General features: G+C 36.6%; 2 protein-coding genes across 4 annotated transcripts; one reads left to right on the top strand and one right to left on the bottom strand.

Annotated features, from left to right (window-relative positions):
• The first annotated feature begins 30,866 nt into the window (after positions 1-30,866).
• LOC131164522 (uncharacterized) lies at positions 30,867-36,250 on the top strand. The gene is made up of 3 exons (XM_058121786.1): positions 30,867-31,261; positions 32,388-32,576; positions 35,870-36,250. The coding sequence occupies exons 1-3, from the start codon at positions 31,196-31,198 to the stop codon at positions 36,074-36,076; spliced, it is 462 nt and encodes a 153-aa protein (XP_057977769.1). The 5' UTR covers positions 30,867-31,195; the 3' UTR covers positions 36,077-36,250.
• Positions 36,251-44,903: 8,653 nt separating this feature from the next.
• Positions 44,904-115,500, bottom strand: LOC131164521 (protein SENSITIVE TO UV 2). 3 transcript variants are annotated; one of them, XM_058121782.1, is made up of 12 exons: positions 115,068-115,500; positions 114,273-114,311; positions 88,606-88,718; positions 82,308-82,417; positions 81,842-82,179; positions 71,147-71,215; positions 67,877-67,956; positions 57,478-57,819; positions 57,286-57,392; positions 53,664-53,818; positions 46,460-46,656; positions 44,904-45,651 (listed from the first exon to the last, which is right to left on the bottom strand). In XM_058121782.1, the coding sequence occupies exons 1-12, from the start codon at positions 115,434-115,436 to the stop codon at positions 45,387-45,389; spliced, it is 2,184 nt and encodes a 727-aa protein (XP_057977765.1). In that variant the 5' UTR covers positions 115,437-115,500; the 3' UTR covers positions 44,904-45,386. The 3 variants fall into 3 exon arrangements, with proteins under 3 accessions (XP_057977765.1, XP_057977766.1, XP_057977768.1); XM_058121783.1 differs by having other exon boundaries at positions 82,308-82,387; XM_058121785.1 differs by having other exon boundaries at positions 44,904-45,612; positions 115,068-115,464.
• Between the last annotated feature and the right edge of the window lie 28,679 nt (positions 115,501-144,179).

The raw sequence follows: 144,179 nt of genomic DNA, 5'->3' as shown, positions 1-144,179 counted from the left end.
CCAGGCACCCGAAATCACGACCATTTGGCTACTGACTTTCATTCAGCCACTCGAGCATAATTTTAGGCAACCGAACTATTTTAAAATGAATTTTTGACTATGTCTGTTCAGGCACCCAGATCTCTAGCTAGGCGATCGAACCTCACAGGTTAAAATAATTTTTACTGATTTGTTAATGGGGTAAACTGGGTTAATTTTCTTAATGGATTTTGAAATAAGTTTAATTATACCCATTGTGTCCCCAACGGTCAAAAAATCCTCCTTGCCTATAAATCCTTGTTCATTTGTCTTAATTAGCAAGGATTAGCAAATTTGATTAGGGCAAAATTCTCTCAACATCCAAAACCCTATATTAGCCAATACTACTTTCAAAACACTCACATACTCCACTCTCTTGATTTCTTTAAGCATTGTAAGTATCTCTAAGGCTAGTGTGCTTAATCTTACTAGCTAGAACTCTCACTCATGTTATCGTTTGACTGATTTTATTTGAGAGTTTAGTATTAAAGTTCTTCCACCGATTTCATTTGATAAATCTTGTGTGGGAAGACTTTGAGGGTTGTGGTTCTTGCATTGTCATTGTAAGATACCTAAACCTATATTTTTGTGTGCAAAAATCCTTTTCAAAAAGGCTAGTTTTTCAATTAACTCCATTGTGCTTTGTATATTGAAATATCTTAATGATTTTTTTTATACAACTTGCTTAGCAAATTTGAAACCCTGATCTGATTTTATGTTATTCATATATTTTGTTTCAAATCTTGCTTGGATATACACTCTAGATCTGAATTGAAAATCCATACTTGATTGAGTGTTTAGCACACATTAGAGCACTGAGCATATTTACATATCATTCGTGCTTGCAATATTAATTGAGTTGTATTGGTGCACATATCTGCTTGTCTAGAAACGAATTTCTGTGTACACATTTTATACACATTGGTTGTATTCCTAGCGTGGGCGTGAAGAGGGAGACTAGCCCTATGGAATAGTCCCAGACTAGCTTAGACCCGGTTAGGAAAGTTAGGTGCGTCATCCTGTTAAGGCGTGTTGGTTGAGGTCAGCCTCTTGAATTGACTTGGTTGTATAGGTGCCGCTCCACCCGTTTAAGTGAGCATTATAGTGGTAATCATTGTGCTGGTGTGGCCAAGGCGGGGACATAGGCAATTTGGCCAAACCTCGATAACATATTGCGTGCATTGCTTACTTTCCACACTTTACATTTACTGCACGTGTATGTTTATTTGATAATTTCGTAGACTAACCCTAGGCCGTATTACACTATTGATAAAACCAATTAACCTAGGCAATAAATTTTAAATACCCAATTCACCCCCCTCTTGGGGTTGCACCAAAGCTAACAAACTCAACTTAGGGTCTTTTCTAAAACAATTTCAATTCAACAGATACAAAGACGTTCAGATAAGTTAGGCAGATAAAATAGTTCTAGTATTTCTCAAGCAATCACAAATATGTATCTAGATACCAGTTCAATGAATCCAACAGATAAAAATAAGCAAGTAAGCACAAGAATGTAAAGAAAATAAAGGAATAGTGACACACGATATGTTATCGAAGTTTGGGAACTATGCCTACATCCCCGCCTCTAGCTAATTAGCCTGAGGATTCCACTAATGCTCACTTAATGGGTGGAGCGACACCGATTACACCCTCTCCTTATGGGGCGAGAAATACCCCGACTCAAATTACAAGGCTATGCCCAACCAATACAACTGATCCTTACAAACTAGATCAACACCTCCTCAGGCCACACTTGGAATACAATAGTAAATAGAATGTGTGAATTATAGTATTATCCCAAGAGGGGGGGTGAATTGGGTATTTTTAAAAATAAGTCCTTTAGGTTCTAATTTTAAAAACGATAATTTGAAACTTTTAAGCTACCAATTACTACCTCAATCAATTTTTTATTAATCAACTCAATGAGTAATTTTAAGTGTCTTTATCAAGCATATAATGTTACCCAATTATTCAAACATACACCAATTGATCAACACATACACAATATGATTATGCGAAATTTAAATAGACGTAAGGGTAAGAGAGATGCAAACTCAATTTTACACGGTTCAGCCTACCCCAGCCTACGTCCTCGCCTTTAGTAACCCACTCAAGGATTCCACTAAATAATCTGCTCCTTTAACTGGGATAGAACTTCCCTTACAACATACTGCTTACAAGAAGCATAACTTCCTTCTCAATCCTGGTTCACAACCCGAACTATGTATACAAAATGGAGATTACAATTTCTACAATAACTCAAAAAAATGCTTCTACACAAAGCTAATGAGTACAATAAAAACCTAATACATACTCATGTGATAATAGTTGAAGCTCAATGTGTGAGTATGATATTCAATGATATTTCTTGAAATAAGTGATGAATGATCGTTATATAAAATATGTAGGACAAAGATGCTCCGACAATCTAATCAACAATACGATTTTTATAAAATTATTTGAATAGCCGGTATAATTTAGAAATCCAAATCAGATTTATGATCTTCACAAAAATTACTCAAAAAATTGATTTTCAGCAGAGATCAAAACTATAGTCTTTATCAAAATACTTAGTTAATAAATTTTCTCTAGAACATTAAATCAGATAATTTCTTTAAATAATAATTATGCTAAGATGAAATCTTTGAGTAAATAATAAGCTTGATAGTTTTTCAAAGATTTGAACCTTTAACAATAACTTTTCTCAAATAATGATATTTCACAAAATGTATATATAATTAATAACTCAAGATCAATCTCTCAAATAAAATATTCAAAAATAAGTTTGTAAATTTTTTTTTGAAAATAAGCAAACAATTAGTTTGATCACCAAACATCAATACCCAAGTTGTTTGCACAATATTTGCTAGAATGCCTTTTGAAAATCAATGTAACCGAAGCTCAGATTTGATGTGAATGCTTTGAAATCACAGGCAAGAGCTTAGCAATGTGTTCAATGCTCTCAAGATATGTACAAAAAGGTTCAAGGCTTCCAAGAATCTTCAAAAAGTGAGGCACTAAGGTTTTTAGGTTACTTTTATAGCTGTTCTTGGCCCTATATTTAATCCTGGCCGTTAGATCAAATAAAAATAATATTTTTGTCCATGTCCGCATTAAATTGTGTTTCAGCATCCCGATATTCATCAACGAATGGGTAAATTCATCGACGAGGCCATGAGTTTGTCGATGGGAGCACTGTCTGAACTTTTTGGGCTCTCGATATTTGTTCGTTGACGAGACTACACTGTTCATCACCGAGCAGCCTTCATACGTTCTTCGACAAGGCCATTGGGTTCGTTAACAAGGCCTCTAAATTTTGCCTCAAAAATTTTCTTGAAAACTAAGGTGTAGTCCCAAAAAGGGGGGTGAATTGGGTTATTAAAATTTCTTTTAAATCTTTTTATGAATTCTTAACCTTTTGATGATTTATCAAACCTTCAGAAAAAGCTTATTTCTTTATTCAATCCACAACCACACAATTAAACAAAAACTTAAATAAACAAGCAGTCCTCAAAATCAATATTCAATCCAACCAATCAACCACAATATCCAAATTAAGATATAATATGCAACCTTTTTTAACAATTCACAACTTTTCCAATAATTCCAAATATTTAGTTGTATGTAGCCCTGTGTATATAATTATTTCAAGCCCTGTAGTGAATGTAATTTGATTCAATGCAAACCACAACTCAAATCCCAAAAAACTCAGAATTTAAATAAACTCTCAGTTAATCTGTCTTTGGGTGTTAACCAATCAATGTACTTCCTTTGAGGTTTCCGCAAAGTATTGATCAACCAACGTACTCCCTTTCGGTTTTCGCAATCCCAAAACCAAATTAAACTTCAGTTTATTTAATTTCCAAATTATGTAGTATATATGATTAAGAAATTTAAAACATCCACGCAGTTTATATGTTTGCTATAATTTAAAGAGAGTAAGGGAAAGAGAGTGACATCGGGTTTTTACGAGGTTCGTCTTATCCCCAGCCTACGCCCTCGCCTTTGGCAAACCAGCAAAGGATTCCACTACACCGGCTTCTTTCCGAGTGGAGCAACACCGTTACATACTCCTTCAGTAGGTTAGAGCCCACCTCTCCAAGTGATACCCCTCACTCGGTCACTCCTTCAAATAGGCTAGAGTTGTACCTCTCCAAGCGATACCCCATGCTTGGTCAATGATCCGAACACCTCGAATCATCCAAGAACTACAAAAAAAAATATGCATACAAGAATACTCTCAAAATAGAGCAGATTAATACAAATTCAACACTATGTACTTCAAGAATTTAAATATCAATATGAAATAGAATTGAAGCTCAAGTAAAGAGATCACCAAGGGTTCTTTAGTGATTGATAAAACTCAGTATTAGAATCGTAGAGTTGTGATTCGGCAACAATTCAGAAGATATCTCCTAGATGGAGTATGAGCAATAGAGAACTTTTAGAGAGATTGAGAGTTTGAATACAAGAATGTTGTGTGATTGCTTTAGTTATTGATTTCTTGCGTTTAAGGGAGTATTTATAGACTTTTTAGGATTAGTTTCCTTATTCCCCAAGTTACTTGGAGTTTCCACCAAGATTTTATAATGTTCACATTTGAAAAACTAATTTTTAAAATTTTCCCGTTGAAGTTTAAAATTCAAATTCCCATGGAGTCAATCGGCTAGATAGGCAACTGGATAGTTCATTTCACAGAGTCAGACGGCTGGACAGGTGGCTGAGCCCTTTTTGTCTTCTAGAAATTAATTCCCATAAATTGTCAGTTGGCTGACTCAACCACGTTCAAAAGTGATTAGTTGGTTGGGCGTGTCAGTCGGCTGACTGATTCTAGTTCAAAGTGTCAATCGATTGGGCAGTTAATCAACGGTTATATTTGTCAGTCGGCTGGGAAAATTCAGTGCGTTCTAGTCAGTTGGCTGACTAGTCCATTGTTCCAAAATTTCTAATTTTTTTAAGATTTTAACACTTTTGTTATTTTGAAAGACTTAAATGTAATTTGTCAAAAACATTTTCTAGGGTTTTAAAAATTTTGTCTCTAGGTCCATATTCAACCCTAAAAAAGCTTCAAAAATATTTCAAAAGATATTTAAAATATGAAACACTTACATAAAGACTTCTAGGACTTTGAACATTCTTGGCACTTGAGTCTTAATGCTTGTCTTTTCTTTGAGCTTTCTTGCTTTGCTTTCTTTTGCCTCTTTTTCTTTTTTTCAAGCTTTGATATACTTTTAAGCTTTCTCTCATTTTCTTCAAGCTTTAAAATATCATCTTGAAATCCATACTTTGACTAATCTTTAAGATCATTTTCCTTTGCATTCTCATTCTTAAATCCTGAAATATCATTACTCAACCAAATATGTTAAGTTTCACTTGTTTGTTAGTATCAAAACAGGATGTTAAGCCTTGTAAGGCCAACAATCTCCCCTTTTTTTATGATGACAAATAAGGAGCAAAATTTGAGCAAGCCTTCAAAAATATTGTCGGGACTCGTCGATGAATACAAGGCTTTGTCGATGAGTGCATAAGGAAATTCGTTGACAAATACAGGGTTTCGTCGATGAGAAAATACTGAGCGAGGTTTTTGGCTGCTCTGAATTTTGTCGACGAATACAGGGTTTCGTCGACGAATTTAATGAAGTACTCATCGACGAGGTGACATGTCTCGTCGATGAATCTGGCCCTATAAATAGCTAAAAATCATATTTTTATTCACTTTTAACGCTCCTCTCTCTCCTCTCTCTCTCTCTCTCTCTCTCTCTCTCTCCTACGTCTCTCTCTTCCTTCTCTCTTCGATTTTGGCCCCGCTAGTCACTGGATTGAAGAATTGAGGCTACCACGATGCTCCTAGTAAAGTTCTCTACAAGTCTGCCGGAGCTGATCATTGGGAAAACGAAGTTGGATTTCATCCGAAATTTAGGGTAAGACTTTTTAGCCTATTTTTGACCTTATGGTAGTTATAAGAAATGATGTAGGCGATGAAATATTGATATTTTGTTCTGGCAAATATTGTTTTCGGGGAGTTGTGTAGGAGGCCCTGCGGGTGTTAAGCTAGTATTCCATAGGGGCTTTCCAGGAGTCAGGTAAGGGAAATATGCTATGTTAGGTCATTTTAAAATATTATAAAGTGTACTTAATTATGAAAATTATGTATTAAAGTATGGTGTGGCTTGAGAATATGAATCTAGTACAGAGATATGTTTTACGTGTTTTAGTACCATGATTTTACATATTTCAGTACCATAACTATACGAATTCTAGTACCATGATTATACGAACTTCAGTATTACGATTATATAGTCTTCAGTATTATGATTATGCAGTTCTTAGTATTATGATACATGAATTACAGTACAGTTTATGCAATATCATGGTTATTACGATTATTTTAGAATCATGGTAAATCAGATAGTTGTATATAGAAATATATTATATAGTATCAGACCCTGTTGGACTATGCAGTTACAGAGTACGGTACCGTTGCTACAGATATTATGTTATGTTATGAGTGCAACCACCTATTTAGATAATACGTGATAGTAGGTCGATCAGTTAGGCCCTTGACGAGGACAGGCTCCCCATCAGATATGGGTTGAGGTGGGCGGATCAGACCGATGGAGTATAGTGATTTATTCCTGGTTGGCCAGACAGGGTAAATCCCGCCTATGGGCCGCACAACCCTGTCATGAGGGGGTAATTCATGACACACAAATATCCACAGGGAACATTTTCAGTTATTATTACGTATGTATAGATTTGCAGAAACAGGGAACATACTTACTTACACTAGAAGTATTTTGAATAATAATTTCCAATATTGTCATGTTAAGCAATAGGGACAGGGGTGGTGGATTTTATCACTTATACTTTATTTGTATATTCAGTTATACATGTTTATTTGAAAACATATTTTCATGATACAGTAGCTCATTCGCCATACACTAGTAATAACATATTTCGTTTTACTGAGCGTTGGCTCATCCCAGTGTTGAATCATTTTTTAGGTGATCCAGGTAGGCGAGCAGATCAGGCTCGCAGATAGAGGGGCTTCAGTGGTGCCCTGTCAGAGAGTGAATATGTTTTGGGAGTGTTTTTGTATATCACAGCATGGTTGAGGGTATTTTGGGAAACAGTGATATGTGTATATTTTGGGAAACATGTAGCACTCTGGTATTGTATGGTATGGTATTGTATATATTTACATATGGATATGTTTATTCAGTTTCTGCTTCTTGCTGCTTAGGTTTATGGTTGGGTTTACCCCAGTATGGTATAAGAGTATGTAAATTATCATAGTAAAAAAAAAAAAAAGCCATGGTAATTAAGCAGGTCGTTACACTTTTGGTTTCTACAATCCCAAAACCAAATTAAACTTCTGTTTATTTAATTTCCAAATTAAGTAGTATATATGATGTTGACCTTATAGGTCATGCCCAGTTTTGATTATGACAAATACTCTTTGTACTAATGGTTGTACTGAGAATTGCATGCAGGATCACCTTGTACGCGCTCAGGACTAAAAGACATATAATGATGACGTGTAGTGTTCGTGCCAAAGAATGAAGATCTATGTGTTGTAATTTATATTCTTTTTCTTAGTTCTTCATTTTGGGTTGTAATTTATTATGAACTGTGCGCGTGTATGGCTTGTAATAATTTTCATTATGCATGGTAGGTAGGTATGCGCAAAATGACCATAGATGGACCTTAGGTACCTACACTAAGGACACAAGTCCCCTATATTACTTATCTTAATTTGGGGAATCAAAATAAGACTAAAATGCACTTAATGAGAAAAGTTGAGAGGATTCGGGCGATCGAACCTTTGCCATGTAAAGCAGCTCGGGCGACCGAACCAATCAACATGTTGACTTGGTCCTCGAGCAACCGAACCTATTTTGAACGTACCTTCCTCAGGCACCCGAAAGCCTGTCAGGGCACTTCTCAACTACTCAGGCGACCGAAGGTTTACGTTCAAAAGAACGCTTGGGCGACCGACCTGCCTGGTTTGGTTAACCGAACTATGAGTCGGGCACCCGAATTATTGAACATTTGTTATTGACTTTGTTTCAACCGACCGACTCATCCTTCAAGCACCCGAACCTCTAAAAGTTGAATTTTTGACTGTGTATGTTTGGGCACCCGTACCCTTGGTCGGGCACCCGAACCTCGCGTGTTAAAAGAATTTTATTGAATTTTTAAATGGGGTAAAAAGGGTTAATATTCTTAATGGTCTTTTAAACAAATCTAATTATACCCACTTTGTCCCCAACGGTCAAAAATTCCTCCTTGCCTATATATACTCATTCATTTATCATAATTAGCAAGGATTTGCAAACTTGATTAGGGCAAAATTTTCTCAACTTTCAAAACCCTATATTAGCCAAATACCACTTCCAAACACTCACAAACTCATCACTCTTGATTTTTCAAAAGTATTGTGAGTAGCTCATAAGGCTAGTGTGCTTAATCACATTTGCTAGAACTCTCATTTACTTTGTTGCTTCATCGATTTTCTAAGAGATTTCAGCAATAAAGTTTTTCCACCGGTTTCATTTGATAAACCTAGAGTGGAAAGACATTGAGGGTTGTGGTTCTTACATTGTTGTTGCAAGATACCTAAACCTAGATTTTGTGTGTGCAAAAATCCTTTTCAAGCTAGTGCTTCAAACAACTCTATTGTGCTTTGAATATTAGAATATATTATTGAGTTTGTTTGCTTGAACTTGCTTAGCATATTTTGAAACCCTGATATGATATTGTATTATTCACATAGTGTGTTTCAAATATTGCTTGGGTATACACTCTAGATCTGAACTGAAAACTTATACGTTATTGAGTGTTCAACACACATTAGAGCACTGAGCATATTTACATATCATTCGTGCTTGCATTATTGATTGAGCTATACTGGTGCACACATCTGCTTGTCTAGAAGCAAATTTTCGTGTACGAACATTTTATTCACATTGGTTGTATTCCAGGTACAAGCCTGAAGAGGGAGACTAGCCCTGTGGGATAGTCCTGGATTGGCTTAGACCCGGTTAGGAAAGCTAGGTGCATCATCCTGTTAAGGCGTGTCGATTGAGGTCAGCCCTTGAATTGACCTGGTTTGTATAGGTGCCGCTCCACCTGTTTAAATGAGCATTATAGTGGTAATCCTTGTGCCAGTGTGGCCGAGGCGTGGACGTAGGCACAGTTGGCCGAACCCCGATAACATATCGTGCGTGTTCTTTACATTTTTGCAATTTATTTACTGCACGTGTATGTTATATTGTGAATGATTAGGTTTACATTTGCATAGACAGGCCCTAGGTTATGTAACACTGTTAATTTGGTTTAACCTAGGCAATAAATTTTTAAATACCCAATTCACCCCCCCCCCCCTCTTGGGGTTGCACCAAAACTAACATATGATTAAGAAATTTAAAACATCCACACAGTTTATATGTTTTCTGGAATTTAAAGAGAGTAAGGGAAAGAAAGTGACACTAGGTTTTTACGAGGTTCGACTTATCCCCAGCCTACATCTTCACCTTTGGCAAACCACCAAAGGATTCCACTATACTAGTTCTTTTCTGGGCGGAACAACACTGTTACATACTCCTTTAGTAAGCTAGAGCCCGCCTCTCCAAGTGATACCCCTCACTCGATCACTCCTTCAATTAGGCTAGAGTTGCACCTCTGCAAGCGATACCCCACACTTGGTCAATAATCCAAACACATCGAATCGTCCAAGAACTACAAAAAATATGAAGTAAACACTGCATAAAAGAATACTCTCAAAACATAGCAGATTAGTGCAAATTCAACATTATGTACTTCAAGAATTTAAATATCAATATGAAATAGAATTGAAGCTCAAGTAAAGAGATCACGAAGGGTTCTTTAGTGATTGAGAAAACTCAATATTAGAACCGTAGACTTGTGATTCAACAACAATTCTGAAGATATCTCCCAGATGGAGTATGAGCAATAGAGAAATTTGAGAGAGATTGAGAGTTTAAATACAAGAATGTTGTGTGATTACTTTGGTTATTGATTTCTTGGGATTAAGGGAGTATTTATAGACTTTTTAGGGTTAGTTTCCTTGTTCCCCAAGTTACTTGAGTGTCCACCAAGTTTTTATAACGTTCACATTTGAAAAACTAATTTTTAAAATTTTCCCATTGAAGTTTAAAATTCAAATTCTCATGGAATCAGTCAGTTGGGCGGGCGACTGGATAGTTCATTTCATAGATTCAGTCGGTTGGACAGGTGGTTAAGGCCTTTCTGTCTACCAAAAATTAATTCCCATAAACTATCAATCGGCTGACTCAACCACGTTAAAAAATGATCAGTCGGCTGGGTATGTCAGTTGGCTAACTGATTCTAGTTCAAATTGTCAGTTAGCTAAGCAGTTAATCAACGGTTATATTTGTCAATAGGCTGGGAAAATTCAGTGTGTTCTGGTCAGTCGGCTGACCAGTCCATTTTTCCAAAATTTCTTATTTTTGAAGATTTTAACACTTTTGTTATTTTGAAAGACTTAAATGTAACTTGTCAAAAACATTTTTTAGGGTTTTAAAAATCTAGTCGCTAAGTCCATATTCAACCCTAAAAGAGCTTCAAAAATATTTCAAAAGATATTTAAAATATGAAGCACTTACATAAAGACTTCTAGGATTTTGAACATTCTTGGTACTTGAGTCTTCATACTTGTCTTTTCGTGAGTGTGATATTGGGTTATTTTAGATGTTTATTGCACTAGTATTATCACATTTTATTAGTACAGGTTCATAGTGCAATCCATAGTCCATAAGTTGTTGCTTCATATAAAGTGTTTGGGCATAACAACTTTCAGCAGCTATGTATTCAGCCTCGGCTGTGGATAGTGCAACTGAGTTTTGTTTCTTGGAGAACCAAGAAACCAATGATTGTCCTAAATAATGGCAAGTGCTGCTTGTGCTCTTTCGATCTACTTTACTACCGGCAAAGTCAGCATCAAAGTAACTGACAATCTCGAAAGAGGTATGCTTAGGATACCATAAACCTAATTCAACAGCTCCAATAAGGTATCTAAGTATCCTTTTAATAGCTAACAAGTGAGATTCTTTAGGTGTAGCCTGAAATCTAGCACACATACAAACACTAAACATAATATCAGGCTTGCTAGCAGTTATGTACAACAGGTTACCAATCATGCCACGGTAGAATTTGACATCTACCAATATACCTTGCTCATCTTTATCAAGTTTTGTGGAAGAGCTCATAGGTGTTTCTAAGGTGTTACCATATTCCATATTAAATTTCTTGGGCAAGTCTTTAACATATTTTGATTGGCATATGAAAGTTCCATGTTTGGCCTAACTAATTTGAAGTCCTAGGAAGAAGTTAAGTGTTGACTTTTTGAGTTTGGTCCCTGTTTTGATGCTAACAAAGCATCTGTATCTTATGTATGTATTTAGTTTGTGAACATGTTCATATTTCAACACACGCATAAGGTTTAAGGGAAATGGAGGCCAAGACGAATCTTAATGCACATATACCTGGCGTATTCCATGAAGAGAAGAGCAAAAGATCAAGAGGAAGACATTTAAATTTCATTGTATTGCATTTAATTTTTAATTTGATTTGTAATAATTGCATGACATTCATGATGTGGATGTAAGCTCAAAATGACCATAGACTGCCCCTAGGAACCAGCACTTTACATAGAAACTCATTTCTTAATTAACTAATTGGTTAGGGTCAAAGATTAGGGCTAAAACGAAGTTTACAAAAACTTCGGTGGACCAACGCTTGATTTTTTTGGCTTAATTCAAAAGCTTCAACCGTAGGGAACCGAACAAGGACCATAGCTGACCTTAGGGGCAAAATTGGGATTTCACTTGCCTCGGTCGACCAAACATCGCAAAATCATTTGATCTCAGTCGACCGAATTGAGAAAGTTGACCAAAATCAAAGCTTCGGTCGACGAACCCTAAGTAGTACAAAAGCCTCGGTCGACCGAACTGACCAAAACTCAACATGTTGACTTCGCTCAGTCGACCATTCTGAAATGAACATGTTTTCCATGGTTAACCGAAGTCACATGTGTTTGATCCCCAACAACTTGGTTGACCGAACTCATAGTTCAAAGTGGCCACGGTCGACCGAACCTTATGAATGGTCAACCGAACCTCAGCCTCAGTTGACTGAACCTCGAAGGGTTCGAAATCGCCTTGAGACAGTTGACCGAACCTATAGTTCAAAATTGCCACGGTCGACCGAACACAATAATATGGTCGACTGGATTTATAATATGGTCGACCGAACCTCTCAGGTTGGGCAGATTTTTACCACGATTAAACAGGATTATTTTTCATTAAACATGATTAAATATTTTTAAAAATACCTAGCATGTTCTCAACGGTCATATTTTCACCCAACTCTTTATATACCCCTTCATAAGTCATAATTGGTAAGATGATTAGTTAGAAAATCCTCTCAAATTTTCATATCATATTTTCATCTTTCTAAGCTTATTTTTCATCTTTTCTATGTTATTACTTTGAAAAATCATTTTCAAGAGAGTGTTTTATTTATCTTGGCATTTGTTTTACAAAAAAGGAATCTATTTACCCTCATATTGCATTTATCTTTCATATCCTATTTTGAGAGTCTGATTCAAGTTTCTCCCACAAATTTCATTTGATATATATTCTTGGGAGTTAACATTATTTGCTCGTGAATCTTGCACATCCATCGCAAGATTCAAAGGCTCATTTGCTTGTGCTTGCAAAAATATTTTTGAGCCATAAACCCTAGATTCTCCAGCACTTTATTTAGAGAAATATTTTTGGAGAAATTTCTTATTTGGGCATTAAATCTTTGAGCACTCATCATACACATATTTATTCAAATATTATTTTTTTGAAAATCACATTCTCCTATTGAGCTTATTTGCCTATCATATGTGAGTGTATTTGTGCCTATTGTTGTACACATCTGCTTGTAATAGAAGCATTTCCTTGTATACAAAAATTATTTGATTATATGTTGTATTCCCGACGGGTTGTTGGAAGAGGGAGGCTAGTCTTGTGAATAGCCCCGGATTGGTTCAGACCCAGTTAAGAGAATTAGGTGCACCAACTAGTAAGGTGTTGTAATCAGTGTCACTCCACCCACAAGTAAGCAATTAGTGGAATCCTCAAGCTTGCAAGTTGAGGTAAGGACGTAGGCAGTATTGGCTGAACCCTGATAACATATCTGGTGTAGCTTTTATTTTTCCGCACTTTCAATTTCAGCACATGTATGTTTTATGTTTGACATATTATATGCAGTACATGTGTTTTAAGTGTTTGAATATTTGATTGGGTTTATGATTATATATAGAAAGGCCCTAGGCTTGTGTAATACTATTTGTGGAATTTGAATTGACCTAGGAGAAAGGTTTTAAATACCCAATTCACCCCCCTCTTGGGAATACACCAATTCCAATATTAAGTTCACCCATCATGCTCATTTTGAATTCATTCTACATGCATTTGGAAAATTCATTGCACAATTCTTCATTTGTAGCTCCAAATATGATGTCTTCAACGTAAATTTGCACAAGGAGCATATAATCATTTTTAGACTTAATGAAGAGAGTTGTGTCAATCTTCCCTTTAGTAAATCCATTATCTACTAGAAAACCACTAAGGCTCTCAATTATAGTCATTTCGTATGTGATAAGTGATCCTATAAGTTCATCTAATGTCATTGCCTTTAGATTTCTACCCTCAGCTATGGCAGTAGCCTTTGCCTCCCAAACTAGTGGTAGTCCTCTAAGAATTTTCTTGGTCATTTCATATGTGGGGTAGGTCTTACTTAGTGCATGCAATGAATTAGTGATGTGTGTGAATTGAGTGTACATGCTCTGGACTTATTAGATGTCTTCCTAAATGTCTCATATTCACTAGTCAACATATCAATGCGACCATTATTTACTTCTCTAGTACCCTCATATATGACCTCTAATTTATCTTAAATCTCCTTGGCAGTAGTACATGCCATGACTTTATTAAATTCATTTACATCTAAAGTACAATAAAAGACATTCATGGCAATAGCATTTATTTGAACTTCTTTCATGTCATTATCAGTGAATTCTTCTTCAACCTTAGGTACTCTAGTTTCCTCTACTATTTTCATAGGGACAAAATCTCCTTTAGAGACAACCCTCCACACCTTCCAATTAAGATTTTGAAGAAAAATACGCATCCTTTGTTTCCAAAAGGTGTAAGTCACACCACAAAAAATCAGGGGGCATGTGTACGATTGTCCCTCTCCAAAAGGGGTTACACCAACATGAGCCATAACGATATTTTTACAAAAACATTTAAGTCAATGCAACAAGGCTCTGATACGAATTAATGTAATTGGTGTAATCCCAAGAGAAGGGTGAATTGGATATTTTAAAAAAAAATTAAGTCAAGTCTATTCTATTTCTATTCACAACCAATATAACTCAACATAGGTTTTTTCTAAAACAATTTCAATTCAACAGATACAAAGATGTTCAGATAAGCTAGGCAGATAAAACAGTTCCAGTATTTCTCAAGCAATCACAAATATGTATCTAAATACCAGTGCAATGAATCCAACAGATAAAAATAAGAAAACAAGCACAAGAATGTAAAGAAAATAAAGGAATAGTGACACACGATATGTTATCGAGATTCGGCAACTGTGCCTACATCCTCGCCTCTAACTAACCAGCCTGAGGATTCCACTAATGCTCATTTAATGGGTGGAGCGACACCAATTACACCCTCTCCTTACAGGGCGAGGAATACCCCGACTCAAATTATAGGAATGAGTCCGACCAATACAACTGATCTTTATAGGCTAGATCAACACTTCCTCAGGCCACGCCTAGAATACAATAGTAAATATAATGTGTGTACAATAGAGATGCTTCTTATACAAACAGATATGTACAACAATTCAACCAATGCACTCTAGTATGTTGGGAGTTTAAGTTCAATAGAGTATTAGAATTTTATCTCTCAAAAATTATGTAACAATGTGAGAGATGCTAATGAGTATGATCCTTGATTCAAAAACATAATGCACTCTAAGTCAATGTCAAGGATTTCAAATCACACAATATAATATCTCCAACAAATACTTTCAAACAACGAAGTATAGGAGATGATGAAAATAAGTTTCAAAGATATTTTCCAAAGATCACAAAGCTAGCCTCTGAGTCTTGCAATGATTATGCAAAGACTCACAAGTTATGGAAAATTTTGGAAAAAAATCCAAAGATTATTCTCAAAAGGATATTTAAAAGATAAATGAATATGTGAGAGTAAGAACTTTTAAGTAAAAGATATGAAACAAAAAATATTCAATCAAGTCTCCAAGTGCAATAACATGCAAATAAACTTTGAGAATCAATGCTCTCTTTCTAAAAATGTCTTCACAAGAGAATGGGAAAGAGAGTAGTATATGCTTGCAAGTATGAGAGTAGGAGAGAAAATAACTCAAGAATTTTTTAGAGATTTTTTTTGCTAAAACAAGAAGTGTCTAATTATGTTTAGATATGAAGTATATATAGACTTTTCCAAAAAATAGTCGTTAGGGACACATTAAGAATTTCTTAATTTGTTAAATTAAAAAATAACCGCGTTTTAGAGCTAGAATTTTAATAGACTCGAGAGGTTTGGTCTACTGAGAACATTGTCGGCCAGCTAAGCAAAGGCAATTTACCATTGTTCAATACTTGGTTGGCTGTTGTCCTTAGATGGTCAGCTGAGCACCAATGATCGGTCGACTAAGCACATTTTACTCTTCGTTCGTTGGTCGGTTGAGCTCTAAATGAATGGCCAGATAAAGAACTTGGGTCGACCGAGCAAAGTGTCAAACGACTAGCCAAAAAGCATTTTCCAGTTTTCAAGGTGGTAGGTCGGCTAAGAAATGTTAAGTTGAAAAAACGACTAGTCGACTGAGCTATACAAATATATATATATATATATATATATATATGTTTTGGTCAAAGGTCTAGTCGGTCGACTAAGATGAATATGAACTTGAAACGTTCAGTCGACTGAGCTAAGTAAAAACCTAAGATGAGTCCTTAAAAATTTACCCCTATATGTATAAGTATTTGTAGAGACCCGAATCTGGAAAATAAAGAATTAAATGAGAAAAAGTAGGAAAAGAAAGTAAAAAGGGGATTTTAATCATGCTTCATCGACGAACTCCATGTTCTCATCGACGAAGGCCCTTCTGAGGTTTGTCGCTGAAGTTCAGAGTTTCGTCAACGAAGAAATCCAGAACATCCGAAAAATATCAGGCTTAGGGTTCGTTGACGGGGCCCTTTCTTTGTCGATGAATGGCGATGTGTGGCTTGTTGATGAAGGCACCATTCATCAACGAATTTGACCGGGTCAAGAGGTCTATAAATAGAAATTTTGTTTGCTTCTTCATTAAGAAACATAATTTCTCTCTCTCTCTCTCTCTCTCTCTCTCTCTCTAACCCATACCCACACACTCTCTCTCTATGATTTCTCACCGCTCATTGACTGATTCGATGATCGAAAGTTACTATGAGGGTCTAGGGGAGATTCTCTACAAGTCTAGCAAAACATATTTTTGATCTGAGCTTTTCAGGCATTACTCCAAAATCAGGATAAGTAGGGTTTTAAGGCTTAATAGTTGTTGTCAACTATAGGAAGACCTAGGAAATGATTAATGGTTGCTGATCTAAAGTTTGTGTTGATTTATTTGGGAAAAATATGTTTTCAAGATTTTGATTTACAAACACTATAGGGAGTGGAGTTTGGGGTTTCTAGTGGGCTTTCTTGTAAGCCAGGTAAGGGGATTTGTTTTACATCAGTTACTTTTAAAATCTGAATCGATTAAACTGCATTTTATGGCTTCGGGAAAATTTGGGGTTTTGGGGTTTGGCCTCTATTTTTCTTTAAATTTATTTATTCTTATTATATTAAAGGTTGGAGATGCTTGAAACCTTGTTTTTAAATTAAAGGATATTTTTCGAACCATTTATTAAATTATAGCATATTTAATCAAATGAGTGTGACATGTGATGGTTAATGTGAATGAACTGAACTTGTGGAATATTTGGTATGAAATATGGGAACTAGAGTTCCAAATTGTTTTCAGGAATTGTGGAAAACGAGATGCCAGTTTAAGACCGAGGGTTGTGCATGCATGGTAATGTTGATGAATGAATGAGTTTGTGAAAAATACTGAATTGCTTAAATGCTTTATTGAATGAAAACAGGTTATCGTGCTTTCGTTATAAATTGTATATATGATGTATGAACCACCTGAGGAACTGGTTACAATGGAAGCACGATACCGTTGCTAGTGGGTGATACAGTGCAACCACACCTTATTGGTAAGGGTGGGTATCTGAAAAGTCGATTGGTCACTGGCTCTGGTGTTTGATCTAGGGTGGGATTGACCAAAGTGGACTTGTAAAATTGAAGTGATTAGACTGGTGGGCCGCCAGAGCTAGATCGGGTCTATGGACCGCACAACTCGTACCATGGGAGAAGTAAATGGTGTTTATGTGGTGTTCCAAGACAGGGAGGGGTTTGATATGCTTATACATGATTTAAAAATAAAATGGTGAAGTTACAGCTTTGAGTACGGAGCAGAGGGATTTTACAGTGTATGGGCCTGTATCCTTCCCTAACCTCGAGAACTCTCGCTTGCAATGAGCCACACTATCTTTTATAGGAATTATACACATATCTTCTATATTACAGGGTTGAGAATGTTTTAAATGCATAATTCATTTTGGTTAAACTTACTTTTGTCTTCTATTGGAATAAACTCATATGATCACACACTGATGTAATCTGATCCACCTAACTGAGAAGTGTCTCGCCCCAATATACAAATCTTGTTTCAGGTCCTGCAGGAAATCGAACCTAGCGTTCTAGTGGGTTCTGGAGTGTAGTGTTTTTGGGAATCTGTTTTGTAAGTACTCGTGTAAGTACTGGACTAAGGTCAAGTTAAATTTTTGGAATTATAATAGAAACTTTGAAAGTATTTATGTAATAGTAATGACTTAGAACTCTTGTATGGTATATTGAGAATGAAACTTTTTCGCTGCTTTATTGTATGTTGTTTATGGATAGGGCAATTGTGAACTCTTCAGGATCAGACCCTCTTACTTATGGTATCAGAGAGTATTTTGGTTTATGTTATATTTCCCTAGCATTCTGGGCCCATGTGGCGGGTTGGGGCATTACAGTTGGTATCAGAGCTAATCAGGTTGTTAGGTTTTGTAGACTTGGTTAGACAAGGTTTGGAGGTCATACCAGAGTATAGGAAGATAGGAACGGGTAGAATAATATTGTTGAGTTTTGATTCGTAAGCTTGGAGACGGAAATCCATTGGTGGACTTCTGTGTTTATTTTTGGATCAGTCGACGAGTTCATAAAATCATGGCAAACCATTGACAATTTTGTTTCCAAGTAGAGGAGCAAAAGTTGAGTTAGAATTAGAGTATTCAACTAGTAGAGTATGTCTTCATTAGGGACGATAAGTTATTAAAGTAAGTATTATGGTGTTGTAATTGTAGCAGATATGTGAGGTACTAAGAATCTAAACAATTTTCTCAATTATCTCTTCAGGATGGAGTCCATGGATAATATTGCCAACGCTAGAGGTATTAGTAGCGAGGGAGTTGCCCATGAGGGTGGCAGTGACTCTATAGTAGCATTTCAGGACTTTGATCAACAGTTTATGGTGGAGGTTATGCAGAATTTTAGGAGGCAAGACCATCCCACGGCTGAGCTATGAGGTTCTATTGATCAGTTTACCCGACTGAAGCCTCCTGCCTTCGTAGGGAGTACAGACCCTATCCAAGCAGAGAATTGGACTCAAGAGATCGAGAAGATCTTGGTTGTTTTATGTTGCACAGATGAGCAGAAGGTGCTTTATGTGGCATTCAAGTTAACTAGAGAAGCCGAGAGATGATGGGAATCAGTGAAGCTGCTTGAGGCACAGAGATTAGTGCTGGTGGCGATGACATGGGACCATTTCAGAGAAGTGTTTTTTGAGTGGTACTTTCTAGCCATGGTCAGGAATGCGAAGACGGAGGAGTTTATGATCCTGACTTAGGGGCAGTTGACGGTGCAGCAATACGCCACCAGATTCGTGGAGCTGTCTCACTTTGCTCTGTTTATGGTACCGAATGAGGCATGGAAAGCTTGGAAGTTTGAAAGGGGTCTAAAGAAGGAGATCCAAAAGCAGACGGAAATATTGTAGATTCAAGACTTTGCTACACTAGTGGATAAGGCCACCATGGCAGAGAAGAGCCAACAGTATGATACAGAGGTTCAGATTCCGAAAAAGAGGCCAACACCTTCCAGCTTGTATTCAAGTGCGAGGCAAAGTTCATGGAGGAAGTATGGACACAACAGAGGTCAGCATCAGGAGAGGGGTACTTGGGCACTTTAGGGTACCACATCACACCCCATTTGCCCTAGGTATGGCAAGTGGCATTTGGGAGAATGCAGGGTTGGACCAGATGACTGCTACTGATGTAGCCAGCCCGAACATAAGATGTGAGATTGTAAAGTGTCGTCAAATTTTCCACCTCCACAGTAGCAGTATTGGGGTGGTAGTCAAGCACCACGTGGAAACTACCAGGGGGGTATGACTCAAGCCAGGGTATATTCTTTAACTCCTAGTGATGCTGAGAACGCTGGTGACGTGGTGACAAGTACTATTTCCATGTCGTTAAATAGTGCCACTATATTATTTGATTCAAGTGCAACACATTCCTTCATTTCTCAGGAATTCATTAAGTTGTGCGGGGAAGAACCACAGTCGTTAGATGTTGAGTTAGAGGTTATCACACTGATAGGGGCAGGGATGGTGTGTAGCAAAGTAATTTGAGACTATCTAGTAAAGATTCAGGGGGGAATGATACCTGCTAGTTTGGTTATATTGGATATGCATGGCTTTGATCTTATTCTGGGTATGGACTGGTTAGTTATGTGAGTATTGACTACCATAGAAAGGAGGTAGTGTTCCGACCTCCTAAGGAGCCGGAGTTTATATTTTTTTGGGTCATGTGTGTGCTCTGCACCATGGATCCTTTTGGCCATGCAAACGAGGAGATTACTTCTAGAAGGATGCCAGGGTTATTTAGCATTCATAATAGAGGCACCGAGGAAGGAACGTAAACTGGAGGATATCCTCGTGGTGAAGGAGTTCTCAAATGTTTTTCCAGAGGACTTGTCAGGATTTCCTCTTAATCGTGAGGTGGAGTTTGCTATAGAGTTGCTCTAGGCACGACACCAATTTCGAAAGCTCCGTATCATATGGCTCCAGCTGAACTAAGTGAATTGAAGGAGCTGTTGGAATTGGTGTATTCCCAAGAGGGGGGGGGTGAATTGGAATTTTAAACTTTTCTCTTAGGTTGAAATAGGTGTTAGCAAATTATAACAACCTAGAGTCTTTCTATTCAGTTCCAAATACGCTGATGAATATGATATGCAGCAATTTAAATCAAGCGCATCATTTACATAATAACATAGACATGCGATAATATAAAGTGCGACAATATACACAACACACGATATGTTATCAGGGTTCGACCAACTGTGCCTACGTCCCCGCCTCTAGCTCGTAAGCCTGAAGATTTCACTAATAGCTCACTTAAGGGTGGAGCGACACCATTTACAACCAGGTCAAATTAACACAGGGCTGACCTCAACCTTAACCAGGTCAATTAGTGGGGCTGACCTCAGCCTACACGCCTTAACAGGACAACGCACCTAGCTTTCCTAACCAGGTCTAAGCCAATCCGGAACTATTCCAAGGCTAGTCTCCCTCTTTAGGCCCATGCCTAGATATACAACAAATGTGTATATAATCATATGGTACAATGATTGTGCTTTCGTGTAAAACTGATATGTACCCAAATGCACGTAATAACATATACCACAATATGATTCAATATGTAAGCTCAATGTGGTCCAATGTTTCAACTCTCAGATATATATATATATATATATATATATATATATATATTTACTATCAGTGTAATGAGTACATGAGAGTGCGAACACTACAATCTTTGTATCACAAGATGTATTCAATCTAAGTGCTCAAAGAAAGATACAAACCAAACAATATATATATATATATATATATATATATGAAGCTCTAGCAATGTATAAGTTTGGTTTGCAAAAAGAGTTTAATCTTTATATTCAACTAAAGATATAAATCAATGAATATTGTAACAAAGATTTTTCTCACACGAACAAATATCTCTTCAAAGATTTATCAAGATAAAGCACACTAGATATTTGAAAGTATTTTTAATATATTTTGCAACAAAAAACAAATACAATCTTCTCAATATGTTGCAATGAAGGTGCAATCTTAGAAGATTAAATGAAAGTCTTCTTAGGATAGACTTATTAACAAAGTCTCCTAAGAATACTTAGGTTTAGCTCTCAATGAAAATAAATCAATCAAATATGAATGGGAGAGCAAACCTATTAATATAAACACTCAATCAACTTACAGAGGATTTAAGAAATCGAAGAAGGTAAGCATGAGTGAATGGGGATTGGATATGAGTATTATAGGTTTTGGGATTTTCAGAGAATTTCTCTTAATTAATATTTTTAATCCCTTGCTAATTATCCCAAATGAGGGGATATATATAGATACCCCACAAAATATGATCGTTGGGGACACACTTGGAATAATTAGAAAAGATAAATGACCTTTTAAATATTTTAACCCTGTTTAAAAAATATTTAACTGCGGTAAAAATCAGGGCAACCCGAGAGGTTTGGTCGACCAGAATAGGTTCGGTCAACCAAGTTTCATATGGTTCGGTCGACTAGGGGACTTTTGAACTAAGGGCTCAGTCGACCAGGAGAGGGTGATTTCTCAATTTTTCGAGGTTCGGTCAACCAGGCCATTTTGAACTAGCTGGTTCGGTCGACCAGACAGTTGGAAATTTTCCCGAGGGCCCTCCGGTCGACCAAGTAGTTAGAGAACAAAAGTGCTCGGTCGACCAGATGGTCAAACATTTGACCCCAGTGGGTTTCGGTTGATCGGAAGTTTTGAATTACAATGGTTCGGTCGACCAGGTGGTCAATTTTTTAACCAGGGAGGGTTTCGATCGACCAGGGAGTTTTGAATTGCATAGGGTCGGTTGACCAAGGCCTTGGTCAACTGTTGACCCAAGCCTGTTTCGGTCGACCAGGACAAAATGAACTGCCTTGGCCGGTCTGACCGAAAGTACACCAAGTGTGCATTTCGGTCCCGTTTCGAAACATAAAGACCCTATTCAAGTGCCTAATGCGTGCAAGTGTAAAGGTGAGTGTCCTAAGGTCACTTGAGGTCCAATTTAGAAGACACCGAAAAAGTATGGTGTCGGTCGACTGAATCTTTCTAAGGTCATTTTTCATTTATGGTTTGATTGAGCTTACGTATTATCATGCATGTGATGTGTGTGAGCTTATTACAAACTAGAGCCCTACTTACTATTACAAACCGATTTTCACAAATGAATTATGTTACAATTGAGATCGATAATCGGTCTTCAGACTTTTACTTGCTTTGTGCCCATCTTGATCTTAACAATCTTAGTTCCTGCACAAAACCTCAAACACCCATTAGTTACAATGAGTATTTGTCATAATCAAAAGCGGGCGTGACCGATAAGGTCAACAGGAGTAGCTATAGGAGCTACTAGATAAGGGTTACATCTGACCGAGTGTTTCACCCTAGGGAGCACCGGTGTTATTTGTAAAGAAGAAGGATGGGTCGATGAGGATGTGCATAAAATACAAAGAGATTAACAAGGTGACAATAAAGAACAAATACTCGTTACCCCAAATGATGATCTGTTTGACCAACTACAGGGCACACAAGTTTTCTCTAAGATCGATCTACAATCCGGGTATCATCAGCTAAAGGTGAAAATGGAAGACGTACCGAAGATTGCATTCCGGACTAGGTATGGCCACTATGAATTTTTAGTTATGCCTTTCGGATTGACTAATGCTCATACGATATTTATGGACTCGATGAACAGGGTGTTCCACGAGTATCTGGACCAATTCGTGGTCGTTTTCATTCATGACATCCTGGTTTATTCGAGGAATCCTAAGGAGCATGCAGTTCATTTGAGGTTGGTACTTCAGGTGCTTAAGGAGAAGAATCTGTTTGAGAAGTTGAAGAAGTGTGAGTTTTGGTTAGAGCAAGTGGCATTACTAGGGCATGTAGTGTCTAGAGAAGGTGTATTAGTGGACTCGAGTAAGATAGAAGCGGTAGTGCACTGGACAAGACCGAAGAATGTTCAAGAGGTCAGTGGTTTTATAAGTCTTACAGGATATTACCGACAGCTCGTAGTAGGGTTCTACAGACTATCAGGTGCATTAACATGACTCACGAGGAAAAACGTAAAGTTTAAATGGACTGATGAGTGTGAGTAGAGTTTCTAGGAACTGAAGCAGCGGCTAGTTACTGCACCAGTTCTGACCATTCCATAAGGGGAGGGTGGATTTGTAATCTTCAGTGATGCATTTAAAAAAGTCTCAGTGTGTTCTAATTCAACAGGGAAAGGTAATTGCTTATGCTTCTCGTCAACTCAATGAGTATGAGAAGAACTACCCGACACACGATATAGAATTAGCAGCGGTAGTGTATGCATTGAAGATCTGGAGGCACTACCTGTACGGTGAAAGGTGCGAGATTTTTACCAATCATAAAAGTATTATGTACTTTTTCACTCAGAAGGACCTGAACATGAGGTAGAGGAGATAGTTGGAGCTAATAAAGGACTACGATTGTACCATTAGTTACCACCTAGGAAAAGCTAATGTGGTAGTTGATGCTCTGAGTCAGAAGTCAGTGGATGCATTAGTCTCAACACTGGGTGTTTAGCATTAGATTGGTATGGACCTGGAAAGGATAGGTGGAGTTAGTAAAAGGAAATCATCAAACTTTCATTGCTTGCTTGGTGGTGTATCCGACCTTACAGGAAAGGATCAGAACAGCTTAAATGAAAAATTTAGAGCTGGTAGAGGTTATGGAGGGAGTGCAGAATGGGTTGAAACTAGATTTCGATGGGATGTTGAGATTCCATACCAGGATCTGCGTACCGAATGACGTCGAGATCAAGCGGGTCATCCTAGAGGAGGCACATCGTTCGCTCTACACGGTACATCCAAGAAGTACGAAGATGTATAGGGATCTACGAGAATCTTTCTGGTGGTCTAATATTAAAAGAGAGATTGCCCGTTTCGTAGAGCAATACCTGACATGCCAACAAGTGAAGGTCAAGAACTAGAGGCTAGTAGGATAGTTGCAACCACTTCTTATCCCTAAATGGAAGTGGGAGCACATTTCCATGGACTTTGTCACAGGTTTGCCATCAGTACTTCATGGGTAGAATGCGATTTGGGTTGTGGTTGGCAGATTGACGAAAACAACCCATTTCATCCCAATTAAAGTCAGTTATTCCATGGAAAGGCTGGTAGAGCTATATGTTCAGGAGATTGTCAGATTGCACGGCGTACCAGTGTCTATTGCTGCATATAAGGATCCACGAGTTACTTCCTAGTTCTGGAAGACTCTTCAGGAAGCTTTAGGATCTCAACTCACATTTAGTACATCATTTCACCCGCAGACAGATGGTTAGTCAGAGAGAGTCATCCAGATCTTAGAGGATATGTTACAGGCGTGTGTACTAGATTTTAGTGATAGTTGGATCAGATATCTGCCATTAGTGGAGTTTGCCTACAACAATAGTTATCAGGCCAGCATCGAGATAGCACTGTATGGAGCACTGTATGGTCGGAGATGCCAATCTCTGTTGTATTGGGATAAGGTTGGAGAACGGCAGATTTTAGGGCTGGAGTTTGTCCAGCAGGCCACTGAGAAGGCTCAGATTATCAAGGAGAGGATAAAGACAGCTTAGAGTCAGTAGAAGAGTTATGCTGATACTCACCGACGGGAGTTGGAGTTCGAGATAGGTGATGTTGTATTTTTTTAGGATTGCTCCGATGAAAGAAGTGATGAGGTTTGGTAAAAAGAGCAAGTTGAGCCTTAGGTATGTTAGACCGTTTGAGATCCTCGAGAGAGTCGTTTCAGTGGCGTACAGGATAGCATTACCTCCCACATTGTCTAGGATTCATGACGTGTTCCACGTATACATGCTTAGGAGATATATTCTAGATCCTTCACATGTGATCAGTTATGAGTCATTGGAGCTTAGGGACGCGTTAGCATATGAGGAGATAGCAGTTCAGATCCTAGACTATAGAGAGCAGGAACTACGTACAAAGAGAATTCCGTTAGTAAAGGTACTATGGCATAATCACGTAGTAGAGGAAGCTTCATGAGAATTAGAGTCAAAGATACGTCAGAAGTATCCACAATTATTCAGAGATGCTCAGAGTTAAACAAGTGAGTAGAGTGGTAAGTAAGTGTCAGTTTATATGTATAGTGTTTAGAGTAGGCTTGTTTATAGCTTGGGGTATGTTTGGTCTTCGGGAGAGTTTTGTATGGATATTGTAATCTCTCGAGATAGTATATGTAACCATGGTATTCCTTCGCCATAAGTGATGGTAGGTAATAAATTTGGGACGGGGCCGCTATGTGGGTAGCTATCGACTCTTCGATAAAGATGGATTATGAGATAAAGAGGTAATTAACATTAGTTGGAAAATTTTAAGGACGAAATTTTTATAAGAATGGGAGATTGTAGAGACCTGAATCTGAAAAATAAAGAATTAAATGAGAAAAGAAGGAAAAGAAAGGAAAAAGAGGATTTTCAGCAAGTTTCGTCGATGCATTCCATGTTCTCGTCGACGAAGACTCTTTTGAGGTTCGTCGCCAAAGTTCAGAGCTTCGTCGATGAAGAGATCCAAAACGTTTGAAAAATATCAGACTTAGATTTCATCGACGAGGCCCTTCCATTGTCGACAAATGGCCTTGTGTGGCTCGTCGGCAAAGGCGTCATTCGTCGACGAATTTGATCAGGTCAATGGGTTTATAAATAGAAATTTTGTTCGCTTCTTCATTAAGAAACATAATTTCTCTCTCTCTCTCTCTCTCTCTCTCTCTCTCTCTCTCTCTCTCTCTAACCTGCCCCCACACTCTCTCTCTCTCTCTCTACGATTTCTCGCCGCTTGTTGACAAATTCGACGATCGGAAGTTACTACGAGGTTCTAGGGGAGATTCTCTACAAGTCTAGCAGAAGAGATTTTTTATCTAAGCTTTACGGGAGTTACTCCAAAATAAGGGTAAGTAGGTTTTTAAGGCTTTATGGTTGTTTGTAAACTATAGTAAGGCCTAGGAAATGATTAATGGTTGCTGATCTAAAGTTTGTGTGGATTTATTTGGGAAACATGTGTTTTGAGGATTTTGAACTGCAAATGTCGTAGGGTGTGGAGTTTGAGGTTTCTAGTAGGCTTTCTTGTAAACCAGGTAAGGGGATTTGTCTTACATCAGTTACTTTTGAAATCTGAACCGGTTAAACTGTATTTTATGGTTTCGGGAAAATTTGGGGTTTTGAGGTTTGGTCTCCATTTTTATTTAAACTTATTTATTCTTATTATATTAAAGGTTGGAGATGCTTGAAACCTTGTTTTTAAATTAAAGGATATTTTCCGAACAATTTATTAAATTATAGCATATTTAATCAAATGAGTGTGATATGTGATGGTTTATGTGAATGAACTAAACTTTTGGAATATTTGGTATGAAATATGGGAATTGGACTTCCAAATTGTTTTCAGGAATTGTGGAAAATGAGATGCTGGTTTAAGACCGATGACTGTGCATGCCTAGTAATGCTGATGAATGAATGAGTTTGTGAAAAATACTGGAATTGTTTAAATGCTTTATGGAATGAAAACATGTTAATATGCTTTCGTTATAAATTGTATATATGATGTATGAACCACATAAGGAACTGGTTACTATAGAAGCACAGTACCGTTGCTAGTGGATGATACAGTGCAACCACACCTTATTGGTAAGGGTGGGTATCTGAAAAGTCAATTGGTCACTGGTTCTGGTGTTTGATCCAGGGTGGGATTTACCAAAATGGACTTGTAACATTGAAGTGATTAAACTGGTGGGCCTCCAGAGCTAGATCGAGTCTACGAACCGCATAACTCGTACCATGGGGGAAGTAAATGGTGTTTATGTGGTGTTCCAAGGTAGGGGGAGTTTGATATGCATATACACGATTTAAAAATAAAATGGGTGAAGTTACAGCTTTGAGTACCGAGTAGAGGTATTTTACAATGTATAGGCATGTATCCTACCCAAACCTCGAGAACTCTCGCTTGTAATGAGCCACACTATCTTTTACAGGAATTATATACATATCTTCTATATTACAAGGTTGAGAATGTTTTAAATGTGTAATTACTAATGTTTTAAATGTGTAATTACTTTAAGTTAAACTTACTTTTGTCTTTTGTTGGAATAAACACATATGATCACACACTAATGTAATCTAATCCACCTTACTGAGAAGTGTCTTACCCTAGTATACAAATCTTATTTTAGGTCCTACAGGAAACCGAACCTAGCGTTCTAGTGGGTTCTGGAGTGTAGTGTTTTTGGGAGTCCTTTTTGTAAGTACTGGACTAAGGTCAAGTTAACTTTTTGGGATTGTAATAGAAACTTTGGAAGTATTTATGTAATAGTAATGACTTAGAACTCTGGTATGGTATATTGAGAATGAAATTTTTCCGCTGCTTTATTGTATGTTGTTTATGGATAGGGCAACTGTGAACCCTTCAGGGTCGGACCTTCTTCTTTATGGTATCAAAGAGTTTTTTTTTTTTTATGTTATGTTTCCCTAACATTCCGGGCTCACATGGTTGGTCGGGGTGTTACAATATTTTCTTTTAGTTGGAGAATTTTTCATGAAAGGTTTTACAACCTAATGTCAGTCTATGGTCTTTCTTTGAGCTGTTAATCTCATCATGTATGAATGCATTATTACAGATGATATAATTATTACAGACCAAACAAGAATGCAATAAAGAAAGAAGAAAAAAAAATTTCTTCACTCCTTGCTTCTTCATATAGCCATCGAAAGGTGTGAACTTTGAGTTTCCCATGGCTTCCATCGTACCCCAAATTTTCGTGCTACCTTAAGAATGTATTTGTACAAATACTAGGTGCACAAGTGAGATACTTTGGATTTGTCATAATCAAAATGGGATAGGACTCATAAAGTTAACACAATTTAAAAAAAATAAATAAGTTTTTTGATCGCTTAATGTGGTCAGTCAACCATTTAAAGAAGATTTTCAATGCACATGTATGATGTTGGCACTCCAACATGTTTTCTCCTAATTATAATAAATAAAAAAATAAAAGAAACATGTGTCTCTAACATTAGGGGTGAGCATAATTCGGGGAAACCCGAATTAACTGATTAACCGACCGAAATTGGTCGGTTCGATTCGGGTAAAAGAATCGGTTCGGTTAAGCTTCACCAAAATTCGATGAATCGGTTTTCGGTTCGGTGAATAGGAAATATAAATTTGATTAACTAGATTAATCGATTCAATAATTAATTATATTTAAAATATAAATTAATATATGTTAAATAATTAAGCTTCACCAAAATTCTATTTTTAATAATTAGTTTAAAATAATTTCGGTTAAATTCGGTTAACCGAATTACCCGAACAGGTAATTCGGTCGAGCGAGGTTCGGTTAATACCCTTTATTCGGTCGGTTCGGTTAATAGAAATGATTAACCGAAATTCTCGGTTAATTAACCGAATTTCACCGAGCCGACCGTTTGCTCACCCTTATCTAACATGCATTTTTGAAATAGAAAGAGAGAGAACCCATAAAGTATGAATCATAATATTCAAGAAAAAGTAACCATGTTTCAATATGTCAAAATCAATACAATACATGGAAATGAATAATGTAAAGGAGTTTGACACTAACCTTTTTAAAGAATAACCCTGTATGGATCAAGTGGAAGACTCCTCACTTCGAATTATATCCCCATGGTCTCCTTCAAGAGAAGAGAAGTATGATTTCTTTCTTTCTTTTTTTCAAATGAAGATCCTCTTGAAATTCATGATTCCTTCTTGAAAACGCTTACTTTCCCCCTCTTTGATCAATTCAAAAATAATTACCAATAACCACTGATAACCATCACCTATTAACTGCCAATATCAAAAGTTGATATGTGACTTTAATGGGACATGTGGTTGTTTAAGAATCTCCTGCCAATCGCATGAGCGGACATCAAAAAATTCAAATTTGTTGCAGGTTGATCGACCGCCTTCAGAGAACAGTTGACCACCTAAAGGTTTTGACCAATTGCTAGTTTGGAGAAGCGTCGATCAATCACCTTAAGGAACCAATCGATCGCCCAATGCAATGTTTGGCTTTTCTCTTGATTTTCCTAAATTTTTGCATCATCATTTAGATCAAAGTTTGTTTAGTCAAAAATTGACTATCGACAGACACAAGCACAATCTTACTCCGAACAAGGAATACCTATTCAATATATGAATGCAGTCCAATAAAATTCAGGCCAAGTCCTAAACTGCGCAATTGAAATTCTAGCTTAGCCAAAATCTAAAATATGCTCGCAAGGGTCTATGATGAAATAAAGGATTCTCAATTAATTGCTTTCAACTTCCTAATTAATTGACAAACCCTAAATTTTGATTACATTCACTTTTGACAAAATCAAGTATCATAATATGTAAATATAATATTACTTACTTTTAGTTAGCATATTTTTATTAGTGAAATCATAAGTTAGTTAGTCCTTATACTATTAGGAAAAATTTATTTTAATTATTGCACTTTTAATTAGTTCAATTAAGGGCTTGTACTCATTACTTTCATGCAATTATGATTGTCATTTTAATCAAATCTAAAAGTATTAGTAAATCTCTCTTATATATATGCATAGGAAACCTAGCCTTCAAAAAAATACTCAAAAAGTTTGTCATGAAGTGAATGCTACTTCTCATTATAGGTTGAATTGCATAGTTAATTAGTCTAAAATAATTTAAAAATAATATGCAACTTTTTTGTAGCCAATAATATTGAGGTCAGACTGATTAAATCATAGGACAGAAAGGTTTTTCCTCAATTCTTACTAAACATCATTAATTTGTTTTAAAAATGACAAGTTTCATTGAATAAAATTAATAAGTTCAAGTCCTTAATAGCACTAAATAAAAGTTTAGGGATTAAAATAGATTTTAGCTATCAATACAAAGACTAACGTATCATTTCAGTGTTTAAATGTATCTTAAATTTGATTATGTTGCAAATAAATAATTATTGATAAAGAATTATGTGAATTAAATAGGATAGGATACGTTGATGTCTCTTTATATTTGATAATTGCTAACGTATAAGCAAGAGAGAGAAATCATAATATAAAACAATGCACAAGAACATATCTTAAAGATCACAGAAAGTTAATTATAATTTACAAAGATGATATATTATTATCTATATTTCAAGCTTGTTTTTTCATATTTATTTAGTAAAAAAATTTAAGAAAGATAAAAAAAAAAAATTAAACATAAGTTAATTTAACACATCATTAATATTTAATTTTTAATAAAAATTAGTCAAATAAGAACAAAAATTCATCTTTAATAATTTTTATATAAAAAATACAACAAAAATAATTTCCTTTCTCATTTTCAGTTTTTTTTTTTGCAGAAATTCTTAATTCAAGCAGAGGCTTGAGAAAAAGGCCATACTATTAAAAGAGAATAAAAAAAACTAAAATTAATTCATCAATCCACCAAATTAAATGTTTTGCAGTTAACGTCAATTGTATTACTTTTGTCTTGAGCGGGCTTCCATGGCGATTGGTGAATCACAGTTATATATTTGGGACGGTGATAATATATTGCTTCAAACTCGAAGGAGGCTTGGGCAGCTGAAGTTGCTCTTGTTCGTTGCTCCTCCACGACTTCTTTTTAAAACTGGTTTTGTGGGCCATCTTTTGCGACGCTATCTTCTGTCTGACTCTACACGCAGTTCTGAGAAAGAGAGAGGGATGAGTGTCCGAATGGGAAGAGAATATTGAGCACTGTTGTATAGGAAACCAACAAACTAGATCTGACCACCCTTTTCTCCCAATCGATGAGTTGGAGCTAGCTAGTCTCTGGGTGAAAACAATATGGTGGGAATTTTCTCAAGATTTTCCGCCAGCAGAACCGGTCATCGCCGAGCTCAGAGTGCACTTGTAAGCTTCTGTCTCTATTCCTCCGGATCATATTCTGTGAATTCTTCGGAATCCAAAAAAATAAAATCAAATCTATGGTTCTTTATTTTTTATTTTTTATTTTTCTCTTTTCATGTTCATTTCTCATGTTATTGCATTGTTTTCCGATCTGGGTGCCGGAATTTACTCTCTTTTTGATCGGTTTGAATTCATTATACAGGCATCCTTTTCTGTTGGGTCCTAGATTTCTGAGGCAGTTATTAGATTTCTTGGGTAATTTGGCCCTTGACCGTGACGGTTGGGTTTGATACAGTCTTCGGGTTCTGAAATTTTGGGATCTGACCCTTCTCTAGGTTTTTGGGTATCTTTAAATCAGCATGAAAATTTCCAAAATCCTACACTTTCTTTTGAATGAATTAGCTTACTTGCTTGCGCTATCATAGATAAGACTGCTTGAAGTTAGATTCTGTCATCTTCCTTCTTCGCATTGGACAATAATTTATCTTCTAATTTTCAATGGGTTTGGCAATTTCACCTTTTAGAGTAGCCCTCCCTTTCGTTCTTACACTGCTTTGGGAGCATAGATTTTGAAACTTGGATTTAAAAAAAAAAAAACGGTTGTAGAAATCCATATTGAGTTTTTTTTCAAATCCAGATGAATTCAAATTCAAAACTCAAAATGAATGCTCCCAAACACTACCTTATACTCCCTTCCCTTTATAACTCCCACACATCTTAAAGGAGGTTGCTGAAATTAATTTTTTCAATGGGATTTGCTATTTTGGTCTGAGATGATCCAGGTGGGTTGCTAAAAGTAATCGTCTTTTCCTTGGGTTATTAAGTTAAACTGTTCTATATGCTGCCTTTCAACTTAAGAATCCCCATCTTATTATCCTATCAGTAGCCCTACCCGAAGTTGTAACTCAATCAAGCTGCGCTCCTGCTCAGACAGTATGACCGGTGTTTCAAATTCCCATTTTCTATTTGATTTTTAAAATCCTGCCAACAGCCATCATGTTATTAGCACTTCTTTTTTGGGGTTTATCTGTTCTCATGTTTCTGCCTTCTTGACTGCATTACATTTCTATGTGCATTTATTGTTGGCTTGTAATTATAAGTACGTGATGTGTTGCACTACATGATGCAGGATGCAAGAGAAGTTTTGTCATCAGTCTCTGAGGCTCCAAATGTGGCTACTATTGCAGCTGTGGCTGCTGCTGCTGCTGCTCATGGGATTGAAATAGCTGTAGAGTTTAAGCCAGTTGAACACCCAACTGAGCCTCCTGACAATGACCAACCTGTTCAATGCCCATTACCCGAGCCTTCCATTCTAAATGTAAGCATTGAACACTTAAGAATGTTATATTTGAGATGTCATTTCACCTCTGTGCATCCAATGCATCATAGGCACAGGCACAAACACCTACTATCAAAGCAGCATATTTATTATGTGAATAATGCTGGTTTTAAAGCAAAAATAGCTGTTTTGATGGTTTATTGTTTCTATCCCCCTTTTTTTTTAGAAATATGCTTGTGATTTGTGGCCTTGTTCTAACATGGACAAGGTTTTTTTTTTTTTAAATAAAATTTGGACACAAGGACACCCTAATATGTATGTGCACGCATGTCAGTTGTCTGCATGGATAAATTTCAGTCAAATGGTGACCATATAATGTGTTTCTTTATGTATTTGGAAGACTATAAACGCTTATGGTAATCACAGAAGCTTAATTGGTGTTATTGGCTTAGTTACTTGAACTGCGGTGTGTTTTCAGTCATATTTACAGGTATGGGGATGGGGTTACACAAGTTAATTCTATACATGGTATAAGGAAGGTAGGCTTGGTTGGTACATTTCTTAATTGGGTCGCTTAGTTGATACACCATTCTAGATTGCGGTTGCAAAGAAATAATTGTATTAAACTAATAATGAACAAATGATAATATATATATTAAGTTATTTATGTTTATGGATTTTGTATTTAGCACAATGAACAGAAAGATCCTAATTCATTGTCATCGTTCTTAAATAATCCTGTTAGAAAATTTTCCCTTTCAAAAGCTAATGTGTAATTCTTTTACTTGTAAACATTGACCATAAAAAGTTGGCCCTTATTAAAACTCAATGTATTTTACAGTTTTGAAAAATAAATCAAGGAGTGATTGTGTCAAAATCGAACCACACAACAGTAAATAAACCAAGTAGGTACCTTACTTCTCCCAAAAATTCCATCAGTATTCCTCCCATCCTTCATTCCCTCCCTTTTGTTTTCACAAGGTCCCAATTGCATTTAAAAATGATAAACAAAATGAGAAAAAAAGGAAGTTATGTTTCCTATTCGCTCTCTGCCACCCCTCTGCCCATATCCACTGACGGTACTATACAGTTTTGAAAAATAACTCAAGGAATGATTGCGTCAAAACCAAACCTCACAACAGTAACTAAACCAAGTAGGTGCCTTACTTCTCCCAAAAATTCCATCAGTATTCCTCCCATCCTTCATTCCCTTTTTTTTTTTGTTTTCACAAGGTCACAATTGCATATAAAAATAATAAGCAAAATGAGAAAAAAGAGGGAAGTTATGTTTCCTATTCACTCACCCTGCCACCTCTCTGCCCATATCCACTAAATCCTTCTCACTCTGGAACATCTTCAAATTCCTCTTGGCAAGAATGACTCCAAGGACTTTACAGTTGGGTATTGCATTCACTCCTACTGCACAAATTGCAGAGAATCATTCTCCCAAGAGGCCAAGACTCTTAAAGCTCAATTCCCCCAGCCCCATTCTAGTAAAGTCTTGTGGGTTTCCATGCAAAAGCAAGAAATAACGTCATTGATCTGTTTTTAAATTCTTTTCATCTGATTTTCTGTTTGATTGTTGGGTAGATTAGGTTGCCACTTTTGGTGATTCAGAGTGGTTGCAGTGTTCCTGGTAACTATGGGCTTATAAGTTTATGAATCCTGACCTAGATGTTGGAAGTCCAGGTTAAAGGATTCTGAACTCCATTGAAAACTAAGAACCTGTATTCGGCTCTACTGTGCTCACGGATTAGGAATTTGGTTATTTTGTCTTTTCTTTTGGTTGGCTTATGCTTATCATTTTGTTTGGGATACTTGTGTGGTATTGTTTGAAGGACCATCAAGATCAATAACTAGCATCAGAAATGGGATTTTTTAGAGCCATCTTACAAGTTGGCTTGCTATCTTATTGGTTAATTGATTGTATTATAAGTTATAGTGTTACCAAAAGGAATTATTTTTTTATTTTTAGTTCTAATTATTGTATTTGTACAGATTTGGATAACCATTAAAGGAAAAAATGCATGATAAAATTGTTTGCATGCGATTAGAAGGAAGAGGACTGTCTTGCTAATAACCTAAAAATCTAGTTACTGTATGATCAGGATATTATAAGATGGGTCGCTGAGATGCTGAATCTTGTTAGCTTTTGTGTCAAAAAGCATTTGATCTTGATTTGAACTCAACAATTTGCACACTGCTGTTGGTTATTGCACCATTTTGGAAGCAGAGGTTGGAAATAGAAAATTAAGTTTGTGAAGATATGGGAGGGTAAATATTAAAATTAATGGAAGATTAATTCAATGAAATTGTGTTAGATATTAGAAATTCAGCATTTTTTTCTGAATTTTTATTTTAAAACCATATCTTGACATTTCCTCGATTTAATTTATTATCTGGATTTTATATTTGTATTTGATGTGATGAATGATGATTACCTTTGTTTCCCCATGAATCTGGACATACATCACTAGATTTCAACTCGATTAAAAATTCTTGGGTATTATTTCCACGAAGGAAGACATGGCACCCCTGTTTGACTGAACCAGTGAAACAGGAGGTACAAAGTCCTGAATTCAATAAGTTAAAAGACTTTTAGATAGTCTTCAAGTTTTGGTGATGCCATTGAATGAACAGAAGATTAAATAAAGAGATTTATTTTCAGGTCAAACAAATGATGCAAAGTCGTTGATTATCTCATGGGAACTTGGAAGTTTCACTTTTTCATGCTCAAATTAATCTCAAGGGAATCCAACATTGGCATCCAAGATATCCTCATTTGTTGCTTTCCATAGAGAGAACACTGTTTTATATTTTGTCTGGCTATCCATTCGTTAAAGCATTCAGTTCACACACCTGCAGATGACAGAAACATTATGATTAATGCTGGCTGATCCATAAGTCAATGCAAAGCCATGCAGCACCACACTTTCAACTTGCACACAAACACCCGGCGAGTGTTCTAAAGACAATGGATGGGAAGAGAATGCATACTGAGATTACTAGAGGCTTTGAAGTGGATAAGATGGGTAAAACGTTAATGACAATATTAAGACTGGTGGAGTACCCCACAGATTAGATCTTGCATATCACATTGTGCAAAGGCTTGGTCTAAACTTTGTGGAACAATGGAATGCTTGGGTATACAAACCTGGAATAGTCTAACCAACTCAAAACAATTCTAAATTCCATTTTTTAAAAACTTGCTTTCTATAATATTTATCTTTTTCTCCATCTTTGTTGTTGGTGGTGTTCTATTCTGTTGTTTTTTTGTCGGCAGGCTAATGTCTTATGTTTTGACTGTTGATATTTATTTCCTCAATCATCAGGATGGAAGAATATGGAAGGAGCGAGTATCTGCAAGTGTGAGGAGGGCTGACATACCAGTCTTGAAGGAAGGGGCCTCTCTCGAATCTGAAGCTGAAGAAACAAAGCCACAGCGGTCCCAATCTGCTCGCTTGATGCTACCATCTCTTAGTGCTCCTGAACATAATCTACTCAATCTTCTTGATGAGTGTAAAGCTTCTGGGATCTAGAACTTGCTGTTACGACATTATCTGAATTTTATTTGTCATAATTCTCGCATAAAGTTAAGATTTTTACCCCTTTGTCCATTCTTTTTCTTGTTGACACAAGTACTGGAATGTATATTACTATTATGAATGAATTATTACAAATGCAAAGATACCTCATGAATAGTTGACAGATCATTTATCAGTTTTAGTTGATGCTTCATAACTGAGCTTGCAGTTTTCTACCGTAATCTTGCAGCTACTGTGGTGTAATTGATCATTTTAGGGATGCCAATTGGTTGACAGAAGATTAGTCCTGTGATTTGTTACAATTACTGCCTCTCTCTTTCGTGATTTCATCATAAGGTTCCTACTCCCTTAAATAAGTTTTTACTGTTTTTCTGTTTTTATTTTCAGTTATATTAGTTTGTATTTAGGCACAGTAAATTACTGTTTTGTCACTAGGTATTTGCCTATATAAACACTGTATTGTTCACATTTTGAAATGAATAAGAATTGAATTTCATTTCTTGATATGGTATCACAGCAGCGTCGTGGCGAGAGCGTGCGCGCGATTTGAAATCGCCAGGAGCTGCTGTTTGTGTTTGACGAATCAATCAAATGGCGAAGTTTGATTCTCTTTCTTTGTTTCTCTTCGTTCTCGAATTTTCCTCTTTTCTCTTTTTCAATCATGATGGAAATTTCTCCTAAAACTCTCCCTACAAATTCCGCTGCAAATGTCGAATCTAATCCACGCAGTCCTTATTTTCTCACCAATGCCGATCATCCTGGAGTACTATTGGTGGGCGAGAAACTGAGCAACAATAATATGTTTCTATCTTTGAAGGCACGTAATAAGCTTGGCTTCATTGATGGATCTCTTTCTGTTCCAGCCAAGGATGATCCTCTATTTTCTTCTTGGAGCAAATGTGACACTGTCGTTTTGTCTTGGCTTCTCAATTCTTTGTCTTCAAAAATTGCTCAGAGTGTAATATATGTTAATTCCTCCAAAGCAATGTGGCTTGAGCTGAAAGAATGTTTCTCGCAAAGCAATGGACCTCGGATTTTTGAGTTGCAAATTGCTACTTCTGCACTTATTTTATAGATTTAAAGGTGCTCTGGGATGAACTTCTAAACTATCAGCCTTTGCCTATTTGTTATTGTCGTGGATGCACATGCAACTCATCTAATGTTTTAGCTTAATATATAATTATCAGTCTTACCTTATGATGTTTCTTATGGGGCTTAATGATATTTTTTGATAATGTGAAAGGTCGGATACTGATGATGGATCTTTTGCCTTCTATTAATAAGGCTTTTTCCCTTGTTATACAAGAAGAGAGACAACGAGGCATTAGTCATCACAATGCTACTGTTTATGTTGAATCAGTTGCCTTAGCAACAAAATCTGAGACTTCTTTTAAGAATTTCAAAGGAAATTAGTCATTGTGGCATTGCTGGACACATTGTTAATAAGTGCTACAAGTTGCATGGATATCCTCCTAACTATAAGTTTAAGGACAGAACCAAGGCTGGATCTGCTTTTGTAAATTCAGTTCAACAAGCTTCGGTGGTTGATGATAAGTCATCCACTCATATGTCCCTTACTACAGATCAGTATCAACAATTGGTGGCTCTCCTCAAGCCACAGTCATCCTCCACTCCTATTCTTTCAGCCAATATGGCTTTGCTACAAATTTTTTAGGTAATATCACTTCATTTTGTCATGCTACACATTCTTTGACTTCATATACTTGGATAATTGACAATGGTGCTTCATATCACATGGTTCATTCTCCAAGCTTATATACTAATCCACCAACAACAGTGTCATATTCAATAAAATTACCAAATATTACTTGTGCTAATGTCACACATATTGGTGACATTGTTCTCAGCCATACTCTCCTCCTAAGAAATGTGCTTTGTGTTCCTACTTTTTCTTTGAATTTGATTTTAGTCATCTACCTTAAATTGTCGCTTAATTGTTCAAGCTATCAAGTGTTTTCTGCAGGACCTAGCAACTTGGAAGATGATTGAGATGGGTGAATTGCAAGATGGCCTGTACAAATTGACTACTTCCAATTCATCTCATGATTTGCACAGTGCATCTTCTGTTACTTGTGTTTCTGTTAAATCAAATGTAGGCTTGTGGCGTTTTAGATTAGGACATCCTTGTTTTTCTAGATTACAACTTTTGAATAAACATATTCCTCATTTGTCTTTTGAATTTGTCACATGTACATATCTTATTGCTAAACAAAAACGAATGCCCTTTCTTGTTAGCAATAATAAATCTACTGTTCCTTTTCATTTAGTTCATTATGATATATGGGGACCTATGTCAATTCCTACAAATGAAGGATTTAGGTACTTTCTTTCCATAGTAGATGATTTTTCTAGAACTACTTGGATTTTTCTAATGAATTCAAAATCGGAAGCTAGTTTTTTGTTACAATTTTTTTTTGTTCATATAGAAACTCAATTTTCTGCAAAAATCAGGATTATCAGGTCTGATAATGGACCTAAATTTTCTTTAAAATCTTTCTTTGCCTCTGAAGGGGTCATTCATCAGTTGAGTTGTGTTGCTACTCCACAACAAAATTCTGTTGTGGAAAGGAAACACCAACATATTCTTAATATGACACGATCTTTGCTCTTTTATGCTAAGGTTCCCATTTGTTTTGGGGGGGACAGTGTTCTTACAGCTGTTTATCTCATTAATAGAACTCCAAGTCCTGTTCTTCTTAATAAAAGTCCCTTTGAACTCTTATATAATAAGCCTCCTTCTTATTCTCATCTCAAAGTATTTGGATGTTTGTGTTTTGGTTCTACACTTTCTCATAATCGAACCAAATCCTCTCCTAGAGCTATGAAATCAATTTTTCTTGGTTATCCCTTTGGTGTTAAAGGCTATAAATTGTTAAATTTAGAAACTCAGGTTTGCTACATTTCTAGAGATATGGTATTTCATGAAAATGTGTTTCCTTTTGAAAAATCTTCCTCCATATCTTTTCCTTCTTCAAATATTTCTTTTTCTCCAAATTTTTCTTTTGTTTCTTTACCTACGTTTGCCCCAGATTCTGAATTTTTTCCTTCTTCTTCTACTCCAGCTTCTGACTTTCCTACTACTTCATCTACCTCTAATTCAATTTCACATTCAGAACATACTTCAGTCTCTCTTCCTCAAGTTGATCCTCCTAGAGGATCAACTCATGTAAGGCATCCTCCTACATATCTTAAGTCTTATCACTGTCAACAGGCCACGTTACAATTTCCTGATTCTTCTCATTCACAGACTGTTGGGCTCTCTTTTCAGAAAACGTCTCGTCCTCTCAATTCTTATCTATCTTATGAGAAATTATCTGATTCTTATAAGCATTTTGTTCTAGCCACTTCTATCCTTCTTGAACCAAAGACTTTTTCTCAAGTCATTTCTTATCCTGAATAGTGGACTACTATGCAAGAGGAAATTTCAGCCTTAGAGCAAAATCATGCATGGGACTTAGTTCCTTTACTTGTTGGCAAACATCCTGTAGGCTGCAGATGGGTCTATAAATTGAAGTTTAATTCAGATGGCAGTGTTGAGAGATGTAAGGCTCGCTTGGTTGATAAAGGGTACACTCAATTAGAGGGTTTTGACTATCATGAGACCTTTAGTCCTGTAGCCAAACTTACAACAGTTTGTTTTTTCCTTTCAATTGCTGCTGTCAAGAATTGGCACATTTGTAAGGACCTGTATATTTTCCACACATTTTTTTTTTTATAATCATATCGATGTCATACATTCCAACTCAGCAGGTCACAATCCACTTGGACTCGTGGATACTAGGGATATATCAGAACATACAATAGAAGCCCTAGCAGCAGAAAACATACAATAATGTACATCTCAATATAATATATATGACAAAATACCAGAGTTGCTACAATCACTGTATCTCATAATATACATCCCAAAAATCATATCTAGAGACATTTTCCTTAAAATCTAACAGTCCCTACAAAACTTACCCTTCACAGAGGGCAGATAAACAACACTAATTCTGCGGGGCCTTTCTCGCTCTCCTATCCGGGGCTCCTGAAAAATTAATAAGTTTTAGGGGTAAGACACCTCTCAGTAAGGGAAATAAACTAATACCAGTGTGTGGCAACATGAGTATTCCGTGTTCTACATATATCATACATAGCATATTCAGTACTGTTTTATCAAATCTGGGAAAACATATATATAATTCAAACATGGCAGAACATATTGCATTTTTATAACATATCTCATCTCATATTATAATAATAATAACATAAAACAATCCTGGTAGGTTAGCTGGCTGTTGTCATGTATTACCCCCACATGACTGGGTTGTGTGGCCCGAATGCGGGACCTGACAATGATTGGCCGACCACTGCCAAGTCAAACAGAAGTCTGTAGGTTCGATGGGTCTGCCAGACTTGGTCCGTACACCAGGGGCGATCAGCACACTTCTTATAAACCACATCGACCATCCAATCTCACACCGCTCCGTATAGTGGCATTAACACAGATATCATGATCATGAAGACCATGGACACATAGCAACGATATCGTGCAAGTGCTAGCCTAAATCAAGCCAACCAGGTTCTGAAATCATATAACATATACTAAAATCGTGATACATGGATATCTCATATCATTTATTTTCATATCAACCATATCATTTTGCATATATATGTCTATCATGAAAATCATCGGCTCATACGCCAGTATTACACATTTTACCATAACTCGGCCCGTACGCCGACAAATCACATAGCACAGCCCGTACGCTAGCAAATCACATAGCTCAGCCCATACGCCAGCAAATCACATAGCACAACCCATACGATGGCAAATCTCATCCCTATAGTATGGTCTGTACGCCGGCAAATCATATATATATATAATATCTCGGCCCGTACTCCGATTTTCCATCATAAAAGCCCATGTCATAATCACATTCCCAGAAAACAGTTTCTTATACATTTTATACTCATGTCACACTAGCGGATTTTCACATATTCAATCATACGATCATTTTCACAGTATTTTTCAAATATAAAACATATATATATATATATAAAATATATATATATATATATATATATATATATATACATTTTTCGCAAATCAAATGCTAAATATATGTATATATATTTAGCATATATATATACAGCATTTTCTCAAAACAAAACTAGCTTAGTTTATCCCCTTACCTGATTCCTGAAATGCCCTTAAGAAAAATCTTCCCCGCACCCGCAAGGTTCCCAACTCAACATCCTGAAAATGAAAATTCCCAATATTAAAGTTCAGTATTTCTAAGCATATAATACTTTCCCCAATTGTCAAAAACTCAAATATTGAGTAGAGTTTTTACCCAAAAGTATTCAAGTCTAACACCTGAGGGGTTCCCTAACTAATACCCTGAAACTGAAAACCCCCAGTATTAAACTTCAGTATTTTCATGCGCATAATATTTCTTATAACTAACGTAAGACCAAATATGGCCTAAAAAGTCTTACCTCAACTCTGGGATGATTTCCAACTAACTTTCTTCCACGATCCGTTCCATCAAATTTGAAGAGAACTCCGCCAGGAGCGTCGTGGTGACTTCGGATTGTCGATCTGGCGAAGATCTGGCCCAAAATCGACGAAAGAAAAAGAAAAAACCGAAGGGGAGAGAGAGAGAAAAGAGATGGCTTCCTTAATAAGATAAAAATTTGGATTTTCATATTTATAAGTAGGGGATTTCGTCGACGAGCATGTCGTTCGTCGATGAGTCCTTCACACATTTCATCAATGAAATCTACTCCTCGTCGACAAAATTCAGTCGGCTCCAAAAACCCCTTTCGGTATTTTCTTGTCGATGAAGCCCTGTGTTCGTCAACGAAGTCGACGGCCTCCTTTTGTTTCGATTTCCACATCCCTTTTCTTTTATTATTTAACTACCATTTTATTCGGGTCGTTACAACATTATTCAAATGGATGTAAATAATGCTTTCCTACATGGTGATCTTCTTGAAGAAGTTTATATGGCCTTGCCACTTGGTTTTGACAGCGAGGCGGAGACTAATATGAAGTCATTGTATGGTTTAAAACAAGCCTCATGACAATGGTTTGCTAAATTTTCTTCTACTTTGACAGCTACTGATTTTACTCAATCAAAATCAAATTATTCTCTTTTTTCTAAGATTGAAGGAGCATCTATCATCATGTTTTTAGTATATGTTAACGATATTTTAATTGCTAGCAATGATATTAATGCTATAGATTCTTTGAAGACTTATTTGAATAATCATTTCACTTGTGTCAAAGGAAGTATTCATTAGAAATAACTAAGGATTGTGGCTTGCTTGGCTGTAAACCAACTAATACACCAATGGATCAAAATTTGGTTCTTAATTTTAGTGATGGTGATGAACTAGAAGATCCCTCTCAATACAGACGGTTAGTTGGAAGGTTGATATACTTGACTATAACAAGGTCAGACATTACTTTTTCCATTCAAAGGTTAAGTCAATTCATGAGTAAACCTAGAACATCTCATATGATTGCAGCTTATAGAGTAGTGCAATATGTCAGAAGTACAGTGAGTTTGGGTTTATTTTTCTCTGTTATTTCAGATAATTTTCAACTAAAGGTTTATACAAATTCAGATTGGGCAGCTTGTCTAGATACGGGAGGTCTGTTACTGGTTTTGCAATTTTTCTGGGTGACAATTTGATTAGTTGGAAGTCTAAGAAGCAGCATACTGTTTCCAAATCTTCAGCTGAATCAGAATATAGGGTTATGGCAGCTACTGTTTGTGAAGTTGTTTGGTTGAAAAATTTGGTATCAGATTTTGGTATTAAGTCTCATCATCCGGCTTTGATGTATTGTGATAATCAAGCTGCGATTCATATTTCTTCCAATCCAGTGTATCATGAAAGGACTAATCATATCGAATTAGATTGTCACATTGTAAGGGAAAATTGTAAGATGGAGTTATCAAACTATTTCAATAAAGATTAAATGATCAGATAACATATACTTTGACCAAGGCCCTTAGGTTGTACCAGTTTAATCATTTCATTGGTAAGATGGGACTAGTGAACTTATACAGTCCATCTTGAGGGGGAGTAATAAGTTTTTACTGTTTTCCTGTTTTTATTTTCAGTTATATTAATTTGTATTTAGGCACAATATATTACCATTTTGTCCCTAGGTATTTGCCTATATAAACACTGCACAATTCACATTTTGAAATGAATAAGAATTGAATTTCATTTCTTGATACCCTTTCTAAGGGTCTTACTTTTATGCACCCTTGCAAAAGGGGAAACAGGTTGACCTATTATTATTGTTTCAGTGATCCTTTAAATTAGGAAGTCATTCCTTAACTTCTCATAAAACAAATGCATTCCTAAACTCATCAATTAGAATATGGTAATACTTTTCTGGTTCAACTTAATTATGATATTTCACTATGACAATTAGAGTAAAAAATATTAGTCTCCGTTGGAATTTGACAAAAAATTTTAAAAAATCCACTTATCTACCTAAGATTTGACAATAAGATGGAACATACCTTAAAAATTAGGTAAAAAAGACACTAATCTTCCCAAAAGTTTTAAAAATCTCAGAAACCTCCCCTAAGGTCCATTAAAAAGACACAAATCACCTCTTGTATTTTATAAAAAGACAAATTTTTCAAAAAAATCTCATATCTTTTTAGTAAATCTCAAGGAAGATCTGTCAATTTTAAAACTTCAGGAAAGGTTTGTATTATTTTTGACAAATTAGAAGTTCCTAAACTTTTTGAAATATCAGGAAAAATCTTTGTTTATTTGCCAAACCTCAAAGGAGGTGTCTTTTACCTTTAAAAATTTAAAATCTAAAGTTAACTCCCTTAAAATTTGACAACCAGACATTAATCTCTTGTACACAAACAGACAAGCACAATGAGGTAGAAGTGCCATAAAATCATGTATCAACTTATTTATGTAGACTTTTCAAAACCAAAAAAAAAAAAATTGTAATCTTTTCTTTGCCAAAAATCTCAAGAGCAGCTTGTGAAAATACCTTAGGAGAGATTTCTGTCTTTACCAAAATTTTGAATGTCTTTTTCATAATAACAATTTTATTTTAGCCTTTGTTTCATTGTTTGTCCTGACAATCCACATCAAAATAATTCATTGGATTGTCATCAAACAATTTTATGGGACACAACCTAAGGATATATTCAGTTTACAAAATAGTTATTCCTTTATTTTTTAACACCAGGTGTCCTTCGCCAGCATCTACCAGAGCAAGTCATGGGACGTACCACAACGAAGACTAATCCCACGCCCCACAGTTCCCACCCCAAGGCCCTGCAAGGAGGTAAATCAAGATTTGCTCAACGAATCAGAAATCGAACCTGGGACGCCTACTTGATTCACAGGCACGTCCGGGTCCGCCCTTGCCACCTGAGCCAGGGCCCGGGAGTTACAAAATAGTTATTCTTGGGGAAAAGCTAGGATACATAATTTAAGAATATGTTTAGTTTGCAAATTGAGATATTATTTTATGATACATAATTTAAGAATATGTTTAGTTTGCAAATTGAGATATTATTTTATTCCTTATTTATTTCATCCAATATGAAATAAAAAAGATGAAAATAATTATTTCTCAACTATTCTTCACTATGAATTTATAGAAAGATTTTAAATTATCATTGACTTGTAACAACAGCGTATTCCTTTTTACACAAACCATCACAATCTTCAAATATAATTATATTACTCTTAACTATTGACTTTGAAAAGACATCCACACTTCAAGGCAGAAGGAAACGATCATGCAGCATGTCAGGCATATCAACTAAAGCAGTAGAAAAATACATTGATTAACACGAAGAGCCTGTAGCAAAAATAAAATAAAATAGCTCCCAAAGAGCTCGTGCTTGGTCAGCCTCATGAAACCTTATATTCCTGAGGAGGTTCTACCCGTGAAAACGCCCTTTAATAAAACTTTAACTTTAACTGGTAACCAAGAAACTACCAGTAAATTCAGAATGAAAATATAAATATATAAAACCAAAATGCTAGAAGTGGTAGGAGTGATAATACACAGCAGTCGGCAGCTATCATGGTCGTTACATACAATTAGGGTCACATAGACCCATACCCGCTGGTGGTGGTCAAAATTTGGCGGCGCAAGCCACAACGGCCGGCATTCCCAAAAACTAATGAGGGCGCTCTTTCACTCATTTGACTAAATTGCTCACTTCGGGTCCCCAGTCTGGAATCACCATATTCCACAGCACATTAAATCATTAACTTCATCAAATGGAATTCTTTATGAAATGTTGTCGCCTAAGTAGGCAAAGACCCTTTTTTTAAAGACCCGAGCTAAGTCAACAATTTCAGATTCCCTCGTCTGTCTAGACAAGTTGTCAGAAAGCCGGTGTTTTTGGCTTGTCATTGACAACCTGTTCGCAATATAGATTGTCGAACTAGCCATATCCCTGTTGTTCGTTAACGCTCGTAAAACAGTCGTGGAGAATGTTGGGTTGGACACCAATCTATTAAGAAAAATCAATGCCTCCCGTATCAGCAAGGCCCTGCATAGATAAAAGGTTGTAATATTTACAATAAAGAGAAAAAAAGGAGCACCATAAGGGCATTTAAATTCATCAGTATGTGAGTATCCTCAATTTCTGATGAACAAGATATTTGATCGATCCATAAATGAATGGGAAGTTGTAATTGGGCATTTTAATTGAACAACACAAGCATACATGAGCAAGTTGACTAATGGGAATTCAAATACCCAGCTTTAAAATCCAAACCAAAAAATTCATCAAGTTAAATGGACTTGGCAATAATTGTTAAATGATAAATAAAAGAAATGGAGCATCGTTATATATTAAAATTAAGGGCAAATTTGACAGCAACAGAAAATAACAATGAAGCATTGTTCATATGTGATGAAGTCATAATGTCCATGTAAAATGTAGATAAAAGACATTGACCTCCCCTTGGCGAAAAGACATCGACCTTTAAGGTTTCAAAAATCCTAAGAACCTATTTGAGGTTTGAGAAAAAAGGTGCATGCCGCTCCTGAAGTTTCAAAAATTCCAGACCTCCTGCCAAAAAGACAGATCTCCACTTATATTTGACAAAAAGACGAGCTTAAGGAGGGATAAAAATGTCTCAAAAATCAAACGTTAAGGGAGGTCTTGAGATTTTTGAAATTTTAGGAGAGATCCATGTCTTTTTACTAAATCTTAAGAAGGGGTCTGGGCTTTTTAAAACCTCAAGTCCGTGTCTTTTTGAAAAACAGGGAGGTCAGTGTTTGTCCCATAAAAACAAACCTACAAAAGTGAATAAACATATTTAGTCCATCTGACCCTTAACAACCACAATTACCTCTCCTTGAAAATCTCTGGTGGCTTAGTAGAGTCAGCCGATCCTACGTCAATCTCTGAAACCAGTACTCGCAAAATCAAAGAAAGAAAGTTCATCCCTCCTGACAGCCTGTTGCCCAACAAAAACTCAAGAACTGATTTTCCGGATGATGCCAAGAAAGCCAGCACAGTGATAGCATGCCTACGGAGTTTCAAATCCTGAAACAAAACCCATTAGATATTGAAAAAAGGATGAGACTTTATACTGAAGCCAATGGCTTTCTGGGAAGTAACTTACAAGAACAACCAAAATACATAATGAACTTTGGACCATTTTGAGGGTCCATGTGAATAACTGGGAAGTCAGCAATATATCACATGATACCCACACAAAAATGACAACGCACTGACAAAATGGCAACATGACAGTACCCTGTTCCCTAAACACACAGGTGTGATCAAGTTCCAAAGATGACATATTTAGAGTGGTGTGGTGTGGCACAAACTAGAAATTCTTGAGCAGCCAGGGATAAATGATTTAAGTGCAAAGCACAACAGCAGTTTCAAATTTCACATGCAAGATTTAAAATAACTGAAATGGGTCCACATCATCCTACAGTCTACTATTTACATTTTTGAAAGGCAAACCCTGTTCTAGGCACATCATAGGATCTTTAGGAAATACACCTTTTTAAGTGTTAACCCACCCACACCTCAATTTAAAGCAGAATATTCATTACATCACTGCTAAACATTGTTCACCCATAAAATCGGTACACAGACTGCATAGGGGGCCAGGTTACGGGCCAGGCCTCTCTCATTGCTCCTTTTTTGGACCGGCACCAAGCAATCTTCCATGTCACTACCACTAATTAGACGATAGTACTAATTGATCTGTTAACCCACTAAAACCTCCAAGAACTCCCACAGACTAATCCAACATTCAGAGGGTACCTATAGGCTATAATTGAGAGGTTTCAAACCATATGTTTTGGATTTTGCTTTTGTATAGACAAAAGATTGTAAAAGGATATAAAAAGGAGGATGACAGAGTTTCTAAATCCATTATATAAACAAATTACATTTAGTTCTGAAGCAAATGACCCTGGGTTTCAAAGTTGATGTATGAAATATTCATTTCATTATATGCATTACTCAAAGAGCTGGACAGATTAACTGTTGTGCCCAACAGATTTAACTGTAGAACAAAGTTCAAAGACAAAAGGCCATTAGAGTGAGTATAGCAGCTTTTGAAATTGCCACCACAAAAAAATTGAAATGAGACAATTCTTGCTCCCTTCATCTAGATATGAAGTGATTCTTCAAATCTATCAGAATTATAACTGTTTTTCTATTAGGACAGGGAATTAGATCAAAATAGGGGAAGGAAGCTCTAGCTACAATGCCTTGGAAGTGGTTGGGTCTGATTCCTTGTTATTTATGCATATATATTCAAAGACCACTTTCTTATTGTAGCCATTCAATGTGCTATTATATACCTGCATATAAGCACAACTAGGGTGGCAGTAAAGTGTAATATAGTTGTTTTAGAGTTTGAGATGAAGTAGAGAAAAATAGAAGAGAAGAAGAGGAAAAATTAGGCAGCAGTTTCCTTGAGCACATGTACAGCTCCAAGTCTGCCCTCTTATATATTAATAATAATAATAAAGAATTCAGGACTAAAGTGCCTGGGAAGATTCAGGCCACTTCAGAGAAGGCTCTATAAGGCTCTCAGTCCTAACTTGTGCATCATGTATTGTGAATGCAATGAAACAAATGCTCATCTCTTTGTGCATTGCAGGGTGGCATTGCAGCTTTGGAACGCCCTCTGTTCTAGTGGGGGAAGAGTGGGTGGAACCTGGAGAGGCGGGAGAGTTGTTATTAGTCAACTGTAGGGATTTTGGAAAAAAATAGAAATGGCAGAGCTTTTTGAAGTGCAGCAGGTTGCCATTCTTTGGACTTTATGGGTTGAGAGGAATGATGGAATCTTTAAAGATTGCTCAACCTACTAATGGTTATTATGGGTGGGTAGAGTGATATTACTCACTTCCTCTTGGATATTTTGAATGCACTCTCTTGGTCTTTTTTGGGTATTATTGCCGTCCAACCTTATAAGAGATATTATCATCATGGGTGGGTAGAGTGATATTACTCACTTTCTTTTGGATATTTTGGATGCACTCTCTTGGTCCTTTTTGGGTATTATCGCTGTCCAACCTTATAAGAGATATTATCATTATGGGTGGGTAGAGTGATATTACTCACTTCCTTTTGGATATTTTGGATGCACTCTCTTGGTCTTTTTTGGGTATTTTCACTGTCCAACCTTATAAGAGATATTATCGCCATCCAACCTTATAAGAGATTGAAAGGCAGCACTTATGTAATTAATACTCATATTGTTATTATTTCTTTTGTGCTCTGGATCTTTGGGGACAGGGGAGGGCAATTCTAGATATTATTAAAATTATCTTCATTTATCCAAAAAAAAAGACTTGAAGACAAAAATGTCCTCACTCACACAACCAATTACTAAACTAGTATATTTTCTTCTTAACACTCCCCCTTAAGCTAGGGGTGTATAAGTATCACTTACCCCTAGCTTGTTACAACCATTAGACAAGGCAGCCTTAAATAAAGAATTCATGACAACATGTTCTAACTGACAGATTTCACCAAGGGAGTCCTCATAACCTTCTTCATCACAATTCACAACATCCCTCACAAAATGACAATCAATGTCAATATGCTTTGTCCTCTCATGAAACATAGGATTGCTAACAATATAAATAGCTACTTGATTATCACAAAACAGATCTATTGGTTTCATTTTTAAGAATCTCATCTCTAACATATGAGACTTCAGCCACACATGCAAAGTCATAGTATGGTCCATAGCTTGGTATCTTGAGCAACTTGATTATCACAAAACAGATCTATTGGTTTCATTATCAATACTCTCATCTCTAACATAAGAAACTTCAGCCAAACAAGCAAAGTCATAGTATGATGCTTAGTGTTTTGATTCAACCCTAGACCTTGCTACAGTAGTTTGTTTCTTGCTATTTCAGCTAACAAGATTACCTCCCACAAATGTTCAGTATCTAGTAACTAGGAGCTTCGATCATCAACAAAGCCAGTGAAATCTGCATTACGGTATCCCTTGATCTCACAGTTTTTATTACATTTATATATCAAACCTATTACAGAAGAGGCTTTGATATACCGCAAAATCCTACAAACAGCATCCCAATGTAGTTGTTTAGGATTTTCCATAAACTGACTCACCATACTCACTGCAATAGGTAACTCAAACCTAGTGACAATAAATTAGATAAGCTTGCCAACCAACTCCCTACATCGACGTTTGTTTTCAAAATCCAGTCTAACATCCCTAGACAACTTCACATTAGGATCCATACGAGTATCAAATTGTTTAGCTCCCAACAAACCAATCTCACTTAGCAAGTCTAAGGTATATTTTCGCTAAGATAGACTCAACCTTTGCCTACATCATACAACCTCAAGACCAAAAAATGTAGAGTACCCAAATTCTCAATTTGAAATTTTTCTTGAAGCCACTACTTAACAACTGCAAGCCCGCTTTGGTCAGCTAGTGGTGATAATATCATCAACAAAAACTACTAAAAGTATCACATTGGTCTCCTTTTTTGCAGACAAAGACTGAATGATTAATAAGCACCAAATAAAGCCAACCGTAGTGACCACCACACTAAAGTTGTCAAACCATGTTTGAGGAGAGTGCTTAAGACCATAAATGGCCTTACAACTAAGATACTTTATCATCCTCTCTCTGAGCAATACACCAAGAGATCGCTCCATGAAGACATCGTCCAGCAAATTTCCATACAAGAAGGCATTCTTCACATCCAACTTGCAAAAGTAACTGCCAACGAGATCAATACATGAACAGAATTTAGCCAAGCAACAAGAGAGAAGGTCTCAAAATAATCAATACCATATCTTCAGATGTACCCCTTGGCAACCAATCGAGCCTAAAGATATTTGATGGTGTAGACCCAATGACACCTAACCAATTCCTTTCCAGGAGGAAGATCCACCAAGTCCCATGTACCCCGACTAGTCAAAGCATTCATTTCTAAATCCATTGCATGCTTCCGCCCACTGTTAGCAAGTTCTTCAACATGCGAGGGAGGGAGTAAAAAGAGGAAATAAACAATGCAAAAGAACGCATAGGACTAGGAAGGTGAAGAATTGAAACATAATGAGCAATAGGATAAGCAACTAAGGAGTGGTGAGAATATGTTCATGAGCAATGGGAAAATCCAAGTCACTAGGATGGATCTCCAGGAATAAAAGTTAGAACAATAGGCAGAAGAGGCAGCTGCATGATGGCAATGATGTCTGTTTGCTTTTTGTCATTCAAAAATCCTCAATTGTTTCTGCACAATGGATGTACTTGGAAGAGCAGTGGAAGATTTCTCAAGAGGGATAAGGATAGGAACAAGAGGATCCAACACAAGGAGGCCCATAAATTGTTGATGGAATCAAAATAAATTCATCCAACGAGGATCCAAATCTAAATAAATAAGGTGTCCCCTCAAAAAGGGTGACATTAACATATTTCCTGTGGATATGAGGAACATAACATCTATATCCTTTATGAGTTCTTGGGTATTTGATAAAGACATGTTTAATAGCACAAGGAGAGAGCTTGTCCTGCAAGTACGTGGAACATGAAAAAAACATGTACATCCAAAGATTCAAGGCACAACCGAGAACGTGGATGTTTCTAGGTATACACTGGATAACAGATTTTGTTATTGCAGAAGACTGGAAGGCATTGAAGTAGAAAACAGAATGTGTAAAGAGTCCAAAAGGTCGTAGGAACATGCATATGAAGGAGTAAGGATCGTGCTGCATGTCAAGTAAATATTTATTTTCTTGCTCAACTACTCCATTCAAGTATGTACACATGATGTTTGATGAATAATCCCTTTGGTCAAGCAAAAATATTGAAGCTCATTTTAAACAAACTCAAGTGCATCATTGTATAAAAAAATTTAAATAAAAAAGTAATTGAGTTTTTATTTCCTGGCAGAATTTAGTAAATACAATCAAAATTTCAGAATTGTCTTTTAACGATCTAAGTCCTGCAAAAAAATTATCTACGAAGGACAACATATTGATGACAAGTCAAATTCTTGACTCTACATGGACCCCAAAGTTCTGAATGAATAAGAGAAAACAATGATTTACTACAAGACTCCTCTACAGACAGAAAATATTTCCTAATCGACTTGCAAAACACTCAAAACAAGAAACATACTTAAACATGAGAAAACTTTGTTGTAGTTTTTGACGGGATGGATGACCACCACTGATCAAGAGAAACATCATGAGTATAAAATTAAGGAATCCGAATAACACAACCACCATCAAAATAGTACAGGCCATCATTCTCAAGTCCTTTACTAATCCTTTTATTCATGGATATCCTTAGAAACACAATGAGAAGGAAAGAAAGTCACATAACAATTATGAGATTTAGCCTTCAGATTCAAAGGAAAATTTAGGCAGACATAACACCGAAGAAAGAGGAGTAGAAACAATTGAAAGAATATTACCACAACCTAATACCGAACCATCAGCAAGTGTAAAGAGGGTATAGTAGAGGGGTTCAAGGATTGAAAAAAATTAGGACTACCTGTCATATGGGAGGATGCATCAGAATCCATAACCCAAGGTGAGGATGAAGAGGCAATAAGCCCCACTGTATGGGCCACAGTAACACTAGATGTAGGAGACTGAATTTGGAGTTATTGAACCATGCAAACAAAATTGTTATACTCCTCTCAAGACAAGGTAGATGATGTACTCAACTCCCAAGTGAGGTGGTTAGGGGCATTTTAAGTGTCAAAAGTATAATCGCCCTCAATAAAAAACTTGCTGACCCAAGTTGATTTTCCAAGGGTATCCTAACAACAATCAATAGTATGATTTTCCTTGCCACAATGAGTGCAAATGCGAGAATTTCCACGATGAACTCCTAATACATTAATGCACCGCAATCCAAACCTCATCCTCTGCCTCCAAAACTTCCCCTACCACAGTTAGAGGCAGTAACTAAGACTGAATTATCAAAGGAAGAGGCTTGAGAAGCAGTCAAGCTGCACATACTAGCACAAAACAGCACTTCAGAACTTTGAAAATCCAGAACTTACAACACTTCACAACTTCAAAGGATCCAGAACTTGAAGAGGCAGCTATGACCATAGAACTGAGGTTACAATAACATAAGAGGAATTACTTAACCACAAAGAACAGGGCAGACCACAACAAATAACTGCAGGCACTTGATAAACAACCTGCAGCTACAGGCATTATGGCTTCCGGCAACTGGAAGCAAGTGCAAGCAAGAACAAGAAATAAGTCTTTGAACACCGATTCAAACCAACCTGCAATTAATACAAGATTGCAAGCAATCAATCACGAATACATTGAACATCAAAACAGCAACATGAACAAAGCACAAACAGAGTCCAACTGATACTAGCCTGTGGAGGAATAACAACAGCAGTACACTAGGAAGTGAGTATAACTGAGACAGCAAAAACACACAGCTTCCAACCAAGGATGCTGCACAACCTAACCTAGAGGAAGAGTGTCCCTAAAAGACTCCCAAACTAACCAGAAATCACATTTGAGAACTGATTAGAGGAGGATAAGAGAAGAAAAAAATTGAAAAACAGAGTGTCAAAACCAATTCAGATAAATCAGATTTAAGGGAGATCAACGCTTTGATACCATGCTGTAAAGTCAGAGATGGAGGAGGAGGAGAAGAAAAATTAGATGGCAGTTTTTTGGATCCTACGAACATAGGTTTGCCCTCGTATATATTATAATAATAAATATCTAAGGACAAAAATGCCCCCACTCACACAATCTAATTACTAAAATAGCATATTCTCTTCTAAAAATTGGGTTTTTTTTTCATTTAAAATAAAACAATTTCATTAAAAATAATAATAATAATTAGAACACGCAAAACACAGTGCAATCTTCCATCCAAACCCTTTGAATCTCAGAGAGTGCAACCCCCCAAAATGATAGACCTAGTTTAAGAACAGGAAACACAGTGATGAGTGATTGAATATGTGTAAGAAAATAAGGAAACGAGTGACTGAATAAACAAATGATAGAGCTTGTGTCAACTGAAAAGTAAATTTGAACAGCAAGATTACCTGTGTACCACTTCCACAGCATGCTATACAGTCTGCCAACCCATCAAGGATGACAATGAACTCCCTTGAAGCATTTTCCATGTCATTATGTGCAATATCATCACTCTTACCCGCCTTTTTACAACCAGAGCAGAACGCAACAAATACCTTTGGACCTTTAGTTTAAAAAAGCAACAAAATTTTGAGCGGCTTTGCATTGTAATGGAAAGATACATTTGTCTACTTTAGAAACCAAATCGACATTAAATGATAAGAAATGCAGAAGAAATAACAATCTATGTCTCATAAAGAAAGAGAAGTCTGTTTCTTCCTTTGTGCCAGTTTTTGCCTCTGCTATTTTGAGCCTGGACGGGAATATTCCATTTAAAAATCAAGATAATACTTCTAATTACAACAAACTTCAAAATTCAAATAAGTTATATCCGACCCGGATAATATCATATATTAATTTATAAACATGAATGCATTTAATACCTGCAATATAGTAATTCAACAGCACTGGCAGTTGGTTAAATCATCATAGCACTAAAAATACATGGCAATCATGTAAATTGCCGAACACTGTATGTGAACAATCATAACAAGATCTTTCAGAACATACAATGCTTTCAATAGGCATAAAATGCAGGAGAACTCCATTCAATGTGGTAAAGATATTAACGCTGCATTTGGGAGCATGGATTTTGGGGCTTAGATTTGGATTTGGATGGGTTTGGACAAATTCCAATACAATTTTATATTAAATCTTATCAAAATCTAAATCCACGGCCTCTCCAAACACAGGGTAAATGACTAAAAAGTACATAGTCATTCTTTTTCTTTGGGTTGGGGGGAGGGGGTTCGAAAGTGGGGAAAAATGGGAAGGAAACCTATAATTATCAAGCCCACAAACCTTAGGGTCTAAAAACCCCATCTTCACTTGAGGTGTGTGGGGGAGTCCACATAGACAATATTTCAGCCAAACGAACCTCGATGATATTAAATAAGTAAATAATGAATATTTGGATTAATGGTAAGTGGTCTAAATATGTACTACCAAGCACACAAACATCTAGCAATAAGAAGCTTTCACAACCAATGATTTGTTTCATCGTAGGATGAAAAGGTTTTAAGGGAGAGTTAGAAGAGAATACATTTTGTGTGGGTGGAGGTACTTTTTTCCTCAATTTTTCTAAGGCCCGGATCCATATGTACACTCCAGGAAAACTGCCACGCTAGGAAACATTGATGCTTTTGGAAGCCTAAAGTAACAGTGTCCAACATGTCCAGTATTGACACTTGTCCAATACTCCCCAACATGTATCCAACACATTGAAAATTAATTAAATTTTTTTAAAAAAATTTGGACACAGCTAAGACACTCCCCAACATTTCCCGACACAGCAAGGACACCTTTGAGACACTTCTTGCATTGAAACGCTGCATTTTGTTGTCCCCTGTAATTCCGTTAACAAACCCCACGCCACCCCCCCCCCCCCCAAAAAAAAAAAAGAGAATTCTAGAGATCAAGAGTCAAAAGGTTTATTGATATTGGAGTGCTTGGATTTTGGAGCCCTAGTACCATTGTGCCAGCCTTATAGACCCAGAATTTCCCCTTTCTCTAAAGCCATCACTAGTTTGCCACTTTTGTTAATCTGTTTTTTTTTTTTTTTTTTCAATTTTAATTTCTTGATGAACCATGCCCATTGCCCACCATCAATCATGCCCTTGAGTTGTATTTTAGTTGTTGGACCAGTCTATAATATGAATGTAGTTGATGATTGTAAAAGTGCAGTTCGTAAAATGTGTAATTGATAATTCTGCAGAAATGATGCTTATATTTCATTCTAAATCAAAACTACCACAATATTTTTCATCTAAAAGGAAAAATACGCATATATTCATATATATTATATTAAGTAATTAACATATCTCTATCATGCCGTAGCCTCATATCTTTTCAAAATTATTGTATTTCCATGATAATGTGTATTACCCTTGAGTTGCATTTTAGTTGTTGGACCAATACTCTATAACACAAATGTAGTTGGTGATTGTAAAAGTGTAGTTTGTAAAATGTGTAATTGATAATTTTGAATACATGATGCTTACACTTCATTTTAAACCAAAACTACTGCAATATTTCTCATCCAAAAGGATAAACAAGCCTATATATATTAAAGTATCTCTGTCATGTCGTATCCTCATTATTTTTTTTTTTGAAATTGTTGAATTACAGTAACAATATCATGTTGTATCCGCATCTTATGTTGGCATCAGTGCTTCGTAGCTGCCATTTTTTTTTCTCTTCTTTTCTTCATTTATTCTCCTCTTCTCATCTCCATCTCTAACTTTAGAACATGGTATCAAAGCCACGGTTGCCAGAGGGCCTGGGTTCTAGTCTTGTTGCACACAATTAATGTAAGTTTGTTGAAAATTTATAGTGTTCCCAATACAGGTGTTGTTCATTGTTTGATCATCTCATGTACAATCGGGCTGCACATGCAAGGGTGTTAGGGCTTCATATACATTGTTGGCCACAAGCTAAAGTTTTTAGGTGAAGTGGTAATCTAACAGGAAGGCCTATAACATGGTGTAGGACATCTACCACAGACCTCAACATGATATCTTTCACATAACTTCACAGCTTCAAAACCAAATCAATTACTCTTGAGAATTCAGTGAACACATTTGCATTGTGTGCTACGATTTTAAAATAGGTTTCTTGACAATTGAAAGCATGGAAGACATGCACACCACAGGGTCAGAGACAAAGTGGACAAGTTGGGACATGGCTAAGGTGCAGACTTTGAGACGCAACATGGACAAAAGAAGACATGATAGTTACATTTTAAAAATTAAAAAAAAAAAAAAAAAAAACAGATATGGTGGAAACACATCAATTAGTTTAAAATATATTATTTAGGCTCGCAGAAATACGCACACATGCATGATACTGATGTCCCATAATTAAATTTTGGCTCAAGTGCATTGACAATTTAAAATTACATATTCACAGTTTAATCAAATGATGCTGTGGATGGTGACAATTCCTGTAGGTAGCCAGGTTTTTGAGAGGTTCATATGAATGTTCACTTACACATACAGATGCACTTGCTGGAGGTCAACTAAGAGAATTCGAAGAATCTCTGTATCTTGCTATGGATCTTAACTTTGGAGTCAACAAAATGATCTGGGCTAGAGGGGTCAAATTAATTAAATGCCCCCCCCCCCCCCCCTCCCCCGAAAACAAATTCCAGGACTTTTAAAAAAAAAATTAGTACCTAAAATGCATTGTCTTGCAAAACTATGTGCTTGGCCGTGTCCCCAAGGCACCCAGCCATATCCAAGATGTGTCAGAAAAGTCATTTTATCTTTTTTTCCTCTTTTTTTATTTCAGAAACATGTCAGATCCATATCCTGCATTAGAGAAATGTCCAACAGGGGTATTGAAGTGTTGGTGAGGGTGGTTACATTATCCCAACGTTGCCAAATGCAACCATGGACTTTAAATCAAGGCCTTTTGGGCATTTATTTGTATGCTTACTGTTGTTGCCATTGATCCACATTACAGAAGCAGCAAGTTTATGTGATATAAAGTATAAACTGATAACAATAAGAAACAAAAACAGTATGGACTTACAATTCAAGAGCAGGTACAGAAGATGCACCGCTTGCTTTTGCACACGCAAGCCAGCATCTTTCCTTAACCATTGTGAAACACTTTCAAACATCACCACCTGTCCAAACCTGCTTAAAAAGGAACTTCATCCCTGTGAGAAAGAAAAGAATAAAACAGGCCCCATGCCATAAAAGAAAAGTTCATTAAACTTACTCCTCTCTTTCCACGTAAGCATTAGTTCTTGAAAGAATTATGTTCATGATAGATACAGCTTCCAGTTTTACATGAGTGTTGGTATTCATCAATGCTATTTGGCGCATCGCTTCAAAGAGATTAACCCATTCTATGTTATAAAATGACATTTCTGTGAGATGATTCCAATATTCCATTTTGCATGTAATTTCTGCGCCAATGAATCTCCTTCCAAATGGATTATAGCCTGAGTCCAGTTCATCCTTGCTTGCACAAAACAAGCCTCCTGTGTTCGCACTTTCTGATCCATGTATATTCGCAGGGTCATCACTTGAGCAAACCCCCTCAACCATGACACTGTCCCTGAGTAGAGTGCACTGGAAAAATCAAATCAAAGCTCATAAGAGTGCAACTCAAAGAAAATTCTGGGGAGCTGCCCATGCCGTACAGAAGTATGAAAGCACAAGCATAACATAAAAAGAAAATTGAAGGCCCATTCCAAAAGAATATTATAGGATGACTGAGCACCTGTGGGATGCATAAGTGAAGTTCATCCACATTTATACATTACAATAGCGCATGGCTAGCATGGCAAGGAAATATAATGACATTTCTAATATATAACAAGGGGTATGGTCTCTCGCTATCATTTTGATCAAGTATCATAGCCTCACATCCTTCCATAACGAAAGTTGTTCTTTTTGCTTTAGAAACAACTTATTTATTAGCTTAAGCTGCCATCAAATTCATGGAAACGAAGCACTCATGGGAAAGGTCTAAACATACATTATGAAGTGTTGAGACCTATCAAAAATCTAATTGCATCTTTGTAAAAGGGGTACAATGTGACGCAAGAAAATATGACTATTTGGTGTGGTTATTAGATATTATGCAACAATGAAATCCAATTGTTCATATAGTTTGCACACACATTCAAAAATTAGGGTTTTTAATTCTCGATCATGCAAGCTCCCCCGTACATTGCAAGTTGATCCTTTACATGGATTTCTCATCAAAAGACAAAATAAGAGAGCAAAATTAGGAAACAGAATCAAATCTCCAAAAGCTGAAAATTACAGAGTAAACAACAAATAAATAAATTAATAAACCTAAATTCTGCCTACATCTGTGGTAAATGCCAAAATCCTATCAGAATGGTAATGGGAAATCTAATTATCCTTCGGTAACTGGTACTCTTCTAGTTTCACTAATTTCTTCATACGGTTCTAGAATTTTTCAAGATTTTGGGCTTCCCAAAAATACCAACTTTGCATAAATGATTAATTATTCTTGGGTCTGGCCAAGGGGATCTTGTAATAATGTTGTTGACATTAAGTCAAAAGATCTATCCATATTATCTTCCAACTCAGTCAATAGAGGATAGAATCATCTGGGAAACAAATTTTACTGAACCCAGTGATTACTTCTTCAATTTGGTTTTAGTAATACACATGAAAGCATTCTTTAATATGCTAGTTGGTTATTTTGGGCAGAATTTCCACTCTATATAAGCTGAAGAAGCAAAGGAAAATAGAGGATTCCACGTATATTTTATTCAAGGTCTTAAATATCGATTCCAACTAAAGTTTTGAGGGTTCAAAATTATGGAGATTTCAATATCTATGTTAATTTCGATTTTGATTTTAAAAAATGATGGAAAAAATGCATTAAATCTTGGAATTCTTTTCAGATTTAGAACTGCAATAGACATAATAATGTATGATTTAGGGATCACTTGATAAGTTGGGGAGTGGTGAGTAGGTCTAAACAGGAGGGTGGTTTGGGTATTGGAAATTTGGTGTCTAAAAACAAAGCTCTTTTGGCTAAATGCTTTGGCAGTTTCAGCTAGAGATTTCTTCCCCGTGGCATTTAGTTGTTCAAAGTATGGATTAGACGAGAACAAGTGGGATACTAGTTTGAGATTTAGATGTTCTTTGAAGAGTGCATGGAAAGCTATCTCTCAAAGTTATCTCCTCTTCATTCCCCATATTAAATTCCTACTGGTTAGAGGTACTAATATCTGTTTTTGAAAAGACCATTGGTTGGGGAATGTTGTTTTGTCCACCTCTTTTCCATGCCTTTTTTGGCCTGAGCTCAAGGCAGGATGGTTCCACTTCTTTTTTTGTTGTTGATTCAACTGGTCCTCTGCCTTCTTGGGATTTCCACTTTCATAGATTGTTAAATGATAGGGAGATAGTAGAGCTATCCTCATTTCTAATCTTGTTGTATAAATGTTGATTTTCTTTAGAGGATAGGCGGTCTTGCTCATTGGATCTTTCGGGGTATACTCTTGCAAATCCTTTTGTGATTTATTGAATAGGTTTAGTTTACCTTTTCCTCTCTATAGTTCCATTTGGAAAGCCAAAGTCCCCTTTAAAATCAAGGCTTTTATCTGGCTGGTTGCGCTTGATAGAATTAATACCAATAACTTGCTACAGATTAGGGGAGCTTTTGAAGGCTATTTCTCCAGACATTTGTGTTCTTTGTTTTAATCCTTCAGAATCTTCTTCGCATTTGTTCCTTCATTGTGACTATGCCTGGAACAAGTTATTTGGCATTTTTGGCGAATGTTGGGTGAGTTCTGAGACAGCGGAGGACTTTTTGGTAGTGTCTGTCACAGGTTTTGGCAGGAAAAAGGAAAGGACAGTGCTCTGGAAATATGTTTTTTTGCAGTTTTTTGGGGCCTGTGGGTGGAGCATAATGAACGTATTTTTCTAGGGCAGAAGTCGTCTTTTTCACTGGTCTGGGAAAAGATACACTATTTGCCTACTTTTTGGTGTGTGGGCCAGGGGAATTTTAAGGGGGTGAGGCGGTGAGCTTTTCTGATATTCAGCACGATTGGCATTATGTGTTGGAAATTTTAGTTAGTGTTGGTTTTTCTCTATTTTGTTTTGCAGTTTTCAGGTTGTTTCTTTGTGTTTTCTATCTGGATTTTCCAGACTACGTTAAGGAGATGTTTTATTCTCCTAGCTGCATATTCTTCTTCTTTTAATGAAAATTCTTTTAATATCAAAAAATAATAATAATGTAAGACTTAGACTTAAAATGTTATAAATAAAATACAGCAAGAACAGGTATGATGTGCATCAGGCGCAATAATTGTAATATAATAATGATATTAAACATATTCAATTACTATAAATGAAACTCACAAATCAATTAATATTATTTATTACAAAAATGCAAACATTTTAGACACAAATGGTCATATAATATGTTGTACCTAATATTTAAGTTTAATTTTTCATATAATTTCAAAATTCTGAAAACTATTTATATCTTTCTTCTAATAATCTTTGGTTTCAATAATAACAAAAGATAAATTAAGAGATTTGGGCATCTTAAATTTGAAGTACAAGGAAATTTCCTTTCAGTAGCCAAACTTTTGACAAATTTCACTGAAATTTTGAAGATGTTGATAAATTTTGGGTCATCGTAGAAATTTTGAGCAGAACTTCGCGAAACAGAAATTGACTACCATTTTGAATTTGAGGGTGGTTGAAAGTGGAAATTTCCATGGAAAGTTCGACAATTTTATGGAAATTTAAGACCATGATTTTATGTAAGGCTGAAACTGAGACCCGGAATCACTTGTTTGGCTGCTAATTTTCTTCTGAAATTTAGTATAAATCTCTTGGAAAAAGATAAGAGAAGTGGAAATTTCCATGGAAATTTCGACAATTTTGTGGAAATTTAAGACCATGATCTTATGTAAGGCTGAAACTGAGACCCGGAATCACTTGTTTGGCTGCTAATTTTCTTCTGAAATTTAGTATAAATCTCTTGGAAAAAGATAACAGTTCAAAGGCCTTCAAACGTGTGGGGTTCTGAGCATCACTGGGTATCTTCTCTGGAAGCTTGAATTCTGCATTCGCCGCATTCTGAAAGTTGACTTGGAGTGCAACTATTTACCACATGTGGAAGCTAGGAATGCAAGGTTCTATAAAATGATCACTATAGATGCTGAATATGTTGTTAAAAGGACTCTTCTTGACATTAGTAATAGATGTTGGGGCTTAAAAAATTTTGAAAGTTCAACTTTCTATTTGTAAGTTCTGTAGTCCTTGGTTAGCTGTAATTTCCCCCCATGCTTAATATATTCCTCAGCCTGCTTTCTTAAAAGGGAAAAAATCCTGCTGAGAGAGATCCTCCTCATCATTTCTGTTGAGGTGGGAAAAACTTGCCTCTTGCGAGGAAAGATGAATGCACTGCTCCAAGCTATCTACATCAAAGCAATGCAACTCATCTTGACAATCCACATGGAGTTAGAAGTAGCGCGATTAGCCCACTTCGCGAGATATCATCTCTAATCACCACATGGCATGCATAGATGTAATGCAGTGCGTGAAGGTGTAAATAGACTTTAGAGTTTGTCAAATTAGAAATTAGTATTCAGGGGCATTTAGGATTAATTGCAATGATTCAGTGGCAAATAAAAATCCCTTCTCGCACACAAACGTGGGCAGTAGAAGGTATAGAAGGTGGCACTGGGTATTCCTCAATCCATACTTCTAAATCTCACAGGAAAATTATGAGCAGTTCCCACGGTCCAGCTTTCCTTTCCATATAACTAGAAACTGGAAGTGAGTCATTTATTTTTGCTTGATTCCCCACCCACCCCCAGCTTTCCACATCTTCTTCATTTTAGGTAATCATTCTGGATATTTGCCCCATTATGAACTCATCTTAATGACTACAATTCATGGCCTTATCCTTTCTAAATCTTGCAATGACGACCAGCAGATTTTTTTTTTGGCTTGCGTTTGCAGCTTTCTCTTGAGCTCGTTCAACGTCTGCTTATTTCCAGAATACTTTACCTCCAAAACTTGTTTTTGTTGCTGTTCCACTCTTGATTTGGCTTTGAGGGTGTCAACTTCTTGTACCATACACTGATTCACATTTTTTCACGACATGTTGGTTCATTTTATCAAAACTACTGGTTGGCTTTTCCTCTTTCTCCTTATTTGTCCGATTCACATCCTTCCTGAGCTTTAAAACTAGCTTCTTCTTGTTAAGATTTTTTACATAGAAAGTGTAGGAATTGTCATCCTCATCATGGACAGCACTTTAATCATTTTGCCAATGACAACCAATTAGAATATGGCATGTGTCCATCACAACAACATAATTCTTCTTTCTTGAAACATAGAACATAAAATGGCTGCAAGTATCCCACCAGTCCAAGTTTCTATTTCCACCACTACTTAGCAAGTAAATTTATGCAACTGTTACTGTCATTACTAACTAACCAAGCTCTCTTGCTACTGTTCATCTTGTTCTAAAGTCAGTCTCTTACGGCCAATCAATCTTCATCTGAGTATTTTCACAATCTGTCTTTGCTCTTCTTTGGAGGTTGCTACTGCCAAATTACCCACTTTATTGACGAAGGTTTTCCTTCTAGTAGCAATAACCAAAGGTCTGCCCAGAATAATTTATCTCTAAAATACAGATGGGCATCCATATTTAATGATTGAATCTTGAATTGAGGTATTGGCAGATCAATAAACATAACTGGTGGACTTAGTCTAAAAAAACACGAATAACTAAATTGGAATGTGTGAAGCACAGGAAGTTAAACAATCCAAACTGAAACAAGCAAGAAGTTACGAAGGGAGCTGCCAGGAATGCAGAAACTAGTCTCTCTAAACAAGTAATCATCCATACTTGCAATGCAAACATACCTAGTACACATGTCTCACCTCTCCAAAACTAATACCAAAGTCAATATATGAAGATATGTTCTTTATGTGCTCAAAAGCCCACTATATGAACACTTAATAGCAAAAGATGCAACAACTCAACTACAAGCATCAAGAGGAAGAGTGTTCATTCATTAAGAACAAATGAGTATTGTTGGAGTACTACTGTCTATTTAGCATGCCTAGAACAACCTTGATGACTATAGAGAAATCTAGATGTGATAAAACATGTACCTTAGACATTTTTAGCATTATCTCCTATAAAGCTTTGTCGGCTGCAGTGAATCAATGGAACTCACCTTTCTTCAAAAAATCAATAAGAGATACCATGATAGTGTTAAAATTTGTAATGAACTGCCCATAAAAGGTGGCTAACCCATGGAAACAATGCACCTCCCAAATGAATTTTTAGGCTTTAGAAAATGACACCAGAAAGAAAGAAATTTTTTTAAGATTTACATTTTAGAGACGAGTAGTACGGAAACCTCATAAAATATATCAAAATGTCATAGTAGATGACAAGGAACTTACCTATGCAAGATCGACCAGGCTCTATAATGAACCTTATAAATGTGCTAGGGCATTGGACAACCTAAAAGGCACGACAAGCTCCTCATTGAAACAATATTGGGTCTTACTTGGTGTAACTAGAAGAAAGTTGTCGAAGACTACATAGTTGGTCCATTAATTGCTCTTGTACGAGCATGGAGGATGTTTCTTTTTATAAATATATCTCATTTCAGACCATGAAGTAAAATGTGGTTCTCCAAATTCAAACCTTTTTGCAGTATTGCTTTGCCAAACCAAAAAGTTTTGATTTTGCCAAGTAGATACTTTGGCAGTCACACAATCCATACCAATTAGGAACTTGTGTAAATTTAGGAATTTGAGTGTCCTCAGATTTAGACATAAACCTGAACTCCTTCAGTGCCAAGGCACACAGAAAATTTAACACCTTACCCTCATTCTCCAATTTTCCATACTTCTGTGTTAGACATTGAGATCCTTGAGTCAATAGTTTTCTCTGGTGTTTCCCACCCAAAGTTATGAACGTCGACATCATATATTCAAGGACAAACCAAGTAAGATACATGCTGCCTACATGGGCAAAACATCACATGATATCTCAAAAAAAGGCCCAACTATCCAAATCAGTACCCTAGAACACTCAGAAAGAAGACTTGTTCACTCAACTCTATAAGAATTTGAGTGAGAGTGGGGTTTGGATTCAACCTCTTTAAGGCTAACTTAGACAGTATGCTCATGGAACTACCCCAATGTATGACAGGTTCGTAGACTTTATCTCAACACTTATTATCGGTATAGAAAATAATGGTGTGCTCCCTACCTCAATTTTTGCTAGAGTAGCCGCTATACACCTCATGACCAAGCACTTAATTTCAATTTTGACAAAAATTCCAAGGGTTTAAATTTATGGAAAGTTCAATAGAATTTCAATTTAAATTTAAAAAATATTGGAAACTTATAAAAAATTATTAAAATTATGAACGAAACCTTGGAAATATTAGAATTGATAATTTTCAATAATTTAGGATGAATATAAAAAAAATCAAAATTAGCTCCTTATTGTAGGTTTTGCTTCTAATTTTCGAAATTCTAACTACTATTTCCCAAATTCTCTAAATGTAAGGAATTTCAGCCAAAATTTGGCAATTTCATGAAATTTCAGTTGAAATTTTCTGAAGAGAAATTGGAACCTGATTTTGTTTCAAACCCTTCCAAAATCCAAAATTTCAGGAAATTGCGGAAATTTAAGACCATGCTCGTGACATTTAAGACAAGCATTGTGATCCTCTTCCTCACTTTTCTCTTCAGAGTCAAGTGGGACTAAAGGATCATAAAAGTAATCCTTGCCAGTATAATTGTCATCCTTAAGTACTATGATTGGGGTAGAGCTAGGACACTGCAGCAATGAGGCCCTTAGTATTACATTGATGATACTTGTTGGATGGCTGAACTCACAGAAGTGGAGGGACATTGGTTGACACTTACAAAAGTTATTAGAGCAGAGGGAGAATGTTCCTAAATGCAACAGGAACAAACTGAATCCGCAAACCCCACCTGTCCTGTCAAAGGATACAGACCTAGTTGACCACTTATTCCAGACCAATTGAAAGCTGCCAATGTTTTATTCAATGGTTCTGAACATTTCCTACTGTGAGTTCATGTATGTGGTTCATCTATAAAGGAGTAGGTGCACAGATTAAACAGGACTAGGAGGTCATAAGAACTTGAAAGAAGTGGTGAGGACACAGAAATCAAGGGCTGTCCTTGGGTCTTTCTATGGTTTTTTCCCTATGCGCTTTTCACGCAAGGGAAGTTGATGTTCAATTTGTTAACCTATGAGTTGCCATGTTAGCATGAAAGTTTTCTCTATTTCACAAACTCAAATAGTGGTCTGCCAGAGTTGGTTAACTAAATTATGGAGTTGGTTTACAGTTCCTCAAATAAAGGTTCATTATTTTTTAGCGATCTCTATTTCTTTCTCCATGAAGCACAGACTTCTTTCAATATCTAATTGTCATAATGGAATAAAAGAAAGGCAAAGGAAAGTGGGCAATGTGTGCTTATGTTCCGGTGTCAGTTAAGTGCAAGTTTGACAAGTACAACAATGCATAGGTTTTAGTTTTCTTTTGTGTGATTTTTTTTTTTTTTTTTTTTCTTTTTGTGGTAAGAAGAAATTGCAATTGAAGGCATAATGAATAAGATCTGGCTGTGAGTTACCAATAAATCAAGCACTAGTCATCATTCTCAAGATTATAACTTGTATATCTTTTTCCAAAATTTCAAACCCCATTGGGAAATGGAAAGAGGGGGTGCAAGAACAATGGCAGGAAGACAGAGGGAAGGAACAGGATGTTCTAACGGGGATTGGCCACAAAGTAAGAGGAGAAGAGGAAGAAAGGAAAATAGAGACAGGGAATATACATAAAACCAAATTCATTAATCTTAACCCATCTTAAACCCTATTACATCATACGATAATTTATAGTAACATAAGAAATATGAAAATTAGGACAATAATCTTAACCCATCTTAACCCTATTACATCATATGATTACTCATAGTAAAATAAGAAATATGAAAAATAAGACGAAACCGTTACATTAAAATTCCTAAGATTCCATAAATAATCCCAAAAAAATCCCTAAAAAATCATTAAGTATCCAATTACTAAAGTGACTCAATTGTGCTTCTTTCGCTTGGGATGGGGCCTCCAAAATAAGCTTTAACCTGTCTAACCATGTTTTAGTCATCCGTCCTACACCAAATCTAACAAAAAACATCCATTGATGCACTGGCACAGCTGTATTTTTAAATAGATCAATCAGAAAAAAGCATTAAAGGCTTAATCGACACCCCATTCCCTTTAAATTTGAGTCTAGAAGCATCCCAACCTCATATCCATGGAGGCAACTAATAAGTGACCTCTCACCTACTCTCCATCCTTCTTGGCTTTTCTAGGAATTATAGGGACTAAAACCCTCATTCTCCCTACTTTCACCCAAAAGCATTGCATCAATGTATAAAACATATGTTTGTCAACTCATATTGGATGTATCACATATAGTTGAACAATGACAAACTATAGCGCTACCCTTGGAACAACCTTTTGTTTCATTGTGTCACTGTTTGCCAACTATGTCAAAGCTTGATGGAAAGCCCACCACCCGCACTAATACATTGAAAAATACGAATAGAACTACCCCCTAAATTGCCAAACTTCTGCAAGCAAAAACCTCTTCCCTCATCCACTACCAAATATGCAAAAGGCCGAAAAATATCATCACTCTTAGTTGTTTCACCCATGGACTATCCTTTTCAGATAGACAAGCTAAGAATGATTTCATTTGCTCTTAAATACAATGATATCCCCCTCCTCCTAGAAGCAAGAGAAGATTTTCTCTGAGCAAGATTTAAAATATGTAACATAAGCCCAATCTTTCAAAGCAAATCGAAATTGAAAATTCTTCTATATGGTTTAGCCATCCTGATGAGGTTAGAAGATGACATGCTCACTGCCCATAGAATTTACATGTTCATTATGCATTTTAGGCTCCAATGCTTTAGTTATTAGGTTCGCTATCTTCTGCACTGAAAGCAGAATTCGTAGCATGCCATGAAGCAACCTCCCAAGCAATCTGGTTGAGGAATTTCATTTTGAAACTTCCAAGTAGTAAATTCTATTTCATAAAGCTTCAGCACCTGCATAATTTTCTTCCAATGAAATATATTTAAATTCATGGGTCTATAAAAATATAAAATTCCAACATCTCTTAATTAGAAACTAAATGTGATATACAAAGATAGAAATTGTTTTTTCTAACACCAAATCTGAGAACTGAAAATAGCTTTAGGTTCCATTTTCCTTAAAAATAAAAATGAAAAATTGTCAATAATACCAAACAGCTGCTCCTTAGGAGACATAAAATTATGCATAATGCCAACCAAATGTCAATACTTTATTATTATATGATGTGCCACAAGTTTGCCCAAGATTCAAGAAAATGGAATGTTGAAGAGCACAATCCTTGATAAAACTTTAAAAGGTTCCATGTCTAGTTACCAAATTGGACCAAATTCAACATACGTGCATTTCCCAAACACAATGTAGTCTCATGTTTTCAAATTCAATGCATAATGAACATACGAAAGTTCGTAAATTCTAATTGAGAAAGAAAATATGGATTAACCAATACCTTCTTTTAGACTTCCCTTCAAAACTTACGTGGCTCAGAAATGCACGCAATATCCTCAGACATCTGTAAACAATTACAACCTGTTCCAAAAAGAGAATATTAAGGCAAATGAGTGGTATACTCTAAAAGATAAAAATTAAGGAATAAAAAAATTAATGGTAAGTTATTCTAGCACTTAAGGGCATTTAATATGGTTTGGGCACTTACTATGTATCCAAATAGTCGCACAACTAAGAAGCAAGCTAGTTAATATTAGTAGCAGTGTCAGGAGAAGGGGTAGACCTAGAATAACTTGGACTGAGACAGTGATTAAGGACTTGACAGCCCTCCAATTGATGGAGAATATTGGCCTAGATCATGCAGAATGGTGGAAAGGAGTCTTGTAGCCGTCCCCACCTCATGCGACTTAAGGCATGGTTGTTGTTTGTTGATGTTTTTGATACTGTGTGTTTTTTCTTGGCCAGCATCCCCCCCTCCCGGAGCCCTATTGCCCCTTTCCTGAATTCATTTCATTACTTTTACTCATAAAATCTCTTTATTGCTTCCAAGAAAAATTTCTTGTCCAAACAATTTTGAAATATAAGGCTTAGGCTTTATCCCAACTCATTTCATATGGACTCTTATGCTTCAGCACTATCCATTTTGTAATGTCAGGCTTCAAATTATCCCAATTAGCTGCATGTGACTTCTTATACCTCGGCACTGTCAAGCTTTCTGAACTAGCATCAATTCAACCTGTCTCCTTGATCCCTAGAAAATCAGGAGTTGCAACATCAAAGACTTTCGCTCTATCAGCCTCGTTGGCAGTCTTTATAAACTCCTCAAAAGTCCTTGCGGCTAGGCTCAAGCTAGCAATTACGAAAGTCATAGGAAAACACCAGCATGCTTTTGTTGCAGGTAGGAAGATCTTGGATGCCTCCTTGATTGCGAACAAGGTGGTGGATCACTACATTAAGGGCAGTAAAAGAAGAGTGGTGTGCAAGCTGGATATGGAGAAGGCATTTGACCTTGCGAACTGGGACTTTTTGCTGTATATACTCAGGAAAATGGGCTTTGGGGAAATCTGGTGCAATTGGATCAGTCATTGTATCTCAAGCCCCTCTTTTTCAGTGTGTGTCAATGACTGCCTTACAGATTTCTTCAGGTCTTCGCAAGGGTCTGAGGCAAGAAGACCCCCTTCTTCTGTTTATCATGGTGACGGAAATTTTGAGCCTTATGTTGTTAAACGCCAATGAAGGGGTTTTGCATAAACGGCTTAGCATTGGTAGGAATAATAAATATGGTAGTCTCCCAATTTCTTTTTGCGGATGACACCATCATTTTCCGTGAAGATGACCCTGAGCAATTTCATTTGAAGCAGTCTCAGGCCTAAAAGTGAACCTGGGAAAAAAGCAAAATCAACCCCATAGGGGCTTATAGTCATGGGCCTTTTCTAGCTGGTCTTTTAGGCTACAAGCTTGTAGCTTTTCGTATAACCTACCTCAGTTTCCCACTAGGAGCCAAATTCAAAGGCGAGACTCTGGAACCTTACTTTCAGCAGATTCAAAAGGAAGTTGGCTGGTTGGAAAAGGAATTACTTGTCAAAGGGGAGTAGAGACAAACTCATTAAGAGTTCTACTTCCAATCTTCCAGTCTGCTTCATGTCTCCTTTTCGCATTCCCAGTGTTGTAACCAAAAGATCGGAAAACATTCAAATAAGATTCCTTTGGGGGTATTATAAAAAAAGAAAGATTCATTTGGGGGAAAAGCAAGCACTTTAAATATCATCTTGTAGGATGGGGGTTGTCAAACAGCCCATGCAAAAAGGAGGTTTAGGCCTCAGATCTCTTCTCACTTTCAATAAGGCTCTTTTGGAGAAGTGGTTATGGAGATTCATGATCGCGAAGGAGCATTTTTGGAGAGTAGTCATTGCCAATAAATATGGCCTCCACCACAATGACTGGACCTCAAAAGCGGTGAATGAACCCCATAGCACAGGTGCCTGGAGACACATCAGGAGAGGATGGAATAATTTCTTCATTCTCATTTTCTTTCAGGTAGGAATAGGGATGATGTTTACTTTTGGCATGACATCTGGTGTGGGGAATCCTAGCTAGTACCAAATACCACTCTATCTTCAGGCTATCCTACAACAAAGACGCCCTTATTAGCAAACACCTAGAGTTCTCTAGTCAGGGGTTAATCTGGAATATTTCTTTGATTAGGAATGCTTTTGACTGGGAGATGGATATTTCGGAAAAATTCTTCAGTTATCGCTTCTTACGTCAATCACCTCAGCTCCCAAGCAGGTTACAGCTTCAATTTTCCTTGGGTTCCCATTTGGAAAACAGCAGCCCCCTTAGAGGTCACCTTTTTCACATGGGAGGCAACTCTAGGCAAGATCCTTACCCTCAATAACCTTGAGAAAAAGGGCTTACCGCTCATGAATAGGTACTTTCTTTGTCTGGAACAAGCTAAATCAGTTGCTCACATCCTTCTTTGTTCCTGGACCAGAAACCTTTGGAGCTTGGCCATTTCCATGGTCAGACAGAGGTGGGTCATTGCAGCTTCAGTGGAGGGTGAGTTATGGGCTTGGGCAAGGATCCAAGCTAATAGGGTAGAAGGAAGTCCGTTTTCCTCATTCCCCCAGCTGTTTTCTGGACTGTCTGGAGAGAAAGGAACAGGAGTTTTTGAGGGAACATCTTCCTCTCTGCAGGTTGTCAAAATTCATTGGTCAGCTATGATTTCCAATTGGCAAAGTAAGATGAGTGGGAGGGACATCAATGTAATTCTTAATTTTCTTGACATCATTCAGTGTTGGTTGTGTACTTCTCATTTTCCCTGTTGCATTTGGGTGGCATCCACTCGATGCCTTTTTCCCTATTTAATAAATTGTGGGATAAAAAAATAAAAAAAGTTAAAATAATCAGGATAAGTTAATGGGTTTAGAACTTAATTGTAATTGTATTGATTCTTAGATTTTTTTTTTTCATAGGTACTTCGTATCCTTTAAATTTGGAAATAGTATAGGTTTTTTAAATTGAGTCCCAAGCATTTGTACTAAAATCTAACGAACATTTGTGCAAAGATGAACTAGAATTAAATATGAGGTCAGGTTTTTACATGTGAATGGGAGCATTTTGTCCTATGTCATATTGTTTTAAAAGAAAAAAAGAAATTCTCACAGAATATATCAAAGGAATTTCATGAAACAATTGAACTACGACATTCTTCAACTTAGCAAAAAATGTAAAAGACGAAGAAAAATAAGGAAACAATTTTGTAACTCACATTTTCTACACGACAAAGATCTAGTAATGCTTCAATCAAGGCATCCAACTGTACCATCCCATTGTTATTCTGCAGTATAGAAAAAACTTCTTAATAAATGGCAATCAGAATCAAATAATTGCAATGCAAATCAACTCAAGAGAATAAGAAAACACGTCCATGTTACGATACGTGTAATTATTCAGTTGGATGACATTTAAGTCTGCATACAACATAGGTGAAGAACAATATCCACAAGAAGCTTGACATGAATCTCAACTATTGGGTAAGAGAGTTATTCTGGCCATCAAATTAGCTTCAAACATCAACAAGGATGGTCCCAAGTATGATTCCACTTCCTAATATTGATAGCTTGGTAGATGCAAGCGCGATACATGAGATGTTCCTTTTCATGGATGGTTTCAGCAAGTATAACCAAATTAAGATGGCTTTTAAAGAAGCAAAGATTTATACAGTGGAATTCCTAGTACACAACCACGCCCTTTGGGCTTCAGAATGCAGGAGTAACCTACTCTCTTCCTTGACATGATGCGTGATAGTATAAAAATTGTGTAGAAGATGTTTTAGTGAAATGCCCATGAGAAGGGTTTTTGATAGATGCCAACAGTTTAAGCTATGGATTAAACATCTATGTGCTTTTAGGGTTTCATCTACAGTTTAAGAGTTCCATTGGTAAAGTTTCATGCTTAAAGAGATTCATCCCGGTAGAGATTTCCATAATGTTTCAAATAGTTTTTAAAAAAAAAAGGGGCGGGGGGGAGAAGGATGTTCCATTTAAGTGAAGAGCTGTGCAACTAAAACCTTTTGACAAAATTAAGAGAATCCTCCCCATTCTGTAGGGACTCTACTGGTACAAAGAGTGGGTGAGTGACCATGTGCAGTTTATAACTTAAGAAGATTTTTGCACAGTTATGAAGTTAATTTCTCGGCAATAGAGAAAGGTACTATGACTTCTCTTCACAAAATCAAAAACTCTGATACTATCTTTTAAAGTTCACAGGCCACTATCACCATTACTCCTCCAAGGTCTATCAGATCTCAAGCTCTTCTCAACCTACTGGTTCAATTTCCATCTCAATATTTTCAAAAATTCAATCTTGACGCTTCAGTTCAGCAAAGAACAGTGATTTACTGCGGTTGCTAGTTGGTATAGTGGACTTGTGCAAGTTAGTTTAATTTAATTTTTTATTTCTGCAACACCCCACAAGGTGATTGACATCTTGTTCTTCGGGTTGGTATCCCCTTTATGCCCTTTAATGCGTACCTTTTTTACCGATCAAAAAAATAAATTAGGTTGAGGTTTAACCTTCCAAGCATTGGGTGGAGATGCTATCTCCCGATTGCTAGGTCGAGGTTTGGTCTACATAGCTAAAAAACTCGACTTCCCCCATAAAAATATCAAAGCAGAATGTGGTTCTCATACTTGGACATCCAGTCAAAACTTGTATTGTTTGCATGTCCATGATGACTCCAATCACATGAACATGGAATTTGCTCCCAAAGAATCTTAACTCACACCTCATATAACTTTTTTGCAATCCTTCATAAGTTCTGAGTTGTCAAGAGTCCACATGCACAAAGGTCATCTAATTGGCATGCAGAAACCTTGGCTATTTTGGCATCCAAGATACCAAAGATCAAGACAACTGTGATGTTCCTATCTTTATAAGAACTTTACCTAGAAAAGAAACAAAATTTATTAGTTCCCCCAATCATATTGTCCGGCAGAGAAATATGGAATTTTCTCTCAAGGAACCTTGACTCACACCTTATAGAACTTTGGTGCAATCCTTCATAAGGATTTAAGTGTGTATATTCACCGAGGTCAACTATTGGCATGCAATCGCCTTGGCTACTTTGACATCCAAGATGCTGAAGATCAAACGAGGTGTGATGTCTCCATCTTTAGGAGAACCTTACATTGCCAAGCAACAAAATTATTAGTTTCCAATTATGAAGAGGAAGATAGCTCCCTTAGCCATTTTTTTTCGATAAGTGAAGGAAACTTTATTGAAGAGGCATCAAGGGGATGCCAGCCCATGGCACACTAAATCAAGCACCCTTAAGGGTGTCACACAAAGTCAAAGATTTCATCAAAATCATTAATAACAGTCCCACTATGCCACCTATTAACCACAGTAAAACAGTGCTCTTTGCTGATTTGGATTGTTGAGGATGAAATTTTGAACACTCACCTACTCCTCTATTGACCGCAGTAAACCAACATCCACCACATGCAATTTGTGATATAAGTCCTTTATTCTTCTCTCACTTTGAGCATGTGTCGCCACTTCATTCGTTCAACCACTGTTTTGTAAGGTAAAGGCTTAAAGCTAGGCATTTTAACCCTTAAGAGGCAAGGCATAGCCTTCATTGAGGTGTAAGATTTTTGAGAATTTTATCTTTAGATAAAAATACGTAAAAATATATTACACATATTTTTTTAAAAAAAAAAATTAAAATCACAAACATAATGTAAAACAAAATCAAATATAATTTGCGAACTACTTGTTGGCCATTAAAAAATTGCTAATTTGAATGAATCATGACAAGAGAAAGCTATAATGTTACAAAGTTCAAATTATTTTCAAGATCTAAAATACAACTCTCAATTATTTTGGAAATGTTGAGGTCCAAGAGTTCTAGAAATCAACTCATATTATGACATTCATTTTATATAAACATGGAGTTAAAAGTTATCTAGCTAAAAATAACTTGAGAATCACACACCCAAAATGCATAAGCCTCAACAGAAAATGCACAGAAGGCATGCCTTTTGTACAAATGCATAAGCTCAATGTGTAATAGATTAGCCTTTACGGGATTCGGTATTTTAGATTGAGCCTCAAGGAGTTTTAGACATGCCTTGCTTGGCAAGCCTCAGGGCGAGCTTCGATTAAGCCTTTTAAAACATCGAGGCCTACAATTTCTCTGTTTCTAATATATTGAAGTCAGACATGGCTTCTCTCTAAAAGATGACAACCAGTAAAAATACCCCCAACTATGTCTCTCCTTTAAATCCTAAATCCATGTAACTTTTGAAATCCCTCCACTTTAGGTTCTGTTTGGCCAATAGAATCTTTCACTTGCCAGACTTCACAGGAAAGCTTTCTTGGATTTTTGGTGCTTCTTGGTCCTTTATGAAAATATAAATTACATGTTTTCAATGCAGGCTCTATTCCCCTTTCAAAATCCACTACACAATCTCCAATTAGTTTTCTATGTGTAATATTTTATTCTAAATTTATTTACCCATGTTCTTTTAATTGCCACATATTTACACAAGATCATAAGATCATAATGTGCAACTAAATATCACCCACATTTGCTATTGACGAATTATAGTTTACATGTTTAAATATCCTACTAAACAATAAAAGTTAAAAATGGGTGTCTCCAGGCCACAACGCACCCCACTTTGCAGGGGTAGGGGGAGGATCATCCAAGTGTTTGCAGCCTTACCCCTGCTTTTATGCAGAGAGTCTATTTTAGAGGGAGGCCCTTGGATCAACAGTAAGGTTGCTCCTTTGTGACTGTTCGGTCATGGATTACATATCCTAATATGCTCTAGAATAGCCTATAATAAAATATTTAGGCTAAAGATCACTCTGGTACCTTAGAGTTTGTGTCTGTATTTTTTATATCACAAGAGAAATATATTAAGAAAGAGAATAGAAAGAATTACAACCTATGATAGGACAAGAGAGCCCCATAGAACAAAAAAAAAAAAGAGAAACAAAAAGGAAATAAAAAAAAAAAAAGAAACAAAAACTAGCAATCCTGATTAAGAAAACCCTTCTTTTAAGTCCTTCTCTTCGTAATTTGTAGAGCTATATAATCTTCGTAATTCCTGCTAATCTTTAGTCAGCCATTAAAGAAAAAATATTTATGCTTACTACTAACTGCATCTTCATTGTCTTAAGAGTTCTGTTACTCTCTTATGTGTCAAAGCATTTAATAGAAAGAAATGACCAAATTTCAGGGGCTTTCACCAACAGTTTAAGGATGCTACCTCCTGCTTCCTTTACAAATGGAAACAAATTTAGAACACATTGGGCATCTTCAGGAAATAGAACAGAAAACAGAAAATATTTTCATATGTACCCTAAGAAGGCGTTTGGTTCGCAGCACCAAAAATATTCTCATGGAATTTCATTCCTGAGAATCTCAATCCGGAGAATGGGATGTGTGCCTCATGGGAATATTTTTGTTCAATAAATGCCATAACATTCCACGAATGTACACACAATGCCTATGTTAGTATTTGGTTTAACATGGGAATCCTAGCATGCATTTCAAAATGACAATTACACCTTTTATCCTATGTATAAACAACATATGATGAATAACAATATATTCAACACAAAAATCTATTGACTTTCAACAATCATAAATTTAAACAAAAAAAAATCAACACTTGATTACCAAAAAGCTTAAGCTATTAGGTTGTAAGCCAACAATGTATATCAAGCTTTAACACTCCCCCGCACGTGCAGCCCGACAGCACGTGGAGAGAGAAACAAACAATAAATACACATTACAAGGAATACAATTATTTTTCAAACACCACAGTCCACATAATAAATGTGGGCAACAAGACTAGAACCCAGGCCCTCATGGCAATCAGCTCTAAAATACCATATTAGATTACCACTTTACCTAACAACTTAAACTATTAGGTTGTGGGCCAACAATGTACATCAAGCTTTAAGAGATACAATTAACCAAAATAATTGGAGGCAAAATGATCTCCAAGTTTTAACCATTATAGAATTATTATAACACAATTTTTAAAAGGCTCAAATGAGGCACACCTCAAGAGAGGCCCACCTAAAATTCCTTGGGCTAAGTCTAAAATACCAAATCCTTAAAAGGCCAATGCATTACACACCAAGGCTTATGCATTTGTACAAAAAACACACCTTTTGCAGTTATCTTTTGCTAGAAAATTTTAACTTCATGTTATGCGGAAGGAATATTGTCATATGAGTTGGTATCTAAATATTTTGAACCTCAACCTTTCCAAAATAATAGAATTGCATCCCCAATCTTGAAAATAACTTGAATTTTGTGAAGTTATAGCTATCTCTTGGCATGATTTACTTGATGTTTATGCCAAATAAGCAGTTTACAATTTATATATATATTATTTGTAATTGTTGAACAATTGGATAAAATGGAAGACCTAACTCAATGATAAATCTCTCCCTCTATTTATAATATATGTTAAGTACAATAGGAATGACCATAATACCATTACTAACTCACACTTATTACTAGCAGAACTCTAACACAATAATAATGCTAAATGACTAAATAACCATTAACACTCCCTCTCAAGCTGGAGGATATATATCATATGCTCCTAGCTTGTTACAAATGAATTTCACACAAGCACCTCCCAAAGCTTTAGTGACCAAATCAACAAGCTAAAACTTAGGCTTCACATGCGTGGTTGTTTTATGTACAAGTTTCTCTCGAATAAAGTGGCAATCAACTTCAATGTGCTTTGTCCGCTCATAGAAGATAGGGTTGGAGGCAATATGAATAGCAGCTTGATTATCACACATCAACTCCATAGGCTGTGAATGTGAAAACCTAGTTCTTTCAACATGTTCTTCAACCAAACAAGTTCACATGTAGTGTGTGCCATAGCCCTATACTCTCACTCAACACTCGACCTGAGCACCACAGTTTCTTTCTTACTTTTCCAAGATACCAAACTACCACCAACAAAAATACAATACCCAATTGTGGATCCTCAGTCAGAAGGTGACCCGGCCCAATCTACATCTGTATATCCCTTAATATGAGTGTGACTCCGATCCTGATATAAGAAACCTCTCCTTGGTGAATCTTTGAGATATCTCAAAATGCAAATTACTGCATCCCAATGACTTGTTTTTAGAGAACCAAGAAACTAACTCACAACACTTGTTGCGAAGGATATATCTGGTCGAATGACTATGAGATAATTCAACTTTCCAACAAGTCTCCGGTACCGACCTAGGTCCTAGCACTAACTTACTATTGGGATCCATGGGTGTGTCAACAAGTTTGGAGCCCAACAACCTTGTCTCATCTAAAAGATTAAGAACATACTTCCTCTGTGACAAGACAGTTCCCATATAAGATCTCAATACTTCTATACCCAAGCAGTACTTCAATGGTCCCAAGTCCTTGGTATGAAACTTACCTTGTGGGTAAAGATTTAGGTCCTAGATACCTCGATCATCGTCACCAGTGATCACAATGTCATCCACATACACAATAAGCAAAATCCAGCCAGATGCAGTATAATGATAAAATACAAAGTGATCTACTAAACACCGATGGAGGCCAAACTCAAGTACTACAACACTAAAACAGCCAAACCATGCTATTAGAGATTGTTTTAATCCATACAATGATTTCTTAAACAGACATACTGAACCTAACTCCCTTTGAGCAACAAACCCAGGTCGTTGCTCCATATATACCTCTTTATGAAGATTACCATGTAGAAAAGGCATTCTTCACATCTAACTGATGCACAAGACAATGACAAGTGGTGGCTAAAGAAATGAACTAACGTATTGAGGCAAGTTTAGCAACTAGAGAGAATGCGTCTGAATAATCCAAACCATAGACCTGAGTATACCCCTTAGCAACAAGGCAGGCCTTCAAATGAGCAACAAAACCATCAGGGCTGACTTTCACGTTGCATACCCAGCGACAATCAACCACAAACTTATCAAGAGGAAGAGGAACCAAATCCCAAGTATCAGTATCATGTAGTGCACGAATCTCTTCAACCATTGTCGTCCTCCACCCAGAATGGGATAAGGCTTCAAAAATAGATTTTGGAAGAAAAATAGAAGACAGAGTACTAACAAAATAGTAAGAAGAGGATGAAAATCTTAACAAACAAAATTAGAGATCAAATGTTGGGTACAAGTGCATTTACCTTTCCGAACAACTATAGGAGGATCAACATCATAGGAAATGAGATCATTCGATAAGGGAACTAAAGGCACAATAGTAGAAGTTGGAGAAGGCACTTCCCCATTGAGTCGTTGTGTGTATACCTACAAATTGGGATGATCCAAGCGATAAGGACTCAAACTAGATGAAGATGTAAGAGGAGTTGGCACAGATGCTAGGTTTGGATGGAAAGCAAGGCAAAGGAAGGGACTCATCAAGGTCACCAGATTTCAAGGAATTAGTGTAGTATGGTGTAGACTCAAAAAAGGTGATATTAGCTAAGACAAAGAATCAATGTTAAGTAGGACTATAACATCGACATCCCTTTTGAGTATAGGAATAGCCCAAAAAATTACATTTGATAGCACAAGGATCTAACTTATCCATTTCTAAAGTTAACTAATGGATAAAGGACACACAGCCAAATATACGAGGAGGAAGGGAGAACAAAGGAGCCTTACGAAAGATAAATGAATATGGGGCTTTACCGCCAAGGAAGAGGAAGGCATTTTATTAATGAGGGAGCATGCTGTGAGCACAGCATCACTCCAAAAAACTTTGGGGACATTCATTTGATACAATAGGGTACGAGTGACTTCAAGAATATGTCTGTTTTTTTCGCTCTGCAACTCCATTTTTTTGTGGAGTGTGGGCATAATAGGATTGATGAATCATAACAAAGTTAGTCATATAAGTATTGAATTGGGTGCTGAGTCCTTAGCATTATCACTACAAAGTATCCTAATTGGCATATCAAATTGAGCCTGTGTTTGGGAACAAAAGGCACAAAAATATCAAACAACTCAGAATTATTTTCATTAAATATAACCAAGTCATCCTAAAGTAGTCATCAACAAATGTAACAAAGTACCAAAACCCCAACTTTGATATGACACGACTAGGACCCCAAATATCGTAATGGACTAGCATGAAAGGACAAACCACCCGTTTGTCAACTCAAGAAGCAAAGGGAACACGATGATGCTTGCCCAATTGACAAGACTCACACTCAAGATTAGACACAGAACTCAATGTAAGAACTAGCTATTTTAACTTGTCCACAGACCACGGACGGATGACCAAGGCAACAATGAATTTGAAGTGGTGCAGCTGCAACCGTGCAGGCAATGGGTGGAGAAGGTGACTCAAAAGTAGTAAAATCCACGAGCCTCACATCATGTGCCAATTGTCTTTCTCATTTTCAAATCCTGAATAACTACAGAATCAGGAAAGAATGTGACAAAACAATTTAGTGACCTTGTAAGCTTACTAACTGACATGAGATTGAAAGGAGATTTAGGAATGTATAAAAGAGAAGAAAGAGAGATAGAAGGAGTAGGAATTGCTGTTCCTATCCCCTTAACAGCAATAAGGGACCCATCAACAAGGGTAACTTGAGGTAGATTTTTAGAATACTGGAGATCATAAAAGAAGCTGGTTGCACTTAGGAAGGATACCAAATGACATACAGACTGTAGGATTACCTTTTTGGGCAAAAGACGCAATGTGATGGGGGACGCTTGTTGAGACAATTGATACTGTAGATACCTTGAATAATCATCCTCTGATATAGTCACAATATGCGGCTCACTCAAACAAGTGACTAACGAACGAACCATACTTTTGGGATTTGCAAACTCCATCCCAACATTCACAAACTCAGACCAATGATCCCCAATGGTCATAAGATTAATTGCTGGAACAATCGGAACAACCACAAACAAGGTGACCCACCATGAACAAATCACAAATAAATCAGTACAAGGCCGCCACAGCACCAAGAAACTCAGATGCAACCCCAAGAAAGCAACACACAGCACTAGAACAATTGGAGAGGTGAACCACCAAAACTAACATGGATAAATCACCAACAAACTTATTTAACACTGCCACAGCCTCACAAAAAACATCTTATGAGCATCGCCACCAAGAAAGTCGCCAATGACCGTTACTAACACTGAACAACAACTAACGAATTACCATGAGTGAATTACCATGAGTGCATGGTCACAACAAAGATTGGATCTTTGGGCCAAACACATGCCCAACAGCTTGATATTTTGATATATGGAAGGAATTAGAACATTGAATCAAGAAACACAGCAAATCCCACTGTTTCAGACCCAATAAACTCAATAACCATTGATAAACAGATTCACAAAGCATGAAACAACCATACCTTGGGTGCCGCACATGAGCAATTAAAAAAGGTGAGATCTTTGGACAAAAAACATCATGAAAAACTCCAATAACATGTTAATAGAGAGATTGGACCACTGCTGGATGATTTCAGGTCAAAATCATGCCTGAAAGTAAGCTTCACGCGCCAGCGCGTGGAGTCAGCCCTGGCAGCCTTCCACCAGAGTGTAAGACACTACCTGGAGATGGGGCGCAGATCGGCAGTGTCTGTGGGTGACTATGGTGTTGTTTTTGCAAAATCTATAGTAGATTTGATGTTCATGAACTGGAAATGTTGGCCAGAAAATTCCAGCAACTGGTTTGACTTTCGGCTGCTGCTGGCTGTTTTCTAGGGCTATAGTGTTACTGGAAATTCTTCTATGACGGCAGACATGCAGTGGATTTAGGGTTTTAGGCTTCAATTTTGATGGTGGTGGCAACAATTAGGCTTTAGGTTTCAAAATCATGCTTTGATACCATGTTAGATAATTGGGTAAAATGGAAGACCTAAATGATCGGTCTCTCCCTCTATTTATGGTATATGTCAAGTACAATAGGAATTACCACAATACCCTTACTAGCTCACACTTATTACTAACAAAACTCTAACACAAAATAATAATGCTAAATGACTAAATAACCATTAACAGTAATTTCCTTAACCTTTTTCTTTATTTTTTTAAAAAATATAATTTATTCACACATTTTTATCTAAAAATAAATTTCTCAAAAGGCTTACGTCTCAACAGCTTAAGGCTTATGCCTCACCTTTTAGGGGTTAAAATGCCGTTACTCACGCCTTCGCCTTTTAGAACATATAACATCATAATAATAATAACAATAAAACTTTCATTTTTATTAATAATTTATTATTTCAAATATAATATAGCATGTAACAATATTATATTATCAGCACATTGCTGTCCACCAAACAAACCAGGAAGGGAAATTTGGTCCCAAAAGTAGGATTCCCATGGAAATTGAGTTCCATGAAACCCATGGGAAGGGTGGGAATGGGATGCCCATGTTTTTTGGAAATCTTTCATTCCTAGGAATGTAAAGTGCCTGCTATGTCAAATTCTGGGGCCCAAACAAACATAAGAATGAGATGTCAAGCATCATTGTGGGAAATGTTAAATGATGCCGTGAACCAAACGCAACACCCCCCCCCCCCCCCAATGGTTGTGTCTATGTCCTCTTCTCTTGACTTCCACAAGCTAACATGTCAAATAGAAAGGGACACAACATTACCCCCCACTCAAAATATCAAGTAGAACTCAATAGGTCCAAGTCATAAAAAATGTTATAGCACAAGATGAACGAAGCCTATAAAATTAACACTGGGATATCACGAATTCATGAAAGGGACATAACATTACCCCCCACTCAAAATATCAAGTAGAACTCCATAGGTCCAAGTCATGAAAAATGTTATAGCACAAGATGAACGAAGCCTATAAAATTAACACTGGCATATCACGAATTCATGAAAGGTGCATGCTTGCCATTATAATTATTTAGGCAAACAAATAATCTCATCAGCCAGCAAAGTACCTTTGTCAAAATAGAGTAAAGATGAGACACTTTTAGAGCTTCAGAAGAATTAACGTGATGCATGTGATCCTGCAAAGGCACATAAAAAGAGCTTTCAACTGTGTCGGAGCCTGTCATCATTTTTGAGGATGTATTCATGCGCATGCACCCAAAAAGGACTTGAAAATCTGTTGGACAAGCCTCAAATAACTTGGAAACCAAATTCCTTCCTAATATTTGACAACTTGGAGAGCCCCAGATGGCAAGCAAATTTTTAGAGAGATCATTATTTGTGGTTAAGTGACTCGAAGCACCAGTTTTGTCTGTCTGAAGTCCTACAGATTTACAGCTCCTCGTAGCTAGCAAGCACAAAATAAAGATAAAAAGATATGTCAAAAGATCCAATGAATAAGAAAATAACAGCACAATCAGAAAGTTAAAGGATTCCAGCATATCAAGAATTCATTTATTACAAAGTCAATCTTACAGTGGGCATGATCATATGAGCTGCTCACATTTTGACATTGCACAGCAATCCCTGGATGAACCATAGCAAATCCATACTCCCTGCCATTTTGTCCGCTGTCATTCACAATTCTGTAGCAAGCATGGACAAGAGATGTAATGTCTACAATATGACAGCCAACTACACTGCTATTGTGACTAAAAAAATAAGAAGGATTTTAAATTAAAAACAAAAAAAAGCGGCTAATGGCCCCAAAAGGCTCTCAAACATGCACCCAGTAGCAGAGATCCTGATTTGTCCTGTCAAAGGCCAAAACTAATTCTATGCATCATTTGTTTACTGTCGATGTAATTCAAACGTATAGAACTAATTTTAAAAAGTACCACATTCACCCATTAAAGACATGACGAGGAATGTTCATCTGCATGGTAAGTAAAGTTTCATACCCATTAGTTACACCTAAAATTAAGTTTAGATTAGATATATATATACAATGTGCGGGAGTGCAAGTGAAATGACTCCTGCAAAACCTCCTACTCTGTCCTCCTTACATTTGTCATTTGTTTCAGTCCTGTCATTATGGCAGAGGGGGAAACCTTCAATCTGACACTGGATAGATTAGGAAGGTGTGACTGTCTTTTTGTACTAATGCATAACTCAAATTGAAATCGGTGGGTGAGAATCCCTTTGGAAGCAGTGAAGTGGCTGTTTTGAATAGTTTGTCATCTGCATTTGGAAGGTTGGGGCAGGGATGCCATACCAGAGAATTTGGTGGTATCGCATATTGGATGATGATTCAACCAACAAAGTTGAGGTGATTTTTTGAATTAGGGATGGGATGGAAAGGTAAGCTGTTTTCAGTTTTTGTTCATGGAGGGGATCTAATGGGAATGGATGGCAAGGCTTTATTGAGGAGTTCCATGTGTTAACAAGGGCTTTCTTCCTGGTAGTGATGTGCACGGCAAGGGGTTACGGAGAAATGATAGATCAAGGAGCCAGGTAGACATGGGGGAAATAAACAAGGTGTGTGCTCATTGTAGGGGTGTGATGCAGACCAAGCAGCCTGCTCGTGCTCCATTGACAGCAAAACACCTGCACATACAGTGCAGGTGAGAGTTAGTCTGTGCTGCTTATAAGAATTCCAGAGGATTCTGTTGGGAGGATGGAGGTTGGGCGAAGGCATGAGAGAAGCAGAAAAGGAATATGGAGACTAATAAGGTCAATGATCAGGTTGGTGCTCGAGATAGCCATGCCTCTAATAATACGAAGCTAGGGTAAAATGGGCCAGTTAAATCTATGAGATAAGGTAAGATGAGAGTTAGTCTGTGCTACTGATAAGAATTCCAGAGGTTCTCTTGAGAAGATGGAAGTTAGGCAAAATTTACGATTGAGGAAAGTCAAAAACATCAAAGACTTACAGTTGCTGGACAGTGGGAAGTCCAAGGTAAAAAGGAATTCTCCTGTTGAGAGGCCTAATGGATCAGAAGTGTGGATAAGTTAATGAAAAGAAATAGGGATGGCAACTTTAATATTAAGGAATCATATTGACCGAAGGTATATTTCAATAAATAATATTAGTGATAAAATTATTTCAAAGGATAAGACAAAAAAAGCGATGCATTGATGAAAGTGTGTCGGATAGTATTTTTCTTGTAAAGGAGGATTATTTTTAGATGAGGTAAGTGATCAATTTGGGTATGAATTGGAATCTTTTGATTTCTTGGGTGATATTTCTTATGTGCCTCTATCTCTACTAACGGTTTAGCCGGTAGCAGACTAAGGCTGGTATTTTGCCCATTCCTGGTGCTTGTGTGAGGGAATTAACGAGAACAATCTAGAGGCTAGGGCTGCAAACAAGCTGAGCCAAGCCAAGTTCAAGCTAGCCAAAGCTCAGCTCTGCTCAAATGCTTGAAAGAGAGCTAAAACTCGTCAAACTTAAAGGGTGCTGTTTGAGCTAAACTCAATTAGCATGTATACAACTCAAGCTCAACGCAAGCTCAACTCAACTAAAGTTTGTTTCACATTAATAAATGAGCCAAGCTTGAGTTTATTAGCTTGAAAGCTTGAGTTCAAGCTCAAACTCAAATTTACTAAAGCTTGTTTAAATTAATGAATGAGCTGAGCCATTAAACTAATTAAATATATTGATAATTAATAAAGATAATTTGAGGGAAATATATTTTGAAGTTTAAAAATCAAATATTTAGTAAGAATAATATCCAGTTAGTTCACAAGCCTAACATCAAGTTAGTTTGTGAGCTAGTAATGAGCTAGTAAACAAGCTGGCCCATTTCACTAGCAAATGAGCTGGCCATCTTGCCAGCCTAACAAGTCAAATATGACTTGGCTTGAGCTTGGCTCATTTAACTGGCGAGCTTGAAATTTGAACTCAAGCTCGGCTTGTTTAACTTAATGAACAAATTCTAGCAAGCCATTATTGAGCCAAGCACCAAGTAGCTCACAAGTGGCTCCGCTCATTTGCAACCCTACTAAAGGCTCAACAATTGTTAAAAATAATAATAATAATAATAATAATAATAATAATGATAATTTAAATTGCGGTAGCAGGTAGCATAACATAACAGTAACGGGTGTAACAGGAAAAGGGAGTAGCAGATGTTACATAACGAAAAGCGGGTGTAACAGCAGTGAATTTTTTTGAAGCACGCACAACCTTGTGCATATTAGCGTACTTGCATGTTTTAAGCTTTTAGCCCTTCTTAGAAAGAGTTTAGTGTTTTTTGGATCCTTTTGTTCAAGTAACTAAGTTATTTGGTAAGGGCAACAAGTTTACATTTGTTTTAAACAAGCATTGATAGAAAAATTACATGTGTGTGCATATTTATACATCTCATTGTTCTTATCTGTGATAAATTCTCATGTGTGCTAAATTAATTAATAAAACAAAATACATTATACACTTCATTAATCTATTAGACACATAAGACATATGAATAATACAGATTTAAATAGCTAGAAAAGAAAGAAGGTTGAAGTTGAAAAATATAGAACATAACTATCACATTACAAATATTATCAAAATAAAAAATTTTCCTAACAAGTTAGTATTTTCAAATTGTTAATTAATGCATCTCTTGTTAGTGTTTAAAGAAATAGTAAATTTTGTATCATTGTCATCCTCATTGTAATCTTTTCCCCTTCTCGCCACATGGTATATTGAGAATGATTTATGAAAAAAGGGAAAAAGTGAGAAGAAAAAGTAAAAAATAAATCAATTTTTTTTATGTAACAGTCCTGTAGCGGTTATGTAATGGCCGTAGCGGCCTTTATGTAACGGTCAAGGTCCGTAACAGCCGCTATAGCCGTGATTTTTCTTCCCACCAATTTCGCGGTGCGTAAGGGTATCAGTAACCCAAAAAATCGTTACGTAACGGCGTTTCGTAACGTTCACGGCCTTTATTTAAAACCATGATTGTGATTGCAAGTCTAACACAACAATTGTTAGAAAAAACAGGATTGTGATTGCATGAGTCGACAAGCAAAGAAGTCTGTTTGTATGCTGTAACAGTAAGGGTATGAAGGGGCAGCACGAACTAGACAAATACTGTACTACTTATGATGGCAAGAGATTGAAAAGAGGATTTCTTAGTTAGCATTTGTTACATTTTTTCAATTTTATTTTGTTTTATTGGTTTCTTTCTCTGGATTTATTGACCTCTCTTGATTGTAATTCTCTGCTATCTCAATATACTTCTTTTATTAACTTAAAATATAAATATATATTTTTTCAATGTGTGTAGAAAGTGTCAAGATATATCAATTTATTGTACGCCAAACTTTCATTATATAGAAGTTCACATAGAACTTCCATAAAAAAAAAATTAAACAAACCATGTGAAACACAAATTTAACTTCTGCTGTAATCAATAATTATACATAATTAGTGTCAGATACTCAGATGCCACATATACCCATTGCCCTAGTCTTTACATGTACCATTTTCAAGTCACTTTCCAGAGCCATCCACTTTCTTAGGGGGCATTTAGTTCGTAGCATTGAAAATATTCCCATGGAATGACATTTCAGGAATCTCATTCCTGGGAATGAGATGGCTACCTCATGAGAACATTTTTTTTTTGTTTTGCATTGTAAGATTCCCAGGAATGTATACAGGATTCCCATGTCAATGGTTGATTCAACATGGGAATCCTAGCAGGCAGTTAAGAAGATGTGCTCCTGAATCTTAACTCAGTGGAATTTTTAAAATCATTTCAATTGTTTTGAACTTTTTATTTCTGATTTTTTTTTCTCCAATTTATTTATATGAAACAGAATTCCTTTAGTCGTTTATGTTTCTTCTACTAATTATTACAATTAATTTTTCTAATTGGCTAAATGCCAGCATGCTGCATGGAAGATGAAATTTAAAACTTGAACATGAAAGTCATGAAACTTTATCACATAATCATAACGTACAAAATTATTAATGTTCTCTATTTTTGCCTCTTGTTCTTGCCCCTCCACCACCACCACCCATTTTTGTAGCTTTAAATTATACTCTTTGAAGGTTTGAAGTTGAAGATGCCTCGTAGGAAAGGGGAGGGTCAAGGGAGTGCTGCTGTGGCAGCAGCTGGTGCTGGGCCTGGGGATCCACCAAGTGAGGATATTGGGTGGCAATTTGCTATAATTATTACAGGAAAATATTCTGTGGTAAACAAATCAAAGAGGATTTTACAAGAATGCAGTAGCACTTGGCCCATGAACATGGGAAAATTTCCAAGTGTTCAAATGTTTCATCCAAACCTAGGACAAACACAATGCAAATATTAAAAAATATGAGGGCAGAAAAGACAGAAACAGAAGATATGGGAAGAGTCGGAAGAGAAATTGCATATGGAATCTAGAGAAGAAAAGGAGGGGTTCATTCAATCAGGAGAGGATGGAGATCATGAGATTACGATTGCAAGCTGGGAGAGTTTAGGGAATTAGGAATGGGAAGAAGCACAAAAGTTTAGATCGAGAAGTGGTCATAGCTATGATGTGGGAGACTGCAGCAGCAGTGGAGGTAGGAGTAACAAGAAATGATGGGGATCATATGGTACTTCTCAATGTGAAGATACTGGAAGCGGTCGGCAACAGATTAGCCCTATTGCTCCTGAAGCTACATTGAAGGCTGTGGATCCTAAACTTCAAAGAACCAAAAGTACCTAAAATTGATCAAGAACTGATGAAGGGATTGAGGGAAAAGCTCACTCCATATATGCCAAGAGAAAGAACAATGCAAAAACAATAGTGCATTCAACCAACACTTTGGAGACGAAGCTTGCACACACATCTAGAGACAGCTTTAAAAGTGTTTCTCATGTGAAGCAAATCATTGGCATTAATGTGATTTAGAACTATAAAGCAGGTAAAATCCTAATTTTGAAAGGAACCTTAGCTTTCCAAATAAGAGAATTTGAATGAAATTGAACACTATTAGAGTATTAGACTTACGAGTCACAAGTAAGATGGATCAAATCTATTTGCAGGGAAAATCTCCAAAGGCATCCAAAACTCAAACCCTGCTCTTAGACCCAGGAGGATAATTAAAAGAATCAAGCACCCCTAACAACTGCATGGGATGAGTTGTTTCCCTCTCATTCATATTCCTCCAAAGTAAAAGTTCCAAGAAACAAAACCTTGTTCAGAAAACAAGAATCAAAAAATGGGAGCATAATCACAACTCAGAAGGCGATGGAGATGAAGATGAGCAATATCCCTGATCCACTACTCCCCCCATAAACGAAGTTTTTCTCTATTCCCTAAATGAAATCTCACCCAAGGAAAAAAAATGGGAAACATGGAAAATAAACCTCCAAGGACTTGCACGGCATAAACACTCACCTTAGCATCTCAATCATTATGTGAATCCAATTTTTACTACAGATCACCAGCCCTGCTCTCACATAAAGCATAAATAACATGTTCATAGGATGTGTCTGAAAGCAACTAGGCATAATTTTCAACCATGTCATAACACGAAGCAGTTACATAGCTCATGGCATGGTAAGCAGAAAACAACCAACACACATAGGAAGTGTCCAGCGCAGCAAAAGTTGATAAGTGTTTCAGTGTATATATTTACATTTATATATATATATATATATATGTGTGTGTGTGTGTGTGTGTGTGTGTGTGTGTGTGTATGCATTCCAGGTTGCTATGAGAAGATATTTAGTTTTCTTGACAAATGCAACCCAATCTCTAATCTCCAAGCTTCAGAAGAGGCATCAGATTATAAAAAAGTAAAAAGAAAATTCTTAACTTTTTAACCTTTATATATACGACAAAATAGAGAGAGAGAATTTATACTAACAAACTTCTGTCTTTCAAAGCATTGCCATCTTTTGCTTCATTCTGTGAAAATATAGATTTAAGCTGCTCTTCTTTCTTGTCCCTTTCCTTCCTAAGCTCCAAGCATTCCTGCTCCTGAAAGCATATCATACTTCAGTACCTTTTCCAACACAAAATATTATGAAACAAAACAGCTTGAAAAGCCGCTGTACAGCATTAGCATCCAATAAAGTAACAATGAATGGTTTGACAGCCATGGAAAAGGGAGAATAAGATAAACAAATGATGAATTATACTCATTCATCTGATGCATAGAAAAGCTTCATTGTGCAAATGAATACAGGAAGACAGAAAATAGTATGCATGGCGTGAGAGAACTTTTTGCGCTATGTATTGCATTTTTTGAAATAAAACTTGAGACTTCAGAATACAGGGTTTTACAGCTTTGTAGCAAGGAAGCATGCATCTGCCTCCATCATTTGGTAGCAGAGCCAAGTTATCACAACCACCATGCCATCGTCACTAGCACCATACGCCATCACTCCCAGTTGTCAATTAGTGCAGAAAATAGCCTTGTTGATTTGGACAGACTTTTCCAAATCAAACCCAAAATTTGCCATCATCAAACGCCAGATCAAAAACCACACTCCACAAGAAGTTTTTCCAATCAAGCTCACCCCAAAGAGAACCACCACACAATCTGTTTGCTAATAGCCTTTTTGAGTTTTTTAAATATTTCTAACATTTTTTAGGAAGCAAGAAGCCCTTGATGGAAACTAAAGTATCATTCATGCCGTACAACCACCAAAAGAATGAAGAGGAAGAAGAGAGGAAGATCATGAAAAAGAGATGAGGGAAACACGGGGTTGATTTCTTCAATTCAACATACCAGCATCCTTTACAAGAACTACAATATACTAATTTGCATGAAATATGAAAGTAAGATTACAAAAAATACCACACTAATTAAATAATACAACCATAAGATGCACTAATTAAGGATAAAAATCCCACAAAGTCCTAAATAGAAGACATACTAATTAATTAAATTTAACCATACTAGGCTTAGGATCCAACATATCATTGACCCTACACAAGAGTTCAAATCGATCCATCCAATATCCAACTTCTCATCCCACCACAATTCTCCACCACTGCCACAAAGAAAGCACCAGAGAGACCATCACCTTAAGAAGAATCATCACACTTCATAAGAAAGGAGTTGGCAATGCACGTACAACTTGGTCAATGAATATCTCAAGATGGCTGGAACAACATTGGGAAACAACCCGAGCAACATTTTCCTTTAACAGAAGCCAATAAAAACATATTCTCCACTAGAAATGTTGTCTTATCCCTGCCGAAATGGTCAGCAAGGCCTCTAACATGCAGCTCCCAAACCATGAAGCCGTGAAGGGAGGTGCAAGAAATGTCTACTCCCTCTAAACAAGAAACTGTCCCCAATCACAAAGTTGACATACCCATGATGGCTGCTAACACAGGGTCTAAGTTCACAGGACACAATTTGACACTATGATGGCACCAAAAGACACACTGGGTTAAGCCAATTTCACACGCATAGATTCATAGGTTAAGTCCTGCACGTGAGCAATTGAAACAACATTCACAATGCAATAGTGTTTATAGAAGCAACACCTCCCAACCTTTTCTCTTATTCAAAGACAAGGAATACACACTAACTTGTGTAGGAACACAATCCAAAAATTCCCCTTGTGCCCCATGCCACCCACATGTTAAATCAATACACAGTTGACACCCACAACTGCCTAGGGCCTGCAATTGGCAACCCCAATTGCCTAGGTTTTGTTAGAGACAACCAGCATTTGCCAACAAGGCTAAAACAATTTATCCTTACAAACAAGTGGCTAAAAACATGCCTAAATATCAACCCACAAATTTACCCACCAGCCAAACCTGTCTCTCAGCCTTACAAGGAGAAACTGCTTAGCACTTAGCCTACCTAGTCAACATGTCAACACTACAAGCATTTGACATTAACACGGCATTCTACCCATGGGTCAACACTTTTGTGTCAAGCACGGTTTCCCCTTAACCATGACTTGTTCAACGTCCCAACAGCAACACATGTCAATGAGGCACCTGACATAATCAAGTTAACCATCCAACTATGTCAACTGAAACCAGCCACCATAAGCAACCTTGTTAAAGACCATGGCCTCAACCATGCCCATCCCTAGCCATGTTGAATAGGCAAGTTAACATCTATGTGCTCCCCCTTTAGCAAAATAGACTATCCAACCACTGAATGTCAAGACAACCAATGACAGGCCATCTCAAGATACCACCTTGGCACATGAGTTGCTCATGTTGTGTGCCTTGCAATGCCAAGCTATTCGAGGGTCTGACAGTTGCCATGTAGCATGTCTCCAAAAATTATGCCAAAGTCAGTGCATGAAGATAATTCATCCTTTAAGCACTCAAAACCCACCACATTAATAAGAGTGTTACAACATGGCTAAGAGTGTCAATAGCCTTGTTCACAAGTCTTGCATGGTGTTTAAGAGAATAGAGAAGCATTCCTAAAGGAACTATACCCATTTAGAATACCTAGCACTAAGGTTCTTTTAACTTTAAAGATAAAGCAAAACTCATCAAAAAAAAAATTATTGGTAAAGAGAAAACTTTATTAGTTGGGCATCAAGAGATGCCACCCCATGGTAGAAAACGTTAACCACTCTATAGAATGTCACTGATATAGCCTAAAAGATACCCCCAACATTAAACTTGGTATTAACTTATGTAAGACCAAAAAATGAAAAGACATCAAGGGATCAATAGAAAGGAGTTAATGTCCATTAATTAAAGCAAGGGATAAGCACACCAATCTTTAATCCCTAGTAACGTATCTATAGCCAAAGTGTAACTCCTAAAATCTGAATAAATATCCATTAGTAGGAAAATCAGTAAGGAGATATCTCGAATGCCTATAAAAAAGGACCCTCTAAGGAAGGTAAGGGATCTGATCCTCACTCTTTTATTGTTGTGATCATATAATCCTTCCAAATTCTCTATCTTCAGCATCGGAATGGTCCCTTAGAGCACACCCCAAGGCCTCCAAGTTGTTTTTCTTTCATTCTTGGCAGGTGAATGAAGTTGTGATTGATCCAAATTCTCCCAGACAGATTTTGGCAGCCACAGTTGGCATCGTCTATGGAAACCTTGGAAGGATTTCTTTCTAAAACTCAACCATGGCCACATCACGCAATTTCGAATCTGAACCTGGTGCTAGAAATCAATCGCCCTAGTCAGTTCACGCCCCCCCCCCCTCCCAACTAGACAATTCGCCATAAATTGTGCCTTTACACCAATTTATAGCCTTCCAAAGAAAGGTGGAAGACATGCTTAGCATGATCTTACAACAAAAAAAAGATCCTGTAGAACATGGCCCAAGAGCTATTCAAGCAGAAACAACACCTAAGGGTAAGGCGGTGGTACCACATGAAGCAACCTTGAAATCCGACAAAGAAAGTAGAAGGAGCCAACAATGTGGGCATTAACTAGCAACGGTCCCAGGAATTTGAAGAAAAACTTAAAAAAAAAAATTGATCAACAAGAAAAGCTAGTAAAAGAAGTTCCCAACCAAACCCTAATAGGGGAAACCTCAGCTAGATCTTTTGATCCCCCATTTACCAAGGAAATAATGGAGATCCCTTTGCCCATCAAATTCAAAATACCAATCTAATGAGCACCACTCATGAGGCAACAAAAGACAAGCTCTACTCGGCAAAAAATTGGCTCTTCAAATGAGCAGCACTCATTAGACCAAAAAATGTCCATTTGATGAACACCGCTCATGAAGCAACATGAGACGGGCGCTACTCAATAAAAAATTGGCCCATCTAAAGAACATCATTTATGAGACCCAAAAAATGTCCATCTAATGAGCACCGTTCATGAGACAACAAGAGACGAGCACTGCTTTGCAAAAAATTGACCCATATGATGAGTACTACTCATGAGGCCCAAAAATGTCCATTTGATGAGCACCACTCATGAGGCAACAAAATACGGGCACTGCCTAGAAAAAAATTGACCCATCTAATAAGCACTGCTCATGAGGCCCAAAAATGTCTATCTGATGAGAACTACTCATAAGGTAATAAGAGAGACAATGCTCGATAAAAAATTGGCCCATCTAATAAGCACCGCTTATGAGGCCCAAAAATGCCCATCTGATGAGCACTGCTCATGAGGCAACAGGAGATGGGCACTACTCAAGAAAGTATAGGCCCATCTAATGAGTACCGGTCATGAGGCAACAAGAAACGAGTGTGCTTGATAGAGTGGCCCATCTGGTGAACACCGCTTATGAGGTAGCAAGAGATGGGCACTACTCAGAAAAGTATAGGCTCATCTAATGAGTACCGCTCATGAGGCCACAAGAAACGGGCACAGCTCGGCAGGGTGGCCCATCCAGTGAACACCGCTCATGAGACCCAAAGATGTTCATCTGATGACTTAATCCGAATCTCATGATAATACAAGGACTTACAATAAATGCAATATACTCTAGAGCCAGAAGGTAACTTTAAGACTCAAGAGTAAGGAGGCAATTGATATAACCTAAAAGAGACCCCAACATTAAACTTAACTTATGTAAGACCAAAAAATGAAAAGACATCAAGGGATCAATAGAAAGGAGGTAATGTCTATTAGTTAAAGCAAGGGGTTAGCATACCAATCTTTACTCCCTCGTAGCATATCAATAACCAAAGTGTAACTCCTACGACCCAAATAAATATCCATTAGTAGGGAAATCAATAAGAAGGTATCCTAAATGCCTACAAAAAGGAACCCCTAAGGTAAAGGATCTGATCCTCATTCAAGCCTTTACTGTTGCAATCATATAATCCTACCAAATTCAATAACTAAGGCATTAGAGTGGTCCCCAAAGTACACCCTGAGTCCTCCAAACCGTTTTTCTTTCATTCTTGATAGGTGATCGAAGTCGTGATTGATCCAAATTCTCCCAAACAAATTTTGGCAGCAACAATCACAAACATCAAGAATTGCATTATGATCATTCACAATTTGCCCACTATTCCTGCAGGAAACAACAACATTCCACTACTTTTGCAAATCTAAAGCGAAGTAACTGTATCTTTGAAAGCCCTTTTATTTCTTTCTTTCCAAGCACACCAAAAGATGGCGAGAGGGATGAGGTTCAAAGCCTTTCACTTCTCCTTGGTGGCTCTAATGCCTTTCCAAGCCCAAATTTCCCCTCCCACGGAATTTGCAGTAACCCATTGATATCCAATCAAGGACAGAACCATGTTCCACGAATTTCTTGTCCAAGGTTAGTGGAGAAGAATTTGGTTGACTAATTCTGCATCATCCATACAAAGAAAACATCTATTTGTTATTGTAAGCCCCCTTTTTTAGTGGATTGTCTGTGGTTATAATATTTCCATGTGTAGACTTCTTAAACAAAAAAGGCAACCATTGAAGGGGTTGTTGTCCTCTAAATATGAATTCAAGGGGAGTTGTTGCAATTTGTTCCCATTAGAGAGAGCTTCTCATAGAAAGATCTAACAATGAAAACACCATTTCTATCCAAAGCCCATTTTGGTTCGTTGGGGATGTTTTGGTATTGAAAATTATAGAGGTTGCTATAAAAGCCAACGAGTGCATAAAGTTCCCAATTTGCTACATTCCTAGTAAAAGGAATATTCCAAAAAATCCCCTAATCAGGGATTTGGAGATGATAACTAATGAGGACCTTCTTGTCACAAGCCAAAGTATAGATGGAAGGAAAGACAGCTCTGAGATTATCGTTGTCACACCACACTTCATGCCAAAGGTAAACATTGGCTCCATTTCCCACTTGAAATCTCACATAATAGAAAAAAATCATCCCATCCTTTCTTGATGAAGTTCCAAATGTCCAACTCCGTAGCGTCCCTACTATTGTGTGTTATCCAACCATTATGCTCAAGCCCATATTTAGAAGCAATGATTTCCCACCAAAATTGGTCCCTTACCTCCACAACCATTTTCCAAGGAGGGCTTTATTGAAAAGGAGGAGGGATTTCAGCCCCAATCCTCCCAAACATATAGGTTGCTTAGCCACTCCCCATCTAACAAGAAGATATTTAAACTCCTCTCCTAAGCTTCCCCAAAGAAAGCTTCTCTTTATTCCCTCCAATCTCCTAGCAACTGAGGTTGGCAAGGGAAGGAAGGACATGAAATAGACTAGAAGATTCATCAAAGTGCTCCTGATAATGGTGAGTCTGCCACCTTTTGATAAGAAATTTATTTTTCAGCCTGCCAGTCTCCTTTCAAACTTCTCAATGATGGGGTACCAAACTCCTTGTCTTTGAATATGGCTCCAAGAGGGAGATAATTTCTTCATCAGAATATATGACAACTTCTAGGGTAGCAAATAATACCTCCAATGCATAAGTGCATAGAATACAACCCTTTGTAATTTGTAGTACTTCAATTGAACACCACTAAACTTCTTACTAAAGTAGGCAATGGGATGACCTCCCGCAAAACCTACACCAAATGCATCAAAAGCAAGTTTGAAGACTATGGAGGAGTACGGATGTGACAAGAAATGTGCCTTGGACATGTTGACATAGGAGAGTGCTCAAAGAGTTCTAATGAATTTGGGCTGGTAGAAGATGGCTTAATGGTGCAAGCAAATTCAGTTCTTGAAGCCGTGGACCAGCAAGCTTTTGAAACAATTTTGTGCCCAATCTCGAAAAGGATCTAGAGCTTGAATGCATGTCATCCATGGATTTGAAGTTGGAAAAGTGCTATTTTCAGCAGATTAAACTAAACATTAATTGGAGTTGTCTACCAGAGGTTATGGTCATTTGAATTTGTGTGGAGTTTGCCAATTTAAGCTTTTATGTCTCTGTTCGTATTCTCTATGTAAGAAAACATGTAAGATCTTCTTTCGAGTCTTTTTTCTTTTTTTGTCAAAGTCAGTTTTTTTAGCCTAGCAAACATGAAGTAGCATTTTGCTATTCTAGGAGGGCTGTTCCAACTCTAGAAAAGCATCCATAGGCATGTATTAGCGAAAAATAGTGTTCTTGAATGAAAATTTGGGAGTTGGGTCTTTGCCTTCTTTCTCTTCAATTTTGTATCTCCTTTGTGAATGTTTGTAACTTTAAAGTGGTGAGTTTCCTTGCTTCTAGTGGATGCAGCAAAGCTATCTATTGTGTGTGTGTGTGTGTGTGTGTGTGAGTGAGAGAGAGAGAGAGAGAAAGAGAGAGAGAGAGAGAGAGAGAGAGAGAGAGTGTGTGTGTGTGTGTGTTATCTACTAATTCCTCATTTCTAGCAATCCAGTATCAATTGGTATCACAGCCCAGTGCTCAAGGAGAAAGTGATCTCACTTTGATTCACTTTGGAAAAGGGAGATTCCCTTGAGGCCAATTTGGAAAGCTCAATCCAAGGGCTGATGGTCCATTCGAAGTTCTCAGGTAGATTGGTGAACATGCATACAAGATTGAACTTCGAGTTGATTATGATATTTCAAACACTTTCACTGTAGCTGATCAATCTCCTAATTATGGAGATGATAGCATATATAACTCAAAGATGATTATTCTTCAATCAAGGGAGCATGACACAAAAGTGTGCTCAAAGTTATAGTAAATTTGTAAAGGTGACTTAATGATGCAAGCAAATTCAGTTCTTGAAGTTGTGGATGTTTTTGGCCCAATTTTGAGCCTGATTTTGGAAAGGTTTCAAAATTTGAAAATATGAACATCACCTATGGGTTTAAAGTTTAAAAGTGATCATTTCCATAGATACAATTACACATTAATTGGAGTTGTCTACTAGAGGTTATGGTCATTTGAATTTTAGTGTGCAGCCTGCCAGTTTAAGCTTTTTATGTGTCCGTTAGCATTCCCTATGTAAGAAAACATACCACGCTCTTCTTTCCTTTTTATGGGGATAAAATAAAATTTTATTAAATACATAAACAAAGTAGAAAATATAGGACAAAGAGTCTTCCCTGGATAACAAAAGATACAAAAAAACTAAAAGCTACCAAAGGAACCAGGAACAACAATACAAGTATTATTACAATAGTGCTGCCCTCTAATTTCTCATTAAGCTCTTCTTTTGAGTCTGCATTCTTTTTTATTTTGTAAAAGTCAATTTTTTTACCCGTAAAACGTGAAGTAGCATTTTCCTATGCTTGGAGGACTGTCCCAAGTCTATAAAAGCACCCATAGGCATGCATTAGCAAAAAATATGTAGTGTTCCTGAACGAAAATTTGAAACTTCTGGCTGGCCTTTGCCTGGTTTCTCTCTTCAATTTTGTATCTCCTGTGTGAGTGTTGAATTTTATCCTTATAGTTTGTATCTCTAAAGGGGCGAGTTACATGTATTTTTACAGTAGTGTGTTTCCTTGATTCTATATCTCATTGGTGGATTCCATTCAGTGGAAAGCAATGCCACCTATTGTCTTCTATATGCGTGCATATAATCAGCTAGTTCCTCATTTCCAACAACACGGCATCACATCTTGAGCTTCATCTCTTTGAAAGCTCTCAACAAAGAACAAATAGGACTCGGGCTTCAAACAAGGACGGCAATGATAGCGCTAAAATTCCTAATTGAACGCCTATAAAGGTGGCTAACCCTTGGAAATTATACACCTTCAAAATAGATTTAGACTTTGGCCAATCCAAAATAGCATTCACCCTCTCACAATTTGTAGAAATGCCAAGGGCAAACACAATATACCCTAAGGGGGCGTTTTCCGTTTCTTGTTTTTCATTTATATTTTCTTTAGATGCAGAACTCAAACTAAAAATGCATTTGGTTGCATTTTTTTTTAAGTTCCCAAAGAAACCATTTCCCTGGTTTCCTTAAAAAAAACAAAAAGCACTTTTAGAGGTTTTCATCCTATTGCACAATGGAGAGTGCACTGTTTTTAAAATTGACACCCAGGGCTCTCCATTTCGATTCCCATCCCATGCATTTTCATCATTCTTTTCTCTGGTTTTTTTTTATTCAGTATCAAGCTCACGCCTAGCGCCTGCTCTTCATGCAGCAGCCCCAGCCACTTCACGCAGCACGATCCACAATTTGAGCTGCTCCTTTCCCATAAATTGCAAAGTAGCAGCTGCTACTCTTTCACGCAGGGAGATCCACCATTGGAGCTGCTCCTTTCCCAGGAATTGCAAGCTGGTACTGCTGAGAGTGCTTCCCCTCCCCTGCCCTCCCCCTCTCTTCTTCCACCTATTTCTTTTTCTCCTCTGTTTGAACATGATTTTTCCTTTTTTTTTTCAAATTTTTGTGATGAACAGCATATTTCTTTGTTTGCATATTTCTCCTATATATTTATTGTTTTCAATCATTTTTAGTATTATGTAATGCTGTTTTTGAGGTTTTCTTATAAGGAACTATTATTATTTTATAAGACAGAAAAAACTGAAAACAAACAACCAAACAGATTTTCAATAGTTGTTTTTTAGTTTGAGTGATAAAACCAAACATGTTGTCGGTTTTCATTTTTTCGTTTCTGTTTTCAGCTTTCAGTTTTCATTTTTGGTTTTTGTTTTTGTACTTTTTGACAGTGATACCAAACTGCCCCAAAGAAAAAGATACAAGTTTCAAGGAACATTTTTTCAGGTCATTACACATCATGAAACCTTGGCATGCAAATCAAGCTACAAATACATCCCACATTCTAGAAACACCAACTAATTTAACATATCCTCCAACCTACAAATGGAAACTGTATTTCATCATGATTTTATTGATAACTGTATTTTTTTTTATAATGGAATAAAATTCCATTAAATAAAACAAAACAAAGGTACAACATATGGAGGACAAGACATCTTCTAAGAATAACTAAAACAACTACAAAAATACTGCCATCCAATCCATTTGGAGATCAAACAGCTAAATTCCCCCAAAAAAACAAATAATAATAATAATGAAGTTCCCAAAAAGAAGGAAGAAAGACAACTTTGTCCCACAACAAATGGAAAGAAATTGATTGAGCCTAGAAAATTCTTGCATGGCATTCTGCTGATAAGAGGGCAGGCAGTGAACACAGCATCAGTCTTAAACATTTCAGGAACATGCATCTGATAAAGTAAAGCATGAGTGATTTCAAGGAACATCAATTTTTCTTCTCTGCAGCCCCATTTTGTTATGGAGTATAGGCACAAGATGACTGATGAACAATATCAGATTGAGTCATATAAGTAGTAAATTGGGTACTGAAGTACTCCTTAGCATTATCACTACGAAGTATTTGAACAGGCAAATCAAATTGTCTTTATTTCAGAACAAATGCACAAAAGATATTAAATAACTCAGGAATGATCTTTTATTAAATAAAGCCAAGTCACCCTTGAATAGTCATCAACAGAAGTTACAAAATATCAAAAACCCAAGTAGGACACAACCCGGCCAAGACCCCAAACATCATAATGGATTAACATGAAAGAAATTGCTGCACATTTAGTGACTTGGGAAGCAAATGGAACATGATGACGCTTCCCCAACTGATAAGACTCAAAACAGAACTCCAAGTAGGAACTAGTTTTTTTAACTTTCCTAAGGAAGGATGACCAAGGCAACAATGGATTTGGAGTGGTGTGGCAAAAGTAATGCAGGAAATTGAAAGAGATAACAATTCAAATGGTAAAGTCTACCAACTTCACATCCTCCACCAAATGTCTTTCTCGTCTTCAAATCCAAACAAAATCAGGAAAGAAAATGATTGAACAATTCATGGATTTTGTAATCTTGCTAACTAACATTGGATTGAAGAGGATCTTGGGAATACACAAAACAAAAGAAAGAGAAACATAGGAACTGGGATTTACCATCCCTATTCCCTCAACGACAATACCCATCAACAACGATAACACAAGGTAAGCTTTCAAAATATTAAAGAGTGGAAAAGAAATTAGTTTTATCCATAATATACTTAGTAGCATCTGAATTTATAGTTTAAGGACTAGTGTGAGAAAGATAGACGACACACAAGTTGTTGGATTACATGTTTGAGCAAGAGATGCAATGGGAAAAGAAGCTTGCCAAGATACTTGATACTGCTAGAACTTGGTATAATCTTCCTCTGACATAGATATATTCCACTGCTCCACACCCGAGCCCAAAAGAGTGGAATTTGTGGTGGCTGCTTTAGTGCTTTAGCAAAACATGGCAGTTTACCATGAAGATCACAACACTACTCAACCGTATGACCTTGTCCATAATGAGTGCACTTGCGATGGGGCCTTTACCACGTCCATCCCTTCCACCATGACCACTTGAACCATCTCGAGAACTTCTATGTTGAAAACTAGACTCACCTTGTGTAACAAAAACAGTCTTTACACAGCCACGGGTTGGCTGAGGAATGAGCGTTAAAGGAAGCATGAAGAATGCAAGAATAAAAATCAGCAAAGGATGGCAACTCTACACTACAAAGGATCTAGGACTGGATTGCCTCAAACTCAAATTTCAAACCCACTAGACCCGAAGAACTATCATCTACTTCCTCTGCTTTTGCATCTTACAATCATTGACGATTATGGGTAGCACAGTGTTAAGCTCCTCATGGATTCACTTCACCTCTGAAAAATACTCTGTGATACTCCTATCTCCCTATTGGAACTCAAAGTGCTCCAGGGAGATTGCACATATGTGTAATGCTAGTGGAATATAAGAGCTTGAAATAATCCCAAACCTCATTGCTTACATACAAATGCATGAATATCCGCTCAATTTGGGTTTCCATTAAATTTCACAATGCAGAGACTAAATGCATCATCCTGAATCCACACCTCTTTCCTTTTATTTTCATGAGACCCGAATTGGAACAAGTGTTCAAATTTACATAAACCTGTCAAATAGATCTTGACAGCCTTAGACCATTGCATGTATTCTTCCCATCCAACTTTCCGATTGTTATCTGTGGCAATGATGAAGGAAACATGCTTTTGGGATTCATGGACTCCATTGATAAATGAAACCAACAATAAACAAGGTTAACAGCCAGAACAACCGCAAGCAAGGTGATCAGTTGAAAAGACCATGAACAAATCACAAACTAACTTAACACTGTCACAGCCCCGAGAAACTAACACGCAAACACTGCAACAGCCCCAACAACCATTAACAAAGTGCCATAAATGAGTGATCAAAAAAGGTAGGATCTTTGAACAAAACACATAACCAACAACTTAACTATGGTGTATGGAAGTATTTAAGACATTTTGGAGGAAATTGGGGTAAAAACAAGCCAAAAGAACCTATGTGTGGGGTTGGAGATACTGGCTGTGGGTTAGCACATGGAGCTTCCTTCAGCAATAGCAATGAAATTTCACAGCATTATAAATCAGAAGGTTTAGTGCATGGTTTTAAACAACAGCCATTACGTAGCGTAATGGCTGTTACATAATGAAAAATTGGGGCACCGAAACCGTTACAGACCAATATTGTGAGGGTGGGGTGGGAATTCACAGCCATAACGGTCCATAACAGCCGCTACGATCCGTTACGCATCGTTATAGTCTGTTACAGACCATCACGGCATCCAACACTTCCATTTGGCTTTTCTCCTTCAAATCCACCCAACTAACTCACGATTCCCTACGTTCTCCCTCTCCCAACCACTCATCCTAGACAGATCTACCATTCCAAAGAGACTGAAATCAAGAAATCTTACCTTTGATATGTTGTTTGAAGCTAAAGAATAAGAAGGAACCTTCGTTAGCAATCAGCCAACACTCCCCCTCCTCCATTTCTCCAATTTCTTCGAGTTCGGGAGCTAAGATTCTCCCCCGCCCCCCACCCTCAAGCAGTCGAACTGTCAAAGCCACTTGAAGGCATAGATTCTAGCCCCCCCCCCCCCCTTCCTCAAGCAGTTGAAGGCTCGAAGCCTGTTTGGCAGTCACAGGCCAGCCAAGCAGCTCCGCAAGTCTCCACCAACCCTGCAGCAGCTCTGCCAGCCGCCGCCAGCCCTGCAACAGCTTCGCCAGTCGCCACGAGCCCCACCTCCCTTTTATTCCAACAAGAGTTTGAGTCTTGGAGAGTTGAAGTTCTCTTCGAGAGTCAAGACTCGTCCAGCAGCCAGCGCACTCTCTTTGACTCTTGAATCTCCTAGTCAGACTTTTTTTTTTCTCTCTCTCTCTTTTATTTGTCGTTTAATGTTTACTTAAAGTCTTAAATAGTTAAACTACTATTTAATATTATATTAGTTTTACCTTTAGTTATTTTGAGTAGTTATATATTATATTTAGGATAGGATTTGATACTTAGGCAGTTTAATAATTAAATTAGGCTAAATAAATACCTAAAATCCTATATTCCTAATTATTAAGATTTCTTCCTCCGCTTCTAGAATAGATCGGTTTCTTTTCTCTCCGTCCTTGGCGGATGACTTCACTCAATTTTCGCAGAGAAGGCTGTCCAAAATACTTTCTGATCACTACCCAATTCTGTTGGAGGGGGGGAGTCATCGGAGAGGTAGAACTCCTTTTCGCTTTGAAAATATGTGGTTGAGGGTGGAGAACTTTGTTGATAAAGTGAAGGAGTGGTGGACATCCTATTCGTTCCAAGGAAATCCTAGTTTCATACTAGCTAAGAAATTGGCAGCATTGAAGTTGGACTTAAAAAAGTGGAACGAGGAGGAATTTGGGAATGTCACTGTTAAGATACAGCAACTTTGGAACAAATTGAATGACTTGGATGTTAGAGAGGAAACTCATCTTTTAACAGCTGAGGAAAAGTTAGAACAAGCTACTCTCTGCACCAATATTGAAAAGCTCACTCTTTTAGAAGAGATTAGTTGGAGGCAGAAGTCTAGGGTGTTACATTTGAAGGAGGGGGATGCAAATACCAAATTTTTCCATAGAATGGCTAATTCTAATAGAAGAAATAATGGTATTGAGAGCCTTGTGGTTGATGGTGCCTTGTCTTCCGATCAAGGTATGATTGCTGATTACATCACTCAATTTTTCATGATTTTATACTCTGAGCAACAAGTTAGTCAATCATTCCCAGAAGTCTTAGTATTTCCAAGAATATCCGGTGATAATGCAGATTAGCTAGATAGACCATTTGAGGTGGAAATTTTTTATGTCATACAAAATTTCAATGGTGATAAATCGCCTGGACCAGATGGATTTACAATGGCTTTCTTCCAAGCTTTGCTGGGGGATTCTCAAACCTGACCTTATGGCTGTGTTCCATCATTTTTTTGCTAAAGGCCAGTTTGAGAAAAGCCTGAATGCTACTTTCATCACTCTCATTCCTAAAAAAAATGAAGCAATTGAAGTAAAGGATTTTCACCCTATTAGTCTTGTTGTGGGGGTTTATAAGATCATTGCTAAGGTCTTAGCCACCAGACTTCGCACGGTTATGGAAGATATAATTTCAACTTCACAGAATGCTTTTGTGAGGAACAGGCAGATTCTTGACCCTGTACTTATTACTAATGAATGCCTTGATAGTAGATTGAAAACTGGGGTGCCAGGGCTACTTTGCATATTAGATGTTGAGAAGGCTTTTGATCATGTAAATTGGGATTTTCTTTTGAAGTTACTAGAATGGGGTGGGTTCTCTGCCAAATGGAGGCGGTGGATTTTCTTTTTTATATCTACAGTTCGTTTCTCCAATCTGATAAAGGGCACTCCTTGTGGGTTTTTTGAGAGCTCTAGGGGGTTAAGACAAGGTGACCCCTTGTCTCCTTTATTGTTTGTCTTGGTTATGGAAGCCCTGTGGAGAATGTTGGATAAAGCTGTCCATGATGATCACATGTCAGGCTTTGGTGTGGGGCGTATAGAGGGAAGAGCTTTGGCGGTGTCTCAGCTTCTCTTTGCGGACGATACTCTAATTTTTTGGGACACTGATCTGGATCAGATTTTGTTTCTCCGTGTGATTCTTATGTGGTTTGAGGTGGTCTCTGGTTTAAAGATAAATTTGGGCAAGTCAGAGTTGGTTCCGGCTGGTACGGTGTTTAATTTTGATTTATTCTTGCACGTCCATGGCTGTAAACAAGGTAATCTTCCTATGAAATATTTGGGTCTTCCTTTGGGAGCCAAATTCAAGGATAAGACAATATGGAATCCAATTTTGGAGAAGATAGAACGAAGGTTAGCAGGGTGGAAACATTTGTAGTTATCTTAGGGAGGAAGAGTTATGTTAATTAAAAGCACTCTATCTAATTTACCCACTTACTTTCTATCTTTATTTCCTATTCCTGCTGCTGTGGCTAACTGTATTGAGAAACTTCAAAGGAATTTTTTATGGGGTGGGATTGGTGATGAACCAAAATTTCATTTGGTTAAATGGGATACTGTTTGCTCTCCCATTTCTTCAGGTGGTTTGGGGATAAGGAAGGTACGACAGTTTAATGAAGCTTTGCTTGGGAAGTGGTTATGGAGATTTGGGATGGAGAAGGCTGCTTTTTGTAGGCAAGTGATAGAGGTGAAATACGACTGTGAATGGGGTGGTTGGTGTACTAGGCCTGTTAATGGTCCACATGGTGTTGGCTTGTAGAAATATATTAGTCGGGGATGGCCTTCTTTTTCTGGCCACGTTCTATACGATATTGGAAATGGGTCTAAGGTGAAATTTTGGCAAGAACATTGGTGTGGTGAGATGTCTCTTGCAGTCAGCTATCTTGATTTGTATAGATTTTTCCGAGATAAAGAAGCTAGCGTGGCTGAGCTTATGAAGTTTGATAATGGAGTCTTGTTTTGGGATGTAAGTTTCTTTAGACGCATGCATCTTCGGGAATTAGAAGCCTTGACTGGTTTTATGGATACCATATATGGTGCATCGGTGAAGGGGTTAGGTGAGGATAAGATGTGCTGGAAATCTGATAGAGAGAAGGGCTTCTTGGTTAAAGGTTATTATGGTATTTTAATGGGCTCCAAAGATTGTGGCTTTCCTTGGAAAAGTATTAGGAAACAGAAAATTCCATCTAGAGTAGCTTTTTTCGTTTGGACTGCTGCTTTAGGGAAATGCTTAACGATTGACAATTTACAAAAAGAAAGGTTTGGATATTGGATTGGTGCTACATGTGCAAGTGTAATAATGAGACGGTTGATCATCTTTTTAATCATTGTCCGGTTGCAATGGACTTGTGGGTTATGGTGCAGGATTTGTTTGGAGTGAGCTGGGTTATGCGACAATCTGTAGTGGGACTTCTAGCATGTTGGCAAGGCAGATTTGGTTGTTATCGAAATGAGTTTATTTGGTTGAGAGTTCCGCATTGTTTATTGTGGTGTCTTTGGAGGGAGAGAAATAGTAGGTGTTTTGAAGATAAGGAAAGATCCATTTCAGACCCGAAGCTATTTTTCTTTACAACTTTGATGGATTGGTTGGCTGCTTTGCGAAACCAATCATTTTCTTCTGTTTTTGAGTTACCAGATTCTTGTAATTTCTGTTTTTGATTTGTTTACCCCTTGTACACTCCTTGTGTATTTGGCGTTCATTTTGTTATCAATAAACTTATTACTTATCAAAAAAAAAAAAAGATTTGAGAAATAATTTTAATGATCTTAAAATAATTATATTGCATATAAATAATTAATTTTTTCCTTATTTTATGACTCTTATTTTATTAAAAGATGAAATATCTAATATTTTAAATTTTTAATTATTTAAATATTTTGAATAAATACTACTTTTTATTTTTAACCAAAGATTATATTTTATTTTTATGTAATAAATATTTAAAATTAGAAGGACTATTTAGTACTTACAAATTATATTATATCTTATTTTCATATTTTTATAAGGACTGTAACTTCGTATTTTCTTCGTGTTTTCTGTAGAGATCATCAAATCAAGTCTGTCAAGATGCCACATAAGAAAGGAAATGAGAACTTAGTGAGGACATTGGATGGCATTTTGGTACTCCGGTGGACAATAACAAAATATTATTATGTTGTGTAAGTTATGTGAGAAGATAATTAAAGAAAGCATTACACACTTGAAACAACACTTCGCACATAAAAAAGGTCAAGTGGCTGGATGCTTGAATGTAACCACACAAGTAAGAGAACAAATGATGAAACATTTACAATAATATGCTAAGAAGAAGAGAGATAAACAAAAAAGGCAAGAAGAAGTGGAAGCTCAAATTAGAGGAGATTTTGAGAATTTGAGCAATGAAGAAGACTCGGAAGAAGAAAGAATGAGATTTGCTCGACAAAAAAGCATACAATCACAGCAACAATAGGAAGAGAGAGATTTCGATCAAGAATAGCTATAGAGGGTAATATTTATGAAGAAGAAGGTAGCTCTGGTAGTGGTGGTGCCAATAGTTTCAGTAGAGCTCGATCTTATAGTGTTCGAGAAGTTGGAGGTAGTGGACGACAATCAATCAATCCCGATGCCCCTAAAGCTAGACTAAGGGCAATGGATCCTATTTTAGAAAGAAGCAAGAGTGCAAGACAACCAAAAATAAACACCAAGCTACTGAAAGGTTTAAGAAATAAATTAGGAAAAGCAGTTGGAAATTTCCTAATTCATAATCAGATTCTAGCAAATGTAGTCGACTCTCTAGTGATGCAGCCTATGCCTAATGTTGCTGCAGAGTTTGGGAAGGGGTGAGGGGTTCATCATCCTATAAGATATCTGAAATTTATTTGGAACAAGAGTATCAAGAAATGAAAGATTATATATCTTCTTCTACAGGCATTTGGAAGGAGAAAGTTGTAACCATTATATGCGATGGTTAGTCAAGACCAACTAGAAAACACATAATAAATTTTTTAGTTTACTATAATAGATGCACTGTATTTCATAAGTCAATTGATGCCTCTGATATGCCGAGTCGAACAGCTGAATACTATTTCAGATAATTTTCTAATTTTGATTGTATATGCAAATAGTATTATGGACTTGTATATTTTTAATTCAATAGTAGTAATTATTAAATCTATAATTTCATTTCAAATTAATGGACGAAGTGGTTGAAGAAATTAGATAGGAAAATGTTGTCCAAGTAGTGACTGATAATGAAGTTGCAATGAAGGCAAGAGGGAAATTACTAATGCAAAAGAGGCTAAATTTCTACTTAACAGCATGTGCAGCTCATTACATAGACCTTATTCTTGAAGATATTGGTAAGAAAAGTAATGTGAAGAAGGTCTTAGAATATGCAAAAATAATCTCTTTTATTTACAACCACACATGGACAGTGAATTTCATGAAGAAATTCACAGATAATAGAGAACTGCTTTGCCCTGTCATCACTTAGTTTGCCACCAACTTATTGTCTTGGAGACCATTGTTAGGCATAAACAAGCATTAAGAGAAATGTTCACATCTAATGCTTGGAAAAACTCAAGGTTTAGGATGGTAAAATCAGGCCCTGCATATGATGTGAAGAAGATGATCTTAGGGAAAGAGTTTTGCCAGAAGGCCTCCGATATAATTAAAGTACAGGAACCCTCAGTGAAAGTTCTTAAATTAGTTAATGGTGATGAAAAATCAACCATGGGTTTCATATACAAGGCAATTGATAGGGCGAAGTTGGCCATTCAGAAAGATTGCCGGTTCTACAAAGATTATTGGAAAATTATTTATAACCAGTGGAGTTTTCAATTGCCCCAAGACTTGCACGCAGCTGGTAAGTGTAAAATTTCTAATTATTTCAACTTTTAAATTATGCATAGTTGCATTAAAACACTATTATCGATTAATATGTTTGTAAATTTAATTTTAGGATATTCTTTTAACCCCCAATATTCTTTATGGTACCCCACCTCTCCTAAGTTGCTAGAGAAATCATAGATAGGGTTTAAAAAGTGATAACCAAGCTAGTTCCCGATATAGATACTCAAATTCGATCCATTAATCAAGTAATTATTGGTTCTATTGAATAATGAATTATTTCAGTATTATGCAATACTTTCTATAATATATATTAATATGTTTCATTAATTAATTATACTTTACAATCATCCTTCTTTAGTTGCTGCTATATCGGGATCGGGATAAGACATTTGGAACTTCATTGGCTCAAAGGCCAGTGAAACAAACAAATCATGGTAAATATAGCTCAATAATGGATAAATGGATCTATTTTGTCATTTGTATGTTCAAATTTGACTTTTCAAAAATAAACTATATTGACATATGTCTTTCTTCAATTATTCATGCAACCGAATGGTGGATTCATTATCGCATGTGTGCTCTTAAGCTCCAACTAATAGCAATCAAAGTTCTTGGTCAGACCACATCAGCTTCAAACTGTGAGAGCATAATTAGAGCACCTTTAGCCTCATCCATACAAAAACAAGATATAGACTAAGTACATGAGACTACAAAAGCTTGTTTTCGTGCATTAAAACATGAGGTTAAAGTTAGGACATACACTGAGAAGAAGCCAACAGAAAATCAAAGATAGTTTCAACCCTATCAATTTGGACTATATTTTCAAAGAAGATGATCCTTTGAATCCATGGTTAGAGGAGAGAGAGGCGTCATTACTCGACAGTCAGGACAACTCAAATTGGTAAGATGAAGAGGTTGGTGGTACTGCAGAAGGAGATGATCAACCACCAATAAATGTGCATGATTCAAGTTCAAATCCTGAATGTACACAAAGTAAAGACAATCTTCGTTTGAGCCCACCAAGTGATGATGATGGTGGTAACAGTGCTAGTGCTGGGGCCAAGGGTGATGGTGGTGGTGGTGGTGGTGGTGATGGTGACGGTGCAAAATATGATTATGGGTATGATACAAGGACATCATTTGTAAGGGATACATATCCTCCTAGTTGTTATGGACTGCATGATATACCGAAAATTATGACTTGGCTATTCCTCTAGAGTACCAATCTTCACAACCCAAGAGGAGGAGAGCTACTAGTGGTGGCCCTAGTGGGAGGCATGGTGCACAAACTAGAAGAAGTCATCGACACTAAGATTGTGATTTTGTTGAAGAATCATATGGTGTGGTTCGTAGTTTTGGAGACTTCGGTTTAGATGATTCATCATCACAATCATATGGATCTCATGATAGCAGTTATTATCCAGCATATCCACCACCTCAAGCTCATGATATACCGAAAATCATATGGTGATGGTGGTGGTTGTGGTGATGGTGCAAAATATGATTATGGGTATGATACAGGGACATCATTTGTAGGGGATACATATCCTCCTAGTTGTTATGGACTGCATGATATACCGAAAATTATGACTTGGCTATTCCTCCAGAGTACCAATCTTCACAACCCAAGAGGAGGAGAGCTACTAGTGGTGGCCCTAGTGGGAGGCATGGTGCACAAACTAGAAGAAGTCATCGACACTGAGATTGTGATTCTGTTGAAGATTCATATGATGTGGTTCGTAGTTTTGGAGACTTTGGTTTAGATGATTCATCATCACAATCATATGGATCTCATGATAGCAGTTATTATCCAGCATATCCACCACCTCAAGCTCAACACTATGATCCATATCATGCGAATCATCCTTATCCTACTAGGTCCGTCTTCTTCTACACGCTACCCAGAGCAAGTCCCAGCCCCTACTTATGGATATTATTCAAGATATGGTCAAGGAGGAGATTATGCACCTCCTATATCAGTTGGATTTTCACCATAGTAGATTTTCAAGAACAACAATGAAATAACACAAACATGGGTATATTCAGCTATGTATTTCCACAAGTGTGGGGAGATAATTCCCAATCCCAATCTGAAAAAATAGGGATGCATATTATGAAGACCCTCCACATCATTCTTTTTGGTGGTGAAATGTGCTATGTTGTAAATTTATAATTTTGTATTCATATATTCAACTATTGATACCAATCATTTTTCAAATTCATGAATGTGTATATTGAGTATTGACTCATTTTTGGTAATTTTGTGTTTTTAATCAATTGATTCTTCATTTTAATTACATTTCTACATTTTTTTTACCCATTAAAGTACTGCAAACTATATTAAAAAAAAAAAATTGCCTTTCTTTGTAAACAGCGCACTAAAATTAATATAAAAATCATATTGCCTATTAAAAAACATTTGTATGTTGAATAAAAGCAGTCAAAAATCATTAAAAATCATGTATTAATGTATTTCATGCTTATTTTTCAATATTGGCATGGTTGTGCATGCCTGAAAAAAATTCACAACTGTTACGCCCGCTTCCCATTACGTAACACCCGCGTCCCACGACACCCATAACTGTTACATGACGTTACCCGCGACTGCAATTTAAAAGCATGGTTTTGGGGCTAGTTCTAGGGTTCGTTTTGCAAAATCAAAAGGGGTTCTAGAGATTCTGAAAGGGCAGCAACATCCAAGAATATTTCCAGCAACTGCCATGTTTCCCAATGATTCCTAGACTAGCATCTGACCTAAAATGGAGTGGTTGATCATTATACGGTGGCAAGTTTGCATAGGATGATTAGGTTTAGAGTTCAGTTGGCAGCCGGCTATGCACTTGGGGTCAGACCTTGCTTTGATACCATGCTGGAATATTAGGTAAATTGGAAGACCTAACTACAAAGATAGGCATCTCCCTCTATTTATATTTCAATTACATAATAATGACCCTTACTAACTCACACATACTAACATAACAATAGCACATATTAATAATGATAAATGACCAAAATAACCAGTAACATGAACAAAAGATAATCTAATAAGATGACGCACCAACATCACCATTCCACCTCAATATCCATCCAAAACTGAATCCTATAACCATTATCCACTCTAAACAAAGTAAGAAGAAAGGAAAAAATGAGCAACCTGGGGAGAAAAAAACTATCACGGGCTCACATAAGAAACATTGCCACTTCCTCTGATATCCGACCCATTGCAATGAAACTCCATACTTTTGATAGTCTTGTTCCATAGGAAACCAATAGCTATAAAAGGAACCTACATAACCATATTCCAATAAAGAGATGTTTTTAGATGCCATGTTACCAATCCCAACCCACCCCCCAAAAAAAAAAACCAAACTTAGATCTCCTAACCACATCCCAACTAAAAACTTCATCCCTCTTATTCTAACCCCTACTAGACCAAAGAAAATATCTTACAAGCCTCTCAAAAACTCCCACTCCACTCATGTGAACTCTAAAAAGAGATAAAACTATATGGGAATGTTAGAAAGGGAACACTTGTTTATGGCCTTAGTGCCTTGCTATCAACACTAGGTGTCATCTTTCTTAGGAATCAAAAAGCAAAAGGATGACACATTGAGTACGACTATCCCTTGTCGTAATCCCTCTATTTATGTGTTCATCTCAACACAACCCTAGAGTTCAACCCATAATGTGAGAGATTTAGCAATGGACCAAGCACAAAGTTAATAGCAGCATGTCGGATGTCACAAGAGGAAACCCATTGGCCATTTCCTTATGTGTAACATCCTAAATCCCTAAAACTCACTTAACTGAGTAATCTCAAGAGGTTGAGTCTCCTTAGATTCAAAGGCAAACTCAAAATTCCCTCTTGCCAAGGCCAACACAAACCTAGAGTCTTCATAGGCAGGATGTTGCATAATATCTTCACAAAATACTCACTCATTCAAATGGGTACCATGCAACACCTAAAACTTCCAAAGATGTCTTATCTACCCAAGCAACTCTATAAGGACATAGGGACTAGAAATTGAAATTCAGCCTCTTCAAGACTAAGTTTAACACTGCACATTCATGGATTTACCCCTATCTATGACAAGTTTGTATGCTTTTATCTCCACATTAATGGAAGATCCTAGAGCACTTCCGTACCTTATAGCCTACCAAAGTAGCCATTACGCATCTTATGACATTAATGTGAGCATTACAAACTTAGTCTTTTCACACTCCTTCTTAGAGTTAGGTGGGTCTAAAGGCTCATAGACATATAATCATAATTACTGTCCAAAATTAAAAGATTTTATTTGGATTTTGGTTCTTGAAAGAATTAATACTGGTGATATGCTTCAAAAGAGAAGGCATAACAAGGCCCTATCACTGGATGTTTGTGTCCTTTGTATGAGGAGTGGGGAGACGTGCTCATATCTACTTCTTCATTGCCCCTTTAGTTGGGTTGTCTAGAATAAACTATTTGGTATATTTGGTGAGGACTGGATTTGTCCCTCCACCTTGAATGCTTTTTGTACCATCATTTTTAAGGGTTTTGGAGAGAAGGGCAGGATAGGAAGGCTTTGTGGTGATGCACTATTATGGTTGTTATTTGGTGTGTCTAGTTGGAGAGGAGCACTAGAATTTTCGAAGGGGTGGCTACTACTAAAACTTGCTTTAGGGAGTAAATTATCTTGTGTCACTGTGGGTGTCAACTAATAGCTTTTTCCGTCATGTTTCTTTGGAAGACCTGTAGCAAAACTAATTGACTTTGTGTCATTGATTTGGCTTTCAGTTTATGATGAATTTTCTTGTAATTTATTGTTATTGATGTAAAGGGAGTATTTCTTATTCTCCCATGTCCTTTTTTTTTTCTTTTCCCTTTCTTTTTTTGATGTACATTCTTCTCTCTTCTAAGAAATTTCTTTGTTTATCAAAAAATATCTATAATTATGATTATTGTCATTGTCTTAAGAGTTCCTCATCTTTACACTCTATGGTGAGGGAACCACCGTGAGGGAACTATACAGCTATGACCCATAGCATGACATTGAAGTCACATAATGGATTAATTGGTCGAGACTTGAGAGCTGACCCACTATCCCTATAAGTGGTAGGATGTTGATTGATACTTTGTCTAGTTATTGATTAGGTTTGTAAGGACACAACGGGAACAAATTGAGCCTACAAACTCCCTGCAATCCTATCAAAGGACATAAACCTAGGTTGATCGACTCCTTGAATCTGCGAATTTAATCTCTTTTGCACCGAAGTAATATGATATATTTAACTCCAATACCTTATGACAGGCATCCTCTAAAGACACGAGTTAGTACAATGAAACTGTTCATGTCAACTCATTCATCATTCTGCAAACAAAATTAGACACAATATTTCTTGGCCCATTAGAAAAATCAAAATGCAATATCATATCCTCAAAATACGTTATGTAATATTAATTATTTAATAGTTAACTCCTAAAATATATGCATTATGTAGAAGCATATTTCTCTCGTAGTTTAAGCATCATCTCCTCCTACTACACAATGAGTGGTCCATCCACAAACTATATGTCATGCTAACATTCTGTGCTACAACTTAGGATAGCCTTATTTGCAAACCAAACTTGAGACTTGTTGGTCATGCCATACCATTCAAAGTAGTCTTCCAACTCCGACAACCAATCTAAAAGGCAGCAGGATCTAGCCTAGCATTATAGGAAGCCACATCAAACATAGCCTTCTTTGTAATATCATTAGTGTACTCTCACTTAGGTTGAGTTTGAGCATAAGCCACATGTTGGCATCTAACCGTCCTACCAAACCAAACCCATTAGCACCCCAGTAAATGGTTAAAGGACATGTGATAGTTGCATTTGACGAGCAACGTGTCCCCTTTTTTCATAATTTAGCGAAGCTTTGCTACAATTGGTTAACCAAAAACTTAGTTGTGTGAATATCTTCTACAAGGATTTGGTCTTTTTTGAAAGACTCAATTTCTTTCTCATCAGAAAAGTGGGCATCTTTTAAGCTTCCAACAATCATGATGGGAGGAGATAAACGCACAAAGGCATGTTATATTGATATTAGACTTGAGTCTTGAGACAACTCAAGCACTTACAAATATCATTGCTACTCATGATCAAAATAAGAATAAATGGGTGCTTATGGATGGGTGTACTTGGGCTAGATGCAATTCTGACAAGTGCAGCATTTGGGTTAGGTGCAATTCTTACAAGTACAACAATCTTTTGGGGTAAGAAGGAATTACAAAGGAAGGCACAATGAATAAAGGTCAAGTCATAAACTAACAATAAAACCAAGCGCTACTTACAATTCTTAAAGCCGTTACTCATACTTGTTTGCAAAGTTTCAAAGCCTACCGAGTGCCAAAACATTTAGATTGATAAACCGCAACATTTAAAGATTAATTTCGAGTTTGTTAATGAGCTCGCAAAAGCTAGCACAAAGAAACAAGGCAAGGATTTGTTGAGAAGAAGTTAAATTACCACAAACCAGATGATGTGAAAATGAGAAAATAATTTGTTGAATTAAGAAAGCTCAATTTTTTCCTTTTTTTGTTGGTTTTTTTTTTGGAAAAATTGAACTGGATCTAACTTCTGTTATGGAAAAACAGGGTTGATACTGCTTTGTTATGGATGATTTGAACCCAACTAATAGTTTGGGCTCGGGCTGGATAAAGGATTATCTGGAGAAGTTGAATCTGGGTATAGTTTTCCTTGTGTATTGCCTCACAGTTTGGGCTTAGGGGGTGGAGATTCAATCAGTTTAAAATAAAATCTGGGTGGACGCTGCTGGGTTAGAGTTGAGCTGAAGAGAGATTTAGGTTTGAAGCCCTGTTTGCAACAAAATGGGAGGTGAAAGGCATTGAGAATGTTTAGCGAACTGGAAAACCTAATAACAGGATTGGTCTCCCTCGCTATTTAAGCCTTACAATAATATTCAAACATCCCTAATGTCTTGAGCTTAAATGTTCAACCTACTCTCTCATGGTACATATTTATCAAATGTGGCTAGAAAGAATAAAGGGCAAAAATGGCAATGCCTTGTTATAAAGAAACAATGTAAGGAGAAAAAGACATACCAAATTTGTAAGCTGCTTTGAGACACGTCCCAGCTCTCTCTGCAATTAAAATTCACCATGTCTCATCAGGATTTTTTATGTTTTTTTCCCTAAAATATGACTTTGTTTACGTAGCTCGAATGACCAACTAATAAATTTCCTCAGATTTATCAAAGTTTAAAAAAAATCACTAGAAAAGATTCTAAGCACTTGTAAAACTGCAAATATCATTAGCATAATATTAAAACTATATATAAAATAAGTTAAATAACAATCGTTTGGCTGATGAGAAAATGGAGGAAAAGAAAAGGTAGCAGAAATTTGGTTGTTACATACCTACTTTTGTTTCTTAGAAAATTAGAAGCGTGCATGTACATGTTTGTGTATGTGCAAACATGAATATACATCCACATCACATACACAGATACACACACTTAGGTGTGTGCGGGTGCAGCCCTGCGCCTAAGTTTACATGAATCCACATAGTGGTACCATGTAAAAGGCCCGGTTAAATGTCTCAGATGAAGCAAGAATAAAAATTTTGCTCGTGAGCACAAAAGAAGTTAAAGTGAACGGTCTCTTAAAATCAAGCAAACTAGTTCTGTTTAGCTTCTATGAAACTTAAAAAGAACATATTTAATGTCTTAATTGATTAGTTTTCGTAGATAAAACCGTACCAATGAAAATTTTGTAATGCCTCAACCCTTTCTGTCTTTCTTTCCTCTTGAATTTTCTCATCTCCCCACAGTTTCTCAAAAGCAAGACAAAGCACAGAAGAAAACCAAAAAAAAAAAAAAGGCAATAACGAAACCCAACCTTCAATCCGTCGATTTCGAGTTCTTTGGCACTTCCACTACGAATGTACGGAACTGGCGTGACAACGGCGCCAGCAATGCCATTTGAAGAGTGATCGAAAGGCTTGTGGTTTGGAATTCTCTGAGACAGTTCTCGAGGAGGCGAGTAGCTAATGGAGTCGTGAGAGGGAACAACATAAGGTGGTGGTGGTGGTGGTGGTAACAGTGACGGCGGCTGCGGCGGAAGGAGTAGGTGTGATGGATGAGAAAAAGCGGTGGTCGCAGGGTGGGGCTGAGAAGGTGGTGCGGTGGAGGAGAGAGCAAGTTCTTCAACGTGTATGAGTTGGTCCAGGAAATCAGCATCCCATTCTTCGAAACCTCCCTCGCTCATCTCTCTCTCTCCCGTGCGTTGCTCCGAGTCTGAATCTCCAAAACATATTTTATATGCTCATTTTTAAAAAATTTTACTTTTTTATGTTTAGATGTAGGCCGAGAAACACAAAGAATAATAAATAAATAAATAGAAAATTTTTTGGTTCTAAACATCATTAATGAATTAAAAATAATTTTTAATATAGAGAAAAAATGCAAGAGAAAAAAAATTATTTCTCTTTAGTTTTCTTCTTTTTCTTTTCTTAAACAAAGTTTTTCATCTAAGTGATGCTCTTTAATTTTATATTATGAATAAACAAGTGAAATCCATCCTTATTCACAATTTTTATACTTTTAACAATATCTAAAAACTTTGTCAAGTTTTTTTCCATTTTAATATTATTTTATAATAAAATATTAAATAATATTTCGTTTGAGAAAAATTTTTCCGTTTTGAGACTTACATAATCTCACAGTTTGGTCTTGTAAGATTTAAACAAATCTCGTAGGATCAAGTTATGAGATTTGTAAGGGAAGCTGAAAGATTAAAAAATAAATTAATATTTATATACCTTTTAAAAAATTAATATAAAAAATAAAAATAAATTAATTAATGTTTCCATAATTATAATTGTTTTTCATAATTACCTTCTTCGATATGTAAAGTTAAAGCCAAAAATCTAAAATATTTATAGAAGAAAAAAATACATTTTCCAACTTTTCTATATTTTGAATAATTTGAAAACAATGTGACATTTTTGTAAATATTTGAAAATTTAAAAATAAAAAATAAAACTATTTTCACAAGTGAATAGTGATAATTCTTTTTTAAAAAATTGTAGTTCATTTATTTTTAATAAAAAATTAGCTACACTTTATCGCGTTATAAAGTATTTGTCACTCTAGCAAAGAAAAAGTGAATATATCTATCCAATTCTATTAGCTATTTTAAAATTTTTTAAAATTATGAGTTTTTGTTTTAACTTCAAAGCAAGTTTTAATTATTATTTTTATAGTTAATACATTTCATATTGTTATTTTTTAATTAAAAATAATATATGCACATCTTTTAAATTTGTGTTAAATTTGGTACCATTATTAATATTAAATCCCAAAATGATTAAATGGTAGTATTGTCAAAGAATTTCAACATATATATTGCGAATATATATATATAAGCTACATATTAACATGCCCAAACAACAAGCTGAAATTTTGACAAGTTGAATAATAATTAGACATTTTATACTTAGAATGTAAATTAAAAGCATGAAAATGGAATGCAAAATGAGAAAAAATGGACACCAATAATATATACAAATAAATTAAATACAAACTTCAAACTCAGAATGTCAATTCAATATAATTCATTTTAAATTAAAATCCAATCAATAATTCATTTTTTTCTAATACCAAATTTAAAACACTAGATTACAGCATACTTGTCAATTAAATTACACATAACACATATAACAAATGAAAGGAAGTAAAATACTAACAAAAAAAACCCTAACTTCAAATTTAGGGGTTTCCAAATGATGCCTTCAATCAGCAAATTGAAGGTGTTACGTACTAATTTATGAGCCACACTAACGATTTTATTAATCAATCTAACAAATTCATCAATCAAAAAAATAAATTTCAATTCAAAAGTAAATGAGCAAGTTTCAAAATGAACTTACCCAATCTCCCCTTTTTATATCTTCCTCCTCAATATTCACGAGCAACGTTCGGCAAGCAACGGTCACCAGCCAATCGTCCGGCCTCTACCCTTTGCGCTCTGCTCTGCATTCGGCGAGCAACGGTCACCTGCCAATCATCCGGTCACCTGCCAGTCTCCTCCTTTTTGGTCTCTCTACTCTCTCTGCTCTCTGTTCGCGCAAAAAATTGAAGGAGAATGGCACTTAAAGGGTTAAAGCAAATCTCGCAGAACCAAGCTACAAGATTTGTCACGCGTCAGCTAACGGTTATTTCCCTTATAAATCTCGCAGCTTAATCCTACGAAATTTGCTTCAGCCCTTGCCATGTGTCAGCTCACAGTTCATTTCCCCTACAAATCTCGCAGTTTGGTCTTGCAAAATTTGTTTCAGCCCTTGCCACGCTTCAGTTCATGATTTGTTTTCCCTACAAATCTCGCAGGACCAAGCTGTGAGATTACGTAAGCGTCAAAATGAGAAAATTTTTCCCAAACAAAGTATTATTTAATATTTTATTATAAAATAATATTAAAATGAGAAAAAACTCAGACTTTGTCACTTTATAAAATTAAGAGTAAAAGATACTGACACCCTCTGAAGTTTGACAAAAAGATAATGAATGACATCCCCTAAGGTTTCAAAAATTTCAAGAACCTCCATTAAAGTTTTAAAAGTTCCAAGAACCTCCCCTGAGATTTAATAAAAAGACACAAACTTGCCCTTGTATTTGACAAAAAAAAATATTTTTTTTAGAGAAAATTTATCTCTTTTTGGCAAACCTCATAAAAGGTCTTTATAATTCTTAAAACCTCAAGGGAGGTTCCTGAAATTCTTGAAACCTCAGGGAAGGTCTCTATTTTTTTGTCAAACCTAAAGAGACGTGAGTGTCTTTTACCCTACAATTAATGATAAAAGATTTTTTTGCCATTAATTAAAAGTATTTTTTTTCTTACAATTGCTTGTCAAAGTCAATTTTCATGCGAATATGACATGACAAAAATTGGATAGAGGGATAATGATCTATGAAAAGAGAAATGAATTTGGAAGTCTAGTTATGTGTAAGGAAAGTATTAGATATCTTATGAGAACCTTTCTAAAAAAACGATTGTTGTCCTATAGTGAAACAAAATTGAAAAGGAAACGAAAAGAAGGGAAGGATGGAATCTCTACTTTATGCACCCAAACCTAACACCAATAATGCTAGTATAGTTTCAAGATGAAATGGTTTGCTCACAAGGAATTCGTTGTTAGCCCTAATGCTTTAAATGGAATGAACTCAAGAAAAAGGAAGAAATAGGGTATGTTCCCCTTATGCGCCCAAATCAAATGGCAATGATTGTGTGATATGGGATGGAAGTGATAGCCTACTACCTTTACTTGTTCCTTTTAACATTATCTCTCTCACGCATGTTTCTCCTCCATGTAGAGCCATTGCTACTTTTACTAGTCATAGCTAGCAAAGGTGACCACTGCCAGGACTCCCAAGAATTCAATTATGGGTTTCTTCGATGAGGTTCTCCTCACTCTTTATTCCTCCTAAATGACTTGGTCTTTCTCTCTTTTCTTTTTCTCTATCCCTCTCTCTTTCTATCTTTCTATCATTTCCCTCTTTTATGGTTCTATCTCTCTCTCCATTTTCTGTAGGTCACCTCCGAGTATCCATTATTGTAGCGGCTATGGGTGTTTTTATGGCAACCCCTTTCTGTCCTCATTTTTTCACCTTAACTCACTCTCTCTCTCTCTCTCTCTCTCTCTCTCTCTCTCTCTCTCTCTCTCTCTCTCTCTCTCTCTCTCTCTCTCATTTATTCTCTTACTTCTTCTTCATTCTAACTCTTTCTATTCCTATCTTTAAAATCCTCTCTCCAGGTTCCTCTATTATCTAACTCGCCATGGTGGTAGTGCTATATATGGGCTTGCCCTACACATGTCAAAAAATTTTCAGGACCTCTCCTTCCTTCATCTTATCTAGTTTCTCTATACTTTCTCCTTATCTAGCTCAACCAACAAAATGAAAACCAATGAAATAATCATAAACAAAAAAAAAAAAAAGGCTTGAGCAACCATCAAGGCATGTTGGTGATTTTCATATAGATGCTAACTTGAAGCTAAAATATCATTATATGATAGTAATCAAACATCTTATAGCATGTTTAAGCTCTATTATCAAGATAACATGAATAAGAAGATGAAAGGAGGCATAAGTTTTCACAATAATCACAAATCCACAAATCAAGACAAGTAACTCAGCATACTAACAAATCATGGAAGGGATGAAACATCAATAATCAATAAAGTTAAGAAAGGATGTACCTTACAAGGAATAAGATGGAGCAAATAAAGAAAACCATAGAATATAAAGCCTCTTGTGCACAACGGATCCTTAAAACAGGAGTCTCTTCTTCTCCAAAATCTACACGAGTAGGTGTTTCTTCCTTGTATTTGAGCCTCCAAGATTATATGTATATCGATTCCTTGTTCTCTCCTAAAGACTCAACATAAGTCCCCCATTCTTGATCTCACCAAGATTAACGCAAGCTCTTCCAATAATGAATGTGCCTCCTCCTCCCCTATTTAAACCTCCACCTAGCCTCCTTATTTACAAAATAGGGGGCTAGGGTTTGGCAAAAATCCTTAATTCCAAGAGTAATGAGGTAAGAAAATTGCCACCTTGTCTTCTAGAGTGATTGGAACCCAGCAAAATCTATTCCAAGCATGAAATACTTCAAATAGATTTAAGGGTAACCATTAATTCACAAAAGTGACACCCCTAACTTCATCCATCATGAATTTAAAAAGGTTAGAATTTTCCTAAAAAAGACCTTGGACCCCTCAAAAGCACACAAACATGAGTATTCTAAATTTTTAAGAAAAAACCAAATTGAAATAACATTAGGTCAAAAGTAGGCATTGACACTACTTTTCTAATTAAATCAACTACTTGCAAATACTCTACTACTCAAATTAAAATGCTTTCAACTTCCACTTATTTTCTTTAAAATTAATTTTTTTCAATTTTTTTTTAAAAGTAAAGAGTTCTATGTGCGTGCTCGCCACTAGTATTTTACAATTTTTTGTGCATGAACATAAAACATGTGCATAGGTAAGTGCATAAGTGTGTCATAAGTGCTTACACATTTCTGTATTAGACTTGATTGTTAGATAAGTTGATTGGGTCAGGTTAGAGTTAAGAGACATGGGGTCAAACTAGAATATAATTTCTCCTAACTCGCCTTATTGTATTTTAAAATATTTAGAAAAAGTAAACTTGTTTTAAATTCTTAAAATGTAAAAATGTTGCTACTTTTCTAGTTGTTTCAAATTGAAACTCGCATTTGTTTGTCTCTTGGACAATGGAGAGGTTTCCCTCATTTATATATACTTACTAACTAGAATAGATATTTTCCAATGTTGTGCTTGAGCGTGGGTCTTAGGGAACTCATATCACATGCTCACCACCACGCCCTATGATTAAGTGTTAAATATCGCATAATTAGGTGTTTAAATGTGTTTATTTGTTATTGCAAATCTGATTAAATGTCCAAGTTATGCACATCATTTTAATGGAGCTTTATTTATAACATTAGGATTTTTATTATCCTATTTTTGCCCATAAATTTACGAACACTTGTGCTTAATTATTGCAGGACATTTTCGGGAATTAAAAGAGAAACGAAAAAATGGCAATTGAAAGGCAACCGGTATATGGCCGTGCACAAAGGAGAGGAGAACCATGCGCCTACCAAGGAAAAGGGAGAGACTCTCCATCGGGCCAAGGGGGGGGGTTTTTTTTCAACTTTTTGTCTTTTTCTTTTCTTCTTCTCTTCCTTTCTTCATTTGCCTTTAGTCCTTTACTTTTATTATCATTTATTTTTATTTTTTGCAATGATTTATTATTATTTTAAATTTGCCCAAAAATTTAGGAATGCAAACATGTTAGGCTGGAATCTATCTTGAGATTTAAGGAGTAACCCGTGGATGTTTTGGGTTGGATTTTCTCCTATTTCCTAGAACTTTGATGTTTATTTTAATGGATTGTATTTCGCTTTATATTTAAAAAATATTAAAATACTCTGTTCCAGGTTTTGATTAGTTGTAAACATGAAGACACAGTTGATATTTGAACTACTAACAGGATTTTAATAGTTCCTTGCAAATTTTCTGTTTTGATTATTGATCAGTTGTAGACGTGAAAACATAACTGATGCTTGAACTAGTAATATTGAATTTGTTATACAATCTGTTGAGTACTTTGTATTATACTGAAATTGCAGGCTTGAATGTTATATTATTTGATCATGATCTCCAGGAATGGGTAAGTGATTGAGAGAATAAGAACTTAGAGGAATATCCATTACCAAATCAGAAACGGGTGAAACTTGCGTCTCAAGTATTTAATTAATTGTTTCTTTTAATTGCAATTTAATTTCTACGTATTCCCTTTGAGTTATTTAGTTTTTTGTAATTTTAGACCCTTAGATTCATCACCATCTTCAAATCATATTTGTGCGTGAACCTCACTATTTTTATCTTTCATTTTTCTAATTTTTGTTTTAACCTGTTAGTTAATTATTCGTTTTAGGAATCCTTGTCACCATAAATAATTAATTAATTTCATGGATTATAATTGAAACATTAATGCTTACATATTTCCCGTTGTCCCCGTGAATTCGATCCTGAGACTCACCCTTGTACTTTGACAACTTCTACACTTGGAAGTCAAAAGTAATAAAATTAGCTGATCAATTTTTTGGCGAGGAACACTTTAATCCACCCCATCCCATGCACACAAATCTTCCCTTGATTTTTTTTTTTTATACTTAGGTTTTTAAATTTTACCATAACTACTGTGTTATCAAACTTTGATCCTCGAAGGCTACTTGCAAGAGGGGGTGACTTAGGTTTAAATTAAGAAATTAGCACAAATAAAAAAAATAAGCAATTTAACACAAATATGAGAGTAATAAGAAAAGGTTAAAGGATATGGAGATGTAAAATCTTTGTTTGGCTTACTCAAATCCACATCCACTTTGTCGAGCCTTAACTACCTTGAGGCTCTACTATTTCAAATCTTATTACACTTCCCTTGCTTCACAAAGCCATAGATGCTACACTTTGTAAAGAAGTATGTAATACACTAAGAATCCTCTTTACAAGCAAAGCACTAACAATGGATCAAAACTCTCAAGATGAAATATCAATATAATGGCACAAGAAGGTTTTTATGTTTCTCTCTTTTGAAAGAAAGCAAGCAAAGAAGAGTTTGATGAGAGAAGACAACAAAAAAACTTGAGTTTATGTTTGCCAAATGTCTTAGTTGTTGTGTGTTGGGCTTAAGAGAGCATATATATCTATACACGCGCACGCGCGCGCACACACACACACACACACACACACACATATGTATAAGGTTACTGATTTTTGCCAATTAACACGTGTGAGACACAACAATTGATCAAGTTGATTCATCACTAGCTATTAATGTCTAGAAGTGACTGTTAGTCTCCCTGGAAAGTAGGATCAATTGACATATCCAAGAGATCAATTGATCATTCCTAGTAGTTTTGCCCAAAATTGTATATTTTTGTTATTTTCCCCTTTGTGGGTCTTAATAAGATAACTCCCATGGAGTCCAAGTACATTTACAATACAATGACAAATTTAAAATAAATTTACAATAGAAATTCAAAATAAAACGCCCTTCAAGCTTCTCCAAAAATTTCCATGACAAATGCAAGATAACTCCTATGTAATCCAAGTACATTTACAATGTAATGACAAGTTTAAAACACAATTACAATACAAATTCGAAATAAATGCCCTTCAAGCTTCACAAAAAATTTCCATTTTTGATGATTTAGACTTTGTTTAACATAAAACTCAACTTCAAGTCACTACTCACTAGAGTTTGTTATCATGAAATTTTGGACAGAATGCACTTGTGGTAATGAACTACTGACTAAAATCAGTAACATTACTAAACTTTTAATTTGTGCATGAAGGTTAATCACTTACCAAAACATCACAATGTCCATCGTTTTGTCCAATAGAAATGTCCCTTGTATGAGGAAAGACTCCTCAAATCAAGCTCCCAATCACAAGTCCTGATTTATAGGCTAACATTATGTTTGTAATAAATATCAAATATTCAATGCTGTAAATGTGAAGCTTGATTTTAGTTCTCTTGCCTAAAATAGAGTTTGTTTACGTGTATATATGCTGATACAATAAAGTGAAAATGTGTGGAAGATTTTTTCATTGACAGCAATAAGAATCTTTGTTCATATTTCTCAAAACTTCATCATGGTATTAGTAGAGCCAACCTCCATCAAACCTTCGATCCCTTCCTCTGACATTGCCCATAACCCGATTGCAACCCCACCATCTCCAACAGACATTCCCCTTATTGCTCTCAATATCACCGCTCAGATCAACGTAAAATTCACTCCTTCCACCTTTCCTTAATGGCGTGCCCAGTTCAGAGCACTGCTCATTGGATATAATATCCTTGATTATGTTATGGACGATAAGCCCTGCTCTAAGCCCAATGATCCCTCCACTTATGCTCATCAAAGAACACACTGGATAAGACAAGATAAGCTTATCCTCAGTTCCATTCTAGCCTCTACGACTTCATCTCCATTGCCAAAACCTCCCAAGAAGCATGGCAAAAATTACACACAATGTATGCAAGCAAGTCTCAGACTAGGACAATGCAACTTAAGGAGGAACTTACTCTGATAAAAAAGGGAAATCAGTCAATTCAAGAGTACCTCCACACAGTCAAGTCTCTCGCAGATGCAATCTCCCTCATCAATAATCCAATCTTTGACGATGATCTAACACTTCACATCCTCAACGGTCTGGATGCTGATTTTCATGAGATCGCGACTCCTATTCGTGCTTGAGAACACCCTCTCACCTTCGAGGAGTTACATGACCTTCTTGTAGGTCATGATGTGTACCTCCAACGCCTCGAAGCCACATCCTTGCAGCTGGTCGCCTCCGCAAACTACTCTACTTGGTGATCTGGCTTTGGTACCTCTTCTAGGGGTCACTCTTCCGCGAGCTTCTCAAAACCAAATGGTTCTGACCGCAGCAATGGAGCCCTATAGAACCACAACTCTCAGGCCCACTACCAAAAAACTAGAAGTCCACAAGACAATAGGAAGCCTAGGCCCAATGGCTAGTGGCGTTACACACCCAAATGCCAACTATGTCAACAGTTGCGCCATACTGCTAAATATTGTGCTCGTGTCCAATTTCCTGCAACAATGGCCAATTGTGCCTCCACTCTACTGGCCCCAAACACAAAGTGGCTTATAGACTCCACAGCCTCCCACAATATAACTGGTGATTTGGCTAATTTATCTGTCCATACTGAATACGATGGCACTAACAAGGTTGTCATCGGTGATGGTTCAGGTTTGCATGTCTCTCACATTGGTTCATTGGTTCTTCACTCACCCACACACTCTTTTCATTTAAATGATACCCTTCATGTTCCTAATATTCGAAAATATCTTATCTCTGTTCATCATTTTACCACTCACAATCATGTTTTAGTTGAATTTCATCCCTTTTTTTTTCTTGTCAAGGATTGGACCATGGGGGCGGTTCTACTCAAAGGTGCGTGTGAAAATGGTATTTATAGTCTTCCGAAGTCAATGGTGAAGTCTTCTCCACGTATGGTTGCAAACGTACATGAACGGACCTCCATTGAAGGGTGGCACAAATGTCTTGGACATCCATCTCATAAAATTGTCCAACACCTTGTCAACTCTTTTTCTTTTCCAATAAAAAAAGAAAAAAAATGTCTCTCATCTTTGTACTTCTTGTTCCATTGATAAAGCTCACAAGCTCTCATTTCATCAAAATAGTCTTCAAAGTCATGCCCCTTTTGACTTTATCTATACTGGTGTTTGGGTACACTCTAATACTATTGGCATTGATGGATCCCATTATTATCTCATTTTGGTTGATCATTTCACAAAATATATTTGGTTTTACCCTATGGAAATGAAATCTAGTGTCAGCACAATATTTCCCCAATTTAAACATCTTGTTGAAACCATATTTCAATCCAAAATCAAAACCATATATTCAAATAATGGTGGTGAGTTTACGACCTTAAAAAAATATTTCTCCATTCATGGAATAAGCCACTTCACAACCGCTCCTTATACACCGCAACAAAACAGTGTTCCTGAACGTTGTCACTGTCACTTAGTGGAAGCGGGTCTTACTCTATTACATGATGCCTCTCTACCCTTGACATAATGGCCTTATGCCTTTTCCAATGCGGCATACCTTATTAACCGTCAACCAACCCCTATCCTTCAAAACATATCTCCATTTGAAGCATTATTTAAACAACCACCAAACTATTTGAAGCTAAAAAAATTTGGTTGTTTATGCTTTCCACTCACTCGGCCATATAACACCAACAAAATGCAGCTTAAAGCAGTTCTCTGTCGGGCTATTCTTTGACCCAAAATGACTTTAAGTGCCTTGATCCATCTACCAACAAAATGTATCACTCCAGGCATGTTTTTTTTATGAAACCCGAAATGGTCTCTCTAAAAAAACAGCATCATTGTTGTCCTCTGCAAGTGCTTCACCCTTTCCCGGTGCGCTTCCATTCATTTAGCAGCCTCCACTAGTGACTTTGGCAGAAGCGAAAACCTTCACATCACCCCTAGTTACCGCCTCTCTCACTTCTTCTCTTCATTCCCAGCATCTTAACTCTGTTTTCTCAAGCCCTAACTCCCTTGCATCACATAACATTGCGACATCATCCTCACATTCGCATGAACCCACTGATTTGAACCTTGGTCATATACCAACTACCTGTGACTTGTCTGCACAACAACCTACGCGAACCCACTGCATGACCACTCGGTCAATGAATAACATCCATAAACCCAAACAACTAAATTCCATAACCAAACATCCAATTCCCAGCACCATTGAACCAACTTGTGTGGGACAAGCTTTTCTTGAACCACACTGGAGGGCAGCCATGTCAGAAGAACTCACTGCCCTTATGCGCCATGGCACATGGGAACTAGTCCCTCCCCCACCTAATTGTCAACCCGTAGGGTGCAAATGGATATTCTGGGTCAAGCGAAAACCTGATGGGTCTATAGATCGTTTTAAAGCACGACTTGTTGCCAAAGGCTACAATCAACGTCCTGGGTTGGATTACAAGGAAACCTTTAGCCTCGTTGTGAAGCCTGCAACAATTTAAACTATTCTAACAATTGTTGTAATGCAGGGATAGCCTTTAAGACAACTTGACGTTAACAATGCCTTTTTGCATGGCCAATTAACTGAAACCGTTTATATGGCCCAACCCATTGTTTGATTTTATTGAGAGTAGAAGCATCAAGTTCTTCCACTGATTTAACTTGATAAATCTTGTGTGGGAAGACTTGGAAGGTTTTGGTTCTTGCATTGTCATTGCAAGTAACCTAAGTCTATATTTTTGTATGCAAAAATCATTTTCAAAGCTTGTTTTCAAACAACTCTTGTGCTTGCTACATTGAAGAAAATATTTTTGAGTTTGTTTGAATATTATTGCTAATATCTTTAAAACCCTAATTTGACATTGAGGTTTAGTTTATTTGGTTTTCAAAGAATAGCTTGTCTGATATACACTCTTGTGTTTGATTAGATAAAGTCATTATTCTGAGTGTTGATCGCACACGTAGAGCACCGAGCTTATAACTCTTACATCATTGAGGTGCATTGCTTATATTGTGCTGAATCGGTACATACCCGCTTGTGTAAGAAGCGTATTTCCGTGTACAAATTTTATACAAATTTTTTGTATTCCAGGTGCAGGCCTAAAGAGGGAGACTAGCCCTGTTGAATAGTTCTAGACTAGCTTAGACCCGATTAGGAAAGCTAGGTGCACCATCTTGGTAAGGCGTTTTGGTTCAGGTCAAGCCCATAAATTAACCTAGTTGTAACCGGTGTCACTCCACCTGTTAAGTGAGCATTAGTGGAATCCTTGGGCTTGCTAGCTAGAGGCGGGGACGTAGGCAGTATTGGCTGAACCCCAATAACATATCGTGCGTGTGCTTTATTTTTTCATAATTTATTTTCTATACTTTCATTTTTAGCACATGTATGTTTTACGTTTAATTCATTATATGTTGTATATATGTTGATTGGGTTTATGATTATATGGAAAGATCCTAAGTTTGTGTAATACTGCTGCTGGTTAATTTGACTTTGGAGATAAATTTTTAAATGCCCAATTCACCCCACCCTCTTGAGAATAAACCAAGGGTAACAATTGGTATCAAAGTTTTGTAGCATTGACTTAAACGTTTTTCCTAAAAGATCGAGATGACTCACATTGGTGCATCCCCATTTGGTGAGGGACAGTCACCTACTTGTCCACCTATATTTTGTGGTGAAAATTTCACTCACTGGAAAAGTAGAATGAGTGTTTTCATAAAATTGATGAACTGGAGGGCCTAACAGGTGATTGTGAATGGAATTTGTATGCCAAGTAATGAAAATGATATAAATTCATTGCATACGAATTCATATGCCATGGAGTTATTATACCGTGCTTTAGATTCTTATATGTTTGTTGAGATTGTGGCATGTAAGAGTGCATAGGAAATCTGGGATGAACTTGAAAGGAAATATGCAGAATTGCGATAGAATAAGACCACCACTCAGGAAGTGGTAAATGACACGACAGTTGTTGTAATATCCTCAAAATTCTTACCAATTTTTTTTTAATATATATATATATATATATATATCCACACCTAAGCAACGGGAACATGAATCATATAACCATTCACATATATATACTATGCAATACCAGAATCCAATGTATACAGACCATAGCCATACAAAAATACCCCTCCAGCAACATCTACTAAAAAATATACACAACTCTGTCAAAAACTCACCCTATAACCAGGGTAATCAAAACACTCTCTATCAGCGAGCCTAATCTGCTCGCCTAACTGGCTCACTTGAAAAATGTTAAAGTAATGGGGTGAGTCGACGCTCAGTAAGTGGAAATATGCTATTACTAGTGTGTGGCTACTAAGTTTAGGATACTTTTAAATAATAACTGAACTGTAATGCAATAAATAATCTACATAGCATATCTTTCTTTATCAATTTAAAATACATTGTATTGTTTGTATTCTCTACTTTCATACTGATAATATCATACTATACTCATCGTATACTGTAAAATTGTATACATATATATTACTGTGCTTTATCCCGGGGACTCTACACATCATGATTTGACCCCTCATAACAGGGTTGTGTGGCCCATAGGCGGGACTTCATCTGGTCGGCCCTCCAGATAAGTCAATATACTCTACACTACCTCAGCCCGACCAAACTGCATCTACTCCTAGGCTCGGGACTGGCTACTACCTCGTCAAAACCGGCCCCTCCACCGAGTGAACTGGGGAGTTGCAACCTCTCCGAGCACGACTGACGGTACCCACACACTATCTGAGAAATGTTGTTGCACTCTATCTGTATATAACAACGGTACCGTGCTCTGTAATTTATATTTGTATTGTATTTGTCTGTAATCTTTCCACAGGGATCTGATACTATATACATATATACATATATACTCTTTTACTATTTTCATCATGTTTCCAAAATTACCATATCGCTATCTTTCTGTACTGTAAATACTGTAATCTTTGTATATTGTATCTGTAGCATCTTGATGCTACCTTTGTATATTTGTCTGTATACTCTATCTATATACTCTATCTGTATATTCTGTATGTTATGGTAATAGGAAATATGGCATGCTATAACTCTGTATATACTGTTCTGTATAAAGTTGTAATATAAATACTGATCTGAGTAAAACTATATGCATGTATATATGTGTAAATATATATATATTTGTTTCATGAAACTATTCATATAAAAGTTGTATATGCATGTACATTTCTTTGTATCCTCTCCGTGAATATAAATCTATATCTGTATATTCTGCGTAATCCCATATATTGGAAAAACTATATAAACTGTTTATACTGTCAATATCTGTGTATTCAGTATAGTATGATACATTATAAAAGTTATATAAATTTTTTCATCACATGAAAATCTACTCAGGCCACACAAGCATTTAAACTTATATTATGTGAATACTGTATAATAAACTGGTATAAATACGTGTCTATGAAATCTCTGATAACATTACGAAAACTCCTCGCACAGCATATTTCCTTTACCTTAACTTTGAAAAGCCCCTATAAAATTCTGGCTCTATACCCGCAGGATTCCTAGCTCAACATCCTTGAACGAAATCCCCCAGAACAAAACATCAGTATTTTCTTACCTACAACATTTCTCATAACTGAGGGAAGGGAAAATACTGAATGAAATGCCTTACCCGGAGATTAGGACGAAATCCAAACCAACTTTTCGAACGATCAACTCCGGAAGACTTGCAAAGAACTTTGCCAGGAGCGTCGTGGTAGCCTTAGATCTTCGATCCGGCGAGAAACAGGCCTGGAAACAAAGAGAGAAGTGAGAGAGGGACGTAGAGAGAGAGAGGAGCGTTGAAAATGGGTGAAAATTCGGGTTTTCCACTATTTATACTACGGCCTTTGTTGACAAGACACATCATCTCGTCGACAAATCTTTCAATAATTTCATCGACGAACCTTGCTCCCTCGTCGATGAAATTCAAGTGCCCCAAAACCTCTCTCGGTATTTTCTCATCAACAAGGCGTAGCTTCATTGACGAATTCCCTTCTGCACTCGTCGACGAACTCCCTGTGTTCGTTGACGAGTCCTTATGTGCTACTTCTGGGTTTTTCCTTCCAAAATACAATGTCATCGACGAACGCTACCTCCTTCTGTTTTTGTTTCCATTTCCCTCTCTCTTAAATATTTAAATATCGTTATTTTTTAGGTCGTTACATTCTCCCCTTCTTATAAAAATTTTGTCCTTGAAATTTACTATCTGTACCTCCATCTATTCACTCCATTCTGTAGAGGAAAAAGGGTCTACTTATTTTATTTCCTGCCCTCACTTGTAGCGGAGGAATACCGTGGTTACATTTACATCTTGGGAGATTACATATATAAAACTAAAAACTATCCACTAACTAAAATCAATACATGTACCTACAAAAGAAACCTATCTAACTATTATACTTTACTAGAGTACCTCTATACCTCTAGGAACAATTGCGGGTATTTCTGTCTGATCTGCTCCTTGAGCTCTCAAGAAGCTTCCTCTATAGCATGATTCCTCCACAAAACTTTAACTAACTATATTTCTTTAGTACGTAAAGTCTGTATCTTTTTATCCAAAATCTATACTTGTACTTCTTCATATGCCAATGAATCCTTAAGCTCTATCTCTACACAGCTAATGATGTGGGATGGGTTTGGGATGTATTTCCTTAACATGGAAACATGGAACACGTCATGAATACGAGCTAAAGCTGGCAGCAAAGCTAGCCTGTAGGCAACTGACCCTATTCTCTCAAGTATCTCAAAAGGGCCAATAAACCTAGGGCTCAACTTGCCATTCTTTCCAAACCTCATAACTCCTTTCAAAGGAGCTACCTTAAAAAATACTCGATCTCCCACATCAAATTCCAACTCTCAGCGGCGAGTGTCTGCATAGCTTTTCTGCCAACTCTGTGTTGCACTGATTCTTTCTCTAATTAATCAGACTTTGTTGGATGCCTGTTGTATTATCTCAGGACCCAAAACTCGCCTTTCACCTACTTCATCCCATAAAAGAGGAGAACGACATCTCCTGCCATATAATGCCTCGTATGGAGCCATGCCGATGCTAGCCTGATAGCTATTATTATAAGCAAATTCAACTAACGACATAAACTAAATCTAATTGCCTCCAAAATCAAGCACACAAGCACGAAGCATATCCTCTAGTGTCTGAATTGTTCTCTCGGTCTAACCATCTATCTGGAGATGGAAAGCAGTTCTAAAAGCTAACCGCGTACCCATAGCCTCCTGAAAACTTTTCCAAAATCGTGAAGTAAACCGAGGATCTCGGTCCGAGACTATGGATACTGGTACTCCATGAATACAAACTATCTCCTGTATATATATCTCTGCCAATCTATCCATGGAATAACTGATTTTAATAGGGATGAAATAAGCGGTTTTTGTCAGACGATCTATAACCACCCAAATCACATTCAATCCCTGTCGTATTGGTGGTAGCCCCGTAACGAAGTCATCAAACGTGGTCCCACTTCCACTCTAGAATAAACAACGACTGTAACTACCCTACAGGCCTCTGGTGCTTAGCTTTAACCTGCTGACACGTCAAGCATTGCTGAAGAAATTCAGCTATCTCCCTCTTCATTCCACTCTACCAGAAATACTCTTGCAGATCGCTGTACATTTTAGTACTACCAAGATGGACCGTGTATAGGGATCTGTGAGCCTCCTCTAGAATAGTTCTCTTGATTTTAGTACCTGCAGGAACACATAGCCTAGTACGGAATTGCAGAGCTCCGTCATCTGATATGGTGAACTCCTCACCCTAACCATCACGTACTCTAGCTATCATTGCTACCAACTCTGCATCATCACCCTGAGCTACTTTAATCTTCTTATAAAGTGTAGGCTGAACCACTAAACTGGTAATAACTGCCTGAGGACTCTCCTCCACCAATTCTATATTGAGCCTCTCCAAATCCACCAGAATCGAATGCTGAATCTCCATAGCTGCCAGTATGGATCCCCCTGATTTTTTGCTCAGAGCATCTGCCACTACATTTGCCTTTCCTGGGTGGTAACTAATTGTGCAATCATAGTCTTTAATAAGTTCTAACTACCTTCTTTGCCTCATATTCAATTCTTTCTGAGTAAAGAAATATTTCAAACTCTTATGATCCATAAAAATCTCACACTTTCCATCATATAAATAATGCCTTTAGATCTTGAGAGCATACACCACTGCAGCAAGCTCTAAATCATGGACAGGTTAATTCTTCTCATATTCTTTAAGCTGTCTGGACGCATAAGCAATGACCCTTCCGTGCTGCATCAACACGCATCCAAGACCCTTCAAAGAGGCATCACTATATATTACAAAATTGTCCTCCCCTAATGGAATAGCCAATACTGGAGTTGAAACTAACCGCTGCTTTAACTCTTGAAAACTCTGCTCACAGTCATCAGTTCATTCAAATTTTACATTTTTCCGCATAAGTCATGTTAATGGATCTGATAACCAGGAGAATCCATCCACAAAACACTGGTGATAACCTGCTAACCCGAGAAAACTCCTGACTTCCTGAACATTTCCCGGCCTTTCCCAACTCACCACTGCTTCTATTTTACTCGGATCAACTGATACTCCTGCTTCTGAGATCACATGCCCGAGAAAAGTAACCTGCCTTAATCAAAACTTGCATTTCTTGAATTTTGCATATAATTTCCTTTCCCTTAATACCTGCAATACCAGCCTTAAATGATGCTCGTGTTCTTCGAAACTCCTCAAGTAGACTAGTATATCATCAATGAACACAACCACAAACTTGTCCAAATACTAGTGGAACACCCGATTCATCAAATCCATGAATACTGCTGGTGCATTAGTCAACCCAAAAGGCATCACTAAAAACTCGCAATGCCCATACCTGGTATGAAATGCGGTCTTTGAAATATCTTTTGCTTTAACTTTCACCTGATGGTAACCTAAGGGCAGATCAATCTTAGAGTAAACCTAGGTCCCCTAAAGTTGATCAAACAAATCATCGATCCTAGGAAGAGGATATTTATTCTTGACTGTCAATTTATTTATCTCCTTATAATCGATGCACAATCTCATGGTTCCATCTTTCTTTTTCATGAACAGAACTAGCGCACCCCAAGGCGACACACTGGGCCTAATGAAACCTTTATCCAGCAATTCCTGTAGCTGATCCTTTAATTCTTTCAACTCGACCGGAGCCATACGGTACGGTGCTTTAGATACTGGTGCAAATCCTGGCAACAAGTCTATAGTAAACTCAATCTCATGATCTGGTGGCCAATCAGGCAATTCTTTTGGAAATACATCTGGGAATTCCCCTACTATTGGTATGTCAGCTTGTCTCAATACTTCTTTTGGCAATTCTTTTATGTATGCGACATACCCCTGGCAACCATCCTGTAGCAGTCTCTTCACCTCAATAGCCGACACCAGCTGTGGCGAGGCACGCATGTGTGAACCCATAAATCTAAATTCTGGCTCACCCGGGGGTCTGAAAATTACTTCTTTTTTATGGCAATCAATACTAACATGATAAATAGCTAACCAATCCATACCCAGTATCACATCAAATCCCTGCATATCCAGGACCACAAGATCGGCCAAAAGCACTCTCTCCTGAATACTTAGTGGAAAATTCCAAAATACCCTCCTACATCTAATCACAGATCCCATCGGCGTACCCACAGACAATTCTATATCTAATGGTTGTGTCTCTATTCTAGCTATCTTCACATATCCCACCAATATAAAAGAGTGGGTAGCACCTGTATCAAACAAAACAATCATTCTATATGGTAAAGTAGTAAGAGTACTTGTGACCACGTCTCCAGCTGTCTCAGCATCTCCCGGTGTCAACGCATAGACCCTCGCCGGTGCAGTGTTCCTCTGCTGAAGACCACGGGGCGCCTGATATCCACCTCGAAATGGTCTGGGAGCCTGTGCATAATTCGATGACATCTGACATGATCGAGCCATATGACCCGGCCTCCCATAGCAATAACAAACATTCTCCCCCAGTCGGCACTCACTAGGATGTCTCCGTCCGCATCTAGGACAAATGGCAGGAAGCTGTCCGCCCTGAAATCCCCTGTGCTCTACCATCTGTCTCTGGCCTCTGCTAGATTTACCTCCTCTCCAAGGGCCTCGACTGGGACCCTCCTGAAAACTCGAGGGCGCAATCCTCTTCCTCGGACTCTGTGTCTCCGTCTCTTTAGATAGACTCTCCTCCGCTATAGTGGCCCTGTCAACTAATTTTGAAAAATCTTGGATCCTTAGTACCGCCACCTGCCTATAAATATCACGCCTCAAATTTCTCTCAAACATTCTAGCCTTCTTTGCTTCATCGGGGACAACATATGGGTAAAAACGAGAGAGCTCAATAAATCTCGCCGCATATTGTGGGATAGTCAACGACCCCTGGGACAGACTCAAAAACTCCTATACTCGAGCATCTCTAACTGAAGCAGGATAATATCTATCAAAGAACATGTCCTTGAATCGGGCCCAGGTCATTTGCACTGGTATAGCTCTTTGCTCCTCCAACAGTCTGGTGGCTGGCCACCATCTCTCGGCCTCCTCCGTCAGCCTATATGTAGCATATAAGATCCTCTGCTCATCGGTGCAGTGAAGTATTGTCAGAATATTATCTATCTCCTACACCCAGTTCTCCGCAACTACAGGGTCAGTCGTTCCAGAAAAAGCTAGCGAATTCATCTTTATATTTCTCTATGGTACATCCCTGAGCTATCTCAGCCCTAACTTGCTGAGCCACACTACGTAGCACAACATCTGAATCTCCACCTGCTGCGCCAGAAGGACCAACACCATCATCCCCACTGGCGTGAGCGCTATTGCCTCCTGGATCCATCCTGCAAACACATAGAACACCATTTCAAAATTCTATCTTCCTACAGATCCAACTTATTCAACTAAAACTCCAAATCCTCTATTAACTATCCTTCCTGATTCTAGCCCCCAAAATCTACTCCTGCAACCCAAACACACGACTCGTCGACAGTTTACTATGATTTTCCTAAAATCGTCACCCTAGGAAAAACATAGAAACAATCACGAAATCCTATATCTAGATCACAGAATAAACCTCAAATCTTCCTCCTATATTCTGGTATTGTTTTTCGCTGCACTCTAGGGTCTACAGAACCTAGCAACCAAGGCTCTGATACCAAAATGTAATATCCTCAAAATTCTTACCATTTATATATATATCCACACCTAAGCAGCGGAAACATGAATCATATAACCATTCGCATATATATACTATGCAATACCAGAATCCAATGTATACATACCATAGCCATACAAATATACCCCTCCAGCAACATCTACTAAAAAATATACACAACTCTGTCAAAAACTCACCCTATAACCAGGGTAATCAAAACACTCTCTATCCGTGAGCCTGATCTGTTCGCCTAACTGGCTCACCTGAAAAATGTTAAAGTAATGGGGTGAGTCGACGCTCAGTAAATGGAAATATGCTATTACTAGTGTGTGGAAAAGTAAGTTAAGGATACTTTTAAATAATAACTGAACTGTAATGCAATAAATAATCTACATAGCATATCTTTCTTTCTCAATTTAAAATACATTGTATTGTCTGTATTCTTTACTTTCATACTGATAATATCATACTATACTCATCATATACTGTAAAATTGTATACATATATATTACTATGCTTTATCCCTGGGACTTTGTACGTCATGATTTGACCCCTCATAACAGGGTTGTGCGACTCGTAGGCGGGACTTCATCTGGTCGGCCCTCCAGATAAGTCAATATACTCTACACTACCTCAGCCTAGCCAAACTACATCCACTCCTAGGCTCGAGATTGGCTACTACCTCGTCAAAACTAGCCCCCTCCACCCAATGAACTGGGGAGCTGCAAGCTCTTTGAGCACGGCTGACAGTGCCCACACACTATCTGAGAAATGTGGTTGCACTCTATCTGTATATAGCAACGGTACCGTGCTCTGTAATTTATATCTGTACTGTATCTGTCTGTAATCTTTTCATAGGGATCTGATACTATATACATATATACATATATATATATATATATATATATACTATTTTACTGTTTCATCATGTTTCCAAAATTACCACAACCCTATTTTTCTGTACTGTAAATACTGTAATCTCTGTATATTGTATCCATAGCATCTTGAAGCTACCTCTGTATATTTGTCTGTATACTCTGTCTATATACTCTGTTTGTATATTCTGTATGTTATGGTAATAGGAAACATGACATGCTATAACTCTGTATATATTGTTCTGTATAAAGTTGTAATATAAATACTGATCTGAGTAAAACTATATGCATGTATATGTGTATATATCTGTTTCATGAAACTATTCATATAAAAGCTATATATGCATGTACATTTCTTTGTATCCTCTCCGTGAATATAAATCTATATCTGTATATTCTGTGTAATCCCATATACTGGAAAAACTATATAAACTGTATATACTGTCAATATCTGTGTATTCAGTATAGTATGATACAATATAAAAGTTATATAAATTTTTTCATCACATGAAAATCTACTCAGGCCACACAAACATTTAAACTCATATTCTGTGAATACTGTATAATAAACTGGTATAAATATGTGTCTATGAAATCTCTGATAAAATTATGAAAACTCCTCGCATAGCATATTTCCCTTACTTTAACTTTGAAAAGCCCCTATAAAATTTTGGCTCTATACTCGCAGGATTCCTAGCTCAACATTCTTAAATGAAATCCCCCAGAACAAAACATCAGTATTTTCTTACCTACAACATTTCTCATAGCTGAGGGAAGGACAAATACTGAATGACATGCCTTACACTGAGATTGGGACAAAATCCAAACCAACTTTTCGAACGATTAGCTCTAGCAGACTTGTCAAGAACTTTGCCAAGAGTGTCGTGGTAGCCTCAGATCTTCGATCCGGTGAGAAACAGGCCCGAAAACCAAGAGAAAGGTGAGAGAGGGACGTAGAGTGAGAGAGGGAGAGAGAGAGAGAGAGGAGAGAGAGAGAAGCATTGAAAATGGGTGAAAATCTGGGTTTTCCACTATTTATATTGCAACCTTCGTCAATGAGACGCGTCATCTCGTCGACGAATCTTTCAATAATTTCGTCGACGAACCTTACTCCCTCGTCGACGAAATTCAGGCTGCCCCAAAACCTCTCTCGGTATTTTCTCATCGACGAGGCGTGGGTTCGTCGACGAATTCCCTTTTGCACTTGTCGACGAACTCCCTGTGTTCGTCGACGAAGCCTACTGCCTCCTTCTGTTTTTGTTTTCGTTTCTCTCTCTCTTAAATATTTAAATATCGTTATTTTTTAGGTCGTTATAGTTGCACTAATAGAATAGGAGGTATATGATCCTATCTCAGACTCTATAGATGATTCATTTGCTAAATTCAGTGATACATTTTATGTTGAATCATCCATTGAAAATAATGATAGTTCTGTTGTTAATGCATGCGATGATTCTTGTGAAGAATTTTGTGATATAACTTGTGATGAATCATCTACTAAATCTTGTGATATATTGGATGATTATAATGCATGCACTAATTCTGGTAACAGTTCTTGTATTAAATTTTGTGATGAATTTTTTGCTGAATTGATTGATGAAAGCATGCCCATATATAGAAAATTAGAAAAGGCTTCATCTAAACTATATAAGCTTCTAGGTAGGATACCTAAACATAAAATCTTCATGAGAAGTAAAAATAAAAAGGTGGTAAAACAATTAAAAGAATTGAAAGCTTTTCATACCACCTTAGAGAAGAAAAGCATGAAGAAAATATTGAAAATAATCTGCCATGAGGAAGAAATGGGAGATGATAAACCCTCAGGTCTTAAAAATAAAAATATTTTCAAAATGTCACTTAATAAATCCCATACAAACACTTATGCCTCATCGAGCGAACATAAGATTAGTAAGCATAGCCTTTCAATAAAATTCAAACTTGCTTACAACATAAAAGAAAAGGGCACAGCGGGTTTAATTGTTTAGCTGGAGGTGTCGGGGGCTTAGACAAAGAAATGAAATGGATAATCAATAAGGCAAACTTCGTAGGATCTAAGGAAGATCAGGCTCCCATAGCAATTACATAAATATTTCAATCTTTCCTTAGTTCTAGGTTTAGGGGAAGTGATGACCAAAAGGCTAGGAAGTGGTCTTTTCTTAAAATATCAAATCTTGGTATTGCATTCACTATATAATATTATTTTACCAAGAATCTTTAGAGAATCACGTCAGTGTGGAAATACATGTAATATATCAAATCTGAACTTAATGCATGTATATCATAATGATTGATGAAAATATGAAAACTATGGCAGTTTGCTCAAATGAAATCCACTTCCAAATGGACATGGCATCTTTGTCAGGTAATTATGCTTAATCCATACTTGAATGTACAATTCTTAAGTTAAGCATATATTGTCCATTGCACAAGCTTGTGGTTTAGGAAATTCATCTCACACTATATATCACATAATCCTAAACTTATCCTTGAACTTAAAAGTCTTGAACAAGTTAAGCACTGTTTATCAAGATTCCATATCTATAGTGTGCTTCTTAAAAACCATCATTCTCAATCAAATTAGAAATAGCCTAGGAGGGATTCAAACTGTTCATCAAATTATAATAATAAAATCCCTTTGAGCTTTAAATGTAAAAATTCTCTAATTTTGATTTATATAGAAGCTTTCTCCTTCATAGGAATTCTTTGCCCTTTCACGAATATATTCGACAAAGAGTCTTCCTATCCTTTGGTTCGTATCGTTGCTCACAATTATAATCATATCTAAAGGATACTTTCCATCGTTCAAAGAGCATTGTTCATGAAATTTGTATACTCCTAAATGTTCCTTGGCAAGATGAGTTGGACATACTTACTAGCACAAAAACATTTTTAAATTATGTCATGCTTCTTCAAAATACTCTTCTGAACATATTAATAATTTAATATTTAAGAGTATTTATCCCGACTAGCTTCATAAGCTCTCAAATGTTAACATAAAATTATTTAGAGCTTTATCTTCGTGAATTAAGTTAAATGGCTAACATGATTGGTTTAGGTTTCAGCAGAGCAAAGTTCCAAGAAACCTAAGCACGATTCTTGAAGTTTAATGCCATTGGAACTTGTGCCTCTCACATTTTGAAGATCATAGGAAAAGAGGCAGTTATAGGCTTTATTCATTGAAGGAATATTGATTGTGACTCCTTCGGTCCTTTAAAGCCTACGCATCTACCGCCAAGATATAATCATTGAAAATATTAAAACACTTAGCTAAAGAATTTGAAAAATAGAAAAGGCATGATTTGGTTGTGGGTATAACTCAGGGGGAGCATCTTTCTTGATTGTTATATTAATTAAATGCTCTCATAATCATACTACATGTTTGAATGCCTAAATGAATATCAATATTGCACTGTACTCATTCTATCCTCTCTTCTTTACTGTGATATTCTTTGATGGATAGATTCTGTTTTATGAATTGTTTTTACTACTGGATTGCATGCTTGTATTGAAAGCCTCCTACATGGCAGATACAGTTGATGTGAATTGCATGCTGGTAGTGGATTATAGGTTCTCGTGTGCCTTGAACTGAACTATAAATTGCTTACTTGAACCTATCAGGTACAAGTTTTATGGGAAAATTTTCGATTTACAGACGACTACTGCTGAAATTTTGACAGGAATTTTCCCAAAAAAAAACCTTGTACTAAAGATGATTATGATAAAATTAATGTTAAAACATTTTTGAAATGATGAGTGAAACCTAATTGAATAATTAAACTTCATCTAGGAATAATCATTGGACATTTAGAGGAGCTCAGCTCCATCCCTATAGGAAGCACATAAATGATCTATATGCATTACCTTCGCCTATTGAATTATTGAGGCTCTTATGAAATCCCTGAACATTATATCCTGCGCTTGAAGTTTTATGATTTGATATGGAATGTTCTTGAGTCATGAACATTATTGCATGCCTCAATATATATCTTCTGATGCATCAATGGTCTATAGGGACAACCATACTAATCAAGTGATAATATGCAATTGACAAATACTCAGTATAGTTGATTTTAAAGATTTGGATTGATGGCTTATATTGCTAGGCACAATGAAATAATTCTCTATCTGGTATAAGCAACTTATTATATCTAAGCATGAATTCCAAACGATAGGGGGAGCATCTAAAAATTAAATATTCATTTTTTTTTTCTCACAAATATTTTTAGCTTAGATCTATTGTGAACTCATTGTGGCATGTCACTGAATGAAATGTTTTTATTGAAAATCATAATTTGAAGCATGTTTATATTGCCACAACTGTTTGTATTTGCCATATGATCTTGCATATGATTGTTAAATTTTTAGGATCATTATGGTTGTGGTTTTCTGGTTATATTTTAGTATGTGCTTAATTGACAAAGCAAAAAATTTGTCCTTGCTTGTTTTAAATTAAAGCTTTTTTCAGCAAGCAATCCCCAACACCATTTTGCAAACATTATAAGGGGGATATATATATATATATATATATATATATTACTATTATACACATATATATCTTTAAATTGCATAACTGGTTTAGTAACTTCACATAAAAATGCATGCAAACTAGTTAAACTGTGTTTGTGCTCAAATCAATTGTTTGCTATCATATCCTGTGTGTTTTAAACTCAAATCTTTCATGGGTCTTATGATATGTTTCAATTGCCATGGTTTGTGCATATTTATGGTTTAAATAGTTTTCAAGTCATTTAAATCTTTAAATGACCAGTTATATTGTTGTGTGTGTAATTGCTATATTTCATACTTTGTCATTCATTGTGCATTGTATGGTTATATTATTATCTTTTAAGATGCTGAAAGTAATAAGTCTTAATTATACTGAACTATTTGAGTAAGTAGTTGTGGATATCTTGGAAAATATATTACTCAATCAGGTCACTTGTATACAGAAATTTTTGGGAAATGCTCTATTTTCAAATGGCATGCTGCTGAAATTTCTAAAAATCTACCCAACTTATCTCTTGTATATGAATGTGTATTCCTATTTGCCTATATACTTAAATGTTTATTTAGGCCCTTTTTGTTGTTGCCAAAAGGGGGAGAAGTTGGCAAGTATTTGTCATCATCAAAAAGGGGAGATTGTTGACCCTATGGGTCATTCCCAGTTTTGATAATGAAAAATACTCTTTGTATTTGATGGCTTTAAAGTTTGTATGCAAATTTTTATTGGCAAGTTCATATTTGATGGCATGTGAAAGCTAGAAGCCTAAATTATCTCGGACCCAGATCATCAAACATCAATGCAACAGCAAAAATTCACCAACACAGCAGCAAACAAGCATGATCAATATTTTTTTCAAAATTTTCAAAGTTTTTTATTTTTATTTTTTATATTTTTTTATTTAATGAAAAATAAAAAATAATTAGAAAAAGACAAAATTTGAAATTAAAACTAGCACTTTCAGCAACGGCGCCAAAATTTTGACTCACTTGAAAAATGAGCAGTTTGGAAGCTATCCCAAGTATAGGAGTTCTGTTGTGTAATATTTAGCCCAAAGGTCAGATCGTCTCCTCATGGAATGTAGTTTAATCTCAAATTTTATGTAGTTCCAATCAGAAAATAAGAAACAAAAAGGACACTGAACACAGTTCAGATTCGGGTTTTTTAGATTATTTGAGATTTCCTTTTACGAATTAAAAGAACATGCAATTTAAATTCTAAATCCTAACATGCACTGAATTTAACAATGAGAAACAAAAGTCCTACGTTAACAACCGAACAAGAATTGAAGCACGCGTTGAACTTCGGAATAAAAACTAAAGACAATAACTTTCCTACGTAATTAAAACACGCAATTTTAAACACTCAACCAATCACAAATTTAAATAAAAACTACTTTTAATGTGATCAATAACTTAAAAAAAAATTCAAAACTTTAAGGACTAAACAATAAACGGAACACGGTGAAAAAAATTGGACTTTAATAAAATTAAACTCAAACTAAATCGAACTCAACAAAATTTAAATTTTAAAGAAGACAATTAATATAAATCCTAAAGAATATATATTTATTTTTTTCCTTTTTTAATTTAAGAGATTAAACTGAACCTTAACGACAAAAAGTAACCCAACCAAATTTAAATCTAATAATGACATTGAAAAAAAAAACATAAATTGAATCTAATAATAATAACCCAAAAGAAATTTAAAGTTCAAAACTTTAATTGAAATTCAACTCCAAATTAACAGTAACTAATCAAATATTTAAATGCAAGAAAGAAATAAAGAAAAAAAAAATAGAGAACAAAAGAAGAAGGAAAAGAGAGAGAGAGAGAGAGAGAGAGAGAGAGAGCAACCCGTGTGGGAACAGCAGCTGTTTGGAGGAAGCTGTTGTTGGCTGTGTTTGGAGAGGATCAGTAGGGGAATAGTGGAGGTCTGGAGTAGTAACTGGCAGCAGCACAAGAGGAGCAGGTCTCGGCTATAGCTTCCAGCAGCAACAGAGGAGGTTCAGGTGGCTAGCCATGGGATGAAGCTGTAGCAGCAGTAGGCACACAACTGGAATAGCGTCTGGGCAGAGGAGGTTCGGGTCTTCGACTGGAGCAAGTTGAAGGAGACAAGGCAACAGCAGCCAAGAGAAGGAAAGAAGACAGAGAGGGAGAAGAGAGAAAGGGAAGAGAAAAAAGAGTTAGAGAGAGTGATGGAGCTGAGGCTGAGAGAAAGGGAAAGTAGAGTGGGAGAAAGTTCAAAGACAAAGGAGAGAAAGGAAGCAAGGGAGAGTTAGAGGAAGGGAAGGAGAGAAGGAAGAGGGAGAGAAGGGAAGGAGAGGGGAGTTGGGGGGGGCAGATGATGGGAGAAAGGAGAAAATAATGTTATAAAGGGGAAGGGGGAGGCAGCCTTCACATGGCCTGAAGGGCTCTAGACCCGGATGCATGGCTGCGTCAAATCAGGTATATATATATATATATATATATATATATATATATATATATATATATATTCTTTTTTTTCTTTTTCTTGTTTCTCCTTTTTCTCTTTTTTTGTTTCCCAGCGAAGGAGGGTGACTTTGATCATCTTAGAGCCTATATCTCTCGATGCTTAAAACACAAAAGTTGTAGATAAGTTTCTTAAATTTCCAAAAAATTTTGAATCGTCTTGATCAGAGCTCGAACGAGAAAGTTACGCGCATATTACAACACAGCGTCGGCTTTAGCTTCCAATAATTGTACTGCGATAAGAAAAATACCAAAAATCCATTAATTACTCAATAAAGCCCAAATATTATAAATAAGACACAATATTAAAATATTGAAAGTAATTATATATTTAATTAAAAATATAAGCCTCAATGCATGAATTAAAGCACCTAATTATGCAGTTTAAGCGTGTAATCATTCCATACCCAAGAAGAAATGAAGCTGGCTCATGTCTTTTATGGAGAATTGAATTCCAAGTTGTTTAATGATATGAAATTAAAAAATTTGATCGCTGCTAGTGATGACCAAATCATCCACATATACCAATAAATAGCACAGAACAAGGTTTTGTTGGTAGATAAACAAGGATAAGTCTGCCTTTGAATTCTGAAACCCGAGACTCACGACAGCCATTTTCAATGTCGAGTCCCAGGCTCTAGGAGCCTATTTTAGGCCATAAATTGCCTTATTTAACCTATAAACATTAATTCCCCTGATATGAAGAGTAATGTTGGGGACTTACTTGAGTGATTGTACAAGACCTGGGGTCTTTTATAAGGCCATTTTGAGATAGTCCCAAAAATCCGGTGTCGGTCAACCTTCGGGTGCTCCCTAAGGTCCTTTTAAGGTCTTGAGCTTGTAGTTCCTACATGCATTAAATATTACAGACCTTTTTCCTATTTACTATTATAGACCCAAATGGAATGATAATATCAATTACATCATCAACTAATCTTCAGGGTCTTCAGGATTCAAGCTTTCATATGCCATCAAATATGGACTTGCCAATAAGAACCTGTACGCAAACTTGAAAGTCATCAAATACAAAGAGTATTTGTCATTATCAAATGACCTATAGGGTCAACAAAAATGTAGCATGTGTTCTTACATAAGTTCTTTCCTTTTTAGAGAACTCAGTACCTGCAGGAACAGATTAGTCAGTTCATGCAGAGAGGTGATGAGATGTTCCAAGCTTACTGGGAGAGATTCAAGGACCTGATGAATATATGTTCACACCACGGATTCGAATCATGGACGTTAGTGAATTATT

This window comes from Malania oleifera, chromosome 9 (genome assembly GCF_029873635.1).
Source record: "Malania oleifera isolate guangnan ecotype guangnan chromosome 9, ASM2987363v1, whole genome shotgun sequence".
NCBI classification, from domain to species: domain Eukaryota; kingdom Viridiplantae; phylum Streptophyta; class Magnoliopsida; order Santalales; family Ximeniaceae; genus Malania; species Malania oleifera.
The sequence above is the reverse complement of the archived record's forward strand: the minus strand, read 5'-3'. Positions and strand labels throughout refer to the sequence as shown.

Excerpts from the sequence above, each read along its gene's own strand:
- LOC131164522 (XM_058121786.1), top strand. The coding sequence starts at position 31,196 with ATGGTGGGAATTTTCTCAAGATTTTCCGCCAGCAGAACCGGTCATCGC. Across the intron at positions 31,262-32,387 it reads GCCGAGCTCAGAGTGCACTT|GATGCAAGAGAAGTTTTGTC; the intron begins GTAAGCTTCTGT and ends TACATGATGCAG. Across the intron at positions 32,577-35,869 it reads CCGAGCCTTCCATTCTAAAT|GATGGAAGAATATGGAAGGA; the intron begins GTAAGCATTGAA and ends CTCAATCATCAG.
- LOC131164521 (XM_058121782.1), bottom strand. The coding sequence starts at position 115,436 with ATGAGCGAGGGAGGTTTCGAAGAATGGGATGCTGATTTCCTGGACCAA. Across the intron at positions 82,418-88,605 it reads GCTTTGAAAGACAGAAGTTT|AATTGTGAATGACAGCGGAC; the intron begins GTTAGTATAAAT and ends TGCTTGCTACAG. Across the intron at positions 57,393-57,477 it reads GCTTACGTGGAAAGAGAGGA|GTTTGGACAGGTGGTGATGT; the intron begins GTAAGTTTAATG and ends CTTTTTAAGCAG.